The 119,344-nt window shown below is 40.2% G+C and overlaps 14 protein-coding genes and 1 long non-coding RNA gene across 20 annotated transcripts; 4 read left to right on the top strand and 11 right to left on the bottom strand.

Annotated features, from left to right (window-relative positions):
- The first annotated feature begins 667 nt into the window (after nt 1–667).
- On the top strand, nt 668–3,358 carry LOC105354156. Its single transcript, XM_023955159.1, has 4 exons — nt 668–826; nt 895–984; nt 1,060–1,281; nt 2,139–3,358. Exons 1-4 carry the CDS (start codon nt 697–699, stop codon nt 2,417–2,419), a joined length of 723 nt encoding a protein of 240 aa, XP_023810927.1. The 5' UTR covers nt 668–696; the 3' UTR covers nt 2,420–3,358.
- Nucleotides 2,437–12,721, bottom strand: tfe3 (transcription factor binding to IGHM enhancer 3). 2 transcript variants are annotated; one of them, XM_004069096.4, is made up of 9 exons: nt 12,588–12,721; nt 10,606–10,828; nt 9,817–10,041; nt 9,408–9,503; nt 8,795–8,906; nt 7,668–7,724; nt 7,395–7,470; nt 7,126–7,273; nt 2,437–4,376 (listed from the first exon to the last, which is right to left on the bottom strand). In XM_004069096.4, the coding sequence occupies exons 2-9, from the start codon at nt 10,795–10,797 to the stop codon at nt 3,921–3,923; spliced, it is 1,362 nt and encodes a 453-aa protein (XP_004069144.1). In that variant the 5' UTR covers nt 10,798–10,828; nt 12,588–12,721; the 3' UTR covers nt 2,437–3,920. The 2 variants fall into 2 exon arrangements, with proteins under 2 accessions (XP_004069144.1, XP_020559128.1); XM_020703469.2 differs by lacking the exon at nt 12,588–12,721 and adding an exon at nt 12,158–12,283.
- A 222-nt stretch (nt 12,722–12,943) lies between these two features.
- Nucleotides 12,944–21,300, bottom strand: LOC101166045 (guanine nucleotide-binding protein-like 3-like protein). The gene is made up of 15 exons (XM_004069095.4): nt 21,225–21,300; nt 21,093–21,133; nt 20,652–20,753; nt 18,698–18,814; nt 18,530–18,613; nt 18,303–18,438; nt 18,123–18,226; nt 17,880–18,024; nt 16,574–16,661; nt 15,539–15,716; nt 15,310–15,452; nt 15,090–15,226; nt 14,106–14,272; nt 13,828–13,999; nt 12,944–13,082 (listed from the first exon to the last, which is right to left on the bottom strand). Exons 1-15 carry the CDS (start codon nt 21,235–21,237, stop codon nt 13,015–13,017), a joined length of 1,695 nt encoding a protein of 564 aa, XP_004069143.1. The 5' UTR covers nt 21,238–21,300; the 3' UTR covers nt 12,944–13,014.
- Nucleotides 21,301–26,712: 5,412 nt separating this feature from the next.
- kfh-r (KFH-R protein) lies at nt 26,713–28,548 on the bottom strand. Its single transcript, NM_001104694.1, is given in 6 exon segments — nt 26,713–26,958; nt 27,045–27,284; nt 27,367–27,532; nt 27,633–27,801; nt 27,887–28,183; nt 28,390–28,548. Coding segments are annotated over 6 exon segments (1,074 nt in total). The 5' UTR covers nt 28,493–28,548; the 3' UTR covers nt 26,713–26,859.
- Nucleotides 28,549–33,734: 5,186 nt separating this feature from the next.
- On the bottom strand, nt 33,735–35,580 carry LOC101165800 (red-sensitive opsin). The gene is made up of 6 exons (XM_004069094.4): nt 35,385–35,580; nt 34,967–35,263; nt 34,711–34,879; nt 34,444–34,609; nt 34,122–34,361; nt 33,735–34,035 (listed from the first exon to the last, which is right to left on the bottom strand). Exons 1-6 carry the CDS (start codon nt 35,485–35,487, stop codon nt 33,937–33,939), a joined length of 1,074 nt encoding a protein of 357 aa, XP_004069142.1. The 5' UTR covers nt 35,488–35,580; the 3' UTR covers nt 33,735–33,936.
- Nucleotides 35,581–40,149: 4,569 nt separating this feature from the next.
- kfh-b (KFH-B protein) lies at nt 40,150–42,894 on the bottom strand. The gene is given in 5 exon segments (NM_001104654.1): nt 40,150–40,331; nt 41,007–41,246; nt 41,331–41,496; nt 42,138–42,306; nt 42,408–42,894. Coding segments are annotated over 5 exon segments (1,059 nt in total). The 5' UTR covers nt 42,787–42,894; the 3' UTR covers nt 40,150–40,226.
- Nucleotides 42,895–43,901: 1,007 nt separating this feature from the next.
- Nucleotides 43,902–52,379, bottom strand: LOC101158189 (blue-sensitive opsin). Of its 3 annotated transcripts, XM_020703465.2 has the most exons (7): nt 52,266–52,379; nt 51,059–51,081; nt 45,624–45,900; nt 45,360–45,528; nt 45,113–45,278; nt 44,757–44,996; nt 43,902–44,137 (listed from the first exon to the last, which is right to left on the bottom strand). In XM_020703465.2, the coding sequence occupies exons 3-7, from the start codon at nt 45,865–45,867 to the stop codon at nt 44,042–44,044; spliced, it is 915 nt and encodes a 304-aa protein (XP_020559124.1). In that variant the 5' UTR covers nt 45,868–45,900; nt 51,059–51,081; nt 52,266–52,379; the 3' UTR covers nt 43,902–44,041. The 3 variants fall into 3 exon arrangements, with proteins under 3 accessions (XP_020559124.1, XP_011473717.1, XP_004069275.1); XM_011475415.3 differs by lacking the exons at nt 51,059–51,081; nt 52,266–52,379 and adding an exon at nt 44,567–44,637 and having other exon boundaries at nt 45,624–51,028; XM_004069227.4 differs by lacking the exons at nt 51,059–51,081; nt 52,266–52,379 and having other exon boundaries at nt 45,624–51,026.
- An 18-nt stretch (nt 52,380–52,397) lies between these two features.
- Nucleotides 52,398–63,764, top strand: hcfc1 (host cell factor C1). Its single transcript, XM_011475416.2, has 28 exons — nt 52,398–52,538; nt 53,616–53,816; nt 54,298–54,446; nt 55,018–55,178; nt 55,268–55,476; nt 55,625–55,709; nt 55,820–55,926; nt 56,013–56,192; nt 56,269–56,511; nt 56,613–56,761; nt 56,853–57,035; nt 57,114–57,335; nt 57,588–57,692; nt 57,765–57,981; nt 58,408–58,544; nt 58,636–58,783; nt 58,884–59,098; nt 59,187–60,633; nt 60,945–61,093; nt 61,212–61,346; nt 61,423–61,630; nt 61,746–62,021; nt 62,275–62,381; nt 62,464–62,598; nt 62,724–62,909; nt 63,005–63,302; nt 63,383–63,446; nt 63,532–63,764. Exons 2-28 carry the CDS (start codon nt 53,621–53,623, stop codon nt 63,569–63,571), a joined length of 5,751 nt encoding a protein of 1,916 aa, XP_011473718.1. The 5' UTR covers nt 52,398–52,538; nt 53,616–53,620; the 3' UTR covers nt 63,572–63,764.
- A 2,079-nt stretch (nt 63,765–65,843) lies between these two features.
- LOC101165549 (ras-related protein rab7-like) lies at nt 65,844–68,748 on the bottom strand. 2 transcript variants are annotated; one of them, XM_020703466.2, is made up of 5 exons: nt 68,374–68,747; nt 68,088–68,214; nt 67,769–67,987; nt 66,065–66,190; nt 65,844–65,968 (listed from the first exon to the last, which is right to left on the bottom strand). In XM_020703466.2, the coding sequence occupies exons 1-5, from the start codon at nt 68,427–68,429 to the stop codon at nt 65,882–65,884; spliced, it is 615 nt and encodes a 204-aa protein (XP_020559125.1). In that variant the 5' UTR covers nt 68,430–68,747; the 3' UTR covers nt 65,844–65,881. The 2 variants fall into 2 exon arrangements, with proteins under 2 accessions (XP_020559125.1, XP_020559126.1); XM_020703467.2 differs by having other exon boundaries at nt 65,858–65,968; nt 68,451–68,748.
- Nucleotides 68,749–72,183: 3,435 nt separating this feature from the next.
- Nucleotides 72,184–75,815, top strand: gata-1 (hematopietic transcription factor GATA-1). The gene is given in 6 exon segments (NM_001104885.2): nt 72,184–72,297; nt 73,692–73,914; nt 73,998–74,483; nt 74,732–74,877; nt 74,957–75,082; nt 75,166–75,815. Coding segments are annotated over 5 exon segments (1,254 nt in total). The 5' UTR covers nt 72,184–72,297; nt 73,692–73,700; the 3' UTR covers nt 75,448–75,815.
- Nucleotides 75,816–81,370: 5,555 nt separating this feature from the next.
- On the bottom strand, nt 81,371–86,006 carry LOC101165300 (bcl-2-like protein 1). 2 transcript variants are annotated; one of them, XM_011475412.3, is made up of 4 exons: nt 85,775–85,904; nt 85,137–85,195; nt 84,587–85,059; nt 81,371–81,889 (listed from the first exon to the last, which is right to left on the bottom strand). In XM_011475412.3, the coding sequence occupies exons 2-4, from the start codon at nt 85,165–85,167 to the stop codon at nt 81,749–81,751; spliced, it is 645 nt and encodes a 214-aa protein (XP_011473714.1). In that variant the 5' UTR covers nt 85,168–85,195; nt 85,775–85,904; the 3' UTR covers nt 81,371–81,748. The 2 variants fall into 2 exon arrangements, with proteins under 2 accessions (XP_011473714.1, XP_011473713.1); XM_011475411.2 differs by having other exon boundaries at nt 84,587–85,195; nt 85,775–86,006.
- A 725-nt stretch (nt 86,007–86,731) lies between these two features.
- On the bottom strand, nt 86,732–94,753 carry LOC101157688 (activity-dependent neuroprotector homeobox protein). The gene is made up of 4 exons (XM_023955158.1): nt 94,371–94,753; nt 91,165–91,277; nt 90,388–90,480; nt 86,732–90,275 (listed from the first exon to the last, which is right to left on the bottom strand). The coding sequence occupies exons 2-4, from the start codon at nt 91,270–91,272 to the stop codon at nt 87,081–87,083; spliced, it is 3,396 nt and encodes a 1,131-aa protein (XP_023810926.1). The 5' UTR covers nt 91,273–91,277; nt 94,371–94,753; the 3' UTR covers nt 86,732–87,080.
- Nucleotides 94,754–96,306: 1,553 nt separating this feature from the next.
- On the bottom strand, nt 96,307–99,801 carry LOC101165050. Its single transcript, XR_002873308.1, has 4 exons — nt 98,938–99,801; nt 98,560–98,849; nt 97,116–97,220; nt 96,307–97,006 (listed from the first exon to the last, which is right to left on the bottom strand). It is a non-coding gene; the product is annotated as an uncharacterized LOC101165050 (long non-coding RNA).
- A 962-nt stretch (nt 99,802–100,763) lies between these two features.
- LOC111946295 (DEP domain-containing mTOR-interacting protein-like) lies at nt 100,764–101,822 on the bottom strand. Its single transcript, XM_023955156.1, has 3 exons — nt 101,344–101,822; nt 101,097–101,275; nt 100,764–101,012 (listed from the first exon to the last, which is right to left on the bottom strand). The coding sequence occupies exons 1-3, from the start codon at nt 101,424–101,426 to the stop codon at nt 100,885–100,887; spliced, it is 390 nt and encodes a 129-aa protein (XP_023810924.1). The 5' UTR covers nt 101,427–101,822; the 3' UTR covers nt 100,764–100,884.
- Nucleotides 101,823–105,186: 3,364 nt separating this feature from the next.
- Nucleotides 105,187–106,901, top strand: LOC101164798 (transcription factor MafB). The gene has a single exon (XM_004069090.3). It carries the CDS (start codon nt 105,441–105,443, stop codon nt 106,401–106,403), a length of 963 nt encoding a protein of 320 aa, XP_004069138.1. The 5' UTR covers nt 105,187–105,440; the 3' UTR covers nt 106,404–106,901.
- The last annotated feature ends 12,443 nt before the right edge of the window (nt 106,902–119,344 follow it).

Below are 119,344 nucleotides of genomic sequence, written 5' to 3'. Positions count from 1 at the left end.
ATTTCTAAAATATGACTTAAAAAGTAAGTGCAATTTTTTTTTTACAATTATTCTCTTAAACTAAAAATCTATAGTTTTTTTGGACTGATGGGTTATTTTGTTAATTCTCCATTTAAAATATTTCTAAGAAATATAACTTAAATAAAATGTTGCAGTTGTTTTACAAACTAAATTCAAAAATCTGTAAATCTTATTACTCAACAATGCTTAGACTAAATACAATTTGATAATGTGTGTTGCTTGTGTTTGCTTTGAAGATTAGAAATGCAAACTATCAAAATTCTGATCAAAAGCAATTCTTCAAAAAAATCTTGACTCTAATAAAAAAAGTTAGAAAATACATTTCCTGAAGACACAAATTGTAAATGTCAAAATAATTAAGCTCACGTTACTGTCAGAAACTCAGTGCATGCCCTTTATCTACATTATATATGTGTCTAAAATGCATATTAATAATTGATTAACTTTCAATTTGAAAGATGCTCACTCACCACAAACAGCTGAGAGACCTTAACTATAGATGTTCCTGCTTTGATGTATTTGGTTTCATCATGTCCATTACATCTATTTCAGTTACACAAAAATCTTTTTTTTAACTGATTTTAATGTGGATTATCTTTCAAATTAATTTGACTTCATTTGAATCATTTTTTACTCTCTTAAAGATGTTTGCAGAAGCCGTCTCCAAATGCCACGATGGACAAAATACAAAATTCCACAGTTTTAAATAAGACAAAGTATGGTTTAAGTGAGGCAAATCCACATTTTCATGAGTCACACGACTCCAGGTGTACTGTCAGAGAAGACTCCCTCACAGGCCGGACAGGTAGGTCTAAAAATTTAAGGTGATGACATTCTGTTTTTAGTAACAGCTGATCCCTGTACTTTTTATAGGATCTTTGACTGAAATGGACAGTTTGTCAGAGCTCTTTTCTACTGAGGACACTGAATTGTCTGACACCTCTGTTTCACAGAACACAAGAAGTAAGCTGCTCTCAATTCTCAGTCTTTTGGCCGATTTATGGCTGCGACCTTTATGGATTCTGATGTTTGATGCAGGAAAAGTCCCTGATGACCACGGCATGCCATATGAGAGTAAGCGAGGAGCAGCATCCATCCGGAGCCCATGTTTTGTGGAACAGGAGCCAACGCCTCTGCAGGTCCAGCTGCAGTCCTCTGAAGAGATTTGCACAATTCCTGAAGCCAGCCAGTCAGTCACGGTGATCAGGAATCAGGGCAGCCAGAGAACCATCTCCACTCGCACAGAGGCAGATGGAAGTGGTGAGCAAACTGCCTCTCCTACACTGCACACTATTTGATATTTCAAACTGTATTCTTTTGTAAAGCACTTTTCAAAGCGCTTTTATCTTGTTTTAAGTTGTTTTAACGTCTTTGTGCTCTACGCTTTTCTAAGCTTTACTCAAAATCAGCACAATAGAGATGTTTTCATCTCATTAAGAGCTATGATCTAAAGAAATTGTCAATTAAATTAATCAAAAAACTTTTGCTTGGTACTCTTGACAACAGAAAAACTTGACTTAAGACTCATAAACACTCAAATTGCACTGTAATTTTAGGTTCAATTTTAAGTGGTATTTTAAAGTTCGATAAATGATGAAAAGTTAGAATGCCATTTATTATCATTATTTTGGAAACAAAAATGTAGATTTATGTAAGTGTTAGTTTTAGATTATATAGATTTATTAAGATAAAAAAATGCAGAAAAATTGCATTCTTATTGCATTCATATTTTGTTCTAAAATTAGTCCTTTTTACCTATTAGACTAGTTTATTGTCACTGTAATTAAGATGAGCCATGATCAGGCTGAAATTAAAAAAAAAAATACAAAACATTTGATTAGAACTAGCAAAAAATCCTCATCATTGGGCTGTTAACCATTCAGTTTTAAGTAATTCTTAAAATTTTAAGCTTATTCTTCCCCTTTTAAAATCCTGTGTGGAACTCATTGTTCCTAGATTTTTATATTTTATTATAAGATTTTGTGTTAAATAAAAAGGACTTGCTGCATGGACAGATCATTTGATTAGTGTTCTTTTCCTATTTTTAGGCTGCCTCCTTTTACATCTTAAAATGTTAGTTTTATTACTCCGCTTTCTTTCTTTGTTTTCTTTGCAAGATCTTTGTGCAGCGGTCCTGCTGGCCTGCCTGTTCTGCCGCCCACTGGACTGTCTGCTGGCCACATTCAGAGCCTGCAATGGCTGCATCTGGTCCTTCTCTTCATTCCTGTGTGGCTGTGAGCCCTCTGCCCTGCAGCCTCTCCAAGGCGTCATCCAAAGCTTCAGCCTATGCGGCTGTCCTGGTATTCGCAGCTTGGTGTGCACTCCATGTAACATCTGCCTTCAGGCCACAGAGTGCCTGGACCTTGCGATGGAAATCTCTCAAATGCTGTACCACTAACAGAACGCGACCAAATATGAAGCGACAAGAAACCATTTATTTGATAGAGTCTTCTGGAAGCCAGTCAGTGGGAACAGGCGTGCTACATGTATTAACAGTCGATGTTAGCACTCTTATCACTTTACAGAGTCCTTGCATATAACAAGACAAAGCTGACCATAGGTGCTTTGAATGGGGGAGTAAAAACAACATAATCATCATCTGCCTCTTAGAGAAGTACAGTGTTAAAAAAAAACAATAAAAATTATGCATGTGCTTTTGCAAAACACATCCATTTACTGTACATAAGGTCCTTTAAAAGCATCAGACAAAAAAACAAAACACTAAACTCTTTATTTAATAGAACGATTGTATTGCAGTTTCCACTCAAATAGTCATTATTATATTATAAAAGGGAGGTGAGACTAGTGGTTTCAAGGAGTCCAATATCAAATTTATACTTTATGCAACAGTTATGCATTGTCAGCTATCTAATCAAAAATCAAAAACCAATCATAAAACATGACGACAGTTAAAAATCATCCAGCGATAGATAAAATGAGACAAACGATCACTGACAAATACAGATATTAGTTATGAAAAAGCAATTATCAAATGATCAGATATTTAAAAAAAAAAGTATAACATTGTTCTGCATTTTCCACCACAGAATGCATTTCAAAATGAAATGATTTGCTATTTTTTTTCGTAGCTACTCTTGAAGAATTTCTGCTTTGGCTCACTAGCTGCAGCAGCAATTTTTTTATTTTCCCTACTTGTCAGCTTGATGACATGAAAACTGGACCACAGCGCTCTGTTGCGTTATAGTAAAATAAACAAAAGCTCTCATAAAATGCATAGACTGTCACGAAGTAAGGTGCAAGGAAGTTGCTGAAAATATAAAATTCTTATTTACAACTTGTGGTGAATGTGTTCACATGCCAATTCACTTTATTACGATCCCTTCTATAGCTGCTGGTGAAGCACAGATGAAAGCAATCGGCAAAAAACCCCTGACTCCAGTTGGCTTGAGAAATTAAAAAAACGACGCATCGTGGCATCTCTGCATAAGTTTGTTATTCTAATATTCTTAATTCTTATTAAAAAGTAACCTCACAGCTTTCTTCCATACAAATAATAAAAGCATCTAATAAATTCAAGCCAAACATTTATATATCCCTCTTTTTTTAATAGATCTTAAAACTTTTTAAGAATGTATAAGTCTAATCCTGCTTCTACTTAATTTACAATATTCCATTTGAATAAGTTTGTTTCTTTAAACATAATCAGTTGAGCTGTTCCAAGTAGGAATAATAGTAATTAGGTCTGTATGGCAAAAGGAAAATTAGGAACTCACTATGTTTTGATCCAAAATGGAAGTTAGTACTCATTTCATCTTATTAGTTTAGTTTCTACTTGAAAGTCCAGCGCTACAGTCCTGTACAGAGGTTCACGCTATGGAGGACAGACTGCCTTTCCTGATGTTCCTGTCGCTGTCAACTCTCTGAGCACACAGAGCGCATCATAAGTCCTCGTCCATGTCAAGGCTGCTTCTGCGGCTGCTGGTTTTAGAGGCACCTGGTGACAAGGGGGAAAACAGTGACTCGTCCACCCGGTCAGGAGACAGGGCGCACCCCTCGTCCATGAGAATGTCTCCTAAACCCACGTCGGGGTAAAGCGCGGTCGCTGAGGTGTCATCGAGCTCGGCAAAGGTCAGGCTGCCGAGATCCAGAGGACTGCTGATGGTGACTCCTGCAGGCGAGTCGGAGGAGGGCGGGGACAGGAAGGAGGTTGGCATAGAGGCTCCAATGGCTGCGAGGCCCATGAGGTTTTGATGTGCTGTGACTCCTGTGTTTGGAGGCAGCGCCTGGCCGCTTTGTGAAACCGGTTGTGGCTGCAGGGAAGGGTCAGAGTTTAGATCTGCTGAAATGCCAGCGGGCGTTGAGAGGCCATGGAGCCGGGCCTGCATCTCCAGCTCCTGAGAAGAGAAGAAGATTCGAAAGGCTCTGACTGACAGTGCGTATTATAGTGCTTCAGTGGGAAAATGGTTGCCCCTTCTGGGGCTTTTTTTTCTGCATCCTTGTCATCCAAACAACTCAGATCATCACACCAGACTTTGAGGCTGAAAAAGCAGCAACAAAAAGTTGTTTTTTTTCTCCAAAATGCTTTTCCTTAGCTTTACTGTAGATATAATGAGACACCACCCCTCAACGTTTCTCTTTTGTAACCTAGTCCATAGAATATTTGTCCAAAAGTCTTTGGGTTAGCTCAGATGTTTTTTTTAAATAAGAAAAGATTCTTTTGTCCCATATCTGCCAGTCGTGCTCTTCTCCTATAAAGCTCCAATCATCTTTTGATTTATTTTCAAAGCGTTCCTATTGATCTTTTAATTATGATTATTCTGTTTTTAGCCAGAAGGGAAAGAAACGGTGTTGTTTTCTCTGGTATAGTTTCTACAGAGCGGCAGTAGTTTCCCCTCTGACTTTTGGGTGGGACTGCTGGCATGGAGCCACCCCTTCCCTCCCCGTCACGGAGCAGAGCAGGGATCTTGTGGTCCGTCCAGCCCTTTTTGTTTTTTTAAATAGTATTCAGATCTGTTTGAATAAAATAAATGCTCAGAAATGCAGTTTTGAGCCTTATTTTCTTTATACAATGTTCTCTTTCATCAGAAAAATGACACAAGAACATGTTAAAAACACCAAAAACGTTAATCAGAGTAGATCTTAAACTCTTTCCTGCATCTCTTTCTTAGTGTTGAATCAACGTCAAAGTCAGGTCCGATCTGGAGTTCTTTACTTGCTGTAGTTAATAAACTGGTTGAGTCCAAATGAGCCTTTCTGTCATGACTGTGACAGTTTATTCTCATTTTTATCCCACTGGAGATAATATTCTTGCCTTGCTTCTCTGAAGTCCCAAGCCCCAACAAATGTCTCTATAATCCCTCAGACAGATATTTATCAATGACTTTGCAAAACATGAGAAGACTCATAGCATCAGACGCAGAGTGGTCTTGTTTACTTTTCTGGATCACGCACAGCTTGTGTTTATTCAGCTCAGGCTGGACTGATCGCAGACATCTGCAGTTCTTGTGGAGCCTCCCACACAAAGCTGACAAAAATGATGCATTTCCAGACATGTGAAAACAGAAACTAAGAAGTCAACAGCCTGAAGTGATTACCAACAACACACAGCACACCTACTAGTTCTTAGTGGATTCCTGCTGCAGAAATCCCCAAACATTCTCTCCAGTGTCTTTTCCTTGTAATGATTTCAGGTGTGATCCGTTACAGTATGTGTGTTCACTGATATATTCAGTACTTTAAGATTTATGTGTAGAAGCTTCACAATACTTCTGTCCAGCTGCATCATCACAGGTTTATGGGAATCTGACAAACCTTAATGATGAATAACAGGCTGAAAAAAAGAGGCTTCCTGCTGATCTGAACATCTTTTGTGTTATTCGTGATGTAGAATTAAAGTTAACAGCGTGTAGATTGTGTTTGTTTCAGTCTGTTAGTTCATTATATATCCGGCTGATGTCAAAACATTTCAACAGAATCCAGCAGATGTCCAAATTTGTTGGAGATCTCGTTTGGACAAATCATTAATAATGTGAACCAGTGTTTTTCAACGGCACACTGGTTCCGTGGGAAATTTTCCATTTTCACTGATCTGAAAACATTTACCATTGCCAGGAGATCAACTCTGTGTTCATCCAAAAGGGCTGTGATTGAGTTATTAGGACATGAAAGATCACACATTTTCTGTATTTGTGTTTATTTGATTCTATTAAAGACATTTGGATGAGAATGTTGGTACAGCGATTTAGCCGAAAGCTGTTTTTTTAAAACTCTCTTCACCAATCATTCTTAGAGGTTTGAGCAACACGTCATCAGACGTGGTTAATGTCCTCTCTTCCTGGTGCCAAAATGGCTCAAAGTTTCTCAGTTCTCACAAAAATAGCAGCTCAAGATCGCGTTTAGCGGTGTTACTTCCCACAGGATCTGTTGTGTGTAAAAAGTGCATAAAATAATCAAACTTAAAGACATGAGTCTGTCCAACTTCAGTGGCACTGTTAGCACTACATCTCCCATGATGCATTGGGTTACAGTGTCAGCATCTTTTATGCTTACGTACTTTCTGCAATTTACACCTGACGCCATTCGCACGTCATTGGGCGTCGAGTTTCAATGTTAAGTCGATGTACAGACGTGATCTGAGGTCCTTTATTTGTTGGCATAAACAAATAAATAAAATTAATATATTTTATTGTTTCTATTTATTTTTTTTGAGGTTACAGGAAATTGTATTGTTATAAACTAACTGGGTACATTTACAATTAATTTAGTTCAACTTTTAGGAGAACCAGCCGGAACTTCAAGCTTTTTGTGCCTCAGTTATTACAATGAAATGCATGTGAGATTTGGGACAACTGTTCATCAATACACAGTACAGAGTTTCTCTCTTTTTACATTTTTAGTTGTTGGTGTGCTGCTATGGGATTTTTGTCAAGAAAAAACACACACAAAAAAAAATCACTTCAGCTCAAAAAAAGGTTGAAAAACACTGATCTGAACTATCCCATTTCTGAGTCAAAGCATAGAAAATATATTTATAAGTTAATGATTGAGCAGAACCAGACCCACCTATATGTATTAATTCAGATCTCCATTTTTTAACAGAAACATGGATTGTGTGTATAAGATCCAGACAGGACAGCCACTGACCTGGATCCGCAACATCAGGATGTGGTTGGCCTGCTCCAGCTTTTTCTGTCGCACTTCAACATCCTTGGCTCTCTGCTGCTCCTTTTGTAACTTTCGGATGTAGTCCACAGAGGCTTTCAGGATGGTGCCTTTATTCCAGCGCATCTCTCTGTCGTTGTTGGAGCATCACCATAAGAATGACAGCAATCATTAATGGTTTTTTTTTTCAAATTAGTGTCAGTTTAAAAAAAAATGATTGAAATAAAAATGTTGATGCTGTGAAAACATACGGGTCACTTGACTTTGGTATCAAAGTACCCAGCTCTTTGATGCGGTCATTGATGTTGAATCTTCGCCTCCTCTCAACTGAAGCGAGCGCAGACGACATGTGAAGAGAAGGACACACAAGGAGTTGACTGCAGACCAGAAACATGTCCTCAAGAGGATTTGCTCCTCATTCTACACTGTATACGCAGAAGCTGGATATTTCTTATACCACATCTACAACAAAATATTTAAACCTGCCTTTAATAAAGATCACAGGATTATGAATGCCAACTTACTGAGGTTATGGTTGTCTTTCTTCTGTCTTTCTTTCAACATAGCTTTGGTGTCTGAATCTGCAGGACAAATGTCAAAATTATATCAAATTCTTAAAAAAAAATAAAAAACTTAAAGGGCCTATTTGCTGCAAAATCAACTTTTGAGATTTTAAGTGTATTTTAATGTCAATTCCTCACAAAAAACAACCCTGAAGCAGTGTTTTGATCCATTAACTGTGGGCATTCCTCTAAAAACCTGCTCTCTGAACACCAGCCACTCAAATTCCACAAACACGAGTGGGTCCTTAAATTGTGATGTCACATACTGAGGAACAGCCCCTTCCAGAAAAAGTCTGCGCTGCCAGCTCCACCCCCAGACTAACACACACACCTACTTTCTCTGCGAAGCTAGCGGTGATCTGAGCTGAGGGCTTTCATTTTATATGCACAATATGCACATTAGTCCTGCACAATAAATCGCAAATTTATCGTTATCGCAATAACAAGCTGTATGAGAAAATTGCAATTAATGTTTACCTTAAATGTCTTAAAACACTCTTATGGCAGCTTTAGTTTTTTATTGAATCAAACAAAATCCCTTAATGCATTTGACCAATCAGATGGACCCCTTTTATGTTAGATGTTCGCCTCTTTATGTAGACTAGTGCCATTTGGAGTATAATTTAAGTTATGTTGACTCTTATTTAAATGAAACTGTTGCAGCAAAATAGAAATTATGTTTTTGGTTGTTTTGTTATTTGTTCATGTCGTCATCAAAATATTTATCACTGATATCGCAAATCACGAGTTTTCCTCATATCATACAGCCCTAATGCACATCCATCTTTGCAAAAGTTCGGATGGTTTTTTTTTTTGTGGGCAAAACGCAAACGCACTGCAGAGGCCCGATGTAGGTTGACATCATGAAATGGGCGGCGCCCACATGGAGTGAAAGGCAGTTCCTCAGTGATTACATCAACTTACTTCCGGGCAGGAAAATTAGCTGCGAAAATAACTTGTATTTCATGAAGAATTCATTCTTTAGTGTGCCAATGGTAATATATTATAATATGGAGATAGTTTACTCTGAAAGGCTTAAGAAAAGCATGATATAGACCCTTTAATGACACCTGATTAATGGTCTGTACCTGTCATTTCCCTTTTAATCTTTGGAAGATCGGCAGGACAGGAATTGCTGACGGTGAGAGTGGGTGCTGCCACACCGGGGCTGTGGTAGAGTTCCAGATGATTTCCGGGGAGCTGCAACAGCAACAAAATGTCACAATATTTGTAATGAACACCAACCATCCACCTTCTCTGATACCGAACAGCACAACAGAAGCATTCTGTGGCATTAGACAAACAAAAGCATAGGAGAAAAAAAAGGGAATTGCAGCAAAAATAATGAAATTAACCCCATTTTGTTCCTTTTTGTTGTCCTCCAAGAGCATCACCACGATCCCCATTGTTTATCTTGCAGCGAAAGTCAGCCTTCTTATGAACTGTGCTGCGCCTTTTACGAGCACTATCCACTTCGGCTGGCTTCTTCTTATCTTGTACCGTTCAACAGTTTTTCTCCGCCCAGGCTGCACTAGTGTGAGGTGCGGGTGCCACAAATACCCACACCATTTCAGAATTCCACACATTAAAAGAGAGCGACTTTTACGAGAGAGAAAGAAAATATTTACCCCCTGAACTCAAAGAGCAAACACTAGGGGGGAAAAAAAGGATTTATGTTAATATAAATAGTGTTCTAGATACCGTGCTGGGCAGCTGGAGGCCCGGGTCAATAAATGTAATGATGTCGTCATTAAAACTGGATTCAAGGCTAATGATGTCGTCAATCACATCGTCAATCTGGGGAACACAAAAGATAGAAAACTGGTCGGTATTCTGGTTTAAAGTGTAGGAAAGGAGAAAAAATCAAAGCAAAAGAAGCAAAGCAAGTGTTCAACTGCAGATGCAGTATTTCACATGTTATTGTGGCAACAGACCCACAGAAGAGCGATACCAGAAGACCTGCATCATCACAATGAGAGCTTCAGCTTCAACATGAAGTAATTCACACAAAACAATGAGTAGAGAACTTGACATTCAACTTCTTAAAAATGAACGGTTTAGTAATCTGCTGTGGAAGCATTTCTTTTTACAGAGTGAGAGTAAGCCGTACTTCCTCCTTGTTGGATCCGATGTTGAGCAGTGCCATCGGACTGTTGGGGGCACTGCTGGCTGCGTGGGCAACTTCAGGGGCAGAATTGGACTGCGGTACAGGAGACACACCAAGGCTCCGAGTAATTGCCTTATTTCCCAACGTGGTGGAGAGGTACTGCTTCAATTGCTGGCTCTGTACCTCCTTGAGGTGGTACTTTGTGGGGTTCTCCAGGTGGGTTTGCACCTGTCCATAAAAAGACAGAAAAACCCACAACATATGAACAAAAAATACACATTTGAAGTAGCTGAGGGAAAAACAAAACAACACAGTACAAAGTATTAGCTTTGAATATATATTATTGATTCATTTTCTATTGTATTTGATGTCAGCATCAAATTTCAAATACTATGGCCAACACACTAATTCTTAAATAGTTTTAGGTAGTTTTCTTAACTTTTTCAACACTTCGCAACTCCTGCAGTAAACAAAATACTTAAAGTAAGTAAAGTAAACTGCACTTTTGCTTGGATGTGAACTGTGATTGCTAGTAGTGGAATAAAAATCATGAAACTTTTACTCTTGCTATGTTGATTTTAACAGATTAAATAATCTCAAAAATTATCATCTGAATCCATTTTTAGGAATGACCTTAACTCTTCAAATAAAAAAGAGCAATCAGTGCTTGTCATTAGGAATGATCTTTTTGACAAAACATTTTAGATAAATGTGAAGATGCATATTCAATGCATTTATTACCCTGTTTCCTATTTGTTGTTACTAGGAGAATTCAGCTAAAAGCTCTCTTACTTTAAGCACCTCCACAGGCACTTGTGCTGGTGGGGGACGAGCAGCATTTAGATGCAGGGACACAGAGATGGCTGGAGTGGATTCTGAGGCGCGGAGCTGGGAGGCCGAGGCCTGCTGCTGGGCCTCGCGCCTCTCCTGCTCCTGAGCTTGCTCCCTCATGAGCTGCTGCCGCAGCAAAACACGAGACGACATGGTGAACGCCGATCGAGACTTAGGGATGAAGCTGGAAAAGAAAGAGAGAGGGAAAAGAAAGATGTTAGGTGTGCTGCAACTATCAACTGTTTCAAAAGGCAAAATGTGTTGCCTGCAATTACATTTAAATAGAAGATAAAATAGATCAGAAATACAATTAGAAAAGTGGCATCCAGTTATTTTTATAGCATGTCAGAGTAGAAATTTAGTATCTGTGATTTTAGATTAAAACCCCTATTATGCTTTGGTTTGAAACATTCCTTTTCTTTTTGCTAAATGACTTAAATAATAATAATAAAAAAGGATTTTAACTATATATGTGTGTATATCTAGAGATTGAGCGTTGGCTGACAGAGAAAGGTATTTCTGATTGTTTTATCAATATGTCATATTGATCTAGTCTGGTCCAGATCACCTCTACTGGTAAGTAGTTGTAGATGCTTGTCTACAGAGCTGGCTGTGTTTCTCTCTAAGAAAATAATAATAATAAAAAAAAATGTACACAAACATAAACACCATCATAACTTGCTGTCCTCGGCCCTTTGATTATCACTTTGTGGTTTCTCTCTGTTGTTAAACCAGAATGAGAGGAAATTCCCCGCTATGAAGAACAAAACTCCTGTTTTCAGAATCAAAGGTTTGGCCTTCCGGGAACTTGCTTTTGACAAATTCTTGCCATACAGTTGTGCCAGTTTGTGTTCCATGTTTCTTGATACTGTCACTACAAAACAACATCTAAATTTAGTTTAGGAATTACCTATTGTATTTTATGACTGATTTAATGTTTTTACACAATTACTGCTATGAAACCCGTTGAGACAACTCTGTTGTAATATTGGGTTACATACATAAAATTGAGTTGAATTGGATTAAGAGAAATCATCTAAGAACATATTTTTAAAAAATTAATCTAAGGCTATATTTACATTCATTTTGAGAGAGAAAAAATAGTAAAGTACCATCTCGTGGATCTTTTGCCACCAAATCATAGACCTAGTCCTTGTGTAAACCATCTTTTAAGACTAATCTAAAACCGAATCTACCACACATCATAGTGTTTTGATGTGGTTCACTTCGTTTTACCGCGTTCAGTATTGGTTCGTAACGTACAGCGTGATTGCACAATATTGCGTGTTTTGGTAGCTTTACCCCCCGACAGAACAGCTTTTGACTCTATTATTTTCTTTATCACAGTATCACCATCATATTCCTTCTGACTAGTGTCCAAAACGATGGTACCACGGTTGTTTATGCGCTTTTTTTTTCCGAACTGCGAAGACGCATTCCTGTCTGATTATGTAAAGAAAACCCCCAGCTTGAACGCAGAATGGTCGTTGTTTAGCTTCTCAAGTTACCTTACTTTATAATTTTCTTGGATCGACCCTCTTAAGAGACGTAACGGCTGGCGTCGGGAACTTTTTCAGCTGTTTTCGTCATTTCCATTTCGTGAGAGCTTTTGGGCTAGCGTCATGACTTTGCTAGCAGTTCATTTTGACAGCTCCGTGGTGCTAACGACGCCGGGCCCGCGCTTTGCCGACACAAGACAGCGTAAAACGCAGATTTTAGTACATTAAATGCTATTATCGTCACAGCTAATGCAGACAGTCGGTTCTAAAAGACAGCATTGCTTATATTGAAGGGAGATCTGCTTTCGAGCAACACGCTAAAAGTACAAGATAATTTTAAAACAAAAAAAGGAAGTTGAACCAACCACCGCTAAATCATGGCTATCAAGCCCGCGCTTATTATTCAAAAAGGTCCTGATAGACATAGTTGTGTAAAATACACACCATACGTATCAACTTGTTAAACGTCAGATCCATAAATCTCCACAGAACTCCAGTTTCGTTGCCATTTCTCAATATAGCCGAGTGATTTGATAACTGCTAGCCTCCGTAATGTTTACGTTAGAGCTTACGCAATTACGTCATCAACTGTACGTCCCCCGCAACTTGTTACTGGTGTGCCCAGATCTGTTTACTGTTTAGAGATTCTATCTTTAGCTTATCTTAAAATAAAATTAAAAACAAAAGCAATGGCGGTGACCGTAACGACCCGGAGCCAAACATTATAAGACATAGACACTTAAAAAAACATTAGAAGGTTTTCTGAATTAGACTGCAACTTTAGAATAAGCAAGACAGAATTACACACAAGGTTTATAGGTGTTTATTTTAATAAACTCTTTAACCTGTTGAGGTTTTTTTCAGACAATAATCAGGGATCTGAAAATGAGAAATCCATGGCAGATGTCAGAGTATCGGAGAGCTTTGTGGCAATTTTGTCTGTAAAAAAAGGAGGGAAAAATCCACGTTTAGTTTCAGCGTTAGTGTTTTTCCACACAGAACACAACTTAACCTAAAGTTTAATAACTTTCTTAGTCTATTGAGCTTTTATTTTCGCTTTTACTATACATTATTGAGGAAAATAACAATTTATATATCAAATATCTATTTAAAACCATAACATTGAAATATGTATATATGTATTTTTTAGGCTTAAATATGAATTAGACACCTACACAAGTGCAAGATCAAATGCAGACATTTTACTCCGAGGTTGATATATTCTTCTTTTTCTACTGTTTACTAGCGTATTTTTGTCACCTACAGGTGGAGGAGTCTTGGTGCAAAATATTGAAGCGGTGCAAATGAAAAATGTTTATTTTTCTTCCTTAAAGAACATATTTCTCTTTAAAAATCCCAACAAAACATTTATGGTTTTCATTATTTCTTAAATCTCTTTATAACCTTCAAAAGCAAAAACGGTCTAAAATGTTTTCCATTTAAACTTGTTTTCATAATTTAAGAACTGCTGTTTAAAATGTTTAAAAGCTTTTGGAGTTCAGTCACATTAACATATTCAGTTTACTCCTGATTGATAAAAAGGCAGAACATGTGTGCGAAGCATTGAAATGTATTTCTTTTCAATAAAATTAAACAACAGAGAATCTAAATCCCAAATAGTCTCAACGAACCATAATTGAAATGATGTGCAGTATCAGGATATTAGCACCATACAGATACGAACCGGCTCTTTTTTGCTTTTTTTTCCTCTTCTTGTTGGCAGCCAGCATTGCGTGGCCTTGTTGTAAAGGATCTATATCAAAAATGTCCTCTAAACTCGGAGTCCGGGGAGCTGCTTCACTCACGGGTAAACGGTTCACCTTCTGTGATTTGAACTCCACTGTCATTGGTCCAAACTATTAATAGGAAGCATGACATAATCACACAAGCAGAAGCAACGTTTAACGAGTACAACATACCAGCTTTTGTAATAAAACGTTAAAGGAAAATGCCATTTCTCACTTCTGGATCTTGATCATCTTCCATAAACTCAGTTTTATCTTCTGCTGTTGGCTCTGCCCCGGAGCCTCCTTCAATCTGTAGACCAAAGTGTGGCTCCTCGTGATCACCTTGTGTCATTCCAATGGACTCCATACAAAAGCCCATTTGGACATCAGGGCAAGACGACTCTGAATTTGAACAAAAAGCATCCACAAGGCCAAGTTCTGACTTAAAAAATATGAAAAAACCAAGGTGATCTCAAGCAGGGAGTTCTATTTCATGAAAAAACATAACATAAATACTACTTCAAGTGTTTTAGTTTTGTTATATTTGAAACCTTACTAAAAAAATAAAACCTACCATTTAGTACCGAAACATTTTTTCACCTCCATTTCTAGATTTAATATCCATGACGACTGTGAATAATTCACTGATTGTTTGTTAAAAGAGATATTATTTTCAAGCACAATCAGGACTCAAGATGGAGACCACTGCAAAGCTGAAAAAGATAGTTTTAAGTGGGCTCAAAACAAATAATACGCCATTACAAAGTGTTTCTGCCCACCCAACACACCATAATCTGAAAAAAAAGTGCTTACATAAAAATAATGGAGAATAATTTAAAACAGAATTTTATGAAATTGTTCAGGATTATAAATTGATTGGAATCGCACATTCGGAAATTAAATAGATTCAGCATTTTTGCCTCAAAACAAAACTTGCAAATTTTGAGAGTCAGCTTATATATCTAGAGTTTCAGAATTGACTTTTCTCATTTCAACCCCAAATATGATGTAGCAAGGGTGTCAGGACCCAAGCCTTTGGTGCCGGCATCCTGCTGGTTTTATGAAATCCTGCTCAATCTGCTACTGATTACCTGAATTTAACCAATAAGGAGCATCAATGACAGGTTAGAGAACACGTAGGACACTGGGCCTCATGGCCTGAGTTAGACACCTGTGCTGTAAAAAGAAAAAGTACAACTTCACGACTTCAGATATTTACCTGCAAGAACCTCCTGATTTCCCTTTTCCAGCTCATCCCAGTTGAAAGCTTTTCCCATCTCTGTTACAATCTCAGCACTGACATGAGTGGGGAGAGTGTGTGTCTCTGGAGGGTGTGTGAAATAAGTGATGCGTCCCCTACAAAAACATAAGCAAATAAAAACACTAAAACCAGTGTCGTCAAAAAAATACATTTTCAAACTTTAATCCTTCTGACCCACCCTGTCCAGTCCATCAACACACTCTTGGCTGCTTTGTCTGTGTCTGGCAGACCTCCTTTTCTTAATTTGCCTTGACGCCTGGCGAGCATTGCCAAGAACTCTGCAGCTGTCTGAAAGTCGGGAACGCCGTAATGCTCCATGATCTGTGCGATCAACAGGAGGGACGTCAAGCCTACTGGTTGTGATTCACCTGCAATGTGCCGACTGCTGGGCGGTTGACACGTTTTACCTGGACTTTGTTGCATCGCCGTAGGATGGCCTCAACAGGCGGCAGAGGATCTACCAGCTGTTCAATCTTCACACAGTTGCGGAGAATCATCACCGCGTCACTTGTTGAGGTTGCCATGACGATACCGGGGCAGTCGAGAAGTTTAATGTGTTTGTCCAAATGTACCTCTTGAAGGCACCTGAAATAAAACAATAGATGGCAAAAAGAAACAGACCTTTAAAGAGCCACTCCAACGAAAATGGGGTTTTTAATACGTTCTTGTAGCATTTTTATCATAATGGAGGACATGTATAAAGGAATTCAAGGTAAAAACTGCGTTTCTGAGTATTTCCTTGTTCAAATCGCATTGGATCAGGAAAACAAACCGGACGTGTTAAAAAGCTCGGACTTATGACGCAGGTACTCCCATGTGCGGGCAAAGATTTAGCTTTCTCCACTCCAATCCTAAATCACCCACTTGCAGACAAATAGATGCAATCATGTCTTCATTTTCCTCATCTGAGCTGCCATCTGGCTCTAAAGTACGCGGCTGGATACCTCAGATATTACTCTCTGGTTTTTTTTGCTACGCTAATGTTAGCTTGGGCTTGTGAGGCGCTTGTCGCAAGCAGAAGAGTGTTAACAAAGGCATGCTGGGAAACTAGCTAGTGTAACCTCTGTGCCAACAGTCCCTCATACAACCCAACCCAAAAATGAATTTCTAATGAGCTCCTGCTGCTCTGAAAAGGCCTTTAAATGGACACAGGCTTTTGGATTTTAGCTAAAAACATGACTGAAACTTTGTTTTAATGGTGTCTTTAGATAGAAACTAAGCAGAAATAGGAGTGTGGTCTTTTCATTGACAGGTGGCAAATGAATCCTTAGCTTCAGTCTAATTAGGTGTGAGCCAACAAATGTCCTCCTTCTTTAAAGTGGTTTGAAATCAGCCTAAAACAAACCTGCAGACGACTATCATCATTGAAATGTGTGCTTCGACTTTGAAAATGTCCCTTATTCAGAAGTCTGGGCTAGTAAAGATCAGTTTTGCAGACTTACTTTGTTACACCCGGGGTGGCGCCGACGTGACATGCTCGTGCTCGTTTCAGGCTGTTGATTAAACTGCTCTTTCCCACATTTGGAAAACCTGGGGAGCACAGGAGAAGACATTTCTTTAAAGCTCCTGCACCAACATAATGGGGTGTCTCAGATACAGTGGAGGAAGTAAGTGCTTGATCCCTTGCCGATTTTGTAGGTTTGCTCACCTGAAAAGAAATGGACAGTTTGTCATCTTAATAGTTCTCTGCTAGGGTAAATAAAAGTAACTGGTGTATCTGTACAAAGGTTTTCTCATATTGAATACAAAATTTAAATAGATTACTGCTATTGATGAACAAAACATTTCCGGTTAGTTGGAAGATGTAGGTTCCTTATATTATGAGAACTAGCCCCGGGAATGCTTCGATAAGTTAATAAAGCTGAAAGGTATTAGGTTAACTGTGAGGCAGAATGGGAAATCCACACTAAGAAGTATTCACAAAGTAATTACGGATGTCAGACTAAAGTCCCACTCCGATCATGTTTTGAGCTATTTTTAAAGTGTTTCCAGAGTTCTTTTAATTAGGATTATGCTGTTTTTACAAATCCAAAAACATGTTGTTTTCTAGGACATAGTTTCTGCAGAGCGGCAGTAGTTCGTTAGAAATTCGCCTCAGAGTTGTGGGCGGGAGTAAGCCCCCCCCCCCCCCCCCCCCCCCATTTCCCATCATCCCTTTGTTTACTCTCTCCCGCTAGCTAACAGCCCCTCACAATGCCGAAATAACAATACGGGTGCAACAAAAACGTCGAGCAATAGTGGAGCAATCCAGCCGTACAGTTCTGAGCCACATGCCAGCTCAGATGAGGAAAACGATGACGGTCATGGATCTATCTAATCGTGTGCACGTTGATGCATCAGAATAAAGCAGAGCGGGGAGCTTGTGACCTGCCGATTGTAGCTTCTATGTCACAGATAAACTCTTTTTCAAATTGCATTTATTCGTCTCCTCTTGATTCTCAATGATTTGATGAAAGAAATACTTAGAAATGAAATGCAATGTTATACTAAGAACTAGAACATGTTAAAAACATTTTATTGTTGTGGGTCTTTAATTTTGTCAAACATCTGGTACTTTTGCCTTTTTGAAAAAATAACAAGAAAAGTGTTTTTGCAAGTTTCCTCATCTTTTTTCTACAGTATACATTATTTTGAATGTTCTGTGTGTTATCTGCAGTCACATGACTGTAGGAACTCTACTGGTTTCTGCAATGAACAGCAGCTTCTGTGGCTACTTTCACAAAAAAAAAAAAAAAACAAGGTTCTTACCCACAACACCAACAGTGATGGCTGTCTTGATGTCCTGGTTGCGACAATAATTACCAAGTAACCTCATCAGGCAGTCCGCTCCAATACAGGCACTGGTGCTGAGAAGCTCTGCGGTGGCCTGGGTCACCGACACATTACTGCGTTTCTGCACAAAGACCATGCCAAATGCTTATTTGTTCATCACAAATAACCCTGCTTTATATTTTAAAAAGTACCCAGAATATAATTTTTTTCAGAATTTACCAGGTTCTTTGCTTGTTGCTGCGTGGACGCTTTAAAAGCCACAGTAGGAAACTCATTCCGAAGATACTTAATCCATTTCTCCACAATTTCCTTTGACACCAAATCTATAATCAAAGTAAACGGTGAAAGATTCAACAAAATTAGCAGAACTTTGTGCTACTTTTTTTCTTCCCTTCTTACCTATTTTATTAAGCACCAATACTATCTTCTTGTTGGTTCCACTCTGGATGACTGCCTGTTCCACCTGAGGACATCTGCAGCCCAGAGGGTCACGAGCATCCAGCACCTCCAAAATCACATCAGATGCTTCCACAACCTTAAAAAAATGAAAATGAGTTATAAGTGACTGAAGGACCATTCAGCAATTTAACATTTACAGACTGACGTAAGGTTCAGACTAAACGTACCTTTTTAAACTCTCTGTAATATGCTTTTCTTGAATTTTCATTTTCAAAATTTACATGCTTCTCCAAACTCCTCATCTCCGTCTCCTGTGAATGCGAGCAGAGACACTATTATTACATACAGACTGCAGTACGCAGTTACATCATCAGCAGCTACCAGCAGACTTGTACCTTCTGTTCAAACTCTCTTTGCCTCAGCAGGATGTCCTCCTGAAAGCTCTGTAAGTTTCTTCTCTTCATCATCTCACGTTCTCTTGACAGCTTCTGCTTTTCCTGCAGATTCTGAAGCTGGTGAGAGAAAACATGACATAAGAAACCAGTCACTTTCAGATTTTACGTTTTTCTTTTTTTGGGTTTTCTTTTGCAAGTGAACAGGTTTAATCAAAGAAAAGCAAACTTTCTAGCCTCAGCTATAACAAAAGAGGATAGGTTACTTTTCTTAGGAGGTGCAGTCGTTTTTTTAATGAAGTAAAGGTCTGGATGGACATGGATGGTCTGGTTTTGCTCCATGGATAGTTTGTTCATTTGTTTATTCCTAATGGATTGTTGTTATATAGGAACACGAGTATCATTGACAAAAAAATGGAAAAGGAAAAAAACAACTCCTGTTTTATATAGTCAATTGAAACTTATTGACAACTTTAATAGTTTTGTTCTCTTTGGATTTCTTGTGTCAACCAAGACCATGTTACTGTTACAGGAAGTTGCCTTTTATTCCTATGTATGAATGGCAGTTATTGCTGCAAGCCTGCACATGAATGTTGTGGTAACCCGGCCACAGACTGCTGTGTTCGTAACTGTCCAGCCCAGCTCTGTGTTTGTGTGTCTTGAGTTGCTGCTCTCCAGGTGACTGTGTCATGTTAGTGGCCTGAATTCCTTTTAAGAGATCAGGAAGCTGCCTCCACTTTTTTTTTTACCTGTTACCTTCAGGGCTCACTCATCAATCGGAAGCATCTCTGCTGTAAATAGACGTGAAAAGAACAGGTTCCAGCCGCTCACAAAACAGCGCAGATGGGATCGCGTTTTGCCAAGTAGTTGTCAGAAAGGGGCGGAAACTTAAGGTGTTGCAGAGATAGAGTTCATGTTCTTGATAATAATGAAGTGTTCCTTGTTTTTTGCAATCAAAAACTCTTTACACTGGCCTTGCAGAATCGGACTGGGCTTTACCCTTTCAACTTGTCAATCTGAACAACTAAATGATGTACAGTTTTTATCTCATAGTCTGAGAGTATTGTGTACGTTTGAGCTCAAGACCGGGATTTTCTTTAAGCCTGAGGTCCCCAACTGTGCTCATCAGGAAAAATGGCCATGTTTGATTTCCAGCTAGAAAGTGACTATTTACACGTAATTAAGACAGGGTTAGGTTTAAGGTTAAAATATGTGCAGGCAATGCAGCAATGTGCATTTTGACTGCACATATTACGTGTGGTCAACATGAATTTCCATCAGTTTTTATGCTTGGTCACATGTAAATAGGTGAAAATAACATCAGCCTTCCAGCTAACTCTTCTGGTCACTGCTGACAAGCTGAATGAGGTAAATCCAGTTTCTGATGGAAAGCACACACATGATCCAGGTGACATAACAAGCAGGGTAGTAGCTCTCAAGGAGCAGGGTTAGAGACAAATGGGTATAAAGCTTCAGTTCTCAAGAAATGATGCTCAGTATTTACCCAAATATCACTGTTCTTATAGCTTCTGACTGACAAATGTCATCAAATGGTATCTGTAGTTCACCATTCAAACCTTGGCTTTTAAGTATGTTTTAATCTGATTTTATGGACTGTTTTTTTCTATCTGCTTTTGCATTATATGCATGTGTGTCAGGGGTGCTTTTATTGCAATTACTGTTTTTTTACTAATATTTATTTATTTAATGTAAAGCACTTTGAAGTGTTCTGTAAGAGGAAAAGTGCTCTGTACATAAAGTTGAATTTGAATATAATTCTAATTGCAGTTGGAAAACTTCCATTTATTAATTTCAGCCTTTCTTTTACCAGTCAGAACACAAAGAACATATTCTTTCTTAAAGTTTTGGCCAGATAGGGGGGAAAAAAAGACTTGTACCACATATATGACGCCTTAGACACGCAGCATCCTTGATGAACTTGTACACAAATACTCACTCTTTGTTTCCTGACTTCCTCTGGCTTTCTGGAGTCTTTTGTTTGCTGAACAGCTGAGGTCCTTGTCCCCCCTAGACCATGGCCCTTCTGTGCATCTTTCGTCTGACAATAACAAACAATATATCAGAAACATTTTACATACCCTGGTTTTTCATACTCATCTAAACGTCGTATGACATCTTTACTTGAGCAGTGATTGTACCTTAATAATAATGCAAGATGTTTTAGAACATAAGACAGAAAAAATATTTTGTAAAATGACACGATGCTGTTTAAACATGGCGAATACTTCGTCAATATAATGATTTTCAAATTTTGTTCGAGATAAAGTGTAAGTTTGTAAGTTTTTGACAAAAACAACTTAATAAAACGCTTTTTAAAAACTTGTTTTTAAATAGCGACCATTGGAGCTACTAATAGTAGCTTTGTTTTTTAACTAACCTTATTTCCGAGGAAACCTAGACGTTTGGCACGTTTTTGTTCTGAAAAATCAAAACAGAAAAATATAATCCAGTTACACACGTCCACAGCACATATAAACCACAAATATTAAGCTAATAGACAACTACATACTTGCTTTAGACATGATTCTAGCTCACGTGTTTTGAGAACAAGGTCATAACGCGCATGCGTTAGTGTGAATTACAACATCCGCCTGAATGTCAAAATAAAAGCCTTCAGAAATCCCACCAGTAAAAGAGAAAACATTTCAAATGTATGTCCACTCATCATATAACACACAAGCTAAAATTAAACTGCAGCATATTGAGATTAACATTTTTTCCCTCCAAAAAATGTGTCATCATAGAACAAAGGTGTCCTCTGAATTTATATACTTTTGGCCTGGGCACACAAAATATGCAAAGACTATATTGTTTTTGCCAAACTTATTTTTGTTTAATCATTCATAGCAACTTTGGGCCAAATCTATTAATGATTCCTTTCAAACTTTGTAATTTAAAGTGATATTCTTTTGCTGGGGTTATTTTAACCATAGGACAAGTGGGGGTGTTGAGAAACTTTGTATTATACACTAAAATTGATTTTAATAAATGCTCTGTGGATAATTGACAACTGTAAAGTATTGTTTGTTTGGAAGTCAGTCAAGTATTAAGTTAAGGTTTAGTGAGAGTACCAGTTTGAAGTTGTTTTGAGCCATTGTGCTGGAAAAAAGCTGTGAATCTTTTTTTGTTTTGTTTTGTTACTAAGAAGCCTTCTAAGAGTTTAAATCCTTTTCTTCAGAGATCATTGCTGGTGCAGCTGCTAACACTAAGGAAGTCCCAAAGTTAGGTTTTCTATATCATCAAAAAAAAAAAACTGAGATTCATGTTCATCATTTTAAGGCAAACAAAAAATATTATTGTTTCTATGGCCCATTACCTTCTTTACCTAGCAAAAAATCAATCTTGAGTGCAAATCTAGAAAGACGTTGCAGAAATTGTTCGACAACTTGACCATGTCAGAAAATTAGTACAAAAAAATCCTCAAACAAACAAAATAATTGTTAAACAGCATTGAAAAAGAAAGCAATAATTTTTATGATTTTGTTGATTTTGGTGGATTAGGGTTGATCACCATCCAGGGCCACCTCCTACATGAAGAATCACACAGTTTTAGCTCATATCCGCCACCCAAGACTTACAGGGCAAGACTTGGGTGGCGGTCATGAGCTGCGTGGTACCGGCTGGAGAAAGTTGGCCTCACCTCCACGTCCAATTCGGGCTCTAAAGCCCAAGTCCTTAAGAAGGGTTAGACTCTTCCACTTTGCAGTTGTCTATGGTGAGAGATGGCTCATTTGCTCACAGCCCCCAGTGGGTAACATCCCTTCCCTCTAGGTCTGGAACAGTTTTCTTATGAGGTTTTTGTCTTATATGTTTTTGTCTTCATGAGCGTGAAGTGAATGAAATAAGTATTAGAACCTCAGAGTTGGAGGCCAAGGTTCTCGACAGAAAAAAAAATGATTTGCCCTCTCCCGGTAGGTGTAAATTTCCTGGCCCAAAGTGGAGAACTTTAGTTAGCTTGGAGTCTACTTCACAAGTGAGAAAATGGTGGATTAAGAGAGTCAGAGGGGGACTGGTGCAGTACCTGCAGGAATGCGGTCACTAACCCTATTAAATTTATAGTAGTGAGAAAGGAGTTGAGCCAAAAGCCAAAGCCTTTTAATTTAATTGTCAATTCATGGTACTTTGGGTAATAACCAAAAAGGTTAAGATCCTAGACATTTTGTTTTTGTCTTTTCTTGCTCAAAGCAACCACCCTCATGTCCCCCTTCACTGCATCACCTAAACTTCCTTTTTTCTCTACTCAAGCCTTCTTTTATGGTAATTCCAAACTTACTTACCAACATGGTCACTGTTACTCCTCCCAATGTGTCCAAACCATCTCAATCTGCTTCTCTCCATTTATTGTTCCTCTAATGGATACATTCTTTTGAGTCTCCAAGTCAACTACATGGGAGCTTTGACTCTTTTGTCATTCATCACACCTGCAACCTTCCTCCATCCATTCCAACCTGCTTGCACACGCTTCTTCTTCTCTTTCTTACACTCTCTTTCTCCTCGACTCCTTACTCTAACTACAGATCTGCAAACTTTATGGTTCACAGGGATTCCTGTCTGACTTCATCTGTGATTATCACCACAGCAAACAAGAAGGGGAAGCTGATCTTTGGTGCCACCAAGGATCAGCTTCCCACCTTGAACACCTTGAAGAATTTCACAGATTCAGGGCAAACACAAGTTAAAGAGCTGATATAAATGGACTAAAAAGGCTCAGCAGAGGTTGTACTTCCTGGGACAACTTAAGTAGTTCCACGTGCTTCAGGAGATGCTGACTATCTTCTTCTACACTTCAATATCCGGTCCATCATGGTCTGTTTGCCGGACACAACAGGAACAGACTGTAGAGATCTGCTGAGATGATTATTGGTTCCAGCCGTCCCTCCATTCAGGACCTGTAGTGGCCCAGGATCAGGAAGCAGGCTGGTAGAATCTCGACAGATCCCTCACATCCTGGACAGAATCTTTTCAGCCTCCTCCCGTCAGGGCGGCGTTTCAGAACTTAAATCCCCCACCACAAAGTCCGCTGCTTGCCCCAAGCTGTCACTCTGATGAACTCTTGACCACCACACCTGAATAACGGTTACTTTTATGTGTTCCATCATATTTTGTATTTTTTGTTTTGTTTTACCTTCTGCACCTATTCATACCTTGCCTTGTTTGCACACAGAGCACAAGTCACCCAAGCTAACTTCCTTGTTTAATACACTATACATGGCAAATAAAGCTGGTTCTGATGCTGATTCTAAAGGGAATTTTAATGGGTTTTGAGTCAATGCAGGATGAATGTGGTAGTTTTTAAGGCAAATTTCTCAGGGTTGGAAGATCTTGAGAGTCTAAGAAAGATCATTGGCCTCCTTTTTTCAAGGCAAAGAGTTGTTTGCCAGTTCTTTTAAGCTAAATTATGTTAAACATCAGATGTTGTGTCTAATGCTTTTGTCATGGAAACCTTTAGCTTTTTCTTTGTCTTTTTGTGTGTTTGATTTTCTTAAGACATCTTACTGTTAAATTAAAGTTTTAGTCTTAGAAAAACAAATCTTTTCTGAGTCTTCAAAGTTAGAGCCTTCTAAATCAGGTTATTGACATTTGCAGATCAGTGAATTCTGTTCTTACCTGCATGTTGCAAAATGTTCAAAATTTTTACCACTTGAGTTAGATTTTAACTAAATAAAAAGGGTTCCTCTAAATTTGTAATGTTAGCATACTTAATATTATTGCATATGCCTCCAGAGCTCTTAAAGATCACCCTCATCCCACCTCATGAAAACCAATGAGATTAAAGGAACTTCTCAGGTTATTCCATGAAATTAATTAACCTATCTGTGTCTGGCACATTTGTTCCGTAATCCGTAAGCCCTCTGAACTGGCAGTTTACGCGACACAGGAGAGCTTAAGCAAAGTGCATTAGCTTAATCTAGCACACTGGTGCTTCTTTCAAGTCCGGCTGCTCCGCAGGAAACTACCTCGAAGAACAAGGGTTCTTTATGTAAAATAGTCGACACATCCTGGAATTTATTATATTTGCTACCATTTTATTCTGTTTGGAAACAGTTCAGAGAGTGATCCTCTTAAACAAACTAATATTAACATTTTTTGATCAAACAGGCTTAAAAAACGTTATGGTTTACTCAGCTTATGATAGGTCATGAAGGCAAGATTTCTACACTAGATAGTTGAGTCCCAAAATGTTCTCTTCCTGACATCTATCACCACAAATCCTTTTCTTTACACATCTGTCAGAGGTAAAAAAATTAAACATCTTATTTAATCATCTAACTAATCGAAGTTCCTCAATGACCTCTTATCCATACATAATGGTCTTTGTATCATTTACCAATTAGAAACACTATAATGAGTAGTTGAAATGGCCAGTTTAAGAAATTACAAGGTTATTAAAATAGTTGCAAAAGGTACAGCTGTGTTAAAATTTCACCTGTTTGATATGAAAATGTCAAATCACAGCTTTAACTCAAATGCAGTCTGGGATCTTTCTGTGTAGAGTTTGCATGTTCTCACCGAGCATGTGTGGGTTTTCTCCGGGCCCTCTAGCTTCCTTCTACAGTCCAAAAACAGCCTCCATGGGTCGATTGGTGACTCAAAATTGCCTCTAGGTGTGACTGGGTGTGTGGCCCTGCGACAGGCTAGTGACCTGTCCAGGGTGAACCACGCCTTTGCCAAACAGTGGCTGGGACATGCTCCAGTAACCCTGTGACTGACCCCAAAAGGGATGTAGTGGGTTAGAAAATGGATGGATGGACGGACAGACGGACGGACGGATGGAAATGCCATTATTCACTGTAGAGCAAAACCGTGCTGGACAGAGTAGGGCTCATGGGGAAAAAGCTGATGTTCTTGTTCACAGAACACCCACAGTTCCGTACAGTGCTGAAAAGGTGAGAGGGAAATTGGTTGTTCTGCATTCCAGCACTTTTGAAAAAGTTTTTTTACCACCATTGCTCAATCACAGCTCATACAGACTCGTCACAGGTGTCACTTGTTACTGCTTCTGTCAAGCACGAGTTGCATCACCACATGCCAATCACTAACATGCAGGTTAAATCTTCCGACAATATTGATCAGTCATCAGATTAAATCCATGAAAATTTATATCACCATGATTTTTTGAAACATATATGCATGTTTTATCCAACAGCTGCTGAATTGGTCCAAATTTCCATCAGGTACTCAACTTTGGCTATAGGATAGAGCCTTTAGTTATTACCTATGGATGTAAAATGTCTCAATACAAATGTTCCCATATTCTTAGCTTTGTTTATGTTTTTACAAGACCAAAAGAACTGTGCCCATGGCTTTAACGGCCTCTATCCCATTATGCACTCACAGCACGACACCATGTTTAAAAACTCCAGAGAACTGTGCCGTGGCGCCTTTGCAGGCGGACCAGGCATTAGAAAGGCACCAGCAAACAATTAATCCGTACTTTGGGGCCAATTAGACTTTGGTTTCCAGCGGCCTAATTTCAGTAGATGACTCAACCCCATAGAAATTATTTGACAGTCTGAGTGTTATATCCAAATCGCTCCTTATCAGGAGCGATTTGTGTGAAAACAAGAGGAAATTAGTGTAAAGTAATACATTTATAACATCAATGGTTAATATAACTGTCATGAAGGCCCACTAACATATTTTGTGAATTATTTTTGAACATTTAAACTTCTCAAATATTTCAAAATGCTGAGTAAACATCACATTGCCAGACTTACTTCTGTTCCAGTCTTGTGACAAATATATGTTTAGTCTTATGCAGTGTAAACTAAACTAAAAACATGTTTTACTGAATGTTTAGCCACAAATCATTTAAAAATAATTTCTGTAAATGTGAGAAGAAAAATGTCTGATTTTAAAAAATGGTGCATCATGTCATAGAAAGATCTGAAGCTTAACCTGATGCAGTTTAAACTCTCCCCATTTCTTATTTTTCTTTTACAAGACTATTACATCATATAAAAAATTATTAGAGAAAAAAAGACGATATCGTAAGTCATTTTGATGCATTCTTTTTATGTGTAATATTTTTTCACATTTTTACATTTGACAGAAAGCTATTTTTACAAAAAAAAGTATAATAAACCAATGCATATTCACTGTACAGGTCAAAGTGCCTTTTTCCAAAATGAGGACAAAGAGGTTTATGCAGGAGCCACAGAGGAGACCTCTGTCTTTGATGTAGAAACTTCAGAACCATCATCCACCTGTTTGCCAAAGAGCTGCATGATGCATGTGCGGAACTGAAAGAGAAACAAAAAGGGTTTTAATTCAACAGCATGTGCTTCGTATGTTTGATTTACCTCTGCAGCAGTCACACAGTGCATACCTGTCTGTTCATGAAGACATAGATGACGGGGTTGTAGATTGTGGCGCTCTTTGCAAAATAGGCAGGCATGGCAGCAGCCAGAGGATGGAAGGCATATCCGGGGTTGGCTGCAGCAAAGCAGGCGAAAAAGGTGTAGGGTCCCCAGCACACACAGTAAGCAACGATCATGACCACCACCATCCTGGACACTTCTCTTTCAGCCTTCTGGGTTGACTCTGATTCCTTCTGCTGCATGGCAACCTGTAGTCCAAACATCCAAAAGGTTAGATTCTGTTGGTTTTTCATCGATCTCATCTGAATGTAAACACTCCTACAAACTTACAGCACGGATTGCCAGCCAGACAGCAAGATAACACAGGATGATGATGGCCAGGGGAATGATGCAGCATGTGATCATCAGAACAATCATGTAGGACTGCACTCCAGGGTCATCGCTTCCACTGAACACATCAGGTCCACAGGAGGTTTTTAGTCCATGAGGCCAGTACCTGATGAAAGGAGATGCTTGTCAAAGTTCACCCAACAATTCTAGTGATTCAAGACTCATTTATAATAGGGAAGAAATCAAAGAAATGAAAAGCAGATTACCTGCTCCATCCAAAGACGGGAGGTGCACACCAAACTGCAGACCAGACCCAGGAGAAGACGATTCCACCAATGGCCCACTTGGCATCAAACTTGACATTTCCAAAAGGTTTGCACACGACTACCCATCTTTCCCAGGAGATTATGGTCAGAGACCAAAGAGCAGCAATACCTGTGTGAAGAAAGATGATCAGTGAAGTGTCCTTCAGTTACCATACACACCAAACATCCTCTCAACAGAGCATGCTTCTGCTTACCACAAGTGGAGACCACATAGCCCTCAAACACGCACATGGGGTGTCCCAGAATGAAGTAACCAAAGAACTGGTTGCACACACTAATGGTGCTGGCAAACACTGTTTCTCCCAGGTCAGCTATGGCAAGATTGACCAAAATCCAGTTTAGTGGGTGGCGCAGTTTCTTGAACTTTGCTGTGGCCACCAAGACCAGGCCGTTGGTGAAGACGGACAGAACCACCACAAAAAACATCCAAAGTGTGGCAAGGTTGTAGACCCAACGCGGAGCAATGTGGTAGTTAGGACCCTCAAAGGGATCTGGGAAACAAAAAGAAAGTTTAAATCTAACCTCCAGCTGCTTATATCAAAGGTACTTCCTTTTTTTTCAAAGACTGTAATTTAAAGTGAATTAAAATTGCAGAGCTTTGACTAACAACTGCATAATTAAATATATCCTTTTTTGCCAGTCTTTTTCTTTAACCTGTTTATGGAATTATTAATAAGATGGAGTGATGATAACATACCTCGAGTGTGATTGCTGTTTGTGTAAGTAAAAGCAGAGCCTCTTGTTGTGTCTTCATTTTGTCGCCTCGCAGCAAAAACCTGTTTTCCCCACTGCTCTGCCATTGTGATCGCACAAGGAGGCTCTCCGCTGGCTGGGTTTCTTGTCACCTGTAACCTCCTGGGCTGACCAATGCGTTGCACCTGACTTTAGCTTTTATACCTTTGCTTCAGTGATCTCTTATAGGGAAACTTGGCTGTGAAGCCTCAAGGTGAAGCAAAAAACTTATTTTGAACAGTAATTAAAACTATCAGCTAATGAGGTTAAGACACTGAGTGGATTTCCGTGTGCTTAGTTATTATGCAGGTGAGCTTTAAGGCCTCTGACTAAACCTGTTTCTGTGTCAGGTTTATGCTTTTTAAACTATAATAGTCTTTAAAACCAAATTATGGTGTCAAAGTGGATGACGTTTTCAGTCTTTCCATCATCTGCTGTTCTGTTTTGAAAACTGTGAAAAAGTGAACAATGCTGTGAATTCACACATTTGATGTTGCTGAGACAGGTATTAGGGCAGATTTAGAGGACAAGAGAAGATCTGCAGCACAGTTGCTGTTGCGATTACACTTGTTGGCAAGTGAAAAAGTGAGACACCTCTAATCCGTCCGGAAAGAAGATTCACCCGAGAACACAGGCTTTTTGACCCACCTCTGAGCCTGCAGCTAACGTCACTGTGCATATGGTTAGGGTGTCATGATGAGAGAACACATTCTGGTTTTAGAGAATGGGAGTTTCTGTTCCAGTTTGAAGGGCAGTTTACACAAATCCAATTAATTCCCTAGTGTAACAAAAAATATGGAGGAGGCTTACTGTCATCTAAAGCGAATGAGAGAAAACGCAAAAAAAACAAAAAAACAATATCTTTTATCAATGAAAATTAATTAAAGAAAGTTTTGTGTTCACTCCAAGTACCATGGTTGGGTTTTTACTTTTTGGCTGGAAGGAGAAATGTTGGAAGAGTAGTTTGATTGCTGGAAATGTTCTGGGCATAGAAAGAGTGTCAGATAGGGTGATATGGGTGAAACTGGAAGCTGGAGGTGTGGTGGTAAATGCTTTCAGTAGTTATACTTCATAGGTTACATGTGAGGCAGAAGAATAAGAGAATTCCTGGAGGAAGATGGTTGTGTAGGAGCTTTAACAGACATGTTTGTGAGGTAAAATGGGGAAGTGATGAGTAAGTTTGGTATTCAAACACCAAAGGACAGATGGTGGCTGGCTTTGTAAAAATAATTGAATGTTTTCGGCGTGGCGGTGCAGTCAAGGCTCTGGTTCAAACCTTGTTGGGACCTTTATGTGTGCAGTTTGCATGTTGTTTCTGTGCATGTGCGGGTTTTCCCTTGGCACTCTGGCGCAGGGGGGACCCAGACCCAGGCCCTCTTTTGTGGCTACATAGTTAGACAATAACATGAAGGGTCTTGCCCAAGGACCCACACTGGATGAAGCCAATCGCGACCCCTGGAAAGCAAACCCTGTTTTCCCATGCTACAGTCAACTAGCTAAGCCATCCAGGCACTGTGTTATCAAAGTCAAGTTGGGATTTTGAAAAAAAAGTGTTGATGTAAGGGTCCTGTGGTTTAGTTTGGCCATGCTCCTAGTTGCCCTTTGTCAGTCACTACAGCTTCAAGTTAATCATGATCCACAACTGTCTTCATTTCAGTTAATTGCCCTTAGTCTATTTAAGTGCCTGGTTTTGAGGTTTTTTTTCTTGTCAGGTCATCTGCTCTGTCCTGCTTTGCCACCTTTATGTTGCGCCCATGGTTTTGTCATGTTGCAGTTTGTTTATTAAACCTTGTATTTTCTGTCACCAAGCCTGGTCTCCTGCATTTTGGGTCACCAGCTCCGACAGCTGCAGCCTTTCCCAGGTCACTCTGACGTCCAAATAGCTTCACCTTGGCTAACAGTAGGGGCTAAAAGAAAGCGACCAACAGAAAGTAGTGTTGTGCTGTTTTCGCCTCCTTGCTTTCTGAACAGTTCCCTCTGGAGGTTGAACACAAAAAGCTCACCAAGCTTAAGTAGTGCTGTTACCGTGGAGGCTGACACAAGGCTTTGTTGGGTTATTAAAAAGCACAAAAAATGTTTCTCATGCCAACAGAATCATTGCTGGCAAGAACACATAAACATTCCCCATGAATCTGTTAGTGATGTCAAACTCAAGGAAGTTTTGAATTTTTGTTCTCAGTACAGGGTTGATTTGTCGATTTATTGAAGCACACCAAGCATAGCAATCAACAAGTAATTGGTGCTCATAAAAAAAAACCTTAATGCTGGAAATCAGACATTGTCTCTTTCTTTTTTCAGCATAGTCATGCTGGTAATATTCTCCAAAGTGAACCCATACAGCAACAGCGTAACAGTTTACATTTCTTATAGACACATCTGAAAGCTCAGCTATATTTCATGAAGGTCTTGAAAAATGTTGTGTTTGTGAGTTTGTTCAGTTGTAACCTTTCCATGATTTTTCTGTGTCTTGTAAACATTTGTGTTCCTGTTTTAATGTAGTTTTTCACGTCTAACCTGCATTTTCAGAGATTAACGGCTTAGCAAGGTAACTTCAGGTTCGTCTGAGTTTCAGTCTAACAAGTCCCTTTTCCTTTGAATGTTACAGCGTGTAGTCGACAGATGGAAAGAAGAACTTCACTCAGATGAGGCTCAAGACAACAAACTGATGTATAACTGCACAGTAAAAAAAAAATCTAAAAAGTTGAAACCCCACGCAGATACCTGACAGCATTTTACAACAATAAAACAATGAAGGGAAAGGAAACTATTTTCTCGTTAAATATATATATGTTATATATATATTTCTCATCTTTGGTTCAACAGTTCCAGCATACATTCAACAAAATGCAGTAAAAGGACTTTGATTTCATTACATCCTTTCCCGTCCTAAACTCAAAACACTTTGCTATTTCCGTTCATGTGTTTTGGTTTAGATCCAATTGGGTCAAGAAGTTTTATCCAACTCTTCCAGTTCAAGGGTTCAGGTGCTACAAGGACGGAAACAAAGCCAGACAGGATATTTCTTACTTGCTAAGTTCAATTCTGTAAATGAAATAAATTAGATACATTCAAGTTTATTACAAAAAGTTTAAAAAGTTTCTATATTTCCATTTAAAAAAAAATTTCAAGTATAAAGGACATTTTTAATATTTAACACACTGATCCTCACAGGTCTTATAAGGCTACTGGAATTAGACTTTACTTTGCAAGTTCTCTGTACACGAAAAACTATCACAAAATGCTCAGTTAAATTACAGGAAACTGCTGAAATCAGCTAAAGTTGGTCCCAAGCTGTTTTATTTTTTGGCTCTTCTAGTGTTTCTGTCTATTTGATCAGCACAAATCTCTAATTATAATGCATATTGCCCCAAGATTGAAGTAAATTAGATCCCTTGAGGAGGAAAAAAAGGAACCACAAACATAACTTGGTGGTTATAAAGTATTACCTCTCCTGGTTAGATGTGATTGAGTCCAAAGGAGACACATAAAAATACATTTCCTTTGGGTAATTGCTGATAATTTATTAAAAAGAAAAAAGTGTGTGCTGTTTTGCAAAAGAAATCCAGATTCTGGCTTTGTTGTTATTCATAATTAAATGGGACACCCTGAGTTTACTTCACACCACAGATGTTGAAACCGGATGGATTTTCTGTTTTTGATCAAATGAAAAAATGCAAAATAAAATAAAAAAGCTGCTGGATCATGAGGAACTCCAGTTGGAGCAAGAACTTCTTTTTTGCACCTCAGCTTTCAATCAGTCTCCCTTATTCAGTTCAATTCGTGTTATTAGACACTTTTCTCTTCAGCATCACGTGTGGTCAGCAGGCAGGGCTGACACTAAAGGCTGTTTTGGAAAACACAGTATAGACTATTATTGAAGTATCTAATTATACAAAATTTGGCCTTAAATTTATTAAAATCATAGAAAATGTTTAACGTCTTTTTAAAAACATTTATGATGACTTTGGTTGTAAGCTACCAACTCATAAAACAACAAATGTTGTTATTGCTGAGAGGAAATTCACACTTTTTAGCGTCTGATGTTTCCCTACATCTTTTCGATAAACTTTTCAATCCCAGCTACCACTACTGTTCTGATTTCAAAACATTTCCTTCTTTCTTTTTTTGTTCGTTTATTTTGTGTAATTGGTTTCCTTCTTCTTCATGTTCTTTAAAAAATATCAGAACTCTGAATTTGGAGAAATATCTTCAGATTCTTTGAAATCTTTGATTTTTAATTCCAACAAACTTTGTTAAAGATCATTCAAACTGTTGGCAAATCAATTGGAATTACTTGTAGAAATAAAAAGAATGTTTTTAAAAGGTTTCATTATTAGATAAATGATTTGGAATAAACGTCTCACCTGTAAAATACATATAGAAGTCTTTTTTTTTAAATGCACTTAGTTGTTTTCAACTTTAATTAATTATTATTTGCTTTTTAAATGCAATAATGAAATGCAGTGTCCAGATGTAACTATTACATGTTATTAAGGCACTTCTGCAGATCTTTTCAGGTAAATTTAGCAAACCCCTGCTAAATAAATAAAGCTCTTTAGAAATGGTATGCTCTTTATTCTGTCAATTTTTTATCACGTCACTGGGATCAGATGTGTATCATGGTTCCATCAAGAGGAACCGGTTGAGGTGGCTTGGACATCTGATCTGGATGCCTCCTGGACACCTCTTTGGGAAAGGGTTTCAGGCATGTCCCACTGGGCGGAGGCCCCGGGGAAGACCCAGGACACGCTGGAGGGACACTACATCTCTCGGCTGGCCTGGGAACGTCTCGGGGTCCCCTCAGAAGAGCTAGAGGAAGTAGCTGGGAAGAGGGAAGTCTTGGCATCTTTGCTTAGACTGCTGCCTTGGTTGTCCCGGATGAGCGGAAGAAGATGGATGCATTATGGTAAATGGCGTAGATTTAGTTAAAACTTTTCTACCATGCTTGACGGCCCAAAGCACTTTATAGTCAATGTCCTGTTCACACATTCACACACACATTCACACACTGAAGGAGGTTCCTTATATGGTGGCAACATCAACCAATTTAGAGTTTGAGGTCTTGCCCAATGACACTTCAGCACATGGGTAGGTAAGGTGAGATCCTCTAATTAGAGGTCAACTACTTTGTGGATTTATTAATCCAGACTAAGTCGAATCCTGGATTGTCCTGAATGAATACAGCGTTATGGTGTTCTTGTTTAATTAACTATTAATTATTAAAACAGGGTCAGTCTGAAGACATGATTTTTATTGCTGCCATCTTTTGGTGTGTTCTTAAAGAAAAAGAAACAAGACATAACAAAGCAAAATGTATAGAATGCTTTTTATTTTCCTATAAATTCAAAAAACAATCTTTCATCAACACGTGCATTATGATACATTCCCTCTCTGAAGTTGATTTTTTTTTCTTTTTCATTTGCCATAAAACTATTTGTACGAAAAAAAAGAAAATAAAACATTTTTACTGTACAGGTCAAAGTGTTTGTTTCCAAAATGAGGACAAAGAGGTTTATGCAGGAGCCACAGAGGAGACCTCTGTCTTTGATGTAGAAACTTCAGAACCATCATCCACCTGTTTGCCAAAGAGCTGCATGATGCATGTGCGGAACTGAAAGAGAAACAAAAAGGGTTTTAATTCAACAGCATGTGCTTCGTATGTTTGATTTACCTCTGCAGCAGTCACACAGTGCATACCTGTCTGTTCATGAAGACATAGATGACGGGGTTGTAGATTGTGGCGCTCTTTGCAAAATAGGCAGGCATGGCAGCAGCCAGAGGATGGAAGGCATATCCGGGGTTGGCTGCAGCAAAGCAGGCGAAAAAGGTGTAGGGTCCCCAGCACACACAGTAAGCAACGATCATGACCACCACCATCCTGGACACTTCTCTTTCAGCCTTCTGGGTTGACTCTGATTCCTTCTGCTGCATTGCAACCTGTAGTCCAAACATCCAAAAGGTCAGATTCTGTTGGGTTTTCATCGATCTCATCTGAATGTAAACACTCCTACAAACTTACAGCTCGGATTGCCAGCCAGACAGCAAGGTAACACAGGATGATGATGGCCAGGGGAATGATGCAGCATGTGATCATCAGAACAATCATGTAGGACTGCACTCCAGGGTCATCGCTTCCACTGAACACATCAGGTCCACAGGAGGTTTTTAGTCCATGAGGCCAGTACCTGATGAAAGGAGATGCTTGTCAAAGTTCACCCAACAATTCTAGTGATTCAAGACTCATTTATAATAGGGAAGAAATCAAAGAAATGGCAAAGCAGATTACCTGCTCCATCCAAAGACGGGAGGAGCACACCAAACTGCAGACCAGACCCAGGAGAAGACGATTCCACCAATGGCCCACTTGGCATCAAACTTGACATTTCCAAAAGGTTTGCACACGACTACCCATCTTTCCCAGGAGATTATGGTCAGAGACCAAAGAGCAGCAATACCTGTGTGAAGAAAGATGATCAGTGAAGTGTCCTTCAGTTACCAAAACAACCCCAACCATCCTCTCAACAGAGCATGCTTCTGCTTACCACAAGTGGAGACCACATAGCCCTCAAACACGCACATGGGGTGTCCCAGAATGAAGTAACCAAAGAACTGGTTACACACACTAATGGTGCTGGCAAACACCGTCTCTCCCAGGTCAGCTATGGCAAGATTGACCAAAATCCAGTTTAGTGGGTGGCGCAGTTTCTTGAACTTTGCTGTGGCCACCAAGACCAGGCCGTTGGTGAAGACGGACAGAACCACCACAAAAAACATCCAAACTGTGGCAACGTTGTAGACCCATCGAGGAGCAATGTGGTAGTTAGGACCCTCAAAGGGATCTGGGAAATAAAAGGAACGTTTAAACCCTTAGAATCTCACCAACTTTTCTGCCAGTCTCTTATTCGTGTTGTCACACATCAATATTTGAAATATTGCTAAAATAAAGTGACAATACCTTACCTCGGGTGTGATTGCTGTTTGTGTAAGTAAAAGCAGAGCCTCTTGTTGTGTCTTCATTGTGTCGCCTCGCAGCAAAAACCTGTTTTCCCCACTCCTCTGCCATTGTGATCGCACAAGGAGGCTCTCCGCTGTCGGGGTTTCTTGTCACCTGTAACCTCCTGGGGTTAGATGTGATGTGTACCTCCTGGGCTGACCAATGTGTTGCACCTGACTTTAGCTTTTATACCTATGCTTCAGTGACCTCTGATAGGATTAACTAACAATCATATTACAGCCCTGGTATGCCACTTGGCTGTGAAACTCCAGGCTAAAAATCCGTTTTGAACAGTAATTAAAACTATCAGCTAATGAGGTTAAGACATTGAGTGGATTTCCACAGAGACGGGTAATATGAGGCAAGCTTTGTTTGACATGACATATTCATGCATGAAATAAATCTTTTTAAATAATAAATCTATTTCCTGCAGTAGATTGTCATTTTATCCAAAACATGCCTGTTCTAGCAGTTGTGGTTCAATTTTTGCAAAACATTTTTAAATGTTATCAGCTGTCCGTACAACAGTGTTGGGTGGTAGGTGTTGATGAGTGTGTGTGTAGCAGAGATAGCATGAGAACAAGGTGAGTATTACGGCAGATTTAGAGGTCAAGAGGAGATCCGCAGCACTGTGACCGTGACATTTGTGCTTGTTGACATGAGTGGCAAGTAAGACAATTTAAATCCCTCCGGAAAGTAGATTTACTCAAGAACATGGGATTTTTTGACCCTCCTTAAAAGCCGCAGCTCACGTCACCATTATAATTGCATTATCACATCCATATAATACATTTTGCTAATGCTACATGTCCTTAACTTTTTTTCATATTAAAAACAATGTTTGCTTTTTCTCCCTTGCCATTCCATTTGCATATTTGGTCAGGTGATAATTATTTTAGATGGTATTTTAATTCATTTATTAATAGTTTTCCAACACCTGAACTCTATGGAGACACCGCTGAAGTGGAAACCACCTCACAACCTTGAGATGAACCTTCACAGCTCAAATGCAGAAAAGCACAAGTTTACCTCATAAGGACATCTGAACTGCTGCTTGTGTGGACATTTATGGACTTTTTCTGCAGCTCTCTACAGGATGAAACAGATACAGCAATTGGATGGATGGACGGAATGGTTGAGCCTGTGACCTGCTTTAGAAACTAGGTCATTCCGGCTTTGGAATATGTGTCTAATTCTGTTGTTTTTAATTCTGACCTTGAATCTTCTAACCTCCTTAACCTTGCTGTCAGTTAACTTTCAACAGTCAAAATTAATTTCATTTTAATAGTTTACAGGCATACAGGACATTGTGGACATACAGGCTGCACAAGCCTGCAGATACAACATGGAGGAAAAAAAACATTTTCCAAACCACTGCTGCATTTTTAGCGTTCAGTGAAATTTGGACTAATGATTTGATCCCCAAATGTGATACAGTTGTAATATGATATTTAAGTGCTTTCTGCACTTTTGAATTTGTGTACTGTTCTTCATACAGTCTCCTTGGAAAGCATAAAATCAGGAACAGTTTCAGTTCCTGAAACACTTCTGGACAATTCTATGGACACGGTGTTTGCACATTTGTTAAACCTATAAGAAGGTGTTTATCAAATTCATGCTAAATTTTCAATCGTGAATCTTCTTGTATTTGCAACTTTACCTTTCAAGAAGTTCTTTTTCATGTAAATGTAAAAACGAAGTTAAAACTTGCATATGAACTTGAAAGAACAAGGAGCTGCAACTCTAAAATATCTTAACTTTTTTTTACCTACCAAAATACTGCTAAAGGACCCAAAATTTAGAAGACCTGACTTGGAAGCAGAAACTTAAACATTTAATAAATAAACTTAAACATGGAAAAACCCATGGAGATAGAAAAGGGTGACAAAGCAGACGTTGACACTGACATTGAAGACCTGAAAACCAGACCCTTAAATACACCAGAGTAATCAACTGAAAAAAGGACAGCTGTGTTTGATCCAGGAATCCAGTCATTTATTGTATTTTTGGTCGCTGTTGAAGAACGCACCGACATCACAGATATATACAGCTGTGCATATTTATTAGAGGTGTTAAAGAGACCGTCACAGCAGAGTTTCTTGATGACATAGTCAGCTCTCTTGTTACTGTGCCAGACTATGTTGAAGTGAACTGGTCACGTGACGTCAGTCTGGTCACTAGTGGCGTCCCATCAAAGGTCAGGAAGAAGGCAGGTGTTGCCACAAAATTCAGGCAGCAAACCAGAAAAAGATTCTTGGACATTTCATTGTGTTTTGCACACTTGAATGACAATAATGTAATAATGTTTCTGCACAAGATTTGAATCCTGATATTGATGGATAGGTGAAGTTTCAGGAGAGAAAGGAGGTTAACTCCACATTCTGATGTTCTCAAATGTTGCAAGTTTAATTTAATTTAACCTTTCATTGATTTGCACATTCACATTTTAGGCAGGGTGTTTCATTTTTTTCTGTTGCCCCTCTTGGGCTTATTATCAGGATTGCTTCATTGTCAGATGTAAAATATTCACTCTGTATAAAATTGAATAAACCAATTTTTTTTTAAGTGAAATACATTTTATTTGAGATCCATTGGCCTCTGTGAATGAATGTGTAATAATAAGTGATTAGGCTACCATGTTGGTTGAGGCATTTTTTCCCAAAAAAAAGAAAAGAAAAAGAAAACTGAGTAAAAAAAACAAAATAACAAAGCTGATTTTTGTTTTTATGTTACTGATCCGGCCCACTTTGGATCACGGGTTGAATGAGTTTGACACCCCTGGTGTAGACCAAAGTCAGGAAAGCGTTAGAAGTAATCATTGCTTTCTTTATGATCAGAGTAAAATATTAGGATTGCTGCAGCTAAGGAAACAATATGTAACACACTTTGTTCCTTTTTAAAGTTTAATGTTTAAATCAGATGTAGTTAACAACACAGCAAAGCAACAAAACGAGTGCTAATCTTTTTCTTAATTACAGAATTGCATGACTTGTTTTAGCATCAGAGCGATCAAACCTTTCTGCCAAGAAGTTGCATGAGACACACAGCATTCCTCTCTTAGTTCTTAAAATTGTGTGGTATGAATACCTTCATTGAGCTGATGTTGGAATTGTTGGAAGGTTTTTAGTCAGACTATTGTTTTTCATTTGCTAAGTCTGAATGGCCACCTTGGAGACTTGTTTCCCTCTCATGTTTTCCAAGACTTCACATTGTGTACAATGTTGTTTGGTCTAATTTTCCTAGTTTTTCAAACTCCAACACATTTTAATTGCTCTTTTTAAAACCTGTAAATTTATTTTTTTAGCTCTTCACGACTAAAAAAATTAATCTCTGTACGAAGTAAAAGAACATAATAAAATTGAACAAAGCAGTAAGATATACAACTAAAATGCCTTAAAAATTAATACAATAAAATCAAACTGTTCCCTTTTCTGAAAATAACCCAAAAAAATGTTTTTGTAGTAGAATTTGTAATTGAATCTGTGTTTACTTCTTTGTGTATTTTAATGTTTGTTCCAAACCCTAACCCAGTTTAGATTCTCAGGGTTTGACATGGTTATGGGTGAAGCAAAGCTGGACTTGCAAACACAAAATGACCTGGAGTATCTTGGGGAAGTCTTGGGGTGCAGCAGGTGAGTTGTATAAGAGATTCCTTGCACAGTTTTGAACCTCTTACCTTTTGGTTTAACCTAGTGAAACACAAGTGAAAAAAATCTCCCGTTCTTCCAGACCAAAGTAGATTATGCGGACAACTCAGGTTTCTCTGCAAAACTCATTAACACGGAGTAATTACTTCTGGCATGCTCACTCGGTAAGACTTTAATCTCTCCGGACTGAAGGGTCGCTTGAGGAGAAAGCTGGGCCTAATCGAAGCTGCTATAGTGGTTTATTTTAATCCTTTGACTCTTTTTTTTTTCTTTTTTGTCAGGTCGGTGTCTTGCACAGGGAGCCGGTTTGCAGATATGATGGCAACACCATGTGGTATGAGGACTTCACATCAAGATCAGGACGGATCTGAAGATATCTGTAAATATTTCTTCTATCTCATTTTCATTGAAGCTTTTAACTTTGTCAACATGAAAGAGCTGTCCGAATCTTAAAGTACCTTTGCTGTTTTGCTTTTCCTAACCCCTTCTTCTGAGTGAAGCTGAAATATTTCGAGAGTAGGTCTGGAATTCCGCTAGTTCTGAACTATTCATGCTTGGAAAAAGTTCACTACTAGCAGAACTCGGATTTGCTCCCGACTGCCGACGGGACTGACCACAGTGATCAGGGGCTAAAGGTCTGGTGTGTTCAATCTCTGTCCTTATCTGCATGTGGAATTCTTGTCTCATACACTGTCCGTAGAAAGCTACACTGGTGTGAAGGGAACCACAGCCACCTTTTCTAATTGCATTATGGTTGTGGGTTCACTTAACACCAGTAACAGCTCTCGAAGACTTGCATGCTCAGCTTATTGATGGGAAATTGACTGTGATTGTCTTCCTCTGCCTGCAGTAGATTTCATTCTTATGCCAGTTTGGGAAGTTTGATGCAACTAATCAAGAGTCGCTCCTAAAGAAACCTCAATCAACGTTCAACCTGTCATTTGATAGTTTTAGCTTTGAAGTGAAAGGTATGAATTTTATATTTTCTTCGCAGTTTCGTTTGTTACATAAATACTTCCTTCAACCCACTTGTTTAATTTATTATTTCAATCTATAATTGTATGAATAATATTAACACATTAGTCATAATGACAAAAACATTTATTTTTCTATGTTTCGTTTTTACATTTTTGTTTGCATGAGTCAGAAATAAACAAGAATTTAGGAAGGGCCGACTTTTGAGACTTCAGTGGTTGATTGACTGGTTGAGGACTCTTCATCTTCGTCTGCACTCATCCCCAGCATCTTCTTCATGCACAAGCGGAACTGGAAGACAAAGATGAGATGTTTAAGGGTATTTCATTCGGTGTAGTAGTGAGGCAAAGGTTGTATTTTCAGAGAGAAAAGATGGGATTGAGTTTGGAATATGACAGCAGGTGATGAACTGAAAGAAAACATGAACAATGTGTTTGCTTATCCAATTAAAAAACCACATTGCAAACAGAGAAATCAGTTGATATTGTCGCCTTCCATACTCTTGTCTTTATTCCGTTTTCACATTCACAGGAAGAACAACAGATTCAACCTGGGGATGCTTGGCAGCTCTGCTGGAGCCTATGGGGTCAAGAGTCGGACTCAGTGGCACCACCGTGTGGTTAATGAGGTCAGGGTGCATCCTGCTGGGGCATTTACCCCACACTGATCTGCTAGCCACACGTTCACATCTTTAATTCGTAACCTAACAAGGTTTCTTATGTCTTTCATATTAAAGAACATTGATCTAATTGATTATTTTGACTAATTCAAAGAGAGAATACAAAAAAAAAGTCATGCCAATCGTTTCCTCTCTGAGAATAAATCATTTGTTGAATCACCTTTAGGGAATATCGGTGATAAAAAAAAAAGCTCCTTTAAAGCCAGGAAAGCTGCAGCCTCACATCATAAAGATGCTGTTTATTTCTTCCTCAGCAAGTTCTCTACAAATCTTCCAAAATCCTATACCTGCTTGTTGAGAAGGACATAAATGACGGGGTTGTAGACTGTGGAGGCCTTCGACACACAGGAGGGTATGGTCGCAAGTCTCAGGTCAAATGTCTGCCCGCGATTGTTGATAACCCAGAGGGCAAAGGAAGCGTAGGGCACATAGCAGACCAGGAAAGCAACAACCATGACGACCACCATCCTGGTAACCTCCTTCTCTGCCTTCTGAGTGGAGGCGGAGTCAGCCTGGGCCTTTGCTGCCTGTTAAATGAAACCAGTCAGAATTAGCCCCACTGTGACACATAAGCTGGCTGCGATACAGTTTACAGCTCAGATGCATCTTACCATTTTCAGAGTGAAAAGCAGCTGAGAATAACAGAAGACAATGATGGAGAAAGGGACGGCAAAGCAGAAGCAAAAGAGGAACATCACAAAAGACTCGTTGTTAAACTTGTTGCCGGTTGTGTACCAGTCTGGTCCACACGAACACTGCATGCCCTCTGGGATGTACCTGCAGAGAAAGACAGTTTATTATTCACACCAGTGTGCTGGTCAAGCCTGTGCCCTGAACCAAATCACAGTTCTAATGTAACAACAGAAAAATGAAATATTTGGAAAATAAAAGTAATTTCCTGGAATCAAAGTGAAATATAAAAAAAATGAAACAGAAGACAAAACCAGAACAGGTAAGTAATGTGGGGTATCGTTGACTGGATGATGATGTTTGTCCATCATTTCAACTGGCAGTTATTTAGTATGAAGCGATACTGGAAATGCTCCATACTAATCATAAAGCCTTTATTAGTTTAAGGATGTTGAAGATGCATTAAAAAAACGTCATCATCCAATCAGTGATATCCTATAATTCCTACTTTTTCCGGTTTCTTATCGTTTATTGTTTTGATATACTTTTGTATTTATTTTTAATTGTATTTCTTTCTGATTTTTTATTGTTTTTAGGTTTTGATTTCTAAACTGTAATTTTTTTTTCAGATTTTGTTTTGCTTTTTTGATTGTTGTGATCCTTAAACTGTTTTTACCAGCGAGTGGTTTGTTGATGTGACTTGCACTTTTTAACATCTGGAACGTCTGGAAATTGCAGCAAAGGAATCACAACTTCCCAGCTAAAAGAAGAGAGTTTCGTTTACTCACCTACTCCATCCCACCAGAGGTGGAACTGAAGCACACAATCCACAAACCCAAGTCAACGCACAGCACAGCAAAGCATGCTCAGACTTGAAGACAAAGTTTCCAAGCGGCTTGCAGATAACCAGCCACCGTTCAAATGCAATTACAGCAAGAGACCAGAGGCTCACCATGCCTGAAAAAAATCAATCACACATGCACATATATGATTTAATGACTCTAAGTAATGTAGGTGAATTTGTTTTTTTGGCTCTAGAAAGGAACAGTCATACTTGCCTCCAAGGGCTGCAGTAAAGCCTTCAATCTTGCAGCCCAGTGGACCCAGAACCATGTATTTGAAGGCAAAGCAGACGAAACAGGTGGAGGAACCCGTAGAAGCAACAATGAGGTTTGCCACCGCCATGTTGACCAGGATGTAGTTTAGATGAGACCGGAGCTTCTTGTACTGAAGTGTGCACGCAATAGTGAGGAGGTTGATGGCCGTGCCAGCCACAAACAAGACAAACATCAATGCTGACATAGAATAAAAGATGGTGGGGCTTCCCAAGTGATCCTGGGGGACCAGAAACGGGCTTAGGGCAGTGACATTATTGGTATCCAGAGGGATGGGGATCCAAAAGTCATCTGGAAACTCCACAAGACGATTTCCCCTCATCTTTTGTCTCAAATAAAAGAGACTTTAAAAAAATGTTATGTGAAAAAAAACAAAAATTTGTTTTCACGTATGACGAACACTAGGACAATATTTGATGCTCCTCACTGCAGAGGTTTGCCTCTCTTAGTATTGATGTGCACCTGCTTTTATAGGAACTTCAACAATTACTCCAGATCAACTTAATTGGATGACGGAGAGGATTACATGTTTCTCCATGATGACTTATGCCACCTCTTAGCTAATGCAGAGATTAGTCTCTAGGTTTCAGACTTAGTCAGTTTCTTCCCACTTAAAAAAAACCTTACAGCTTTGGAGACTGTAAGCTAGTGTCATCAAGGTGAGCAAAGTGGATTTTACAGATTTGCTGCATGTCACCACTTTGTGCCAGACCTTTATGTATGTATGCGCAAGTACTTAGTTTTACATTGAGTTTATTTAATGCTGTTGAATTGCAAATACATAGAATTAGTTTTTATTAACAAGGACGATTTCTTTTATATCGTCTTGCTTTTTAGATGCACAGAAGTTTGATTAAGTTCATTGAACAGAGATTCCAGGTGGAAATTAGCAGTTGTGCTATGACATTGTTTGAGGATCAATTTATGATTATAAACTATCCCTGTATAAGGAAATAAAGATTGCAGTTACATGTGATTTTTCAGGTTTTGTTGCTTAATTTTGCAAGAACACAACGCCACATATGATTAATCCTGCGGCTTCATTGGGGCCAGTTTTACTAAAAAAAGGTTTGAGCACTTAAAGAATTGCCACAAGAAAACCATTTCTACCTCCTTTTAACCCCCATTCACTTTCATTTGTGAGAATATGGAATAGCTTAAACAGTTGTGGAAATGAAACTGGCAAAAGTACAAGTAAGCAAAATACGTTAAGCGAATTACTGGTTTTGAAAATCAGACACTGCTGGTAAAATTTTGTCCAAAAAATAACTTTAAATTCCAAGTTTGAAACAAATATGGAAAAGAAGAATGGTTTCTCTTAAAGGATTCAAATTAATTAGACTTTAGGAACATGGCATCCTAATATCACCACTTAAACTGGAATGTGACATAAAATAAAGTAACGACTGAACGAATAAGTTTCCTCTGAATACTGAAAAGATTCAAAACTGTTTTGCACAGGTTTATTTTGATGCATTGTTTATATTACAACACATTAATCTTTTACACATCAAAACATGAGCTAAGAATTATATGTATTTACAGTAAATTACCGCAGAGGAGTTATCACTAAGGGTCTAAGCTGGTCCGACTTTAGAGACTTCAGTCACTGATGTTGAGTCCTCCTCTTCTCCTCCACCCATTCCCAGCATCGTCAACATGCAGGAACGGAACTGAAAGAGGAAGATGTACATGACAATGAAGAACAGACAGTTCCATTTCTGCGTGATGTGTATATTAATGTAATTTTGAAACAATTGTGTGTGAGAGCAAGCAGCTTCATAGACCCACTCCGATCATCTTTGATCTATTCTAAAAGAGTACCCAGTGGTCTTTTAATTGTGATTATGCCATTTTTAGTCAAACTCAAAAAACCCGTGTCGTTTCCTAGGACATAGTTTCTGTAGAGATCAGAAATCACTGGAAATTCACGTCTGAGATTATTGTCCCATCACCCATCCGTTTACATCCATCTCTCTCGCTAGCTTACAACCTCTTACACCCACAACCTTCATGTCACGGCATGCAGTCAGCAAACAACTACCCCCCGAATTCTGGATGCAGAACGCAGAGGAGGAGCATGTCAAAAACACATTAAATACCATTATTCCTCAAAGTGGGTCTTTAAAAGAATGTTGGATCCAAAAGGTTCTAATAGTTCAGCAAAGTCAACCTAAAAGACAAGGATGTGGTGATGATGCTGCCATAGTCAGAGCAGATGATGAAGATACTCACATACAAATATAAAGGATCTACATCTTCAAACTTTACTCTGAGTTCAGGAAAGCTCACCTGCTTGTTTAGGAGGACATAAATAACTGGATTGTACACAGTGGAGGCCTTTGAAAGGCAGGATGGAATGGTCGCCAGCCTCAGGTCAAAGGAGTGGCCGCGATTGTTGACAACCCAAAGAGCAAAGGAGGCATACGGCATCCAGCATACCAGAAAGCCCAGCACCATGACAACCACCATCCTGGTCACCTCTCGCTCTGCTTTCTGGGTGGACGCAGACTCTGCTTGGGCCTTGGCTGCCTGTTGGAACGGAATATGTTTGTGTGACAGCTTTGAACTACTGTATTTCAACTTTAGTTTGCCAAGAGAAATTCTTGGTAAATTTATTTCATTCATTTATTTATTATTAGTTTTACCATTTTCAGGGTGACTAGCAGCTGAGAGTAGCAAAAGACGATGGTGGCGAAGGGAACCGCGAAGCAGAAACAGAAGAGAAACATCACATAGGACTCATTGTTGTATTTGTTGTTTGTTGTGTACCAGTCTGGTCCACAGGAGCACTGCAGGCCTTCAGGGATGTACCTGCACAAACATCGGAGAAGCTGAAGCACCACAAATATATTAACTTTTGTTTTATTGCTGTTCTTCTTTGATTCTGTTTACCTGCTCCATCCGGCCAGAGGAGGGGCTGCAGCTGCCAGAGCACACACCCAGGTAACAAAGCAGCAAGCCAGCGCGTGTTCTGGCTTGAAAGTAAAGTTACCAAGTGGCTTGCAGATGACCAGCCATCTTTCAAAGGCTATCACAGCAAGAGACCACAGGCCCACCATTCCTGAAACACCACAAAGACAAGTCAACCCCATCAGGACAGTAACTTTCACTAAGAGTAGGTTGATGAAGCTGGTTGTCATCTGGTCGAAACTTTACCTCCAAGTGTTGCAGCGAAACCTTCAATCTTACATGCCAGCGATCCAAAAACAAAATATCTGCAAGCGAAGGAGCAAAAGGCAGTGGAGGAGCCCACCCCAGACACAAGAAGATTAGCCACAGATAGGTTCACCAGGATGTAGTTCAGGTGGGATCGAAGCTTCTTGTTTTGAAAGGTGCATGCAATGGTGAGGCTGTTAATTGAAGTGCCAAACACGAACAGAAAGAACATGAAGGCTGCCATTGCGTAAAAAGTCCCTGAACTTCCCAAGTGGTCCTGAGGAACAAGGAAAGGGCTAAGTGATGATAAGTTATTAGTGTCCAAAGGAATTGGTATCCAGAAGTCATCTGGCAGCTCCCCACCACTGATGAGCCTCATTTTATTTTGTTTTTTTCTTCTTTTTTGCTTGACTGTAACAAATAATAAGATTTTTTGGAAATATATATAAATTCTACTAAGATCAAGTTGTCCCTCTTTCTCCAGCTCTCATCATTTATAAAGAGTCCCAAAGCTTCCCTGTAACCTATGATAAAGTGATTTGATAATTGGCTAATTAATTGGGTTTTTCTTATTAACTGATCTGAGTCATTTAGTGTTACCTGTCCAGTGTTGAATGCTGGGATGCTGCTTTGGTGGCGTCCAATCAAACTGCTTTAAAAAGTGGCTTAAAGGAATTCTGACAACACAGTTTAAAAAAAAAGACTAAGCAAAACCTCGGGGGGACTTTTTTTATTTTATTTAATATGCGATTTCTCAGGCGTGTGAAGTTCTTAAAAGGACCACTTTCATACATACAAACGCAAAGCTAATCAATTTTCTAAGAGCTGCAACAATCAGAAGAAAATTTGAGATGTAAAACAAGCACCTGAGAGTATTTTATCAAAATTTTTGTTTGCAAATGTGTTGCACTAGACTTTTGTAAAAGCTAATCTATAGTGGAATCAAACAACAGACTTGAAGAAAAATCCATAGTCTTTATCAAATAAAACAGATAGTTTTGTGAAAACTGTATATTATATGTTAGTGATAAACAAGGTAATCTCATTTTCCAAGGGAAGAGCTCAGTAACTTAATGCTTCCTAATCTAGTTTCCTGTATCTTCGATAATCTCACTTGGAGTACAGGTTAATCTGTTCTGCTGGTTCATCCGTTTTGCTAACACTTTAGTCTTCAGCCTTTGTCACACAGAGCTCTGTCACTGTCATCGAAGAACGTCTAGGTCCAAAAAACCTGGAGAGTTGTGCAGCGCGTCAACTTTCACATGATTGCTGCTTCCCTAACATGCATTTCAATGTGCAGAACCCATCTCCTCTAGTTTCTCATTTACGTCATCACCAGTCAGCTAGATGAACACCTGTTCAGGTTTTTAGATGTCAGAAATACATCAAATACAACAAAGCAGGTTTTTTGGACTTGCCAATAAGGTGTAACATTTTGATGATGTTGCGGTTTCACATTTTACTGTGTCAGCGTCGCTTCCTGATTTAAACCTGTTTTATATTAAATGATAACAATGATTATGATACTATTACAAAATTCCCAGTCACATATGTTTGCCATGTTGTTTTCTGTGTCTGGCAGTGCATCGTTTTGTTTATCTGATGTTATTTTAGTGGTTTGTGTGCCGTGAGATGATGGTGTGATACTTAACCTATAGGTTAGAGGTGTGGAGCCTAAAAGGCTCTGAAGCTACACGTGGCTCTTTTATTCCTCCAGTCTGACTCTTTGGCTCTGAAGAGAGATGCTAATCATTTGAATGAGTTTGTAGTTTTGGTCAATTTGTTTATAGTTATTTAAGTTTGATCATTTTTGTTTAGATTTTTAACATGTCAGATATATCAAAACTATGGTAACAATTTAAGCTATAGTCAGAGTGATTTATAATTTGGAATAATCTTAAAGCACATTTCCTTATCTTCTGCTGCACAGCAGTGTTTAATTGCTGTTCAGATGCAATGTTCATAATGTATGTAATTGCATGTAAATGTATAGATTTAAAAATGTATTATTCTACTCTTTTGTTGTCATGGCAATATTCATAATATTCATAGGTAAAAAGAGAAGAGGTGCGCCAAATTCATTTTGATAGAAAATACCATGTCTGACTTGACTTTCTTGAATTTTTAATTCAAGTAAATCTCCTGCCTTTTTTGACACAGGGAGTATTTTATTTTGAAAGGAACATGAATGTTCATCTGTCAAAAGTTTAAACTGTTACACATGGAATAGGATGATACCACTATAATTTAATGATGTCAGTATTTTGAAGATACAATTTATGAATAAAAAGCCTTCTAGCCACAAAAACATAGAGTGTATTTTTCTAAAGAGTGAAATGGGACTTGTGACTCTTCCTGGGTTACAGTCAGCAAGAAGCAAGACCAAATGGCTCTTCAAGCATCACAGGTCATAGACCCCTGTTCTAGACTGTCCAAACATTTGGCAAATTTAGAATATTTCCTCGCACCTCTCAGTTTTGTAACCAGCAGTCCGCTTTCATCAGTAAAGCTTTTGATGTGCTTATTGTATGATTTTGTCTGTTCTTTCAGTCAAACACTCAGGGGAACTGCTGGGGATTGTTCTGTGTTGTGAAAAGGTTTTTTGTACCACAAGACAGAAAATGAATACAAGTGTGGAACATGCGTGTTGGTTTAACTCCACAGGTCAAGGTGGTCGCCTTTAAACCAGTAAAAACTATTCTGAAACTAATCCAAATCTATTACAATCCAATCACTCTCAGTCTGCCCTGAATTAACATGCTGGTTGATAGGTGGATTATCTCTATTTTGTCAGTTTCTGAATTATGGAGAGATTACATTGGGGGATGTGTAGACAACCACACATAACAGGTCAATTTCTGCAGCATTGAAATCTACTTATTGAATGAGACATCTTTTTTTTTTGGTCTGGTAAATTTGTTTTCTATGAACTAGACAAAAAATGCACATTAGCAACCCAGCCACAAAAACCATTACGCCAAATGAAATAGTTCTTTTACGTCATCTGAATCTCCTTAGAGCATTGAAATTAGGGGGCTGAGAAAGTCTGATAATCTTGTTAAAAGACTGCAGGGTTCCTGGAAAGAAATAGGTTTCATTATTTTTGTAAGAGTTCTGCACATTCACTATAAATTCAACATTTTTTTTGCTCAAATTAGAATGAAAAGTTGAAAGAGATGTAATAAAAATGGGAAAATTTGTGTTTCTGTTTTGGCAAAAACAGAAAAATTACATTTTATCATGTTCTTGTATTTAAACTTGTGGAAAAAAAGTCACAAATAGGAAGTTACTAATATTTTTTTTCCTGAAGCTTAACAGCTTGAAAGGTCAAAAGCCCACTGAAGGGTCATGTGCTCACAAGCAGGCCGACGCTTTACTGGGAGCTGGAGGGGGGAAAATCCCTGCTCACAAGACATCCTGTCGCCCTAATCCTTAAACCGTATCACTTGTGTGGTTTTACATCAAGATCTCTTTAAGCTCACAAAGCTCAGCTCTCCCAGCAGTTCCTCAGACTCTTAGCAGGGTGTTAACAATTACTGAGTCCACGGAGCAGCAGAGAAGATAAGGCTATTTGTCTGAGCGTCACTGGCCATTCAAACACCCCACTGCGCTCACTGGCACACATGTGCAACTTTGTCACGATCCCAACGTGATCCATTTGCTGTGATGGTTGAGGGGAGCTCACATTTTGCAAGCTTTCAGTGCAGGTTTGTAGGTGAATACTTCCCCAACTATGAAGCACATGATTATCTTCTGCAAACTGGTTGTTTCGGTTTAAAATTGTTAGATCCTTCTCTGCTTTTTTTACACCACATCTGGTAATTCTTCTGAACAACGAGACAATTTAGGATCAATTTAAAGACAAAAAGAAAGCTCATGTAATTCCACCCCTTTTGACATGCTTGACAGCTTTTTGCTCCAGATGTGTAGTCATTCTGTTCATATGCAACTCTAGCCTGTACTCCCAATAAATGTTTTATAAGAAGAAACTTTTGACTGACACCCTTTCAAAAAAGTTTAATATTTGGTGATAAATCTGTTGACATGTGATGTAAATTTAACAAAGTTGCACTTTATTATTTTAACATTCTGATCTCAAGCACCTTTGCTGGGATATTTCCTCCTGACAGGTGTTAAAATGAATCTATTAGTTTGTTAATTTAGAAAGAATTACCTTGTTTTTCTTTCCTGCGTTAGCAACAGTTCTTTCCCTAAGGCCGATTCTGAGACCAAAACTTGCTGAAAACCAAGACATTGCTCCCAAATATGGTATATTTATCAAATTTATTTTCATAAAAGCCTTAATAGAAGCCGATTATTTAATCACAACATGGGGTTAACAGAAACTGGCTACTTCTAAATTATTTCGATTTTATTCATGCTCTTTCTGCCTTATTTTTTTTGTATTTCTGATTTCTTAACAAGCAAGACCTAAAAATTGAAACACTGAGGACCTTTGTTTTCTAAGGTCTTAAGAAACAAACTATAATTTAATAATATTGATATTTATGCCTGATTTCAAATTGAAACGTGACGTCATGTAAACATGATTTTCTCTTTAGCTTTCCTGGAATAAGGTCATAGTTCATTTAAGACACATTTGCAGGAATATGTGCACTAGATTGACTTTAAACAAAAAACCCAGGTAAACGTCTTACTGTCTATGTAACAAGCATTAGAAGAGTGTATACTGTATTTATTGGGTTTTGTGACTACTTTTATCCCAACTCTATTGGTAAATAAGCACATGAGTGAATTTTATTTTGTGTGATATAAAACAAAAAAATTTATTTTAAATGTGTCATTACTAAGAGTAAAAGTTAGCATTTTTTGCTGTTGTGACCACCCCAAAGAAATATTTAAGATAAAGATATTATTTAAACTAAAGACAACCAGGACTTTGTATCTTCCTTTTTCAAAGGCAACCTCCACTTAAGTTGTTTGCCCTAATTTGCCCTATTCTTAGAATTTCTTATCCATTTATCCATTCATTATTGTAATGACGTCTCTAATGAGTCCCAAATCTGTTTTTATGTGACAACTAATCCGTTTCTTCTATCGTGCGTAGGAAGAGTAGTAAGGGAAAATTTAACAATTCTATTTTTGTTGTATTTACTAGTTGAAAATGATTTTGTTAAGCATTTAAGCTGTCTGAAAGATTCATTATTTGGTTTTAAACTATTGGAGACCAGAATTGATCGAGACATGGAGGAAGCATAAAATATTACATGTTTGATATTTCTTCCCTTTCTCCTTTACTTCTGTCTTGAAAAGTGAGCAAAACCACAAAACAAAAAGGAAATTGCAGTTACTTTATTTAATAAAAGTTACATTGATTCTATCTTGATGTTTTTACATATGTTTTGTCATAGCATTAGAGATGCAGAACTCAGGTCTGTGGGCTACTCTGGTATTAAAAGGGGAAAGAAGCCTACCTTTAATGATGCCCCTCACCCAACTGTGATGACAGACAGCCACAAAAAAAGCACATGGAAAATTTATTAGATTAAAGGTGAAGACTTAGATTGGACTTTATATACGTATATTTTACAGTTGCACAAAAAAAACCTTTACTACTGCCAAAGCCAAATCCGTTGGGTAAAAAATGCTGTTGTCTGACTTTTTACTCAAAACTTCAACATCAAAAAGTGTTATATTCTGCCATCTAGCGGTCAAATAAGTTTTTGCATTTTATGATGTCGAGAAAAATATTAGCGAAACTTCTTTTTTTAAATCATAATTAAAAAATTATAATTATTATTGTTGTTGTTGTCAAAATAAGGTAAATTATTAAGTTAAATAATATGAAAAATCAACTTACTTTAATTTCTCGAACTTTGTTTACATTAAAAACTGATTATTGTTGTACAGATTTGCAGTAAATGTTTAAAATATTAAACTAAAATCTATTGAGTTATATAAACTAATATCTAAAAATTAAATCCAAAATGTTTTTGGAATTAGGACACACATGTAAATCATGTCGAGCCAATTTGTTTATGAACTTCTTGCTCTGAAATAATAACTAGCATTTTAATATTGATGTTGTTCTTTTACCAAAGAAAATAACTAAATATATATTTAATAGAAGAGGAAAGTAGCATTATTTTAAGAAGTATTTCTTTTAAGAAAAATTATAAAAGCTTTTTGAATGAAATTTGTGTTTTTACTTCACGAACTGACATGAAAGTCGTGTATTATTGTGAGACATCTTTATTATTTAATTCCCATTATAGGTTATGAACGGTTTGTTGTGTTTAGACTCGGAGCCAAGCTGAGAGACGGCGTCTGAAACATGATGTACTGTCGCCTATGCTCCACCATGAGATACAGTGGAAGGCGCACTAAGGAGTTTAGGTGGGCGTGTCACTACTAAAATATAAAAATGTAAACTACAACCTAAATTAACGATGCACTTACACCAATTGTGTGTACGAATGAGTATCTTTAGGTTGTTTCCGTAAGGCGTTAAAAACGAAAACTGCTTAAAATTAATTCAAAGAGGTTTCTGCACGGATGTCGCCATCTTTAGTAAGGGACAATAACCCTACTTTTATAACGCAAGTTGTAAAAATTTTGATAAAACTCACAATAAGTTTTAATTACTTATATTTTCTTCGTTTTTTTAAGCATGTTCCTTACCCTGAAGACAAACGATTCGACGTAAGGAGGAATAATATCAGAATGGTCCATACATTTGTCTTAAATCGTCAACATTAAGCGCGCTAACAGCGCCATGTTTACTTTGGGTGACGCTGAACCTCTTCCATTTTCCTCCGCCTCTGGTTGTCAAGAAGATGGCAGCGTCCAGGCAGGCATGAGAGGAAATACTTCTTCACAAATCGAATGAATTTGGATTAACGTCGCAAGATAACAGCACATACTTGTGTTTTTGCATTTGCTGCATTGGGTGAAGTAAGTAAGCTGCTCAAATACGCGCAAATTTTCCATTGGTTTGTTATGTTTTGTTGCAAACCGCCCCGGCCATTTTTCTTGTGGGAGCTGTTGAAGTAGGCCGATTGTCGAAAAGATGGCTGCTTCCACAGAAAGCATGAAACACAATAACGCTTTGTTGATATAGTTACGGAAAACTTAATTTCGTTTTAAGAATTGTTTTAAAACATTTTTTGCAGCAGGTATTTAATGCATGCCGGCCGCTGTGCTATCGGTTGTTAGCATAGTGCAAATTAGGTTGAACCATTAGCCGCTAGTGTTAACGGAGCACGGCTAGTGTTATTCTCTCGTTCGGATGTACCATTCTGACCCGTGCTTGGGGCTGTTCAGGTCAGTAATTCGATTGAAACTGATTTGTGTTGGTTTTTTTAAAGACCAAACGGTTTACTTATTTTTCCTACATTTTCTTAAGCCTATTAATGCGCTAAATCGTTCGCAAAGAATGCTAAATCTTTTGGCTACAATATGGCGACTCCCAGAGAGGCATGAAAACAGCCGACGCTTGCTAACGGTTTTTACATCAGAATAAACCTTCTTTACGGGTTTGTACTTTTTTTCTTGCCGGGCCGATTTATTGTCCGTTAAATTTTATATTCGTGTGGTGAAGTTTTCTTAGTGTTCGCCGGCTTCGTTGTCGTATATTTTCGCCAGTTTTGATACGCTTCCGCCATTTTTCGGACGGGCAGCAGTGTTAGCGGCGGTTTGTTTGGCTGCAAGATGGCTGCTTCCATAGATCGAATTGAATGGTTGCAAACAACTTTTCCTAAAATCAAACCGGAAGATCAGATTGATGTTTAAATACAGTTGTTCGAAAAAAATATGAAAGTTTACTTAAAGAGACTTTTGAAAATACATTTTTATTTTATTTTTTCAACGTTAGCCAAACTGCTAATTGTTTTGTCCAGCTGCAAAACACTGCAGTTTTACTCTGCGAGCACAATGATTTTCATTTTCGACATGTAGTGGGGTTTCATAATTTTAGTTTTTGGTTAGGCTTTTTTGGCTCGAAGAAATTAAAATATTTTTTTCCCCCGGTAGAAGTTATGTCTGTCCCTGGTTCAGCGGCGTCTGGGACCACGGCGTCGGTCCTGCAACCGCGATGGAAACGGGTCCTTGGATGGTCTGGTCCCGTCCCCCGGCCCCGACACGGACACAGAGCTGTTGCTATAAAAGAGCTTATGGTTGTTTTTGGCGGTGGAAACGAAGGAATTGTGGATGAGCTACATGTATACAACACCGGTGAGTCTGCAGCTGCTCGTAACTTCAACATGACCGATAATGCATCAAAATAGATAATCCTCTGGTCGTATTTACTAATTTTAACGGAAACCCAAGTATGTATTTATAGTTATTCGGTCTATTATAATTAAGAATTCGATTGATTGTTGTGTAGGCCTCGGTAGGCCAAGGAATCCACTGTAGTTTTTCCTTCAAAAAGAAGCTCCCTCTGCTGGAGAAAGTGTGTTACTTCACGCATGAAAAAGGCGGGCTAACAAAAATGGATGATGCTGGTTGGTTTTAGATAAATAGACTGCCCCAGTTTTCCACCGGTAAACCAATGATCGACTAACTCAATGGATGTTTTGTGTCTGTTTACATTTGCCAATAGACATGCAAGTTGTGTAATTTCAAACTTTGTTTTTTTATCTATATATAATTTCAGTAAAAATAAAATCTCAATTATTAAGAACTATATTATTTTCTTTCTTTTTATTTTTAGCAACAAACCAGTGGTTTATCCCAGCGGTTCGTGGTGATATTCCCCCTGGTTGTGCTGCATATGGTTTTGTATGTGATGGCACACGGTTGCTGGTTTTTGGTGGGATGGTGGAGTATGGAAAGTACAGCAATGACCTTTACGAGTTACAGGTAATGCTTTTATGATAATTACAATTAATTGCATTGTACTATTTACATTAGGGTGAACATTTTTTTCTTTGAACAAATTTAAATAAACTTTAAACACAAAGTAATTTTTGCTTGTAGTAGTGCATATGTTCTTGCCTAATAGCTGTTGTAAGAATACAATGAAGATTGTCTACTAAAAATTTTAAAATAGATGCACGATTTGTAGTTTGTGGTTAAGTTGTAATTAAATCTGCACCAAAGGTCATTAATTCAGATTTATTTTAATCCTAGTAGTAAAGTAAAATTCATGAAATCTACTGGATCATAAGAGTTTCATATCACTGCTAAACTAATTACATCTGAGAGTTGTCTTTTTTTTTGAGTTGATAAATTTGGAAAAAAGATCCTGAAAGATGATATTTCTGAAACTCTTTCATTAATCTTTATAAATATGTTGACTTGTCAATTGTTGTCCATCTAACCCTACAATAAAGGTAACCGTCATGGAAAGTTTATGTGATTTAGGTCTGACAAACTGTTTGTTGTGCGATTGAATGCTTTTGACATGTTTTATGGTCTGTTTCTGTCATAGGCCAGCAGATGGGAATGGAAAAAGTTGAAAGCCAAAAATCCAAAGAACGGCCCTCCCCCCTGTCCTCGCCTTGGTCATAGCTTTTCACTGGTTGGAAACAAATGCTATCTATTTGGTGGACTGGCCAATGATAGTGAAGATCCAAAAAATAACATTCCCAGGTAAAAAGTACATTTCAAAAAGTTCACCAGGATCTGCTGGCAAATCTTTTTGGTGTGGCTCTTTGAGACTCTTTTCTTTTCTTTCTCAGATACCTGAATGATTTGTACACGCTTGAGCTTCGTCCAGGATCCAGTGTTGTTGGATGGGATATTCCAATCACATATGGAGTTTTGCCCCCTCCTCGTGAGAGCCACACCGCAGTGGTATACACAGAAAAGACTAGTAGGAAATCTCGCTTGATAATCTATGGAGGGATGAGTGGCTGTCGTCTTGGAGATCTGTGGACACTTGATATTGGTAAGACGCTGCTGTGAAAATGGAGTAACCTCTGCAAAACTAAGGAATCAATCATTTTTCTTTAATTCTACACAGGTAACAAAAAAAGAAGGAAAAAGCTTAAACAATTTTAACGTAATACAATGCTGTATTAATGCTATGTTTCTAGAAACCCTGACATGGAACAAGCCAGCAGTAGGTGGCACGGCCCCTCTTCCACGGAGTCTTCACTCTGCCACCACAATCACAAACAAGTGAGATGACCAGGACACATCCAAAACCTCTCATAAATAAACTTTTTAGTTGCTTCAAATTCTCTTAAGAAAAACCCAACCTACTGCTAATTTGTGTTTTTACTCTGCAGGATGTATGTTTTTGGAGGGTGGGTTCCTTTGGTAATGGATGATGTCAAAGTGGCCACACATGAGAAAGAGTGGAAATGCACCAACACTCTTGCCTGCCTAAACCTCGGTTTGTCGACATTTCAGATGCTATTCACATCAAGGATGAGTGTAAAGAAAAGAGGATCCTTTAACCTTTTATAAATGTTTCTGCAGACTCCATGTGTTGGGAAACTGTTTTGATGGACACCCTTGAAGACAACATCCCGAGGGCCCGTGCTGGTCACTGTGCTGTGGCCATTAATTCCAGACTTTACGTGTGGAGTGGACGTGACGGTTACCGCAAAGCGTGGAACAACCAAGTCTGCTGTAAAGACCTGTGGTATCTGGAAACAGGTGGGTCTGATGTTCCCGAAGCGATTGATCAGGTCGCGTGAATCGAAACTCACAGTTTGTGTCTTGCATATCCCAGAGCGGCCGCATGCCCCTGCCAGAGTACAGTTAGTTCGTGCCAACACAAACTCTCTGGAAGTTAGCTGGGGTGCAGTCTCCACAGCAGACACATACTTGCTGCAGCTGCAGAAGTACGATATCCCTGCAACTCCAGCAGCAGCCACACCAGCCATGAGCACAACTCCAACGCAGCCGGTTAACTCTCCAAAGAGCCCTGCACCAGCTGCTGCAGCGCCCTCTGCTCAAAGCTTACCACAGACAGGTATCCCTTTGACTGCCACTACATTCTTACATCAAGAAGCTCCGCAACTGCAGCACAGCTCAAAGACCTAAATTTGTTGTTTTTTTTTCTTCTTTGCTCAGCTGTTTTAAAAGTTGCAGCTCAACAGGCTGCAGCTGGTGCATCAGTTGTCACAGTTCGCCCCAGCCAGCCAGGGAAATCCCCCGTCACTGTGACATCACTTCCTGCAGGTGTTCGAATGGTAGTTCCTGCCCAAACCACGCAAGGATCGGTAGGAACTGTTTTACGCAATCAGTCATACTTAAGACTTGGATTCAGTTATATTTTTAACACATCTCAACTGTTGTGTTTTTGTTTTCAAGCCCATTGGAAGCAGCCCTCAAATGAGTGGCATGGCAGCTTTAGCTGCAGCTGCTGCTGCCACACAGAAGATCCCACCCTCCTCTGCAGGAACCGTCCTCAATGTTCCTGCAGGTGCCACCATTCTGAAAACTGTTGCTGTTTCTCCTGGCACCACCACGGTGAAAGTTGCTTCTCCAATGATGGTACAACATCATTTTTTGACACGTTCTTATTTAAAGTTTTATGTGCACGCTGCTTTTAAAATAATGCTGTGAACGTAGGTGAGCAACCCAGCCACTCGGATGTTGAAGACTGCCGCAGCCCAAGTGGGGACAGCAGCTGCATCTTCTCCCACCACCACCAGACCCATCATCACTGTGCACAAGTCTGGCGCTGTCACGGTGGCTCAGCAGGCCCAGGTGGTAACCACCGTAGTGGGAGGAGTCACCAAAACTATCACTCTGGTTAAAAGCCCTCTCACTATGGGCAGCAGTGGCACTTTGGTGAGAAAAAGGGAATTGTTTTGGTATAATGTGATATCAAAATGACTTTGTTGCTTTTACTGGACTCGTGGTTCCTTTTATGGCTGTTCTCAGCTTTGTATGTTTATATTGTTCTGTTGCCACCGCCCGGTGACATCAGACATAGGCAACAGTGATTTATAATGCCAGTAATTTAGTGTTCCACTGTCTTCCCTGTGCTGTCTAATGCTATTTGTTGTCTCATGAATTTAAGTCTGTTTTCTATGCTGGCAGATCTCCAACCTCGGCAAGATGATGTCTGTGGTACAGACCAAGCCGGTGCAGACGTCCGCAGTCACAGGCCAGGCTTCCACTAACCCCCTCACACAGATCATACAGGTCAGTTGGCTGCTGGGGTTCAGAAAGAAAACAACAGGAAAGCGTTTGCATCACATCTGCCTATATTTGCAGACAAAGGGCCCCCTCCCAGCTGGCACCATTCTGAAGCTGGTGACCTCTGCAGATGGCAAGCCGACAACAATCATCACAACCTCACAGGCAGGAGGCACAGGAAACAAGCCCACAATCCTCAACATCAGTGGCGTTTCTCCTACCACCACAAAGCAGGGCACCACTATCATTAAGACCATCCCCATGTCTGCCATAATGACCCAACCTGGAGCCACAGGTCTGAACTTATGTTTTATCATCTGTGCTTGATACTAATGTTGGTGTTTTAAAATTCTGTGCTGCCGTGAAACACTTATATGAGCACTATGCCTGTTTATCAATAGTTAGAATGAAGTTTCAGGGCGTCTGTGAAATTACTTCATGTGGGCGCCCCTGAGGTTTCTTCGTTTTTTCCGGAATCCGTTTTTTTAGGAGTTTTTCCTTACCGCGAAGGGGGTCTAAGGGCAGGGATGCCAGTATAGCTTAGTCAATTTGTTAGTTCATTTGAGTATTTTCCTATTGAACTCTTTGTATTCATGATCCTTTTGTGTTCATGTAACAACGACAGTCGAGACGACTGTTGTTGTGATTTTGGGCTATAAAAAAAAAGAAAAAAAGAATTGAACCGTTATTAGATCAAGACACTTGCTTTTTATCTTTGCAGGTGTGACAAGCAGTGCAGGCATGAAAACGCCAATAACAATCCTTACTACAAAGGTAATGACCACTGGAACTCCTGGTAAGATCATCACTGCAGTGCCCAAACTCGCCACTGCAGCCGGCCAGCAAGGACTAACTCAAGTAAATATAGTTTGTTTTATTGCACGTATTTCTTAACAGTATAACTGTTTGTCATATCTGAAAAGACTAAATCCAAAATGGTTGTATTCAGGTGGTGTTGAAGGGAGCTCCTGGACAACCTGGCACTATTTTGCGTACCGTGCCCATGAGTACAGTAGGTGGGGTTCGGCTCGTTACTCCAGTGACTGTGTCTGCAGTAAAGCCCACTGTCACAACTTTGGTTGTTAAAGGAACTACTGGTAAGAACAGCTGTCACTTTGATGTGTTTTTAAGTCATCTTTTGTTTACTGTGGTATCTCTTTCAGAGATTTTGTACATATCTTCTAATTCTTCTTTTAGGAGTCACCACTCTTGGGACAGTGACCGGCACTGTGTCCTCGAGCTTAGCTGGAGGCACAGTTGACAGTTCCAATGCTTCCTTGGGGACCCCCATCACCACACTGGGAACCATCGCTACTCTGTCCAGTCAGGTTATCAGCCCCTCGGCCATAACTGTTTCGGCTGCACAGACGAGTCTGACTTCTACCCTGCCCTCCTCTGCTATCACAGTGCAGGTAAGAGACCCGTGTTGATCACGGTTTGCACATTGCACTATTGCAACGAGGTCTTTGTTGATTAAACATTATGGTCAACAATTTTTAGAACCAGCCAACACAAGTGACTCTGATAACAACTCCTAGTGGGGTGGAAGCCCAACCAGTTCAAGATCTACCCGTATCCATCCTGGCTTCACCCACCTCTGAGCAGCCCTCTTCCACTGAGGTTGCGGCTGGAGAGGGTTCTGGGACTGTAACCCTGGTCTGCTCTAACCCCCCATGTGAAACCCACGAAACTGGGACGACCAACACAGCCACCACGTCTTCTGCTGTTATTGGAGGACAGGTGTGTTCCAATCCTCCCTGTGAGACCCACGAGACCGGAACCACCAACACTGCTACAACCGCATCCTCAAACATGTCTTCGCTGCGTGTGTGCTCCAACCCACCATGCGAGACCCACGTGACGGGCACCACTGATACAGCCACCCAAGCTTCCGCCACCATGAATGCTGGCGAGACCAGCACAGTGCAGAGCGACACACAGACAACATGCTCCAACCCGCCATGTGAGACCCACGTGACGGGCACCACCGATACAGCCACCCAAGCTTCGTCTACCATGAACGCCGGGGAGACCAGCACCGTACAGAGCAAGTCCCAGAACACGTGTTCCAACCCACCCTGTGAGACCCACGAGACGGGCACGACTAATACAGCCACCACAGCAACATCAAACATAGAAGGGGTCCAGCAGGTGTGCTCCAACCGACCATACGAGACCCACCCGACGGGCACCACAGATACAGCCACCCAAGCTTCGTCCAGCATGAACGCAGGGGAGACCAGCACCGTGCAAAGCGACACAAAGAGCAAGTGCTCCAACCCGCCATGTGAGAACCAAGTGACGGGCACCACAGATACAGCTACCCAAGCTTCTTCCACCATAAACGCCGGGGAGACCAGTACCATGCAGAGCAACTCCCTGAACACATACTCCAACCGACCATACGAGACCCACCCGACGGGCACCACCGATACAGCCACCCAAGCTTCCTCCAACATGAACGCAGGGGAGACCAGCACCGTACAGAGCGACACAAAGATCACATGCTCCAACCCGCCATGTGAGACCCACGTGACGGGCACCACCGATACAGCCACCCAAGCTTCCTCCAACATGAACGCAGGGGAGACCAGCACCGTGCAGAGCGACACAAAGATCACATGCTCCAACCCGCCATGTGAGACCCACGTGACGGGCACCACCGATACAGCCACCCAAGCTTCCTCCAACATGAACGCAGGGGAGACCAGCACCGTACAGAGCGACACTCAGAGCACATGCTCCAACCCGCCATGCGAGACCCACGAGACGGGGACGACCAATACTCCATCCACAGCCACATCCAGCATGGGAGAAGACCAGACCAACACCTCTGCAGGACTGGTCCAGAGGGTCTGCTCCAATCCCCCCTGTGAAACACACGACACCGGAACCACCAACACTGCTACCACTGCCACCTGCGGCATGGAGACAGGCGAGGGCACAGGTAATCCGTTTTAATATTTTGCACTTAATTAAGCTTCCTGGACTTAAATGTGGCTGGTTCTATTTAAGTAGATGATGATCATTAGGTTCAGCACTGATACAAAGACTGAATAAAACCTAGTATTCAGGATTGTTTTGATATGGGTGATGCTTGAAAGGAGGAGTGTTTACTTTTAGACTTTTTTTTTTTTTTTTTTTTTAAAGCTAGTTCTAGTGTTATTAAATGGCATTCTAGTGCTATTTTCAAGCAGTTTATCTAATTAAATGGAATCAGTTTTGTGAACTACGAATGAAATGATTGGGTTTGATCAGAAGCCCAGCAGACAGTGGAGGGAGAAGAAGGCACCAGCAGCACAGAGGCAGCTTCTACCACGGCAGCAGCTGGCACAGCCACTACCACCCAGGGCAGAGCCATTACTACTGTCACCCAGTCCACCCCGGCTCCTGGTCCTTCAGTCCCTGTAAGAAATCAAATCTGCAGTGTTTAAATAAAGATGATTAGCTCGCTCTGTCTGCTGCCTCATATGGTTTATTTATACCAGTTTAATGTATATTTCCCCTATTCCTTGTCTTGTCCAGTCAATTTCTTCAATCACAGAGGGGGTGAGTACCGCTACCAGCTCCACTGAGGAACCCATGCAGACAGAAGAAGCTGCATCAGCAGAAGCTGCCCCATCTGAGGAAGCAGCTGTAGCCATGGAGACACAAGCAGAAGTAAATAAGCCCTGCAAAGTTGTCACAACATTTGCTTTTTGCCTTTGGGCACTTAACTTTTAATGTGTTTTCCCAGGGCGAAACTGCAGCAACAACCAGCTTGAACCTGCCTTCAGAGCTGATGTCTGAGGGCCAGGGAGCCACGCTCATGGTGACGGGGCTGTCGGATGAAGAACTGGCTGTGACTGCTGCAGCAGAGGCCGCCGCTCAGGCTGCAGCCACCGAAGAAGCCCAGGCCCTGGCCATTCAGGCTGTTCTACAAGCAGCTCAGCAAGCTGTCATGAGTGAGTCTTCCATACATGAATGTGCTCTTACTTCCTGAAAGCTAAGTCGTTTGGTCTAAATAACCACCGAAATCTTGCTGATTATTGTTCATCCTTTTTCTTGTTTTGTTTACAGACGAGAGTGATTCTTCTGCAGATAACCAGCAACCAACCAGCATCCCCATCATGCTTACCCAACAAGAGCTCGCAGCACTAGTCCAGCAGCAGCAGCAGCTGCAGGAGGCTCAGGCTGCAGCTCAGCAGGCCTCTGTGGACGCGAGCCTGCCTACCGAAGGCCTCGCCCCAGCTGACAGCCTCAATGACCCCTCTGTGGAGAGCAACGGACACAATGAGATGGCAGCATCAGTTACCAGTGCAGTGGCCTCTCTGCTTCCACGTACTACTGCTGAGAGTAAGACTGCCCACATCAAAGGCTGGGCGATTAATCAATTAATTCGAATTTGTTTGAAATTTTAGTAAAACATTTTTACAGCTTGTATTTCGTTGAACTTTGTTTTTAAGCCAATTTCCAAAGGAGATGTTAAAATCAAATAGTTTGTGATTTCCATCATTTGTAATTTTTTTTTAAAGAAAGTAGTTCATCTAATTTTGTTGTTGGTGTTTTACAAATTCGAGCGACTTGTGATCTCTCCCCCCATGCACAGCTCTCGCTCCATCAAGCACATTTGCGCCGTCAGCATCAGTTGCAAGTCCAGCCAAGCTTCAGGCAGCAGCCGCTCTGGCAGAGGTCGCCAATGGAATTGAGGGAGAGGTCAGTCATTTTCTGCCAGCATCTGTTGAGTTCACAGTGAGGAAGGCTAAAGATAAACGTATATCTTATCGAATCCATACAGAAGCAAGCCCCCCAGCCAACTCCAGCAAAGCCTGTCGTGAAAAAGGAGAACCAGTGGTTCGATGTGGGGATTGTAAAAGTGACAAATATGGTCGTCACTCACTTCTATGTGCCAGCAGATGATTCTCAAGGAGATGTGAGTGTCTGACAAGACCAGATCTGTTCAATCTTGGATTTGGAATTAATTTATTTCAAACAATGAAAACAAAGTCTATACATAGATGTATCAAACTCTGGACCCATTTTTTTCTTTCTTTAAAGGATGATTCCGGCATTGTGCCAGACTACAGCCAAATGAAGAAAATGGAGCTGCAGCCCGGCACGGCGTACAAGTTCCGTGTGGCAGGAATCAACGCGTGTGGTCGTGGATCGTTCTCTGAGATTTCCGCTTTCAAGACATGTCTACCAGGATTTCCAGGAGCACCTTGCGCCATCAAAATCAGCAAGGTTAAAAAAAACACACACACAAACATGAGGAATTTGATAGGTGCTGCTCAGAGTGTGAGAAAATATCAATTGTTGCCTGTTGGTCTTTTCCTCAGAGCCCAGATGGAGCCCACCTGACCTGGGAGCCCCCCTCAGTCACGTCAGGAAAGATCATAGAGTATTCAGTGTATCTGGCCATTCAGAGCAACCAGACGGCAGAGGCCAAGGCCTCCTCTCCAGCCCAGCTAGCCTTCATGCGCGTGTATTGTGGACCCAACCCCTCTTGCTTGGTGCAGTCGTCCAGCCTGTCCAATGCTCACATCGACTACACCACCAAGCCTGCCATCATCTTCCGCATCGCCGCTCGCAATGAGAAGGGCTACGGTCCTGCCACTCAAGTCCGATGGCTGCAGGGTGAGCGTGGAGTTTCACGTACTTTTAAAGTAATACACACAACACTCTGAGCCCTTAATGACCATTTTTGTGTCTTCCAGAATCTGGGAAAGATGCTGCCTCAGCAAAACCTGCCCCCAAAAGACCAGGCACCTCTCCTGATACGTAGGTGTTTTTATTTACATAAATGAATCCTCTTATTTTTGAACAAGTCCTGCGAAACTCATTGTGGTTTTATGTCCTTCTGCAGCAAGACTGCTGGTCCAAAGAAAGCAAGGACAGACCAGTGAGGTTTCCCTGAGATCTCTCCCAGTCTTGTTTTTTTTTTTTCTTCTTGTTTTTTCTCCTTCCACCCAAGTCTTTTTTATGAGGAAAAAAACTGACCCGTACCCCCTTCATTACCCCAATCCCATCATCTGCTCCACTCCCCCCCCACGTCTCAGATCAAAGCGGCAATGGAGGCGGGACAACCATTTGAAGACGAGATAAAGTCGATCTGAGATGCTTCTGTAGATAAAACCCTTGTGTCCTTCTTCTGTTGGTCGTACTATTTTTAGAGCAACACAAACCTAGAAGCACATTATCCATTTCAGTCACGCCCCCCTTTCATCCTTTTAATGTCTATTTTTGGCTTGTTTCAAGTAGTTCAGCAGTATAGAGAAGCATTTACATCTTTCACAAACTGGGAACCAGCCTGAGCGATATGTTACTTTCTCCTTTCTGTGTTTTGTGAATTCTGAGGGAATGTAGAGAGAGACTACATCAAATGTTGTACAGTGTCGGAAAAAAAAAAACGCCTGTGGGGGCATGGCTGTAGACAAGCGGAAAAATCGGTATGGAAACAAACAAAGCACTTGTCCTCCACAAAGAAGGACATCCCATTTTGCCCTACCTTATCTTTTTTTTCTTCTTTTTTTTCTCCAAACAAATTTGCTTCATGAATAACCAAGTCTGTACAGCCATCGTACTGAACTCTAGTCTCCTGGTAATCTCATCACTGTGCGCTTTTTACCCCAAGACATGGACTGGTTGCCGACTCGACAAAGCGGACAAAAGAACCGAGGAAGAAACTTGCAGAGAAAAGGTGACTTTGTTAGGACAGAGACTTGCAGCACACACATGTAGGAGAGAGAGAGAAAAAAACTTTCCCAAAACAATAGCAAGCAAGGATGCAGAAGATCTTTTGTGTAGTTTATTTTTGTATTTTTTTTAAGCTTTTTCTTTTTTTGTTTTCTTCCTGTGTGTATGTGTACTTTGCATTTTTAAAAAGAAACATCCCCCCCCTTTTTTTTTTAACTTGTTCATCCCCATAGTTTGTGTTTGTGGGAAAGTTGGGTGGCTGTGTTTAAGGTTGCCACTATATTTTTAAAAGTCTTGATTCAGTTGGTCGTATGTTCTTGTTGGTGGAGAAAGAGAGACTGACTTGTATTTGTTTCTAGTAGACTTGGCAGACGTTATAGGACTGAAGGGAACTTTGAAGTAGACCTAGGGGAGAGAAAAGTTTTGACTTTGTTTACTACTCCAAGCTTGTGTTGCCTCGTTTGCCAAACAAGGAATTTCCCAGGGTTACTAGGAAAGTTGACATCAGATCGTTTCACCTTTCCTCTTTCTCATCTGTTCACTTGTCCTGCGCTTTTTATGCTCATGAATGTGGTGTCACTTCGAATTTTTTCTTCTTTTTTTTTTTGGCAAACATTAGTAGACCTACTTCCCTGTCCTATTGATGTATGTGAATCCATTGAATAAATTTTAATTTTAACTTTTTTTTCTTCCAAGGCTCTGTATTTCAGACGGTGTGCAAGTTAACTGTGACATGTAAACACGTTTGTCTTTGAATGGGGATGTCTTGGGAAGAAAGCTTACAGCCGGAGTGTACCCACTTGTAAATTAGTTCCTTCATAGCATAAATAAAACAAAACAAAACAAAAAACCAACAAAAAAATCTTTGCCTTTTATATAATCACCTGTAACAAACAGTTTTTACATGTTGGTCATCTTTTAATTGCCTTTTGTGTCTACTTATAAAAGAATTATATATAAATATATATATATGGTCTCCCTGATTGTTTTAATTTTGCTTCTGTCAAGCTGATTCACTTGTTGGAGTTCAAATCACTGCTAGGTTACTTGCAATCCAAATTTGTACAGGGAGGATGTTTCTAGAGTGTACATCGATTTTGTAAAGGTGGACTCGGTTGTTATGGTAACAGCCTGGAAGAGCAAGGCCGGAGGTTTGCACGCAGTGGCCTCTTCTGGTTCAGGTTCAGTTTGTGATTTCTTTCTGGAGACAGACTTTCTCTTCATACGCATTCATAAGTTTGTGCGTGTCGGTGTGTCTGTTAAACAAAACTAGACATGCATGCAAAAGCAGTGTACTTTAGTAGTGATGCCTTAAGTTAGACCATAAGCTGAAGGTTCTCAAAAAAAATTGAGTTTATTTCTCTCTCCATGTGGTATACAGTTGTGTCCTTTCCTTCCACAGTACCTTAACTTGGACAATATTTTGGCACCCCTTGTTTGATTGAGCATCAGCAGCGGTGCCGAGGTCTCTGACCCCCCCCCCCCCCCACCCCTCCCCATCACTGGGAAGAGTGCTCCCCTCAGCACATGCAGGTGTCGCGAGTTTTTCTCGGCTGTTCGCAGGTTATCTGGAAATGTCCTGTATTTTCCAATGTGTGTTTTTTGTACTGTAGGGAGTAATGTATCTTTTATCATCAAAACAAAACAAACAAAAAAAAATAAACATGTTAAACATAGACTCTGTGTCCTTTCAACTAACTTACCTGCTGGAGGGCGAGCTTAGCCGCTCTATTGAAAGGCGGCTCCACGTCCACGTCTGCTTTGGCGCTTCCTTCAAAGTACTCAGCTCCGACCTCCTCACACCACTGCTGGGCCTTCCTGCTCGACACCTGTGGACAACAAGACGCTGCACGCATCAGCACCATCATTTACTCATCACGTTCCCTGCCCGAAAAGTTTCCCAGAAGCCTTTGTGAAAAACGAGGAGTGCATCGACTATATGAGAACTGAAACGAGTGAGAAAATGGCTCCAACCAAATGAAGTTGCCATTTTTTCATGATACGGCCGCCGCCATGTTGGAGCCAGACAACGGCAGTAAGTGCTGATTGGTCCGAATCTGTTTTAGTTTGTAACCCTTGTGGCACTTTTTCATTGGGAGTTGGGTCATCTAGACCCACTAGACAGTGCTCTGAACCTTTTTTCTTCAATGATTTGTGATCTTCACTGGTGTCCATGGATTACATGAAATCTTTCCACCTTTATCCACCTTTGTCATGGTAGGGAGAACACGCCAATGTAAGGGTGGGGTCATCTAAGATAGCACAAGGGCTATGGCAACCCCTCTCACCAATCAGAAATGAGCCTGCAGGTACTTCCTGTTGAGAATGAGTGGGGGGAGGAGCCACTCAGTCTAATTACCCTTTACAATGATCAATACTCAGTAGGCTGGCAAATATAGACCACAATGCATTGTGTTTGAATCATCTGTCATTTGAAAAAAAAAAAGTATTTAAGTTAGTTTTTCATAACTCATCCAAGTTCAGAACACTTTTTTTTATGTTTATATGCATTAGGTTTTAACTTCGGCAAATGGATGATGTCATGGTTGGTGTTTAAAAAAAATAAAAAATTAGTGCGTCTTTGTCCAAATTGCATTATAATCCAGGACACTAGATAGTCTCGTACTGTATCCTCTTTTAGGGATCAGAGAGTTGTGAGGGAATTCAGTTGTGTTGTGTCTGTGGTGAAGAGGTAGACCGGCTCTGATTGGAAGAATGCAGGGTTCAATTCCCACCCACGGGGAAGGCACTGAACCCCACATTGCTCCTTGTGGTTACAGGTTGGCGCCAGCATGAACCAACGGAGACGCCATAAGATAGTGGATGCATGAGTGAATGGGACTGTGACTGCAAAGAGCTATATAGGTATACGCAATTTATTTCCAAATCACCTATAACCTTATTGCATAAGGGGGTAAAGGGGTAATAAAAAACAATAAATCCAACTATATAAACGGTGCCTCACAAAAAGTGGATTAATGCCAACAAATGTCAAAAGTTGCTGCTATTTAGGGAGGCACCATGAACACAATAAAAGCATCCAACGGTGGAAAAGCACATTTTCTAGCTGGATCCTGAAATACGTGTTTATAGCAGCTGCAGGTCAGTTCGTTGCTCATTTCCAAGGAACATTAAATGCAACAACATGCAAAGTTGGGTTGTGGGTTAGAGAAGGAAGTTGGATGGTTCAAGAGTCCTGCTCTGCATGTTGCAGCCGCTCAGTGCATGGCATCATGACGGTTTATGTTTAACTACTGATCATCATGCTGGTGTTGGTTTTCTGTTCTGTTGACAATCATAATTAAAACAGAAAGTTGAAGGGCTCTTCTTCTGCACAGACAGAGGCCGTTCACGGTGCTCAGTTTTTCCTTTGAAACAGCTGCTGTGTGTGTCTGTGGCGGACTGACCTCTCGGTCGCTCAGGTCGGTTTTGTTGCCCAGGACAATAAAAGGGAAATCAGATGGATCCAGGGGCTCCCCCTGGACCAGAAACTCCTTCCTCCACGCATCCAGGGCCCCAAAGCTGGCAGAGGAAGTGACATCGAACACCAGCAAGCAGCAGTGGCTCCCTCTGTACAGGGGTGTACCCAAAGACTGGAACCTCTCTGTGCCTGCTGTGTCCCAGATCTGACACATGCACGCGCGGACACGCACACATACAGGGAGTAAGGGGAAGCTGTCAGGCCCCTCAGCAGCTCTGACACCTGCAGGAGGTCACGTGGGTTACCTGCAGGATGACCGGCTCTCCATCCAGGACGGTTTTTTTACTGAAGAAGTCCGTTCCCACCGTGGCCCGGTACGCGTTAGTGAAGCGGTGATTGACGTATCTGTTCATGAAGGAAGACTTTCCCACTCTGAGCAGCAGACAAATGACAACACGTTAACTACACAACATGACCAGGTCCTCCTCAACATCAGAAGCTATTTTGGTCATTGTGGAATCAAAACAGCTGTTCATCGACCTGCTGCAGTCAAAGCCCCGAAAAAACAGGAAAGTGGAGTTTAAAAGTTACCCAGAGTTTCCTATGAGGATAATTTTCAGCGTCAGAGGAACCGTTTTCTCCGACATGTCGACACCAACAAACTTCACCTGGCTTTCCAGAGTTTAAGATGCCTTCAGGTACCGCTGAGAATAATCCGCTTTCCTTTGGTCTGCCAATGTTTCACTGGAACAGATTGACAGGCGGGATTTGTTCTCAGGGAAGGGACCTCCTCTGAAAAAAACACCACAACAATCCGGCCATTTAGATCGGTTACTTTTTAAAGTAGATTTTGGCTCCGCGTGCGTTCAAACAGTGTGGACACAGCGAAAAAGAAACCTTAAATAATTAAGAAATGAAATCGTTTACTTGTTTTATATTTGACCAGCTTACTAGGTTAAAAAAAATGTTTTTTTTACGACACAATTAAGCCCCCCCCCCCCCCCCCCCCCCGTTGACAACCGATTAATTTTGGCATTAAGAAAACTGACATGTTGTTATCATCACATCCACTAGGTGGCGACAACTCAGGGGCGAGTCCTCTGATTCATTGTTGTCATGCAATATATTTTTATCACAACAAAATATTGAAACAAACACAGAGAGAAACTCTTAAGTCAATTAGACAGTGAAAAAATGATCACAGTATTTAATTAAGCAAATGTGATTTAAGTGACATTCTTGTTTTGTTTTCTGTCTTTTAATCTATGCATTTCATCATTTCTGTAATGAGTTTGATAAACATGTGTAAATTCTTTATTGCTTTGACTACAATGCTTGAAATAAATCAATAAATAAAAAAAATAAAGACATGAATTTAGACTTTCTAAGAGTATAAACAACCAAACAACACTTTGTTTCATTTTTCCTAAACACAATGTGTGGAACTGATATTATGTTCTACAAACATCAGAAATTATGAAGACATTTTTTTGTTTGTTTTTGTTTTCTAAATCTCCCTCTAGGGAACAGAAAAACCTTTTTTCTGTGTATTTTTTTTATTTTATTTTTTTTATTTTTTATTCAAGTTTTCAATTTTTAGCTGCAACGCCGCACCGTCAACTCTGGTTTTAATCTTTTATGTTTAGAAATGCTAAACTAAAGGGAAAAATCTTGAGCAATGCTAAACTTTGGCACTTATCTGTAACAGATTATCTTCTTATTTGATATAATCCAAATCCGACAAATGTTAACTTCTAACATAAACTTTATTCAAATTATATTTTGTAAGAAGTGAAAAATCTGTAGTTTCTGTAAGATTGTGCAGCATCACTCATTTGCAAGATAGGTTATGATGAATGTTTGCAAATTTTGAGAAACATCCTATGTTTAAATATCCTCAAAGGTTCAAAAGAATATTTGTTAAACTATACATCTTTTTTAAGTCAAATTTTTTTTTTCCAAAAGGTCCCAAAAGAAAATTTTCTCCACATGAGAAGGAACTTAAGGAAGGAACTTAAGTTTAAGGAACTTAAGTTTAATACTTAACTTATTGATATTGTTGGAGAAATGTTTTTCATTTGGAAAGAGGTCAGAAAGCTGCTGATCTTTTTTTCTTTTTTCAAAAAATGTCTTTTGATCATTTTAATGAAACACATGAAAATGAAACAATTATTTAGTTGCAACAAATCAAACTTAGGCAAAGGCACATTAGAAAACAACTAACAAGAATAATGGAGAATAAAAGGGATTATAGAGCAGGTATTTGATGTCATGTTGCACCAGTGGGTGCATATTGTTCTTGCTTGTCTGGGTCATCGGCGTACAGTTGATGGTTCTAAAAAAACAGAGATCAATGCTACTTATTATGTGAGAACACATGAATAGGTAAATTAGGATTTGGATTAAAAATACAGTAAGATTTTTTTTTTAAATAGAAAAAAACTGTAAAACCATTCAGTACTGTTTGTGTGTCTAATGTGTGTATGTGTTGGGAGGGTGAGAGCCCTCCTGGGTATAACGCTGTTGCTGGAGCCCTGCGTTGAAGAGATAAGGCCTCCGCCTTTGCAGAAGCCTGTTTCTTGGGAACTGAAGGCTGTCTTCAGAGTCCTCTGTGACACGCAGAGCCGTCCATCATCAGGACTCATCAGGGAGCCTCCAGACTGTCTCTCAAAGCCAGTCGGGTCAGCTCAGAGGATCCTAACATAAGCCTTTTGCGTATGTCTTGCTTGTACGCTTTGGCTGGTGCTATGGGGCCCAAAGACCCTCACGCTGTCCATTTTTCTGTAGCACAGAGTGGCGGGCCTGCAATTCCTGGCCTCCGCCTTTCATCTTGATAAACACTTATCAGAGCATTGCAGGCACTCACACAGCTTCAGGAGCCACGTCCCTGCCCAGCTGTCCAAAGTGCCACTCTGACTCCTCTCAATCCCCTCACAGGCTGCACTCAGCCTCCCCGGATGATCGGATTGCTATTTGGACAAAACTTTTTCTGAAAGACGACAAAAGAGAGGGCAGAGCATTTTCCAAAGTGTTGAAAATGATCTCCTCACCTCACTTACAAGGTTTAGGATTACTACCAACCCTAACCGTAACCGCTTACTCCTATGATCCAAGACACATGGGATGGATGAGCGGGTCAGCGGCTAATTAAAGAAATTGTCTTCATGACTTCCTTCTCATCTTCTTAAAAAAACATCACGTGTCATCACCAGCTTACATCCACAAAACAAACATGAAACCTCTAAAATAGGAGTAAAAATACTTAATAGTTTCCCCACATAAGAGAAAAAAAAAGATCTCAGGATTCACTAGAAAGAGAAAATTTCACTCCAACTCACTGCTTTGTGATAAAGTTTAGTGGAGGTGACACTGATGATCTTCAACCGCTCCTAAAAATGTAATGCAAAAACAAGTGTTACTTTATAGGAAAAGTGGGTTTAATTGCACACATCTGCCAAGTTTCCGTGGTTTGTCCCCTTGATTTGCATCTGACCTAACTGATGCAGGTTATCTGCAATTTGCTGTCACCTGAAAGTTTTCTTTTAACTGTTGTGGGTTTTTTAAAGTGAACATTGTTGCTTTAAAAAAAAACAGGCTCAAATTTCTCCTAACTGCTTTCCCCCACCTGATTTCCCTGAAAACTGTACATGAACAAAGAGTGAGGAAATTTGGAGAGCTGCTTTGACTATCAAATGATTGGGGACAGAGTCGGGCTTGTGCACTGCTGGGCCATGTCCAGACCATATCTTGCCCATATGATTGCAACTCCTCTCGCGATTTGCATTACTGTGTTCCACTGTAAGCTTTGGTGGACCACAAAGAAATGGGGCCTTTGCATTTTATATTTGCTTTGTTCAAATGTCTGTCAAACTCTTTTCCATGTGGGCTTGTTCTTATCAGGAAGCATATGCACATTTCATCAACAGACAAAAATATTCCCTTCCATCATACGTGCCAACTTGGTCACCTGGGACGTCTGTGTGATGTCCTAATTAATGCATGAAACCATTAAGAAATGCATCACGAATTTTTAAATGACCTGTAAAGGTTTGATAACAGCCGCGGTTTGGTTCTGATCTGCTTTTGAGGGGATTTTAAATCATCGGGGAGACATAAATGTTATCATTCTCCACATGCAGCTATAAAGGAAGACCAGAGGAACTAAGATTTTACGATGACCTGTGCACGCCTTCACAGACATTTGATAAGACAGCCGTCACTCGCACTCAGACGATAAAATGTGATTTGCTTTTTTATTCGTGTTTGTAGATGTGAAGACATCTGCCATAGCGTAAGCTCTTTCTAAGTGGGCCGGAGAGGTGTGTCTTTTCAAAAAGTAGTCTCCAACCCCTCCCACGGGCTGTTTCGTAGCCATAAACTTTGCTGGTACTTGGAGAAGTTGTTCTCAAAGCCATCAGCTTCGGCTGAGGTGGAGTCAGTCGATCTGAGTCACCTTACGCACGGCTGCGCGTGCATCTGACTGCTGAAGCCCACCGCTCTGTGACCTCTGCTCAGGTAGGTGACCTCTCCAACTCCTCTGGGTCTCAGGTTGCTCTTATACTCTGCAGGACTCTATTTCACATTTGGATTGTAATTTATGCTAATTGTGGTTACTTAAATCTTTCACTGGTGAGTATTCTGATGGCTTTTTTTTTTTTACGTGGAGAACTTTATGAAGACTTAGAAAGAGATTCTTCTTGCAGCCCTTCTTCCTCACCCTCATCACCAGTTGTGTTAATTTCTTAAGCAAAATTTCCGTTTTAAAAAAAAATTGATAATACATTGTTTTGTCCCACAGTTAAATAGCTGAGACAGAATTTGTTTGGTTCCAAATGTTTTGCACAGATTTGAGTCAGAAAAGCAGATTGTTGTTTTTTGCATTGCCTGAGCAGTCTCCAGCCATCCATGACACGCCGTCCTCGCCCCGCTGTGTTTTCACACCTTTTATTTCACACCCAAAACACTTTGATGTAATTTGTTCTCACTTGTTCAGGGTTTTTTTGGAATGCAGTAGAGAAAATTTGGACCCTTTGGAAAGATTTTGTCTAAATTGTCAGATAGTAATCTAAAATATTTTGGGATTATAAACTCATAATGTTTTTTGTGTTTCTAGATTGTGTTCTGCTATGAGACAGCTATACACATGCACTTTATGAATTTTATAAATAAACTAGATTGGATTTATCATTCTGCAGATTTCTATTAATCAGATGAGATTAGGTTTGAGTTCTATCAGAGGAGGTGGACATATATTTAGCATTGTTATTATGCCGTCTATCAGATTTTCTCAGACTTTATCAGTTGTTATCAGCCTTCTTTCTTTCCTCTTCTCTTTTCTGCAAAGATACTTTGAGAGTGGCCTTCACCTTCATTATAATTCATATAAACGCTCTTTAAAGAGTCATTCATTCAAACCATATCTCTGAGAAGCTCTTGAAAGAAAAAAAAAGTGGAAGCAATTATGGTGAGCTCTTGCAGAGAAGTTTGCTAGAATCCGTCAGTTCACATGGCTCAGTTTGCAGGAGCTTGACTACCGTGCACAGCGTCCCCCGGGACACATTTTTAGTTTAGTTTTCCTCTAAACGGCATGGCTATAAAGTGACTTAGTGACTGTTTGGTCACTGGCTGTTTCTCTACTTTTATAGAGCCATTATTTTTAGTTTTTACTTTCAGCCACAGTCAAATGAGGATCCTAGAAAAGGAAGTTTGACAAAGCCTGCTGTCAAGAGATCTTGGGCCTGATCGTTTTAAGTTTTACAGGTGAAGTGGGGTGCTTGGTTAATAAAGGATGTGCTTGAATGAAAGTGAAAGCCTTACATTTGGACATGACTTAACAGAAATGAGCGGCGTGCAGGGTGCATGAAAGCGGGAAACTCGCTGTAATGTGGATTTTCCTTCATGTGCTTCAGGCTGCCGGCATGGAAGACTCTTCGGAGCAGTCCCACTGGGTGTCCCCCTCTCTGCTCAGCTCTGATCCTCTGGCGAGTTTCTCCTCCGATCCAGGTCTGCTGCCTTCAGAAGAGGGGGAGGCCTTCTTCTCCAGTCAGGACTCTGACTTCACCGGCCTGCCCTCCTTCTTCTCTCCTAACCAAAGCCACAGTCGAGCCCAGTCCTCATACAGACACAGCTCAGGTGACTGTCATCACCTGCTTTCACTGTATTCTACCTGCAGTCCCTTCAAATCAGTCATTTCTCCGTTGTTCTTCCCTCCGAAGTCCGACAGGTGTTCTCTCCCGGTCTCCTCAGCAATCTCCAGCTGTTGGACGGGCCGCCCAGCCACTCCCTGAGCTCGCCCTACAACCCCACCGTGTCCACCTGGAGCAGCAGCCCCCTCTCCAAAACCCAACTGCACTCACACACCCCCACTTCACTCTACACCCCCGGGGTCACCCCTTCCTACACCACCTCGTCCCCGAGCAGGGAGGGGAGGGAGAGTCCCCGGCTTCAGGAGGCCCTCAAGGTGGAGCGTTTGAGCCCGCTTGGTGGGTTGGGGGCCAGCAGTAGCAGCTTCTTGAACCTGACGCCTGCCGCTGGAGGCCTGTACACCCCATCATCACACCCACACATGCTGAGCCCCTACAGCTCCTACATGAGTGGGCCACAGGATTACAGCTCTGCGGCTCTCTACTCTGGCGCTGGAGCATGGATCAACCCCTCCTACTCTCCCAAACTCCGCAACAAGATGAGGGCAACCACTCCAGGTGAGGCTGTAAACCATCATTAAACCTCTTAATTCCAACTGAATAATTAATTCTCTTCACATAACAGTTTGTTTTTTATAGATATCTTTCTCAGGAGACGTGGTAATTTTTCTGTTGTGGCATATTTCCATAACATTCTTAAAGTTCTTTGAAAAAAAAAAAAGTATGTCTGGTGCAGATTTAAATGTTACAGCCTGTGATCAGTCCTGTAAAGATCAATAATCAATTGTCCATCTGACATTTATCAGAGGCCAGAGAGTGTGTGAACTGTGGAGCCACAGCTACACCCCTGTGGCGGCGCGACGGAACAGGCCACTACCTGTGCAATGCCTGTGGACTGTACCACAAGATGAACGGCCAGAACAGGCCTTTGATTCGACCCAAGAAGAGGCTGGTACGAAACGACAGCTTCCTGGCTCCTCTGTGTAATGTTAGATCTGCGAAGTGCGTTTAAAAACGTTTATGATTTTCAGATTGTCAGCAAGCGTGCAGGAACCCAGTGTGCCAACTGCCACACTAGTACTACAACGCTGTGGAGACGAAATGCAAACGGAGAGCCGGTCTGCAACGCCTGCGGACTCTATTTCAAACTGCACAATGTGAGTGTTGGCTCCATAGTTGCCCTGGATTTGATTTTATGGTAAGTCAAATGTTCTAAGTTGTCAATCCCCTCTTTATTTAGGTGAACAGGCCTCTTACCATGAAGAAAGAAGGCATTCAAACACGCAACAGAAAAGTCTCCAACAAAAATAAGAAGAGCAAGAAGGCCGCTCTTCTGGACCCATACTCCGAGGCGGGTCAGGCAGCTTCTATGGACGAGGGCAGCTTTTCCCTCGGTCCCGGGACTCTCCTCACATACGGCCACGCACCACACCTGATCCCAACGCCCTCCCCGCTGCACCCCTCCGGCAGCTTACCCTACCCGCACCACCTCAACACGGGCATGGTGCCCACGCTGGTGTGACGAGAAAAAAATCTGCTCTTCTGCTGTTTTTTGGAAATGCTTTCTTGTTTATTAGTGTGTTTTTGTACATAATAATACCATGTGAATTGTTTAAATAACTGTATTTTATCAGAAAACACAAGTTTTTCTTTTTATTTCTGTGTGAAGTTTTAAAATTCTTCCACCCAAGATGGCAGGTTTGACAAACGTGTGATGGAATTCTTTTAGCTGTAAAAGCAAACTCTAACGTGATCTGAAGGCTTCGTCTTTATAAGAATTCCTCTTCTATGAATTAGTCTGTACGCTTGACAGGTCTCTGTTATGTATTTGCATAATTGATTCTGCCACACTGAAACCAGAGAGTATAATAAAACGTTTGACATTTTCTGTTGGAGGTGTTTGCTTTAAATGATTTGAATCCTCTGAGGCCTGATGGCAGCACGGTGTGGCGCGTCTGTTGTCCTCTGCTCAGGCACAGTGATGCCTTTGTGCCTCACTTTGAGGGTGCAATTGTGCAAAGCAGACATGCAAATTCTCCAATACACAATAAGTCACAAACACTTAACTAAAGTGTTTCCCTCCCACCTGGTTCAGACGCAGACCAGCTCTGCCGGTTGCTGACCGACCATCTAAGGGCACAGCGGTTTTTACTCATTTGTAAAAATGAAAAGGAGGGAAGTTTGCATCCATTTGTTTTCTATCTGGGGTCATGCAGATCTCATACTCAACAAACTTGCAAAAAACACTTTAATATTAACACACAAGTCTTCCGTCATAATGTATTTAAGAATATATGGTATTGGGGACAAATAAAACCGTTTGTTTCTTTTTAGTAAAAATAAAACCACTTTTCTGTGACTGACTAGCGACCTGTCCAGGTTGTCCCCTGCCTTCGCCCACAAGTGGCCGGGATAGGCTCCGGCAGCCCCGTGACCCCGAAAGGGAAAAACGGTTAGGAAAATGAATGAAAAAAACCACTTTACTGGGTCCACCTTGCTAGTACTGGGTTCGACCCCCTTTTCCCTTCAGAACTGCTTTAACCCTTGTGCTATCCTAGGCACTTTAACGTTGGGAGTTGGGTCATCTAGACCCACCAGACAGTGTGCTGAACCTTTTTTCTTCAATGATTTGTGATCTTCACTGGTGTCCATGGATTACATGAAATCTTTCCACCTTTATCCGCCTTTGTCGTGTTATGGAGAACACGTCAATGTAAGGGTGGGGTCATCTAAGATAGCACAAGGGTTAATCCTTGGTAGCATAGAGTCAACAAGGTACTGGAAACATTTCTCAGAGAGTTTGGTCCATATTGACATGACAGCATCCCGCAGTTGTTGAAGATTTGTCGGCTGCACATTCATGATGCCAATTTCCTGTTCCACCATCCCAAAGCTGCTCTCTTGGGTTGAGATGTGGTGACTGTGGTGGCCTGAACTGTTGATCCAAGGCAGGATGAATCTATGCTTTTATGTTGTTGATGCCAAATTCTGATCCTACCATCTTTAATGTGGCAGCAGAAATCGAGACTCATCAGATCAGGCAATCTTCTATTGTCCTGTTTTGGTGAGTCAGTGGGAATTGTAGCTTCAGTTTGCTGTTCTTAGCTGACAGGAGTTCCACCTGATGTGGTCTTCTGCTTTTGTAGCCCATTTGCCTCTAGGTTTGATGTGTTGTGCGTTCAGAGATGCTCTTCTGCAGACATCAGTTGTAACCACAGGTTATTTGAGTTCCCATTGCCTTTCTATCAACTGGAACCAGTCTGGCCATTCTCCTCTGACCTCTGGCATCAACAAAGCATTTCTGCCCACAGAACTGCCGCTCACTGGATATTTTCTTTTCGGATCATTCTATGTAAACCCTAGAGATGGTTGTGGGTGAAAATCCCCGTAGATCAGCAGTCTCTGAAATACTCAGACCAGCACGTCTGGTACCGACAACCATACCACGTTCAGTCTCTTCAATCAGCTTTCTTCCTCATTCTGATGCTCAGTTTGAACTGCAGCAGACCGTCTTGACCATTGATACATGCCGAAATGCATTGAGTTGCTGCCATGTGATTGACTGATTATGACTTTGTGTTAATGAGCAGCTGGGCAGGTGCGTCTATTACAGCGAGTGTACTAAAAAGATCATCTGTCTGATGCAAAATGACATGTAGAGCCACTGTGATCAAATATGTAGAAGAAGTCCTTCTAAAATAACTGCTGTGGGGTTTTCTTGTGCCACCACTAGCAGTCATTTCTCAGGAGATTAGTCTGTGGTGATGAAATTTCCAACAGATTTATGAGGAAAGAGAGGAAGCATTGAAGTTACACACACAAACACACGCACCCAAACAAGACGTGAGTAATCAAGGACAGTTTGTTTGAGAACGCAGCACAGAGGCAAGCGTCAATGTGCAGTGCAGTTTCAATGTGGGGTAGCAGGGCTGGGGTCGTTCACTCAAGACTGCCAGATGACTGATAAGCTATCAAGGAGGCCACAGGCCCTGAAGCATCCACCTGCTGCAGGCACCGCCACTCTCACACTCCCTGTCAGTTAGCTGGAGAGGACCACAGCGTGTGCTTCAGATGTCAAACCCACCTATCACTGGGGTCATCTGAAGGTTTTGTAAATGACAGTTCTTAAACTGCTGTTGTTGAGAGGAGCCCGTCACTTTTCACAGTCTGTGGATACACAGCAAAACGCTTCACTGAAGCTCAATCTATAAATGATCGCCTACATCAGCCGTGGGTGGTTTTTGTTCCTGATCTGTCCACGCCTCACTGCATGGGACTGCATCTTAAAGACCACTGCTCTTGTGAACATCTACCACCCACACATTGCAGAGAACCAAAAATTGGTCCGCAAAACTTTGATTTGTAACACTGGTAACCAACCGATTCCTTTGAAGCTCAAGAGAGAGTTCCACTTGATTCCATGTAGAACAGGCGTCTCCTGAAACCAACGAAAGATGAGAAACATTCATCATGAGCTCAAAGGCGTGTGCAGAGCCAAATGCAACACTTGACATGGACATCCATAATTTATACTCTTTCCTCAACTGTCTCTATCTGTTGTTTATCTTCAGCAGCTGCCGGCTTTACTCTGGGGAAATGGGAGCAAATGACAGGGATAGATTAGCAACCACAGGCGTGCTCCCGCTCACTCACAGGGCCATCCGTTAGCGGGCTCGCTTTCTCATGCTGTCTCACTGCCTCCACTCAGACTGACAGATCCGTCATAGATTTTAATATTTGTGCAGGAAACTAACTCAGATGGAAATTTGCTGTTTTGAAAATGTAAATAAACACAAACTAAACTGAAAGACTTGCAACAATGACAAACAGAAAATCATAGAACAGCAGAGAATCAAAAAAGTTTGAACTGCCAAAGTATAAAAAGAGCAACACAATTTGTTTCAAATGGGTGTTGATTCAAGGAACGCTTCTGTGGTACATAAGCACCCCCACACGGTAAAAACACAACACTGCTGTACCAACGAACACTGTGCACAGGATGTTTAACCCCAAACACTGCAGTCAGGAGATAACACACAGCTGATGCACATTTACAGTAGAGCTTTATTTGAAAGGGCAGCTCACGGCACGTTCAACAAGCATCACAAGACTGCTTTTATGTGTACCTTTATGTGCATCTTCTGTATAAATTCTATGAAAACATGATCTTCATAATGTGGTGCACTGGAAATGTGAAGAAATAAACAACACACAGCGATGTTTGCACTGAAATGTTAAATTTGATGGGAGTTAAAAACAGCTAAAGACAAAGAATGGGGCAGTTGAGCCAGAATACCAGGTAAAATGGATTTGACTAGGAAAAAAAAATAATTTATTAATCCCACAAGGAAAAAATGACCAATATTGAAATTAGTATCGGCACAACCAACAAGGTCAAATAGACATTAAAATCTGAAAAGGATTGTGCGAATCTCTCCTGGTCGATTGCAGAATCACCTTAAAAAACTCAGAGATTTTCTTAGAAGCCTCCCACATATTTTATTTTTGCATTCATGAGATTCATCTTGAGGCAATGGTTTAAAGGAAAATTATATAGAAATGGTTTTTATCTAAATAAAACTTCTTTTTCTGAGTGGCTGGAATAGGCTCTAGCAGCCCCGTGACCCCGAAAAGGACAAAACGGGTTTAGAAGATGAACGAAAACTTTTTTTCTTTTAATTAGAAATAATGTTGATGTAGAATTTTAAAAATGTGAATTTTTGTTCTTTGATTCACATCTGAAAAACTTATCGTTTCATGTTTTTCATCACGTCACGTCGCGTCACTTCATTTCATTTGCTTCTATGCCCACCATATCATGGAAGATCTTTAAATCCTTCTCTCTGTTTCATTCTTTGGTCATTTAATGTCAGATGAACTTGATGACAAAAGTAGTTTTTGGATAAAAAAGTTCTTATGACAAAGCTTTTTGTGTTTCCACAAAGATATATAAATGTTATATTTATTGAATACTTGAGCCCAGAAACTGATTATTTTTTACTACATTTCACTTTTTGGTTTCTTATTGAATAATTAAGATTCTTTTGTTAGATCTATACAGAATGTATTAAAAAATATTAATTCAAATTAAAACTTTATCATAAAAAAGGATTGAATATGAACTTCAAGCAAGGGAAATGAGACACAAAACCTAAATTTATTCATTTTGGGAAACTATAAACTGTAAAAAAACAACCATAAAGAGCTGAAGTTGAGATAAATGCATCACATTGTCAAACATTTAAGAAAATTTGAATGTTTCCAAAGTTATATGGATATAATCCACCATGTTATTTTGCTTTGGTTTTAGAATTTTGATTTGTTGTGCTATCCTAGGCACTTTAATGTTGGGAGTGGGGTCATCTAGACCCACTAGACAGTGCGCTGAACCTTTTTTCTTCAATGATTTGTGATCTTCACTGGTGTCCATGGATTACATGAAATCTTTCCACCTTTATTCACCTTTGTCATGGTAGGGAGAACACGTCAATGTAAGGGTGGGGTCATCTAAGATAGTACAAGGGTTAAAATAGATCAAACGATAATTGGAGTGGGACTTCAATGACTTCTGAATGAAGAACAAGTAGTTTGTTTGGAAGGGTTTCCAGATTAAAGCCTTTTTAGTCTAAAAATTATCTTTTAAAATATGAAAAGGTTAAAAGGTGTTGATTCTTGTTTTTTTTTACAATTAACCCTTGCGTTATCTTAAATGACCCCACCCTTACATTGACGTGTTCTCCCTACCATGACAAAGGTGGATAAAGGTGGAAAGATTTCATGTAATCCATGGACACCAGTGAAGATCACAAATCATTGAAGAAAAAAGGTTCAGCGCACTGTCTAGTGGGTCTAGATGACCCCACTCCCAATGGTAGAGTGCCTAGGATAGCACAAGGGTTAAGATACTTCACACTTGTAGACTAATGGGCATGTTTTTAAAACAATAACGTCCAATTCCATCTTGATTCTACTTATCCTATAGTTTGATTGTACTTTTAGGACATTTGATTAGGTTGCTCAGTAATTTGTTCATTGAGTTCTGCACATTCTTATGCTCCATAATATAGTGACAGATTTAGAACTTGCTTTGTGTTTTAGTCACAAATATTAAACTTAGTAAAGAGAAAGATTTGTAAATGAAGTAGGCATTTTTAAAAACATTTTTTAAACATATTTTCTCATTTATATAAGGTTTAATGTTAGGTCATTTTATAAAAGCAACATGCTGATAATGTTGACTGGGTAAGCATTAGTGTGCATAAAGAGATGGACATAATCCATAAAAATGTATTTACAATTTCTGGGCATTAATTATCCAGGTAAGAGTCACCAGAGTCTCAGAGCAATTCAAACAAAAAAACTATGAAGTTCAAGGAAGAGGAGTCGTGGAATATAACATACATTTGACCATATGATTCCTTTCAAAACATAAGAAAAAAAAAACAAAAAAGCATAAATATATTTATTTTTGAAGCATGCCTTAATCTCCAGCACAGGTAACACTAGGAGCATTGCAATACAAAATGAAAATAAGAGTCAGCTGTGTGACCACACATAGTTGTCTGTTAATGAAGAAATAAAAGATATGTGTCAATGTTTCTTAGCTTATCGGGTTCATTTAAAGAGCTTCCAGTCCAAACAATACACTCTGCTAAATGATGCACTCTGCTGTGCATTAAAAAGATAAAACTATTTGCTGTAACATAATTAGATGTGACGCAGCCTTCCAAAAGCCTGTCAGTGCAGCAGCAGAGGTTTGAAAATGTAAACATTCGCCTTTTAGCTTAACTCGGGCGTGAAGTGACGAGCACAACGAAGCACCGTCACCGTTTCTTGGTGATGAGCACACCCAGCAGCAGTCCAGTTAAAAGGGCCACTGTGACCAGCATCCACTTCTTCAGCGTCTCTTGAAATCTCCTCGCTTCTGCAGCGCCGTTCTGGCCATACAGCCGTGCAAAGCAATCCTGCAATCCCAAAGAGAGGAGAAAGTTTCAGTGGCTTTAGCGGAACAAATATATATCACTGTAGTGATGGGACGGGCACCACCACTGCTTCAGCATTGTGTCGACCCCACAAAAGTGAAACCCTGCATCGATGTGTGTATCGCTTTTAGAAAGGCATTGTTTACTTTTACTTTTTGAATGAAACACGTGTCTGTTCTTTTCTGTAAGAAGTTTGAATTGTTTTCAGATGAATGAACGTCATTTCATTGTAGGCCTAAGTGAAGTGTCAACTCCACAGAGCATCAACTAGAGCAGTGTTTTTCAACCAGTGTGCCGCGGCACACTAGTGTGCCGTGGGAGATGGTCAAGTGTGCCGTGGAAAATTGCCCTCATTAACTGATCTAAAAGCATTTCCCATCTCCAGGAAATCAGCTCTTTGTTCATCCAAACAGGTCCTGATAAAACACTGAGTAGTTAGGAATATAAACGATCATAAAATACTTTTTTCTTTGTGTTTATTTGATTCTATTAAAGACATTTTGATAAGAATGACGCGAAATAGCTGCAGCTATAACTGTGTAAGGAAAAGTCCCGCAGCTTTTACTGTCTCCACGACTCCACCAATCATTCTTGAAGGCTTAATCACATGTCATCAGTCTGACCAATCAGAAGTGGTTAAAGTCTCCACTTCCTTGTTCCAAATTAGCTCATAACTCAGTCAGTTCCGACAAAAACACCAGCTAAAGCTCGTCTTTAGCGGTGTAGCTTTCCACAGAATCCGGTATCAGACCGTGTAACAAGTGAACAAAACCATGAAGCTCAGAGACGCGAGTCTTTCTGCCGTTTTCTCGCAGTTTTTACACTACATCTCCCATGATGCATTGGCTTAAAGGGACAGCGTCTTGAAAACACAACGAACATACAGCTTGTATGTAACTTAACTTTTATTACATCTTTTAGAAAAACATCTGCAACTTCCTGCTTTTTCTGCCACAATTATCACAAAAATGCACGTCAGATTGCCGGGGGGGGGGGGGGGGGGGGGGGGGGCTGTAAATCAAAACAGACTATGAGTTTCTGCTTCTTTTTTTTTTTTGGGATGCTGGTGTGCCGCGGGATTTTTGTCAAGGTTAAAGTGTGCCGTGGCTCAAAAAAGGTTGAAAAACACTGAACTAGAGCAATCCATCAATGCTGAGGCATTATAGAGCTCAATGTGGCAGCACAGAATATGAAAATCCTCATGGGAGTCTTTGACATGTTCAAAAATAGTCTTTGTGTGTGTTTGCAATATTATTAATAAAAATTAAGCTTTAAACTAAAGATTTTTTTTTAACTTGCAGTTCCTAACAAGCAACGGATGAGGCCACGGTGAAGATGATCACGAAAGACTGTCAACCACTCATTGCTGTTGAAGATGAGGGATTCAAGGGTTATTGCACTTTCATACGAAGTCCTACCAAGAGAAATCATTTTGAAACAAAGACTACAAAAACTTTTGTTTCTTATTAAAATGTATGAATGAATCCATTTTTAGACTGTTATTCTGTGTGTAAAGTAAAAGATTAAAAAAAACGGCGAGCGGATGCATCAGAATGGAGCAGAGCAGGGAGCTTGTGACCTACTGATTGTAGTTTCTGTCACAACTACAGGCTTTTTTTGTCTTCTCCTGATTCACAACATTTTGAATAAAGAAATACTCAAAAATTGCAGTTTAAAAAAATATATATATATATATATATCCTCCATCATGAGAAAAATGTTACAAAAACATGTTGACATGATCCCATTTTAATTCAAGTGGGGCTTTAACAGTTTCAGAATTACTGCAGGGGTCACTATAGAGGAATCAACACTTTGTCAATACAGTGTTGAGAAATTAACACTCCTTTAGGCATCATCATCCCATCACTATATCACTGTAATTCCACTGCTATTTCCAAAGGATGTCTAAGCTTTGTTTTTATCATAAATGTTATAAATGCTTAGTAAATCTTTAATGGGCTCATATCAAGCAAATTCAACTTTTTGAGCTTTTAAGTTACTGTAATGTTAATTTCTCACACAAAAAATGAGTCGTCTCACTTCCAGGTAGAAAATAACTTGAAAATAATAAGAAATTCTTATTTTGTGTGCCAAAGGTAATATATGATCCTATATATGAAAATAGTTTACTCTAAAATGCTTCGACAAAGCGTAATATAGGCCCTTTAAACAGACTTGACAGGGAGTTTTCAAACACCATCCACTTCACTTTAAAAAAAAAAAAAAAAAACAATCTCCATGTAAATGTCTAAGATGTTGGTTTTTCCTCTTCAAAAAAAATAGATGGAAGAATGTTTTCTGCTGAACGTAAATCAGATTTGAAACTATAAAAAAACAGAAAACTGGGTTTCTGCCAAAATGCTTAACTTTTGACTTAAAGTGGCTTCTGGAGAATCAGGACTTAGGAAATTCTTTTACAGCTCCACAGTTCCAATAAGTAAATGTTGCTTTTTTTTAAAAGTTTTAAAGTTATATAAAGGATCAGAATGAAAGATGACTATAGAGATGCAGCAATTAACTAACTCTGTCAAAAAAACAAACAGGATAAAACAGAACTTTGAATGTCAAGAAAACTGAAGATATGGACTCAACAATGAAAACATAAACTTACAGACACCGTCCACTTGATCCTGGACCAACATTAAAAAATCATGACTATGTCAGGAAGAGACTCACCCATCCTCCATGACTGTGGATCCATGGACTTATTTGCTCATCCAGGTACTGGGTCATCCATTCAGCAATGCGGGAGACCAGCTCACCCATATTCCTCTCGACACACTCGACACACAGCGCACCACCAAAGACAAACAAACCCACAACGCGCCCCCAGTTGATCCCATCCTTGAACAGCTCATCCAACACCCTTTTGAAGTTTTGGTAGGCCGTGTCTGGAGTGATATGAAGCTGCACGGAGAGATCACTAAAACCTTGATGGAAACGACGTTCAAACTCATCGGCCGAATCTTTGAGAGTTGATTTGATGGCGTCCATGCTAGCACAACAGGGACAGGACCTCCTCAGCCGGCCGTCCTCACTGCTGACCAGCCTGCGATTCCGGGCATCGGAGTGGTCCTCTTCAGTTTCTCCCCCATCGTCTGTGGGCTTCAGCAGGGACACAGGATAGTCCCTGCATGACATCTTATAGGCTAAATAGAACCGGACCAGCTCTCTGTTACAGTGGGACATTGTGTGAGCTTGAACCTCCAGTGTGAAGCCAACCTACTCAGATGCCATGATTTCTTCCACTTAGTCATCTGTCACGTCAGAGATTCTTTATGCAACCTGCAAGCACACAGCAGGCAAAGTGACTTTATCCTTCTATGCAGCTTATGCATCAGGTTTAGAACAGGTTTTTAGAGAATCATCAGTTTAAACTGATGAATCATCAGTTAAAATCATCAGGTCTTTAGAGAATTTCCCCATTGTGAGATGATTAAGCTAAATAAAGTTTTATCTAATCTAAAACATATTTGACTTTGATGGCTAAACTTAATTATATGCTTTCACTTTCGCACTACTAAATAAATGTTTAAACAATCGGAACAAACTTAACAGCCAGGGTTAGCTAGTCTGCAAAACGTTAGAGCAAAAATGAAACGAAAACTATGATAGCAAGAAGTCACCCGCTTTACCTAACAATTCACATTTCAACCTTAGCTAAATAGATTAATCTTACGACGCGTATAGTATCAAACAAATGTCTCTACGTGTCAACTTTTTAACCCTTATTTTTATATACAAGCCTGTTAGCCTCGCGTGCTAAACTACCTGCTAAGGAAACACAACAACGGCGTAAGCGCGTCGAAAGCACAGCTATAGTGTTTGTTTGTTGTTGTTTTTGCTTTAATAAATCATACTTACAGCAGTTTTAGGATTTATTTTGTGTTGACTGAGCATTCTGATCAGGTAATATTTAAACAAGAGCCCAGAAATACATATATTTTTTGTAACAGTCTCTTACTTTGACACTAAAGTGACGTACACTGGAAGAGAGCCAATCGAATAACTGAATTAGACACAAGTCCCGCCCTCTTCTGCTTTCCACCAATCATCAAATCTGGATTTCCGACCTGGTTGCTCCTATTTTCTTCATTCAGTGTCGAGTGACAGTTGTAAACGGGAACAAACATGTGAGCAAAATCTTATTTTTAACGTGTTCTTGTAGCGTTTTTCTGATTATGGAGAGCATATATGAAGACATTTAAGTATAAAATTACATTCCCGGCAATATCTTTATGCAAATCGCTGTGAGTCAGGTGAAAAGAACTTTTCTTGTGACGTAGAAAATACGCTGGGCAGCCCAAAAACTATTTTCCCTGGGAGGGAAGGTGGGGTTGTAACTTGCAAATGCTCCTGCCGACTTCCTGAGGCAAAATTTTAATGAACTACTGCCACCGTGCAGAAACTGTCCCAAAAAGCAGATTTTTTTCAATTTTATTTTAGTGTATTAAAAAAAAAACATTATCATAATTACTGGGAATGCTTTGGAAATATCACTAAAGATGATCGGAGTGGGATTTTTAAATTTATCCAACATAAAACTACGTAAGCATAGCTTAACGCCGAAGTTCAGTTCATGGAGCCAATTCATCCTTGTAGGAACGCATACCATAAAATTCCAAGATTATAAGAAAAATGTAAAAACTGATCACTACTGCCTTATTACCCAACACAATCATTAAGCTGAGCTTAAGTGTTAAGAATTGTCCTTACCTACTTGATAAAAGCTAGTCAAATTTTGTTTAAACTAGATTTTCCTGAATAAAGATTCTTAATTAAAAACTTAAATTAGGAAATTATACTTTGGTAGAGACAGGGTACAACAAAAAAACTTTTAATAACACATCATATAATCATTTACATACACTTTTAACATATTTTACATTTTCTAAAAGTGAATAACCAAAATTCATCTTAGCTGAGTGGAAAAAAGTAAACAAGTAAAATATTACAAAGATGTGACAAAACCCAGTAAATACAAAATGCAAAGAAACTAACAATGACATAAGTATATACAAAACGACTAACATGATGTTTCATGAAATACGGTATTATGTAGCATAGTCCCTTAAATGAATGCGTTCAGAAAGGTAAGAGTTTCAATTTTGTTTTTATGGTGTCATTGGAGTTCTTGTTTTAAATGTAAACTCCACTAAAACTAACAGCTTTATGTTGAACACAAGCGGCTCACACCAGCATTTTCTTTATTTCCTTGCAAAGAACTTTCATTGTCATCGTCATGTCTCGCAATTTTTTTCTCACCTTGAATTGAGATCCAATTTGGTTTCTCATCTTGCAGTGAACTTTCATTTTCTTCCCCATTTTGCAGAGCGCTCTCCTTTTCTCCAGCGTTTTCTGTGACATCTTGGAGAGAGCTTTCCTCAATTTCTTCCTCGTCTTGCAGAGGGCTTTGGCTTTCTCTCTCATTTGGCTTTGAATTTCCACTGTCTTTCTCATCCTGCTGAGGACTTGGAATTTCCTTCTCATCCTGCTGAGGACTTGGAATTTCCTTCTCATCCTGCTGAGGACTTGGAATTTCCTTCTCATCTTGTGGAGGACTTGGAATTTCCTTCTCATCCTGCTGAGGACTTGGAATTTCCTTCTCATCCTGCTGAGGACTTGGAATTTCCTTCTCATCCTGAGGAGGACTTGGAATTACCTTTTCATCCTGAGTAGGACTTGGAATTTCCTTTTCATCCTGAGGAGGACTTGGAATTTCCTTTTCATCCTGAGGACTGGGAATTTCCTTTTCATCCTGTGGAGGACTTGAAATTTCCTTCTCACCCTGCGGAGGACATGGAAATTTTTTCTCATCCTGTAGAGGACTTGGAATTTCCCTCTCATCCTGCGGAGGACTTGGAGATTCCTTCTCATCCTGCGGAGGACTTGGAGATTCCTTCTCATCCTGCGGAGGACTTGGAGTTTCTTTCTCATCCTGCTGAGGACTTGGAGTTTCCTTCTCATCCTGCGGAGGACTTGGAGTTTCCTTCTCATCCTGTGGAGGACTTTGAACTTCTTTTTCATCTTGCAAGGGGCTTGGGATTTCCATCTCAGTTGGCAGATAACTTTCCTTTTCTTTCTCATCTTGTGGAGAGATTACCATGTCATTTGAGGGAACGTTCATCTCCACAGAAGTAGTCTTCTCCTTCATCATCAGCTCGTCCACTAGCACTACATCTTCATCATCTGTGTCAGCTTTCTTAGTCTCACCAGGCGCATCTTCCGTCTCTGGATCAGTATCTGAGTCAATGGAAATGGTTTCTGTGCATGTAGAGGACTTTAAGGCAGGGACCGGTTTAAAACTCCTGTATTTTTGATTGTTGGAGGTCCTTAGCCTGAAGCCGGGTGACCTGGTTGAAATTCCAACAAGCTTTCCTTTATCAAAAATGAGGTTGTGTTTATATCTCTTTACAATGTTCATATCAAAGCCAAGTCTGACATAAACCCTTCTGGTCCTGCACTTTCTTGTGCACAACCTTTGCATGGTAGCAAAGTGATTGGCAATGTCAGCCTTCCATACCCACAGGCTCGTAGACAGCTTATCCATTTCCTGTGAAGAAGGATAAGGTTTCCGGTTGAAGTAAGTGGTCAGGAAATCTCTTCTGACCTTAGATGTCTTGTGCCTATACCCTGTAGGGTCCAAAGCAAGGCCGTCAGATTTAGGAGATGCATTGCCTGACATTTGACACGTGTCTGACGTGTGAACATTGGTCACTTTCATCCTCTTGGAGTTGGTGGAGGCCTGTATGGGTTGCTGTCTCTTAAGAGTGCCAGCTACTGATGAGCCAACAGTCAGTGCAGAGTTGACACCTTGGTTTGCCTGGTTCCTCCCAACAGCTCTGCATTGCACAAGATGTAGTGTAATTGTGGATGCTACCATATTGCTAGTATAAACTCCTAAGCAATGAATGCACTTGTATGTCATCTTTTGTTCCACAGGATGCAGTGTCTGGATAACTTGGTGCCTCTCCCTCAGATGCATGGCCAAGGCGTCAGAGATTGGGCCTTTGAGGATTGTGAAACACAGTGGACAAACTGTTTTTCCAACATCGCTGTTGTGCATTAGCGTAACAAACGTTTTCGGCTTGTCAATCATGTTGGTGGAGGGTAGTTTGACGGGAACTGAAATGTTTTTCTGGATTGGTGCAGCCTGATATTGACCATTGGTTGACTCTTTCATGTTAAAAGTTAAGACAGCGAGTTGAATATTTCCAGATTTTCCCTGTTTAAAGGTGAGATCAAAAGTTAGCGGTGATGCACCAGGGGGCCCGACATACTCTTCGGGGTGTGCCAGAGCGGTGTGCTCAATTATTTTCTCAACACTGTTGAAGGCAGTGTGACACTGAGGACAAGTTAACCCATGAACAAGCATGTGGTTAAGCAGGGTGTCACTGGGAAGATACCGGTTACAAAGCAAACACTTGCTGGTGAAGTTGTGGATTTTCATGATGTACTTGGCTAGAGCCCACACTTTCTTGGCCTTGTGTGCACTCTCAAAGTGAGCACTGTACAGGTTTTCCGGGAACAGCTCATTGCAGACGGTACATATTTTCCACTTCTGCGTTCGAGCAGTGTTCACTCCAGCAGCACCATTTTCTGTAGCTGTGCCATGGCCAGTAGTCGGCACACGCATCTCGATCATGGGCAGGGTTGTCTTGTTTTTAACTATAGACTGTGCAGGCTGAAGATAGCTAACCGCGGGTTGGACTGTTAGCTGAGATCGAAGTGTTTGACTGTTGTCAACGACTGAAGACGTTTTGTGGTTTACAGATGCAGGATAAAGGACGGGGGCTACAACACTGGCATGTCCGATCATGGTTGTCACTTGTGAGCCAATGTGTTCATGGTAATCTAAAACATGCTGCACTAATGCCTCATAGGTACGTGCACAGAACTGACACCGTTTACAAAAGAGGATGTTGTTGGCAGAACTGGCTCCATTTTTTACTTTTGATTTTGGGGACATGCTAACGTATGGGGAGACAACATGCTGGAAATGTTCCCTGTAGATGTGCCTTCTGACAGCATCATAGAGAGGATCCCGTAATGAACATTTCTTGCAGTAGAAAATAACTTTCTTCATTCCATGTCCCACTGAGTTGCTTTCGGGATTTGTTTTTCTTTCCGGCAATATTTGTTGTGGATTTCCATATGACAGAGAGGCAGCAATGGGTACGTGGAATATTTTAACATGGGTTTCCAGGGTTCCTCTGTTGGCAATGAATGCGCAGTATGGACAGCTAAGCAGGATGCCATTGTCAAGGAGTTTCCTGTGTACATGGCGAAAGTGGTTCTTGTAGCCCGAGTAAAATTTTGAAGAAAAAGAGCACTCCGAGCAGCAAAATGTCTTTGACCTGTATTTCTGAAAAGTATTGAGGACAAAATAAGTTTTAGAAAATGAACTAACTCAGAAACAATAACATTAAAGTTGTTAAACTTTTAAAAACTAAATAAATTAAAAAGGGACAACTTACTTGTGTTTTAGAGTTTGATGGATCCCAAGAGAAGATGTCAAGAGAGAGGGCATTGTTCACAGTTTCTTCATCTGGGCAAAAATCTTTAAACTCCTAAAAAGTGGTGCAAAAATACATCAGATACTGACAATATGTAATAAATTTTGCAATGGTTTGATCAATTGCTACATCACAGTTCACCTTTTGCGGTCTTGCAGATTATTGTTCCGTAGTTTTTTAGATCAATTTATTTTTTTTCACAGCACACTGTGTACTGACTGCTGATTGGCTGTATATCATTGTCAAACTGTCTGATCCAAGCCACGTCTCCAGTAAAGGAATGTGTTCACTTCGCCACTTTTACATAAATCTTCAATCATGAGTGGGTTTTTGTTTTCCTATTATAAATACTACTAAATAATACTTATTTTATCTGCAAAGGTTTGATCTCAGAGTTTAAGCAAGAGAGAAAAGTGTGAAAATGTTCATGTCTGTGTGAGAAAAGTGTATAAAGAGTGTAGTGAGGGGTTTGTACAGCCTTTAAACATCTGTAATCCTAGTTTACCCTCATCACAGGTTATCCTCAGAATGTATTGGCAGAATAAATGAGGGAACACTGTACATTTGTTTTAAAGTTACATTGTCTATGATTTTTGTAAACCAAGCCTGACCACTTTTTCTACTTCCAGGTATGTTTTAAATGTTATTGGAAATAATTTAATGTTACATCTGTTAAAGCAATGTATATCTACTTTCTTCTCCCTGATTGAAACAAAAAAAAAGGAAAAACAAACTTACTTCTGCAGCCTCCTTGCAGAACTGCAGTCCAATGTCCTCAAGTGTTTTTTTCACCTTTTTCCTGGCTTTCCTGATTCTTGAGAGATTATTCACTGGAAGTTGGTACATTTCTCCTGAAAGAAAAGGGAACCACAGACTCAAACTTGCTATCAAATTTTTTTTTTAAATAATGACTCTCAGAATAAAGATAAAAATAAAACAAGATTCTAGAAATAAACAGAAACTTTTTTCTGGGAAAAAAATAATGTAAAAATAAAAATAAAAGCTAAAAAATCCATTACAATTTTCAAAATACAATAATAAAGCAATGAAATGAAACAGATATAGTAAATTTTAGTGATAAAATGTGTATTATAGATATAGTGAGTTTTTATGCTAGATTTAGGAAACTTCTAGCAAAACCCATATCCCATTAGTTGTTGCAGTCTAAATTTATGTATTTCTTTAGTTTTAACAGGCAACCTCTAATCTTTTATTTTAGAGTAAGAGAAGAAGATATGTGCTCTGTTATGCTATGTTAAATCATGTTTGCTATTTATATGTATTACAGTAATTAGACTAAACCAAACTTTGACGAAACTATTAAGATTTTATAGTTAATTGATGAATGTTTCACTGTTCAGTAAAAATGTCTAATTATGGGAAAAGTTATACCTTTCTTCCCAAAAAATTACTTTTACAATAGAAATATGACAAATGATTGAATATCGAAGCGCATTTAATCATGAGCATCCTACTTAAGTTAAAGTTCCATTACCTGTCACACACTTACTTAGGTGTGTGAAATTTGTTTTCTGCATTCGACCCATCCTCTAGGGGAGCGGTAAGCTGCAGACACAGACACACTTGGGAAATATTTGGTGGTATAACCCCCCAATCCAATCAAGCAGGGAGGCACTTGGTCCCATTTTTAGAGTCTTTGGGGTTTGAACTCACGACCTTCCAGCCTTAGGGCGGACACTCTGCCACAAGGCCACTTCTCCCTCAGTGGTACCTGAATCCACCAATGAGTTTGCCAATCAGCTCAGTTGTTTACAAGGGCACAGCAATAAATGTTTTCATTCAAAAGCATTGTTTTTGTTCAAAATTTAACATCAATAGTTCAAAAGGTTTTTAGCTTTGAAATAGTCATTTAGAACAAAGATTACAAGAACTTTGTAATAGCTCATTGGAGCTTTGTCATTTTTTTTTATTTAGAGATGTTTCACATTGTCTATAGACATCGTCTTCACTTTTTTTGTGGATTTAAACATCTTATTTTTTTCCTCTGCATCTTTGCTCTTTTGTTATAAAATATAAAAACAGTTTGATCTCAAATTTTGTGATTTTGGAAATAAAAAGACTGACAAAATGTCACACTGAATTAGAGCTGTGACGGTGTGGGATTTTTGATCACCACGGTGATGAACCAGCCCCCCCCCCCCGCATCGGAACTAAATACACTTACAACGCAGTATTCTTTATTAACAAATAACAGCAACAACTAAGTACTACCTATCTAACTAATGAACTAACTATATAGGTGTTGTAGAATGACTATGTCTGTCAGCGCTGTGCGTGTAGCAGGTAAGAGCGCGCACAAGTGTGTTGGGGGTGCGTGTTGATTCTTCTGCAGCGGACCGCCCTTGAGCTGCAAGCGAGCCTTCACCTGTGCTCTCTGGTACAGACATCTCCTCAGAATATTATATATTGCCCAGTAATAAACGAGACAGCAGACACTTTGTCACCTTTCCGGTAGCCATGAAGCCATGACACCCATGAAGAACACGGGGCAGGAGGCTCCGCCTTTGTTTATATAGACACGTAACTTTGCGCTGCACAAAATAGTTCCGAAACAAAACATGTAAGGATATTCATCGAAATCTGACAGTGCGCGTCGCTCACTCAAGAACGCATGGAGCTTGTAGTGGAAATGAATACTATGGAAATTATTAATTAGAACATAGTAAATTTGTCGTATTTCCTCGCGAGACAGAAACTTCTGTTGTAGAATGAGGATGTGTATGTGCATATGAAAATCCGCACTTGTGTGTGCGTGTGTGTGTAAGTAGAGGGAGTGAGAGCTGTGCGCAGCGCAAGTGAAGAGAGGCTCGAAGTCTGAACACAGGACTAGCAGAAAAAGTAAATTATCAAAGATGAATGTGTTTAATGTGCTTATTATAGTTCCAATCACGCACCATATGCAGAATGTTAAAAAAAATTACAAAAACGTGCTGTGGTGCGGTGATGAGGTTATCGTCACACCCATACACTGAATGGAGCTTTTTTGGACAGTTTCAGGTTATTGTGAAAAAAGAAGAAGAAGCTGGGGGTTTTACACTAAAGATGGATACCACAAAAAGAAAATAAATATATATAGAGAGAGAGATTAATAAAGCAAATTGTAGAGTAGAAAAATCAAAAAGGACCTAGACTGTCAACTTAATCAAATAATTGAAAGAATGATTTTTTTTAAAAAGGCAGGAGGTCATATTTTAAACCAGCAGGGGGGAAAAACCACTCATAAGATCTCTGCATCAGCTTTATGCTGCAGCCCAGATTCAAAGACCTTACCTGCATTATGATTCACTGAGCAGCATCTTCCTTCCAGAACATTATTTTGGCCTGCATCATTTTCAGCCCACTATAATTATGCCACCAGTAGGTGGTCCTGCACCATGCCACAAATGATCACAAGCTACCTTTTTAAGCTAAGTGATCCCACAGAGGTGGAATGAGCTTCTCAACCTCAAGTCCAGAGAAAAAATGCAACCAACTGCACAGTTCAGCAGCTCCCTATTCATTTTAAAAATCCCCATCTGCTTATGGACAATTATTGTGATTTATAATTTTGTCCTACATCGCTTGATTTAGAAATGTGTTCCTCTGTACTTTAACTTTGCAATTTCTTTTGCGCCTCATTGTGAGTCCATACTTAGTTTGGATGAAGAGTCTTCTGCAATAACTTACACGTGAAAATAAACTTTAATTATTTAAAGTTTTTACTTTTCATGCTATAATTGAGTAATATCTTTAACACTGGGACATATTTATTATATTACCAGATATCAAAGAAAAGAATGCAACTATTTACAATTATCTGCGTTATGGTTGTAGCATTAGCATCTTTACCCGCTCACATCTGCATCACAATACCGCAAGCTAGGTTTATTAGCTGGAGGTTTTTGTTGTTTCTTTGTTTATGTTATCAAACCTTTTTCACTCACCTCAAAGTTTGTCAACAGATTAGCTTGATACAGTCTCTGGCATAACATCAATTGAGGACAGATGACTTTTTTCCAGTCTAAACGTGATGATGAACCGCTGCTCTTCTGACTGCCGCCGGTGCTGATGCTCGGCTAACTAGCTAAGCTCGTTTCTGTGGCATCCTCCTGGTTGTTGTTTTTTTTCTTTTACAAGTTAGCACCTGGAGGAACGGATTATGGAGGAGAGTTGCCGGTTTCACAAACACCCAAAACCCCTGAAAATATCCCAATGCAGGCTGCCCTTGCTTGGGTCGTATTTCGAAGTTCTATTATTGGCGGTCAGGCCAACATGTTAGCTGACCAGTGTAGCGAACAGCACGCAATTCAAAATGGCGAGTACACAAAGACGGAAGTGGTTGATGTGAGGCGGAAGTGATTTTATCATTGTAAATCACTGCTGGGATTCAAACAACAAATATATGTGTATATTTTTTAAAAATTAGGTTTCTTCCACATGAAGAAAAATGCTTTGGTTTCTTGATCTGATTTTAATAAAAAACAGATTTCCCCCTTTTACAAGAATTATTTTTTTCTTGGAAAGTACAACTGTACTGGTAACATAATATACGTACAAACAAAGCTTTGGTTTGCATACAACCTTGTAATTGCTGTTAAATTACACAGAAAATCAAATTACTTATCAAGAAAAGATTCATGGTTTATTGTGCATTTATTAAATTAAATGGGAAATCTTATAGACTATTTCCACATTTTTGCCAAAGGTGATTTTCTAGATTGTTTCAAATATAAACAGAAATAGTAGTAAAGCTGTAACAATAAGTCTTCAACATGATCTTTCAAAAAAATCCTAAATTTACATAACCACAACCAAGTTGAACAATATTAAGTTTAAAAAATTCTTATTTCTTAACTCACTAAAACAGAGTTCATTCAGACTTTAATTCCATTTCAAACAAGTTAGAATATATTTTTTCGATGTTTATTTTCCTTAGGATAAAAACAATTTCCTGTCAAACTTTAAGTTTAAAATAGCTGTTCCTTTTATGAAGTGGAATCAACAGATCAAATGTTATATAAATATTTGATTTTACATGAAGTAATGTTTGGGAGGATACACACTGTTATTATTACCCAAATTGGCCTGGCCTACTGGCCTATGGACTGTAAAGCTGGCATCGGTGGTTAGCGCTCTCGCCTCACAGCAGAGACAACCTTGGTTGGAAATCCTGGCTGAGATTTATGTGTGGAGTTTGTGTGTTCTCCCCGTTCATGTGTGGGTTTCTCCTGGCACTCCAGCTTTCTAATAGTCCAAATAACATGCGTTATTCTTTATCTTGTGTATAGTTTCCACTGCATATTTTCCTTGTTGTTTACATTTATTACTCTTTGTTTTCCCTATGTGGATAGTTGGACACTGTTTACCATTTGATATCTCTAACAACGGATTGTCGTGAGAACTTTTCACACAAGTAATATTTCATTGCATCTGTGTTTTTTTTACCAAATGTAACACGTTTCAGTGAGATATTGAGCAGTTTAGAAGTTTACATTTGTGTAGCCAACTTGCAAAGTTTTGACTAACAGTCTGAGGTATCAGATGTCCTTTTTGACAAATCCCACCCATCTCACTAAGATCCTTTTAGATTTTGATTCTTCTCACATTTCTTTTTTACATCGATGCAATTGCATATTTATAAAAATACATACCTGTTGAAAACATTCTTTTGGTAAACTTTGGCTCATCACACCTTTTAATAAAAGCAGTCAGGAAATATTTCCAGTGTCCAGGCGTCTGTCATTACAGCTTCTAGGAAATATCTCAGCAACAGCAATTAGCCATTGTAAGAACTAAAAAACATGTAAAAACAAACAAACAAAAAAAGATGCAAAGACAAATCTCTATGCTGACAAGGAAGTAGGATGATCCGGTCAATGGTTGAAAATGCAAAGTAGTGTAAGACCAGTTTATTGGAAAACATTGCAAATATTCTCTGTACACAGTGCACCTCTGTATAGCTTAGTTAAATTAATTAACACACATCTTGGGGCATACAGTGTTAAAAAAGGATATTCTAAAAAGTAATAATTGACTAAATGCAGAGTAGACACCTCAGGTACTTTATTTACTTGCAGAGGCTCCAGCTCGTGTCCAAACGTCCAAAAAGTAACAAGGGAAAATAACAACATTGTGTATTGTTGTATTTTTATTTACCCCCTTCCAGTCCACACATCTAACCTTGTGTAGCTCACATGAAGTACTATTTTTCACTGCGTCCTTTTGTAATTTGGATCAAAACATGTCTCGATACTTCAGAAAGACCTTGGGAAAATAATGTAAACATTTTCAAAAACAGGAAATCCTATTTTTCTTTGACATTGGCTTTAGCTGCTGTTGTACATGCAATTTTGTTTCTAAAAGAACTCTATATCAGGATTAACTTCAACATATTCTAATCTTTATCGTATTTGCAAAAAAACAACATTCAGGATTTATTCAGATTGAGTTGCTTTTAGTCCAGTGGTTCCATAACTTCCAGAACAACAACTCGAGGTCCAGTCATCACCAGTCTGGTAACTGTTTTATAATCCAGGTAAAGAACTGTTTTTTCATTCACCCGACACACAAACTGCCGTACCTGAAAAATCAATGTCAGAGCCTGCATCACGACTGCTTTTTCATTTCTCAAGTCTGACAGACTTAGAAGAAAATTGAGTGATTTTGAACAAAGTTTTAATTTTTTTAACCTTAACTCCAGCTGCTGCTGCGGGGCTTCCAGGATCAACAGCCTGCACATAGCATGGCGCAGCACCTCTGACAACAAAACCCCAGCCAAGAGGGTCCCCGATCACCTGGAATCACAGGGAGATGAAAAATGATCATATTTTCAGTACATACACCCAATAACAACATATTTATATATGCAAAGTATTTCCCGACCCTTTTACATAGTAAAATCAGATGTTCCATTCACTTCCATGTGTACAAAAATCATGCACCTGACAGGCAGACTACTTCTCCAACCATTTGGGTTCAGGACAGTAGGGGAGGACATTGTGCAGCTGTTCATGGGATATACTGTTGAGACCTGTGAGAATTCTGTGCTTAGATTTTTAGGATGTTTTCTTCATGTTTTATTTTCTGTCACCATGCCTGGTCTCCTGGATTTTGGGTCCTCCACCACAAATTCCTGACAAAAAGACCTGACCATCTTGGACCCAGGAGGAGAGTTTTTGCCATTCCATGCCATGTCACCCCTCACTTCTGGCTGCCGGAACCCAAACTGTTTTCTGGACTTTTTTTTTGTTCTGTTCCTCCAGGTCCCCTCCTCTTGGATGTTTTTGGAATCTGGGATCTCCCCTTTTTGCTAATAGAGTTGCTAATAGCAGTTGTGGAGCAGAGGTATCAATCTGAGATGCTCCACCCCAAAGTGTGTCAAACTACGGTACACTAACTTTTCAAGCAGGTCTAAATCTGTTTGTTTAGTCCAGACCAGAATTAACACGAATGTTTTCTCAGTGGCACACATAGTCCGAACTAACATGAAAAATTCAGTCTGTTCTGTCTGTTCTAACTGAACCGGATGAGGCAGGTGTGAAAACGCCCCCAAAGATGCAAAAGGTGAGCCAATGTCTTAATAAACCCAATGAATGATGAAAAGGTTGGATTTAAGTTCAATTGTGTGTTATTTTTGCCATTACAATAAATCCAGGACATTTTTCTTTTATTTTTTGCAACCTTAGGGCGTTTACTTTTGATTTAATAAAGAGGATGTTGTTAGAGCTCTTGCCTCGGAGCAAGAAGGCCCTTGTTTGAATCCCGGCTGGGACCTTTCTGTGTGGACTTTGCATGTGCTTCCAGTGCATGCGTGGGTTTTCTCTGGGCATTCCAGCTTCCTCCCATGGTCCAAAAACATGCTTCATAGGTTGATTGACCACTCTAAATTATCTTTAGGTGTGCATGTGCCATGTGAGAGACTCGCAACCTGTCCAGGCTGCACCCTGCCTTTGCCCAGCAGTAGCTGGGACAAGCTCCAGCAATCTCGTGACCCCGAAAGGGATACAGCGGGTTAAGAAGATGGATGGATGGATGGATGGATGGATGGATGGATGGATGGATGGATGGATGGATGGATGGATGGATGGATGGATGGATGGATAGATGGATGGATGATGTTAAACCCAAACTCACTGTTAACACTTTCTTGATAAAAGGTGCAGCAGGAGTCAATAACTCTTCACATGTGACTTGCCTTTTGAGGACTGAAAAAAAAATAAAATAAAATGTAAACATTTTTCCAAAAACAAGTATACAAATGATTCCTAAAAATGCAACACTTGGCCTGCCTGATTTAGGGTTACATCTTAAGGAAGCAGTAGACAGCTGTTCAAAAGGAGGAAAACCAGCACTGTGAAGCTGAAGGGCATTCAAGCTGCTTCGACGTGGGCCGGTGACCTGTTTCAGCTCTTTTCTTTTCAATACTGAAGTTTGTTTAGAGATAGAAATTGAGCAGAAATCAGAATCAGAAGCAAAGGAAATATTTACAGACCTCTCAGAATTGAAATATACCTGACTGAAAAGCTGTGTGCTCCGACGGTAGACCTCTCTTCAGAATAAATGGACTGTCCTCCTGAGAAGACGTCGATGTACCCTCCTCATCTTGTTTACCTTCATTTAGCAACTCAGAAAGGCGACGGCGTCGACGAAAATTAATGCAGAACTGATAGAGTAGCCCACTGTCAAAGAAGTCGTGCTTCTTTGTCACTTGAAACAAAAAGACAAAAGGAGGACACCTTGAGAGGGGGCTGTTAGCTCATTTCTATTGGTTGTGTTTGAGTACAAAGGTCTGTCATGTTCACCATGCTGAATGATGCCATGCTCCAACAGAGCACGGCACAATTCCAGACCCTGACACCGACTTTCCACCTCCCCGTTTTGAAGTAGCCAGTCAATGAACAGGTAGCCTGGAAAGCAGCGTTGAAATGAAACCCCATGTTCCTCTCTCAGCATCATGATGGAGTTTTTGTCTGCTATAAGACTGAAAGGAAATGTCATCAGTCGCACACAATGCTGCAAAAAAAGAGCAGAGTCACTTCAAGTATCTAATGACAGGTGAGATGCTGTTATCTGCTGCTTTCATTTAATTTTCCGTTTTGCGAGTGACTTTTTGATTTTAGTATTTTAGATTAAAAAAAACTTCCTTACACTAACATCAATATTAACTTATTTTAAACGTTTTATCTTTAAAGCCCTGATTATTAGACTTTTTCCATACGCAATATCACAGAAATTGTTGAAATAGTTAAAAATATTAGAGACTCAAGTTGTTAAATTCTCAATTTTAAAAGCGATTCCAGTGCTCTTTCAGTATGATTATTTTGCTTTTATTCTATTATACTTTTTTAGGTAAAATCAAAAACCTGTTGTTTTTCGAGGACATAGTTTCTGCAGAGCAGCAGGAGTTCATCAGAAATTCACCTCTGAGTTGTGGGCAGGACCACTGGCGCAGAATAATGCTGTGCTCACTTACAATTTATGACTTCATCCCTTTATTACACACTCTTCGGCTAGCTTACACCCCCTCACAACCCCAACCTAACATTAGCGGTGCAACAAAAATGGCGAGCAAGACTGGAGCTATCCAGCTGGACAGTTTTGATCCAGAAGCCAGGAATACAGGAATGCAAAGACGCTTATGGATCTATTTGTCTGCAAGTGAATGCATCAGAATGGAGCAGAGCAGGGAGCTTGTTGTTATTAAATGAACAAAGAAAAAAAAAACAGGGTTTTTTTGTCTGCTCCTGATTTTCCACGATTTCAATAAAGATTACATAAAGACTCAGAAATCCAATTTTAATCTTAATTTCCTCCATCATCAGAAAAATGCCACAAGGACATGTATAAAAAAACTCAAAAAAGCCCCACAATTTTCATTGGAGTGGGTCTCTAATTTAATCTTTAATTCAAAGCACCTGGTCTTACAAGTTTTACAGAAAAACGTTTATTCAAGCAAAAACTAAGTATTAATATATACAAATAAATAAATAAAACTTCTTTATCATTTCATTCAACTACAAACAGCCACCAACTGCCTTTGTGTTGTTGCTTTGGTTTGACATTTAAAAACATTTCTGTCATTTTAGAGACAAAGAACAAAATTTAAAATGACAACAATACAGAAGATGTGGTTGGTCTTGACCTACTGCCATCTATCTTCAACTTATGTATCTTAAAGTTATTTGGTATGGATGCATTCAATGTTTGTAACCCTTGTGCTATCATTGGCACTTTAACATTGGGAGTTGGGTCATCTAGACCCACCAGACAGTGCGCGGAACCTGTTTTCTTCAATGATTTGTGATCTTCACTGGTGTCCATGGATTACATGAAATCTTTCCACCTTTATTCACCTTTAAATGGTTGGGAGAACACATAAATGTGAGGGTGGGGTCATCTAAGATAGCACAAGGGTTAAAGGGTTGTACTTTATGATTGAGCTGATAAAAGTTGCATTTCTTACTGTTCATACAGCTGCTGTCCACGCATGAAGATTTTCACCTCTGTATTGAAAGGAAATGTCCCATCATCCTTTCGGAAACGGTAGAGGAGTTTGGCATCCTTGAACACCGGCCTCTTATCACAGACTAAGAAAAGGTGGATTTTTTTTTTAAAACAAAGTCCTGAAATGTGTCTTTTCAAGGCTTGCCTTGATGATGCTACATCCTCACCATGATGAATAATGTCGTTGTCCATGAGATGTTGCATCAGACTGACAGCTGTGACTCGATCCATGGCTTCCTTATGACTGACAAGCCAGTCTATGAGCTCCTGAGCCACAAAGCAATTAGGATACGTGCGAAGGTGATACCTGCGGTCCTTTATCAGTTTTCCATCATGGAGTCTCAACCTGAAGGTGATGTTCATGTTAGTAATGCCTCTCTGATTTCCTCTCAATCACAGACTGTTTCCTCGTACCTGAGCTGTTCTCCTGCAATCATGACTTCAGCCTTGTGCTGTCTGGCCATGGTCTTCCTCCTCATGCTGCATGTGCGCTCCATGATTGTCTCTCGACTGAAGAGCAGGTGAAGTTTCTCTTTCCTTATGTACTTATGTACTTTTGTGTTTACAAAACAGACGAACCAGAGCACCTCATTTCTGTGAGGAGATGTTGTGTATACTCTCAGAAAGAAAAGCTAAAACATCAGGTGGGTAACATGCGACATCAGGTGAAGACAGCATGTCCAAAGCGCTAAAGTCTGAGGGTTTTCACTGTGGGAGCTGAGATGCACGGAGGTTTGCCTCTTGGTTGTGTGGATAACAAGTTCAAAATTTGAAGGCTGTGTTTATTGACATCAGCTTTAAATATTATCTCCTCTGGAATCAGTTGCATCCTATTTACTGTCTGTATCATGACTGAAGAAAGTGGATCATCTGGGTTTTGAAGCTTACAAAATGTGCTGTCATGGGTCACTGCATCGGCATTCTGTGAGTTTAGAAAAGGTAACATCTTAAAGGTCAAGATGTGGTTACTGAAAACAGAAAACCTGAAAAACGTGCCACTGCCAGTATTAGATTTCTGTTATGTTGTAATTAACAGCACACACCATGTACCTGTGCAGATGCAACCACCTGTGCACTGCTTTGTGTTAGTCGACGGGCAGGTGCAGTTCATCATCGCTGGCTCCGTGTTTATATAATCTTGATTTAATCTGGATTGGCCATGCACAGGCCCGACGATGTAAAGCCGTGTTCCAACATGAATCCTGACTTTAACAATGTTTCTTGTGCCGCATTTTCTATTTGTTCTAGTCTTGTTTTGGTGTCAGTTTTCACCTAAAGTAAGTGTCAGCTGAGAGTCGGCTTGGGGCAGTTTAGGAATAATCTTTTGACATGTAACAAAAGTTCAACAGAACTGTTCTTGATCACCTTGAGACCATTATTTGTGTGAATATTAGTCAGACTTTCCAGTAACTTATTGTTTTAGTTGTTGACACAGCATTCTGCACTCATTCTTTCGTGGATGACCATAACAGTTCAGGCTTGTTTACAACGTTTCCACAATTCATTGAAAATGGGGATGTTCATTTGAGCATAATTCTTTTAAGATTTTGCCATCTTTTCATATTTTAAAAGATAATTTTTAGACTAAAAAGGCTTTAATCTGGAAACCCTTCCAAACAAACTACTTGTTCTTCATTCAGAAGTCATTGAAGTCCCACTCCAATTATCGTTTGATCTATTTTAACCCTTGTGCTATCTTAGATGACCCCACCCTTACATTGACGTGTTCTCCCTACCATGACAAAGGTGGATAAAGGTGGAAAGATTTCATGTAATCCATGGACACCAGTGAGGTTCACATATCATTGAAGAAAAAAGGTTCAGAGCACTGTCTAGTTGGTCTAGATGACCCAACTCCCAATGTTAAAGTGCCTAGGATAGCACAAGGGTTACAAGTGTTCCTAGTGGTCTTTTATTCACGATTCTTTCTTTTTTTTTGGGAAAAATTAAAAAACCTGTGTGGTTTACCAGGACATAGTTTCTGCAGCGAGGCAGGAGTTCATCAGGGATTCACCTCTGAGTTGTGGACCACTGGTGCAGAGTAAGCCTGCGCTGACTTCTCTCGTTAGTTTACAGCCCCTCACAACCCAAACCTAACATTAGAGGAGCAACAAAAAGGGCGAGCAATATCAGAAATACCCAGCCGAACGGTTTTGAGCCAGATTTCAGCTCAGACAAGGAAAACAAAAACGTACGTGGATCTATTTGTCTGCAGGTGGATGCGTCTGAGTAAGCGGAACAGGGAGCTTGTGGCTTTTGTCACTGCTACAACAGCATTTTTTCGGCAGCTCATGATTCACAACAATTTGAATAAAGGAATACTCAGTAAAGCGATTTTATTCTTAATTTTTTGACATATGTCCAACACCATGAGAAAAAATACTAAAAGAACATGTTCAAAACACCAAAATCACGATTTTCATTTGAGTGCGTTTGGATGCTTGGATTAAATTTCATGATAACTTTTTTTTTTGTTTCTTTAGGAATTTGCACAGTTTAATCTGCTAGAACACACTCATTTATGAAAAAGGATCTCTTTCTTTAATATTTTGCCCTGACCTTTCCCTGAGATGTATAACCAACTTCAAGTTATTATAGAATTAATATTTGGTGTACTTCAAGAGATGCGTCTCTTAGAAGATTGCTGATGTTGTTCCATATTGAGATTTTCTTGGAAGACCTGAAAGGTCACATGCAGCAAACTGTTAAAAGGTCTTTTTTTTCAACACACATGTGGATCTAGTGGATGATCAGTTCAATGAGGGTTAATAATTAGAAACATTTGACTGCAGCTTAACCTTTGCAAGAGGGTACATGGTTATCATTTCCTTTTGTTGAAAAAAAAGTAGTCAAAGGAGATGGTTATTTCAGCTTTTTTTCTAAAGTTGCATTTGCTTTTTAACTGGTTGATTGAGAACAAATTTCCATGTTTTGACACCCAAAACGACTAAAATTGAAGGAACGCGTGCAGCTCCGCGTGATGCGTTCCTGTCGGCTGACCGGCAGCGCGCGCAGCTGCAGGAGGCGCCGATTTGCTGGTTTCATAGTTTCCATGAAAGAAAAGAGATAATAGAAATCCATAGTGGCACAGAATTTTATGCTCCAAGTGAGCCGGCGCCGCCTTTGAATTGGTGCCCTGGGCAACTGCCCATACCTAAAACCTCCACTGCTGATTAGTTATAGATAGGGAATTCAGTATAAAAAATACAATTACTAATTTGACAAATTATTTCTAAATAAATAAGATGTATAGCATTTACATTTAGGTATAACTTAACATTTAGATAAATATTCATTTTTTAGATTTAATATTTAGGATTGCATTTAGTTATAACGTTTATATTTAACATTTAAATTTCTATTTAGGATTTAGAAATGCAAGGTTTATTCACAAATAACTTTTCGTGTAACATTTACATTTTACACTTGGATTTACATTAATATTTTTTTATCATTTACATTATTATTTATATTTAGCATCGAAAGGTAGATACCCTCAAGTCACAGATAAAGCTTTTTTGTGATAAATACTGACAAAAACGTGATATAAATGCAACACAACTAGAAAGAAATGTTTAATGTTCTCTCATAATTTTTACAAGGTGATTTTTTTTATTATTCTGTGCCCCATGCAAAGGCTTTTGCAGGTCCACAATGTAGACTGCACCTTAAAAGAATTGCAATACTCTTTTTTGTTTATTTGTTTGTTTGTCTGTAGCAGCTCTGCTGGTTTCCTGGCTCCAACGTTGGCAAAGCAGCAGTTCCACTTATGTCCACTTGATGTCAGTATTCACCAGTTTCAGCAGCGACACGGAGCCGAAAACCCAGTTTGAATGAATGACTGATTTACAGCCCCTTCCGTTGATTTAAGGCCGAATGTCACAATTAATGAATGAATGATAACTCCAAAATTATTACAAAGATATATCAGATATACTAGGCCTATGTAGTTAGGAATACGTCTAACATTATTGAACATAAAGTTTTAAAAGTTTTTTACTAGAAAAAAACATTGAAGCATAAAAAAAGCAACCAACGGTTAAATTATGTGCTGCAGTTTAAAGTTATAAATCCCGTTTTTCTGATGTGAGTTTTAATACTAAAGAGCAAGTATTGTAGATGGAAATCTACTCTGAATTTGAAAGAGCAGCTTTTATGCAAATGGCCCTCTTCAGCGCGTTTTCATTGGAGAGCAGCGTGGAGGTGTAGTCTGGCAGGCGTGACATCACGCCGGAGAAGCTTTATGAAGAAAGTCCGTTTCTCCTGAGCGGGCAGAGGTGCGTCCTGTGTTTACCAGCGTGGCTGTCTGAGTTTGTGGCTCCTGGAGCTGAGTAAGCAGCGCAGCCAGGAATCCCACTGCGCAGTCTGAAGAGGTGGGAGGCTGAAGACCTTCAGGGTTTTTTTTTTTATCTGAGCTCAAATCGAAGTTGGAAAGTACTTTTTTTTTCTTTTTTGCAACTGAGTGATTGCATTAATTGTCTGATCTCCCTGCCGAGGCCAGCTGCAGTTTCATGAGCTCTGAGGCGCTTTCACATCTAAAAATCCCCATGGATTTCGTGGGCGACTTTGACTTGATGAAATTCGGCGTGAAGAAGGAGACGATGCAGAGTCTGGAACGCGCATTCGTCGGGCCGTGCAGTCAGCTCCAAAGGCCAGACTCCGTCTCCTCCACCCCTGGCACCACTCCGTGCAACTCGGTGCCCTCCTCTCCAAACATCAACCCGCACGAGCAGAGAAACACCCCCGGGGGCGACCACTTCTGGATGCACAACAACGGCGGATACCCTCATCAGATGTACCCCCAAGCTTTTGGTCTGACCCCCGAGGACGCAATGGAGGCCCTCATTGACGCGACGCAGCAGGGGCACCCCACTGCGCCCCACATCCACCACCCTCAGCCCTTCCAGGGTGACTACGAGGGCTACGCTCACCTGAACGAGCCTGTCCACCACTACGCGGGCCTCCCCGGTCACCCCGACATGCAGGGCGTCCCGAGCAGCCACTGCCAGGACACATATCTCAAGGATGAAATCGGGTGCGAGTCCCCGCAGTCGCCGGAGGCCCAGCAGGTCGTGGGTGCGCACCACCCTCTCCAGCAACCGCACCGGCGATCCACCAGCGAGATGCACTTCTCAGACGACCAGCTGGTGTCCATGTCCGTCAGAGAGCTGAATCGGCTGCTGAGGGGCCTGAGCAAGGACGAGGTGATGCGTCTGAAGCAGAAGCGGCGGACCTTGAAAAACAGAGGTTACGCACAGTCCTGCCGCTACAAGCGGGTGCAGCAGAAACACATCCTGGAGCACGAAAAGACCAGCCTGGTGTCACAGGTCGAGCAGCTGAAACACGAACTCAGCAGGCTGGTCCGAGAGAGGGACGCATACAAACTCAAATGTGAGAAACTGTCCGGGGCGAACTGCTACCACGAAACCGGCTCCACCAGTGACAACCCGTCTTCTCCTGAGTATTTAATATGAGCTGCTTGCTGTTTTCCACAAAGATCCATTCATGTTGATTTCATCCTCTTTTAAAAATCATCCAGAGAAAAGACTCAAATGATAGTTAAAGCAAGTTTTCAGTGGATCATTGCAACCCAAAACATGCATGCAGGACATGTATGAATGAGATGTTTTTATTTTATACCGTCATAGCATATCTGTATTTTGGCTGACAGAAATACTTGAAATCAGAATATATTTGCTTTTCTTAACATACATTTAATCTCTGCTTCAGTTCAATGCTTGATTTTCATTTTCATGATTTTTGCCTTTTTTTAAAAAACACAAAAATTCATTTTTTATGCCAAAACTTTTTTAAATCTCACTTCTTTCATTTGTATGAAGCTGATTCTGCTGGACAGACATGTTAACTGTTTGCTTCTCTTTTACAATCATACAAATAAGGCAGATATTCTTTTAAAAATCGAATTTGTTTTTCATTGATGATTCAATAAACCATAATGTGACTTTTTAAAAGTATGTCTCATGCTGTTGTCCCTGCAGAAGAACTTTAAACTTGTTGTTTCCATCTTTTTAAATCAATTGTTGCAGTCAATAGGTTTAAAACACGTAAAACAAATAAGAAAAATGCATGAAATACATTGCATATCATGCAAAATTGGTGCAACGCTATGAATTCATTTCACAAAAATACAAAAATGACATCAACTTTCTGCTTTTTTTGATGCTCGGAGCAGTTCTGGAGCTGTGTATTAGTTTAGTGGTGAATGGTCTTTCCCTGACCTTTGCCCTTCATGGAGTGTTGTTTCCTGTGGGACCCCAGCATGTGAAAGCACAGAAAGCTCGCTGACAGGGGCTGTGGGGCGCAGATAAAATGCAGTGGAAATCATGCTTCCCCTCTGCTCTCTTCCTCGGACAAACAGATCACCTCTGCATTCATTAACAGAGGAAGGGAAAAACAACCACCGCAGCAGCTCAGAGCGCCACGCTTCTTGGCTTTGCAGGATTTTTTCTCACTTGATAGGAGCAAGTAGAATTCCAAAACCCCAGATCGTTCCCAGTTCAAGACTACAATAATATTTGGATGACGGTAATGGCTCCAAGGCCAGAATGATAATGCATGATAAGTGGTCACATTGTAAATTGAGTTTATTGCCTTCTGCAGCGGCGCTGAAAAAATCTTAGAGAGCATTTTTCCACATGTGGTGGGACACTTTTGTGGGAGTGTTCAGCAGACAGGTGCTTGTGTTCGTGGCCCCACAATCCAGCCTGGAAACCAGCCCCTTCTTTTCATGTGTGACCCCCCCGACAGCTCTGACCTACGCCGTCTGTTGAGGGAAATCTTAGGTTGCAGTACAGGTGCTAAAGCGCTTTCCTTCTGACAGCAGGCCCAACCCCTGATGACGGCCCGCCTGGTGCACTGGGAGTGCGCCATACCTTGACCACGGTCGAAATCATAGATGCAGCAGGAGCGGTTTGGCAAAGAACATCCCAAAATGAGAGAAAACATGCTTTACACACTTTAGTTCATTTAGTTTTTATTTGAGTTAGCTCTGTTTGTAATACATGCATTGAATGTATAGATCCTTTGATGTTTTAGAAAAATCAATAGAGCTTTATAATGAAATTGTGGCATTTTTGAAGAGACAAAATCAATGCAAATGCTCTCGATTTGCATATTGTAAAGTGCACTTTCATTTCTAGCTATTCTGCACAAAAGCCATTTTTTGGAAGCTTCTGTTTTTTTTGCATGCATTTGCGCACTTGCTTACATCACATGTGGATTTCCAAGCAGCAGTGGAATAATACAGTGGAAGTGTTGGCGAGCGGAGCGGTTTGTGGTGCTGTGTGACAGTGTGCCATCGTAGAAACGATTAGCCAGCTCTTTTCGCTTGCATGTGATTGGCCAAAGCGCCTGATGTGGGAGCCTCACAGCCCCCCCTCCCTCCCTTCCCCCTGCTATCCAACACCCTGAGCCCATAGCGCCTGAGGCTGGGTACTGAGTCAGCAGGAGGGAAAGGTGTCTGCATGGCTGTGGCATCAGAACAAGTGAGACAAAAAAAAAACAGAAAGAGATGAACTCAGAGCAGTGAAAATTGTTTACGTGGACGTGCTGAGGCCTTTAAAAAAAATCACATAACAGGAGTAATTTGCACATGAAATGAGGTAGAAAACGTGGTAATGGCTTCCCACATTTACTCTAAACTTTGTCAAGTGTAATCAATTTATCCCTCTTTTAGTCTCTGCAGTAAAAACCGCCATCTGCAAGCATGGTGCCAGCTTTGCAGCTGAGTGCCGGGTTCGCCCAGACCTGGCTTCATCTCAGACAGCCGACACAGACAGAGGAATGCTGCAGAGGCTCGCCATTGTGTGGGGAGAAGCAGAGGAATGCAGGCTGCCAGGCTGCAGGCACCAATGAACACAGCCAGAGGCCTGCAGCCACGGGGGGAGGCCAGGCCAAACGAGCACTTGTCTCTTGGATGTCATGCCCATCTCCTGGCCCAGCTGTTCATACGTCCTGGCTGTCTGGTTGCACAGCTTTGTCACAGATAAGATATGTTTGATATTTTTTTTTATCAGCTATGCAGAAACACAGTTGATCAATCACTGCATTCTGCACTGACATCAATGGGGTTCACTAATCCTGTGTGGCTGCGTGTCAACTGTCCAGACATTTGACCCTCAGCAGTAAACCAGTTCCAGCCTCAGCCAGTTCTTTCACCGCTGTTTTGCAACCGCACAGCGTCATGCTGGGCGACGGTCTAGAAGCTCCGCTTCACGTGAAGCACAGAGCAGAGATTGGGATGGAGGACAGGATGGACGAGGAGCTTCCTCTTTCACTTCCTATCTGAGGGTCCAGTCAAGTGACTCTTTGTGAGAGTGGATGTCGGAGGAAAATGCAGCTTCGATGGCTGTGGTTTCCGCTCAGGATGTCCAGTCGTTTCTGCTCAAAGTTGTGACACTGTGAATCATGCAGCCATCAAACACGCACACAGATGCCTCCATGGACACACAGGCGTGTGCAGACATTCATGCGTGCTTGTTTGTTCATGCATGGTTATACACATCTGTACATTGAAACGTACGTTTGAATGTTTTTTTTATTTTTATTAAATCTTTTTTTATGTTGCCACATCCTGACACACTCAACGGTAATTATGACCATACTACTGGTAGTGACTAATATAATCACATGATAGACTCCAGCAGAGTGGATTAATGTGTAGCTCCACATCTACAATAAAGCTTGCTATCTTCTCACCATACAGTAATAAGGAACCCGACTTCCTGGGGACGTCGTGTTTATGCTCGAACTCCCGGGTTCTGATAGGAAGGCTTCTGTGATAAAGAGCTTGTCACGTTTCAGTAGACTCCAGGGACAGAAGCATGACAAAGTCCCACCACATTACAGGCCCTGGACTTTGGTCACAGAGCAAAGGGTGATCCTATACATGTAATAATTATACAGGTTTCTCTTAGTGCGACAAAGTCATAAAACTGACAGAGCTTGTTAACAAGAGGTGAAAAAAAACAAGTTTACTGGATTTCCTAACACGGGTAAATGACCTGTACCGCTGCTGTTGAAACGACTAATCACTTTCCATACATTCCAGCTCCGTCAACACCTCAGCTTGTCTTCCTTTGGAGGATGCTCACCATTTTCTCTGGTTTCATAAGTGTGACGCTGCAATTTGCCAGCATAAATAAGAAGCTGAAGAAAAGAGAGGAGACGAGAGGAGGTCTTTCCCTTTCATTCCCCGCAAGGATTTCCTGCTCTGTTTTATGGGGGTCATGCAGCTGGCAGGCGCCCTCCTGTTTCTGTCCGTAATGATGACAGGGGTCCATTAGTGCACAGTAGTGCCCCCACAAGTGCCAGAGGTTAAGGCAGACTCTCTGTCCCCCTTCTGACAGCCTCTTCCCTTTCCACAACCCCCAGACCTCAGAGCACAGCCTACCTATCTATAGGAAAGACAATGGTGGCGCAACGCTGTTGACAAAGTTTTGCTGATTAAGGGTCAACTCCTGCTCTGACACCAGCGCTGTGTTCTGGCCCAGCCTGGAAAGCGGGTCTAGTCCACGGGGAAAATATTTTGTCTGCAACACGCTTTCATCCGGGAAGAGATGTGCCTGAGTGGAGGTTGAAAGGACATTATGATTTTTGGGAAAAGCGCTGCAAATTAAAAAAAAAAAAAAAAAAAAAAAAAAAGAAGGTTTCACTGGTTTGAAACCTAAGGGTTTAACCCAGAGAGAAGAGATTCTATTCATTGAAGAACTCATAAAATGGGGAAATGAGATTAAAGAAATCAACATGAAAACAGCCATTACTGCTCTTCTTATGCTTCTCTGGAGGTTTAAATCTCAAAGAACTGGCAGCAGTGTCATGTGTTTGGTGAAGTCTAGCTCGCCTGCTTGGAATTGGGTGTGTCATTCTCCCACTAATGTGTCATGTTAACATCTCCCTTGTGTCATAATTCCTGCCTGAAGTTTCTCAGAAGCCCTCTGCTCAATATAAACCCAAGCTCCTTATCCTTCCAGCTGATTTAATGGCCACTGTACACTAGAGCAGCTGGTTGCCGGTTCACACACCCATTCTGTCATTCTTTGGCTGTCTCAGTCATGTTAAGCACTAAGCCTGTACTAAATAACCGGGGACCAGCCAAGCGTTTGCTTCGAGACTGTCAGCAAGAGAAGTTTGTGGTTGGCCAACATCGTGCTTATAAAGGATCTATTTAAGGAGAAGCAGGCCTTTGTCCAATAGTGAACCCTCGTGCTTGTTTGTTCTTTTTGTGGCCAAAGATGAAGGAAGCACTTTGTTCTGGGTTACTTTATGGCGGAATTAACTGAGAAAAAAAAATTAAACAAAAGGTTACAAGTAAAATGTTAAAGATGTGATGAAAGAACTACAAAAACAACAATCACAGAATTTAGCAATGTATTTTAAATATATATTTTTTTCTCAAATCTGATACATGCAGTTAAACAGAATTAGAAATATTACTTTTCTTAAGTCACCTTTCATGAAACCTGAAAGAAATACAAGTATTTTTGAGTAACTTCCCAGCTGCTTTTTGCCATTTAAAATCATGGAAGTAACTCAGTTTTCAAAAGTAGTTCTGGAACGAATCACAAGTTCAGAATTTCTAATCTTTCAGCCTCAGAATCCTTTTTTGTCTTTGGCTTGTTTCGGTTCAAAAGGACAACTTTCAATCTAATTCTGTAAAGTACTTTTACAAAAAAAAAGCTTTCATAACTCGGAAAGAACTTTCAGTGAGGCAACAGAAATACAAACGTGTGAGATTCATTTCTATCAATTCAACGTTTTTAACTTTTCTTATCAGCAACAGTTAGCCATGCCAGAAGAGGCTGATCATTTCCTTTCCATTTACTTTGAATAGAAAATAAAAACACTGGTTTGCAGCAGAAGGAAAACCAGCCACTACAGAGGTTGTTACGCTAGACAACAACAGTCTTTCTGACAGATTTTTGTGGAAAATGTTTTTGTCTAGGGTGGTGTCGTGGTAAGCCATACAGCAAGAAGGCCATGGTTCAAATCCCAGCTGGGTTCTTTCTGTGTGGAGTTTGCATGTTCTCCTTGTGCATGCATGGATTTTTTCAGGGAACTCCAATTTCCTCTAACAGTCCAAAAAACATGCTGCATAGGTTGATTCAAAACCCGAATGTGAGTGTGTGGTTGTCTGTCTCTGCGGGTCCTGTGCTGTCCAAGGTGTACCCGGTCGTTGCCGGGCTAGAAGCTGGTTAGGCTCCGGCCTCCCCATGACCTGGAACAGGACTAGACAGGTTCAGAAGATGACAAATAAAGTTTCTGCCCAAAGACGCAAATTAACAATAAGATTTCCTGTGTACCGGTAGTTTGCAATGTTTACTTTCTTATGCAACCTTCCTATGTGAACAGTCAGCTCCAAAAGCTGCAGAGGCATCCCCGGCTCAGAGACAGACCTCTTTATCAGCTGCCAAAAATAAATGACTCAAAGAAAATATTCAAAACAATTTTAGACCTCTGATGACAAGCAGTTGACAAAATTTCATCTACTTCAGAATCACTGGATCCCAACAAATCTGTGGAAATAACTAAACATTTGTTTGCTGCCTTTCATCTTTTTGACTATATTTATTCCAAAACATCGTACCTCAAAAATAAAACTAAGTCATTAAAAGTCAAAGTTGAAACATGAATGTCCATTGTGTTCTTTGAGTCATTGCACTGCAAAGAACTAAAAATAGGTCAAAATTTTTTAAATATGAGAAATTTCTTCAAATAACCCCCAAAAAATAAATCCGCCAGTGGGGGAAGGAAAAATTGTCTGACAAAAAATTCTTATTTTCAGAAAAAAATTATTGTAACTAAAACATATTTTCTTAAACGAGTTTATTTTTGAATTTAGAAAAGTTTATGATAATATTATTTTTTGTTGCAAGACAGAAAATAAGACGGTTTATCTTGAAACAAGGTTTTTTTTTTACATTTGTAAGATTCGGTCCGTCTGAAGTTTTCTCCATTTGTAAAAAATTGCTTTTACTCTGGTCCTAATTATGTCTTTTTAACCCTTTCAAACTGATGCAGATCAATGACTGTGCTCCATGTCTGCTCTTGAATTCATCTAAATGGCAGCATAATGTGTCTTTTAAAATGTTTAATGCGCTTCTCTTTGTCATGCCTTTTTGCGTCACGTGATTTCTGGATTTTGCAGCGAACCTGACAGCAGTCAGGTCTAAAAGAGTTGAGTCAGATTAAAGTAAACTTTCCTATTAATGTGTTTATTTGTTGTCGTCTGGGGTTAATATAATGCAGGCAATTTCAATTTATATCAAGGGCTGAGTCTTTTTTCCTCTAATACACAACTACTCAAATCTTCATTTACATACACATTTAGCCATTAATCAGTCGAAATCCGAAGTTAATTTGTGCACAAAAAAGTTTAAAAACAGGACACCAAATGCAGTGAAAACCTTGAAAAAAAACCTTCATAAAATCCTTCTTTGCTATTTTCCCCCAGTATTTGTTAAAACACTAAAACGTGTACCATTAACAACATTAAAGAGTTCCCTCCCTCTGCTCATGTGATGTAATTTCATAATTAAATAAGACTTACTAATTTTTTACATGTAGTTTATATTTTTAAATGTGTAAAAATCACCAGGCAAGTATCGGGATTTTTATATAAATAATCACAAATGTTTTTCTCTGATAGCGCAGATGTTTTTATTAAAAATACTCATATTTAGATCACTAAGCAATCTTTAGGTGTATTGTGCAGAATAATTATATAATATAATAAAATTTAATATAACGTAATATAACATAATATATTACAATATAATATAATATAATATAATATAATATAATATACTGTAATATTACATTTTCATGCTGCCGAAATATAAAACATTAGGGATTTGAAATGTTTGCTTACATTTTCCTGAAATTACACAGAAACTGAGGAAGACTCACAACGTTAAGAATATGCACACAAGTGCATCAGTCTGCAAAAAAAAAACAATTCCTTCACTTCTCTGTGCCTGAAGCCAGTGTTGGCATGGCTGTAAACCTTGATTGCTGTTTCTTGAGGAATTTTAGTGAAGACTTTCTGACCCAAGTGTTCGTACAAACATTTTAAAGGCTCTGATAATGTGTTGGATTGGACTGAGTTTTACAATATATCACGCGCTGTAGCTGATTGTTAAACAGCCTTATGAGCCAATATAGTGTCATTCAAATGACCAAACTGGTGTAAAACAGTAAATTGTGTCAAAAAGCTTTAGTTCGATGTTAGAGAGGAGTAAATGAGTGTGGATATTGACCTTGTGCATCACATGTTAGGAAGGGTTTGTTTTAAAAACTGCCCATTTATCTACTTCCTGTGCTTTTGTTCTTTCTTATGCAGCAAAGATGAAACCTCCCTATCTGCCTACAGGCTGACAGCATCAAAGCTCAGAAAGGCTTTAACTTGAAGTGGATCTGTGTGTCTGTTTGCTGCTGTGTTGTCAAGCATTTAAAGGGCCTGTGTCAGCTTCAAGTGTCTTCTAAACAGGCAAGGTCAGAAAGTCACAGTAAGTGTCTGAGTGAGAGTGTGGATCTATTTTTAAATTCTGAGGAGGAGAGCATGAGCCTTGACTAATGCGTGGAGCAGCAGATCCTTTTCCGCACAAAACTGCTCATTTCATGTCATGTTACCCTAAATAACGTTGCCAAAAAAATTGAAAAAGTCAATTGTAAAACCTTTAACAGAATTAGCAAACACTCGTCTTTGAAAGGATGGGCTCCTTTCAAAGACGACTTTTGAAAACAGAAATGCAAAGCCAATCTAAGTTTTGGATTCTTTTCTCAGGTTTTCTGATTAGGTACAAGGTAAATTCCATACTATTGGAAAGAGTAAAGTATCACTGCGTTGTGAGAACAGGTTTCATTGACCTGTGTGATAAAGTGACCCTTTTCTTCAAAGGCTCTTTCGCAACGTCCCACTGAGGACTTCAGCAGCCGTGTCATCTGGAGAGGGACCGTGTTTATTTGTCAGTGGCGGCTGAGGTGTTAGGTCAATACGGCTGCAGTCGATTGATAGAAAGAGTGGAAAGCACGGGAGTTGCGCTTTCCCACACAACCAGGTAAAAAGACTTTGAAATAGGAGCAGCCTCTGAAGGTTTGTCAAACACTGATCACCTGATAAACCTGCCAGAAGCCACTCTCTATCTGTAGAAACTTGGTATTTTTCGTGCGTGCTTTATAACAAATCTTTGAAAGACTTTAATCCTCCTTCTGTGTTCCATCAGCAGCGAAAGGAAGACTTAGATCAAGGAGTTCCTCCCAAATCTGTTTAGGATGACACATTAGAGTGATGGATGAGTAAAGCGTGGCAGAGGAAAAGATGTTTGTCTTTCAGTCTTTGTGTTTTAGGACCGGCCTACCCCCTGGGGCTACTGTGACATGCACATAGACACCTATCAGCGTTGCCATCTCTTTACAGTACATCTGCGTCAGCAGTGAGCTGAGGCAGGTGCATGAGAAATGGAGGCGAGCTGGGTCCTCAGCCTCAGAGATAGGGGCTGCGGAGCCGGAGGTAAACAGCTCCCGCATGGACGCGTGAGAGTCTCTATTTCCATCTGTTTTTATCACCTCTGGAAGGTGGAACGTTGAGTCTTCCCACACTTTCCCCCTGTCCTCACTTTACCTGATGACACAGTTGACAGTTAGCCAGAGAGCAAAGGCAGCCAATTATCAGCTAAAAATGAAAAGTCGACTTTTAGAAGAAGCAAACAACAACTAAACTTCTGCTTCTTTCTTTTAAAACAATAAATCACCTGTCTGGTCTCCAGCTGGAAGATTGACAAGTTGTGCCACATGCACACCGGACATGTGATCGCTACGTTCAAGAACGCTCCAAAAAAGCATCCTTTGCGACACGATACTAGCGCATGTACTCATTTTTTTTTCTTTCACAGCTCTATTCCCATTTATGACAGACTTGGTGTCATATAAATCCGGCTGGGCACAAACCACAGATATTAATTTCTCCTTCCATCCATTCATCCATTTTTTTCCGCTCATCCGGTACCAGATCGAGGGGTCAGCGGTGTAAGCATAGATGCCCAGACTTCCCTCTCCCCGGCCACTTACTCCAGCTCTTCTGGGTGGAGGGGAGGGTAGTCTCCAGCGTGTCCTTGGTCTTCCCCAGGGCCTCTGTCCACTGGGACATGTTCAGAACACCTACCCAGGGAGGTGTCCAGAAGGCATCCCGGCCACCTTAACTGGCTCCTCTCAATGTGGAGAAGCGGCTCTACTCCAAGCTCTCTCCAAATGACCACCCTATCTCAGAGGGGGGCCTAGACACCCTACAGAAGAAGCTCATTTCGGTCGCTTGTATGAAATATTTAGGCTTGTGTATTTTGGTCAAGACCCAAAACTCTTAATCATAGATGAATATTGGATTGAAGAACGACCGGTAAATTGAGAGCTTTGCTTTCTGGCTCAGCTCTCTCTTCACCACAACGGACCTGTGCAGTGACCTCATAACTGCCTGTAAATCTGATCTTCCCTCACTCGTGAACAAGACCTCAAGATACTGAAACTCCTCCACCAGGGGGGAGGAGCACTCCACCCACCCAGAGATTACACACTACCTTTCTCCAGTCAAGAAACAGACTTAGCGATGCTGACCACTATTCCAGCCGCTTCACACTCGCAAACTGCCCCAATGCATGCTGGAGGTCCTGGCTCTATGTAGCCACCAGGACTACACCAATTTCAACATGAATTTTTTCTTCATGATCAATTTTCTAACAGTTGGCACTTCAGTGTTTTGAAAAGTGAACTACCCACACGTCGCAACCAAATCTGAGTCCCTGATCGGTCAAAGTTCAACTGATTTAACTGATGCCGCGTTCAATAGCTATTTTGTACGTAGTGCCCGGAAATGGCCTTAAAAACTTGCGTAGGGATGTGTGAACATGGACATTTTGAATGCGCGAGTTTTGAAAGCGGTAGTCTGAAATGCTCATTAAGAAGCATTTATATAGGCGTTTCTGAGCCCGGTGTGAACGATGAATGCCAACGAGTTAGCAACGTCTGAATTTGGTTTGTACGTTGACATTTATTTGTAAGCTTTCCTGCTTACATGAATTTTGACACTTTTGCTTTAGTTTGACTGTTAAAGGTTCAGAAATGATGCAAACGCTGTGACATCACCATAGAGGTGATACCTTCGCTCCATAGTACAGCCACTATTACAATGAGAGGTTGACCTTGCCTTTGGCCTCTTGGCTGTCTGACAAAGCAATCCCCATGCTGTAGTGCAGTGCAGCTGTCCTCTAAATGAAAGTAGCTGAGAGGCGAAGGGCAAAGAAGCCTATGGAATATCAATGTGTGATGCTCTCAATTAAGATTAAAGCTTTGAATGGAATCCTATGGAGCTGCTTCACTAAGAAATGCTTGACATTTTACCCTTGCTGACTAGATAAAAAAAGCATCATGCACTACCAGTACCACTACCGCCACCTCCGTCACTAACTAGCTGCCCCTCCACTCCACAAAAACACCCTCAGCTATCCATTCTTTCTCTGAAGCCTTTCTGTAGATACTGAATAAGGCTGAAGTCACACTTCTGAGAAGTAAGTGAAATGGATCATCTAACTGCTGGTGGATGATAAGAATACTGAAATATGAAAAAGAGCCAGGATCAGCAAAATGACAAACCCACAGGCTGGGAGTAGGGTGTATGTGAGGCAGTCATGATAAACCCTCAGAGACAAATTCCCTACAGCTACAGACACAGAAATGAGCAGAGGAAAGAGTGTGGCAGAGAGGGAAGCACAAGAAATGCCTGCCCATTTTTAAACGGATGTTTAAAATAGAGCCTGTTCGTTTGCATACATCCACTCTGTTCTAAATAAAGAGGGGACTGGCTGTGCTATAGTGATGTGTTCAAAAATAAAACATTTTTTTATTCCAAAAGTCCTTCAGTATCTAGTTGGAGAACGTACAAACAAAGCTGGGGGACTTGTTCCTGGCTCACAGTTCCTTTTATCACATTCTGAGCTGAGATCCGAGAAGCATTTTGCAACGATTCAGCAGATATTTGAATATGAAACACATGCTGGTGTTTACTTTGAATGTGTTGCACATTTCTCGCTGATTTACGCAGATGATGTTGTTGCTTGCATCCAATATTGTGAATGACGGTGCCATCACATCCGAGTATAACAGGCTACACCTTTTGGGGGGAAAATACAAGTTATTTAAAGTCCCACTCCGATGTAAATTGTGTTTTTGGTGTTTTTAACATGTTCTTAAAAAATTAACCCGTAAAAACCCTAAACTATATATATATATATATACTGTATTTGACCACAACCCAAGTGCAGCACAGAATCCATATCTGATCTGTATCTTTTACAATAATGTCAGCATGGGTTCTTATGGGTTAACTGTGTTTCTGAGTATTTCTTTATTAAAACGTTGGGAATCGGGAGCAGATGATAAAAATGCTGTTTGAAAAAGCTTGTAGCTGTTGCGCACAAGCCACAATCGATGGGCCACAAGCTCCCCGCTCCACTCCATTCTGATGCATCCACTTGCAGACAACTAGATCCATAACGTCTTCATTTTCCTTGTCTGTGCTGAGATCTAGCTACGACAGCTGAGATATTTCTCACCATTTTTGTGAATGTTTGGTTGGAAGATAGTGGTAGAGAGTGTAAATAAAGGGATGATGGGAAATGAGAGCAGGCTTACTCCACACCAATCGTCCGAATTACTGATGAATTCCTGCTCGCTGCAGAAACAATTTCCTAGAAAAAGACACCGTTTTTGTTGGGGGTTTTTTGCGAAAAACGGCATAATCATAATTAAAAGACCACTGGAAACACTTACAATCGATCAAAAGATGATTGCAGTGGGAGTTTAAAATGAGTATTTAATCCCGGACTCCACGACAGCGAGGAACACAAACCTTAGTAGAAAACAATGACATAGCCACTCCAGGTGTAGCTGAGCAGCTCATATAGGGCTGATTTAATGTTCTGCTGCTAAAAGTAAGAAAGCAGGGACCTGCTATGAATACGGCGTGGAAAATGAGATCAAAATGGAGCTGAGCGTGTAAACTCCACCCTTGATAAACAGAATTCCACATCACGCTCCAACTCTGCAGTTAACTGAATCAATGCAATTCCACTTGTGCTGATCTTGCAGACTGAGCCCCTTCCCCCCATTCTCTAGATTCTCTATCTCTCTTACACAGTGTTACACACACACACACACACACACAAACACACACACACATCTGTCTCCCTCCCCACACAGGTCTACCCATCGTAACACATTAGCAACAGAAGCCATCACACAATCAAGACAAGGCAGCGTATGAGACGTCAGGCCAATTTGTTTCTTTCTTGGAGCTACATCACATTAGCCGAGTGGGTATACCCTTGAGCCTCATCCAAGTTCACGC

Source organism: Oryzias latipes, chromosome 5 (assembly GCF_002234675.1).
Source record: "Oryzias latipes chromosome 5, ASM223467v1".
NCBI classification, from domain to species: Eukaryota; Metazoa; Chordata; class Actinopteri; order Beloniformes; family Adrianichthyidae; genus Oryzias; species Oryzias latipes.
This window is presented reverse-complemented; position numbering and strand designations above follow the sequence as displayed.

Excerpts from the sequence above, each read along its gene's own strand:
- LOC101157688 (XM_023955158.1), bottom strand. The coding sequence starts at position 91,272 with ATGTACCAACTTCCAGTGAATAATCTCTCAAGAATCAGGAAAGCCAGG. Across the intron at positions 90,481-91,164 it reads TCTGCAAGGAGGCTGCAGAA|GAGTTTAAAGATTTTTGCCC; the intron begins GTAAGTTTGTTT and ends ACCACTTTTTAG. Across the intron at positions 90,276-90,387 it reads CATCAAACTCTAAAACACAA|AAATACAGGTCAAAGACATT; the intron begins GTAAGTTGTCCC and ends AATACTTTTCAG.
- tfe3 (XM_004069096.4), bottom strand. The coding sequence starts at position 10,797 with ATGTCGTCTCGTGTTTTGCTGCGGCAGCAGCTCATGAGGGAGCAAGCT. Across the intron at positions 10,042-10,605 it reads TGCCTGTGGAGGTGCTTAAA|GTGCAAACCCACCTGGAGAA; the intron begins GTAAGAGAGCTT and ends TTTTATGGACAG. Across the intron at positions 7,725-8,794 it reads GATTAAAAGGGAAATGACAG|ATTCAGACACCAAAGCTATG; the intron begins GTACAGACCATT and ends TTTGTCCTGCAG.
- LOC101165800 (XM_004069094.4), bottom strand. The coding sequence starts at position 35,487 with ATGGCAGAGGAGTGGGGAAAACAGGTTTTTGCTGCGAGGCGACACAAT. Across the intron at positions 34,880-34,966 it reads CTATGTGGTCTCCACTTGTG|GTATTGCTGCTCTTTGGTCT; the intron begins GTAAGCAGAAGC and ends TTCTTCACACAG. Across the intron at positions 34,036-34,121 it reads ATGTCTTCATGAACAGACAG|TTCCGCACATGCATCATGCA; the intron begins GTATGCACTGTG and ends TTTCTCTTTCAG.
- LOC101164798 (XM_004069090.3), top strand. The coding sequence starts at position 105,441 with ATGAGCTCTGAGGCGCTTTCACATCTAAAAATCCCCATGGATTTCGTG.
- LOC105354156 (XM_023955159.1), top strand. The coding sequence starts at position 697 with ATGGACAAAATACAAAATTCCACAGTTTTAAATAAGACAAAGTATGGT. Across the intron at positions 985-1,059 it reads TGTTTCACAGAACACAAGAA|GAAAAGTCCCTGATGACCAC; the intron begins GTAAGCTGCTCT and ends TGTTTGATGCAG. Across the intron at positions 1,282-2,138 it reads CACAGAGGCAGATGGAAGTG|ATCTTTGTGCAGCGGTCCTG; the intron begins GTGAGCAAACTG and ends TTTCTTTGCAAG.
- hcfc1 (XM_011475416.2), top strand. The coding sequence starts at position 53,621 with ATGTCTGTCCCTGGTTCAGCGGCGTCTGGGACCACGGCGTCGGTCCTG. Across the intron at positions 53,817-54,297 it reads GCTACATGTATACAACACCG|CAACAAACCAGTGGTTTATC; the intron begins GTGAGTCTGCAG and ends TTTTATTTTTAG. Across the intron at positions 55,927-56,012 it reads TCTTGCCTGCCTAAACCTCG|ACTCCATGTGTTGGGAAACT; the intron begins GTTTGTCGACAT and ends ATGTTTCTGCAG.
- LOC101158189 (XM_004069227.4), bottom strand. The coding sequence starts at position 46,002 with ATGAGGCTCATCAGTGGTGGGGAGCTGCCAGATGACTTCTGGATACCA. Across the intron at positions 44,997-45,112 it reads TGCTAGTCACCCTGAAAATG|GCAGCCAAGGCCCAAGCAGA; the intron begins GTAAAACTAATA and ends CCGTTCCAACAG. Across the intron at positions 44,138-44,756 it reads ATGTCCTCCTAAACAAGCAG|TTCCGTTCCTGCATGTTGAC; the intron begins GTGAGCTTTCCT and ends TTCCTCTTTCAG.
- LOC101165549 (XM_020703466.2), bottom strand. The coding sequence starts at position 68,429 with ATGTCGGAGAAAACGGTTCCTCTGACGCTGAAAATTATCCTCATAGGA. Across the intron at positions 68,215-68,373 it reads ATCCTCATAGGAAACTCTGG|AGTGGGAAAGTCTTCCTTCA; the intron begins GTAACTTTTAAA and ends TCTGCTGCTCAG. Across the intron at positions 66,191-67,768 it reads CCGACCTGAGCGACCGAGAG|GTGTCGAGCAGGAAGGCCCA; the intron begins GTCAGTCCGCCA and ends TGTTGTCCACAG.
- LOC111946295 (XM_023955156.1), bottom strand. The coding sequence starts at position 101,426 with ATGGAGCGCACATGCAGCATGAGGAGGAAGACCATGGCCAGACAGCAC. Across the intron at positions 101,276-101,343 it reads ATTGCAGGAGAACAGCTCAG|GTTGAGACTCCATGATGGAA; the intron begins GTACGAGGAAAC and ends CATCACCTTCAG. Across the intron at positions 101,013-101,096 it reads CAACGACATTATTCATCATG|TCTGTGATAAGAGGCCGGTG; the intron begins GTGAGGATGTAG and ends ACCTTTTCTTAG.
- LOC101165300 (XM_011475411.2), bottom strand. The coding sequence starts at position 85,099 with ATGTCCCACTGTAACAGAGAGCTGGTCCGGTTCTATTTAGCCTATAAG. Across the intron at positions 81,890-84,586 it reads TCCACAGTCATGGAGGATGG|GATTGCTTTGCACGGCTGTA; the intron begins GTGAGTCTCTTC and ends TTGGGATTGCAG.
- LOC101166045 (XM_004069095.4), bottom strand. Across the intron at positions 15,227-15,309 it reads GTGTTGATGGACTGGACAGG|GGGACGCATCACTTATTTCA; the intron begins GTGGGTCAGAAG and ends ATGTTTTTGTAG. Across the intron at positions 13,083-13,827 it reads AAAAAAGCAAAAAAGAGCCG|ACAAAATTGCCACAAAGCTC; the intron begins GTTCGTATCTGT and ends CTTTTTTTACAG.